The 131,647-nt window shown below is 37.4% G+C and overlaps 2 protein-coding genes and 3 long non-coding RNA genes across 7 annotated transcripts in view; 4 read left to right on the top strand and 1 right to left on the bottom strand.

The window, feature by feature from the left end:
• Positions 1-11,228: 11,228 nt before the first annotated feature.
• TAMM41 (TAM41 mitochondrial translocator assembly and maintenance homolog) lies at positions 11,229-37,720 on the bottom strand. Its single transcript, XM_035337598.1, has 8 exons — positions 37,475-37,720; positions 36,209-36,388; positions 33,994-34,086; positions 28,519-28,669; positions 26,316-26,461; positions 23,932-24,097; positions 21,958-22,020; positions 11,229-13,847 (listed from the first exon to the last, which is right to left on the bottom strand). Exons 1-8 carry the CDS (start codon positions 37,610-37,612, stop codon positions 13,771-13,773), a joined length of 1,014 nt encoding a protein of 337 aa, XP_035193489.1. The 5' UTR covers positions 37,613-37,720; the 3' UTR covers positions 11,229-13,770.
• A 5,478-nt stretch (positions 37,721-43,198) lies between these two features.
• On the top strand, positions 43,199-45,012 carry LOC118173516. The gene is made up of 3 exons (XR_004754259.1): positions 43,199-43,258; positions 43,423-43,632; positions 44,928-45,012. It is a non-coding gene; the product is annotated as an uncharacterized LOC118173516 (long non-coding RNA).
• A 2,891-nt stretch (positions 45,013-47,903) lies between these two features.
• Positions 47,904-94,707, top strand: LOC118173515. Of its 2 annotated transcripts, XR_004754257.1 has the most exons (5): positions 47,904-48,063; positions 48,801-48,942; positions 93,560-93,596; positions 94,332-94,449; positions 94,642-94,707. It is a non-coding gene; the product is annotated as an uncharacterized LOC118173515 (long non-coding RNA). The 2 variants fall into 2 exon arrangements; XR_004754258.1 differs by lacking the exon at positions 93,560-93,596.
• On the top strand, positions 50,322-52,337 carry LOC118173517. Its single transcript, XR_004754260.1, has 2 exons — positions 50,322-50,357; positions 51,044-52,337. It is a non-coding gene; the product is annotated as an uncharacterized LOC118173517 (long non-coding RNA).
• A 4,273-nt stretch (positions 94,708-98,980) lies between the features above and the next one.
• The window catches only part of SYN2 (synapsin II), a 167,918-nt gene continuing 135,251 nt past the window's right edge, over positions 98,981-131,647 (top strand). The window contains exon 1 of one of the 2 annotated variants that reach the window (XM_035337567.1): positions 98,981-99,753. In XM_035337567.1, coding sequence (XP_035193458.1) covers positions 99,383-99,753 — 371 coding nt within the window. In that variant the 5' untranslated portion in view covers positions 98,981-99,382. The remainder of the gene's footprint in view (positions 99,754-131,647) is intronic. The other variant, XM_035337566.1, reaches the window with a different exon arrangement.

The raw sequence follows: 131,647 nt of genomic DNA, 5'->3' as shown, positions 1-131,647 counted from the left end.
CACTGCCCGCCCGGGGCCGGGGCCGGGCCGGCGGGGCCGGGAGCGGAGCGGAGCGGGCGCGGCGAGCCCCGGCGCCGCTGGCCCCGGCGCCGCTCGCTGCACGGGCCCGGGGAGGAATCCCAGGAATGATGGAATCCTGCTCCTAGCAGGTGGGGACGGCGGGCCGGCCCCATTGGCCGCGGCCGGCTATGAGGTCAGCATAATTAGGGTAATGAGCCGCTGACATCACGGCCCCGCAGGTAGGCAGAGCGCGGCGCGGAGGAAGCGGGAGCCGCGCCGAGGCTGGCCCCGCCCGCAGCGCCGCCGCGGGGGGAGGAAGAGGAGGAGGAGGAGGGACCGCGACGGGACGGGACGGGGCAGCGGCGCCCTCCCCGCTGGGCCCGGCCTCGCAGCTCCCGCAGGCGGCGCTGGGCAGCGCGGGGGCACGGGGCCGGGCCCCGGGGGAAGCGCGGGGAGAGGCGCGGGGACAACGCGGCTCTTCAGTGCCTGCCTGCTCCCTGCCCTACCCTCACCGAAACTAAGGGAAATAACAAAAAGAGTTTCTCCTAACCACAAAGCGGTTCTAAGAAGAGGATTACACCACGTGAGTTCGGAATTAAAAGACATTATCATTTTATCACGGCCTAATAGCCACATACATAAAATACAATGAAAAGCCAGGTCTTCAGCTCCTAGGGTAACACTAGGAGTAGGACTGAGGGTGAAGGAGGTTGCGTCCCCACATTTGATACGAAGAGGTTAGGGCTGAGGAGGTCCAGCCAGACTACCACAGGCCCTCGAGGCTGGGTTACGGCGCGAGGCAAGGCGCAGCACCACGCTCAGACCCAGCTCTGCCCCACCACCTGGGCACCACCATCCGCTGCCCTTCCCAGTGACCTGCAGCACTGTTCATTCCTAATTCCAACTTTTCAAGACTCAAGCAGTTTAGGAGCACAGCACAGTAAATACCTTCGCCTGTTTTCAGTCATTTCATGAAATTAAGCAAACAGACTCGTATGGGATCAAAGCGAGCATAAGCTTTTCACACTAATTAAGATCTTGCATGATAAAACAACTAAGAGATAAGAAAGTCCCCAGAAGATATTCTACCAGAGCCATGCAGGCTACAGGTGAAATCCAGACCGCTTGCCTTCTGACCCAACCACAGTTTTTGCGGGAGCAAGACACTGCAGTACCTCCGCATTATGCCAAGGTGCTCCGAAGAAGCTGGCAGCACTGTTTTTCTGCAGCAGGCCTTTTAGCTTGCAGGAGTTGCAGGGAGGGAGGAGGTATGGAAAAGCACCGTACTCCTGCTGTGTTGCCCATTATGAACATCAGGCATCTTCCACAGAATTAGGTCCATTAATGCTAGATTTTCACCTTCACAATGCTGGAAGGAACTGAGGTGTCTTCACATGGCTCTTACAACCCATGGCAAAGGGAAAGGCAAGGACAAATCAACCCAAGCCCACCACAGGACAAGTTCCAGCTGCAGATTTGTGGTGGGACCTGAGAAGAACACAGGAGAGCAGAAATACAAAACATCTCTATACAATCCTGTTCGTGTTATCTTACTCAGCTCCTCCTCCCTTCTCTCGGCATGACAAACACTGGTGCTAATACATGCATAAATATATAAGTGGCAGCACAGCTGTACTTCCTCACTGAAGGAAAAAAGTATTAAGACACACCAAGGTTTATTTTAGATCCTGAAACTGGGATTTATGTCTGAAGGAGTGGAGGGAGCACAGCTCCCACATTTACACAGCGAGGCAGCCAAAGCAGAAGGCCGGCCAAGCGGTGTGGGGAGGCTGCATGGAGGGGATCAGGCAGAGGTGAATCCCCACACCCTGTCTCGATTCCCTGAAGGATTCAGAGTCCATGACGGGTCTGTGCTCTCCAATTCTAATTTTAAGATTTATCAAAATCATGCAAGAATAACTGATATGGAAGTATTTTCATATCCTTGCAAGGACAGGTCATGCAATCTCAGGGCCATCCAAAGGCAGCCAGAAATGCATTCCAAATGCTAAATGAAATCCAGACTCAGACTCAACACACTTAGTGTATCTAAAAGAATGGCTTCCGTTGCTTAAAAAATGAAAGGCAAAATGCCTAACAATATCATCATAAGCATTATTTTATACATTTCTTAAACTCTTAATCTATGGTATTTATAATACAGGGAAATTTTTATAGTGTTTTTATTTTCTTTAGAAGTTGATATTTTGTTAATGGACTGAAAAATATTCTCTTTACCAGGAAGAACAGGAGTTTGATGATCTATTTTCTGGAAGAATGGTACTCAAGATAGCAATGTGAAAATTATTAGAGAAAACACTAAACAAGAAAAACACTTTGAAGTAGGGAAAACAAAACCACAGGCACTGAGAAAAGATCTGAAATAGACATTAAGTATCACGAGGATGAATTGCTGTAGACTAATTACAAACCTTTTTAATATGTATCTTCAAGAAAAAAAGTTTGCTGCTCCTGTTTACAACTGCTGGAGGGAAAGAGGTAGGCAGGGTTTCTTTGTTTAAAGAGACAGGGCTCCTGGGATGAGGAGTAGCATTAAAAGTAGAGGTCAAAACAGCTTTTGATCCTTTGGAAATGCTATTACAGCTCCCAGCAAAAGTTTTAGAATGGGATGGATTAACTATTAAACCTCTAAGAAGTCTGAGCTTTCTGGGAAAGATGACCCTATGCATTTCCATACAAACACTGCTAGTAGATGGGTTCCACACTGAAGGTAAGCATCAGCATTTGTTGTGGAAAAAAAAAAAAAAGTAAATTGTCAAATGCTGGAAGTCACCAAAAGAAGAATCTTAACAGCTATCAAGCCATAAAAAACCCTTGTTGAAGCTGCTGAACACAACACATGCTAATGCTTAGCCAAGCTGTTTAAAAGGCAAATTCACAGATTAGTAAATCAAAAACAATCTCGTTTGATGAACCATATTTTGGCTTGCTTGGGTGTTACAATTTGTTTTTCATTTTGCACATACTTTACAAGTGAATGGTATCAAAGGCTCTTTGCTGACTCAGATGCCAACAAAAAACATACTTTGCTGAAACCAAAACTGACCGAGATAGCTGCGGGTTTGCACCTGAACTAAAACAAAAAGACTTCAGTCCAAATTTACGCAGTCAGGTAGAGAGTGTAAGGTGTGACTCAAATCCTCAAACAGGCTCCGGTTGAACAAACACCTGTTCCACATGTATATTAATCACTGAAAAGTGATAACTGGGAGGGGGGAAGCATGTGAAGTTTTAGTGAAATGATACCCAGTGCTCTTTCTCCACTCCATAAAGTACAATCAATGGAAGACTTACCATTGCCTGACAGAGCCAGGACAGTGACCAAGGAGTGCAAGCTGCCAGCTGAGGTATGATGCTATGGCACATCTGCAGGCTGGGAAGAACCAGCAGCCACAAATACAGAACTGACTCCAAAGCTATGACTGCACATTCCAGCATGGCAGCGTCCCCTAAGCTTCCTGCTGTGGAGGACACTTATCAACCAAGAATTTGCTACACAACTTGGGTAACATCTCACAGGCCCTGAACCCACCGAACACGTAGAATCAGCTCCGTTTCACAGAAAAGACATCCATATTTCATGAGCAACACAACCTGCTAGCTAATTTCTAGGTACATCTTGAGAACTTTCTTTGAGCGGTTACATTGTTAAGTATCTTAAGGGTTTATTATTATTATTTTATTTTAAGATCATGTATGGAAAGAACCTGAAACCAGGGTGGGAAAGAAAGTATTACATCAAGCCTAGTTGCAGTCAATAGGGAGATTTTGATGCCCTAGTTCTGCAGACCTTACTCTGCCAATAATCTTGTAATTATTATTGAGATTAAGCCTGACATCTGTTCCATGACCAACTAAGAAAATATTTCCACTATAATAACAGTTGGTCAAAAATGCCTTGGGCAAGCAGCTCCCTACATATGAACCAGAGCAGCATATTGCCCTACTATTGTGAACAACATCAGTGTCAACTAGATAGGGACACTCAATGTGGAATGAGGCTCAGACCCGTTTTGCTACTCTATTTTCAAGTGATTTCAGCTTTTAAGACTAGCAGCAGGGGGCACATGTTGCGTTGCATCAGTTACCAGTACAACTCTTAAAGTACAAAGAGATGGTGTTTTTTTCTTTAGATGTCCACAGAATGCAGCAATTTTCCAGCTGGCATTCACTGCATGTGAAAGAGGAATTACCTTCATTCTTCCAGTTTCTTGCTGCAATTTCACTTTTTTGTTGTTGGTGCCTTTTTTTCTCTCCTTCAAACAGCAGCAATGCAGATACTTTTGTAACAACGCGGAAATACACGAAGTTATCTTAAGTCTGAAGAGAAATGTAAGAGATATTAATAGAAACTGTATACAAATATGATTAAGTTTGTGCCACAAAGCACACACTTCTTGTAAAGCTGCAACAAAACATTGTACAGAGAGATACATATTGCAGGCTTAATAAAGTATGTCATTACTTCAAACCATCTGCCAGTACAGTTACAATGCACAGCTCCTTCCATCTATTCACATCTTTTAATAAAATGTTAATTTTACAAATAAAAATAGCTTTTAAAATCATCTCAAAGTACAATTATCAAAAACAAATTACGTAGCCACACAAGCAAACATTTTTTTCTTCAATGCTAATATTGCTAAACTGAATCTAACACTCTTCCCTGTAAAAGTCTGGATTTGTTTGCACTGCACCTCAAAGCTACCTGATACAAAAACACGCCCAGATCCAAAACAATGTACCATGCAAGTCACTTTACTTTTTTTTTGAAGATAGTTTATTATTTCATTAGTCCATGATGTGTTCAATAGCAGTAATTCCAGACAGACAAGTTGATCCAAACTGTAAGTTGATGGAGTTGGTTATTTATTACCTCCTTCAAGACAAAGCTTGCCCTCTTCATAATTGTCTGCCCCGTCATCCAAGGAAGATTAAAAGAGACAGTATAATTTCAGCTGGAGCAGGGTCATAACAGCAGCATAATCTTCAAGCAAACAGTAAGATACTTTCAGAGCTGAACAGAAATATGAGCACCACTAACTCTTGTTTCAGAACATTTAACCACAGGTACTTTTGTGTGCTTTGTTCTAGAGAAGAGGAAGATTCTACCCCATAGTGATTCCCATAAGGTGAAGGAAGATGAGATATCTAGGCAGAAATAGGTGTGTCAGATTAACAAATTAAAGCACCCTTCAGAATTAACCCACTAGTTTTAATTTGTAACAGTTTATTGCTAAAGTTCATTAACACCAATAAAATGACCACAACTGCAAAACTTTGAATGACAAACTGAGCATAAAAGAAAGTTCAGTGTAGTCAGTGATGCACACATGTAGTTAAATATTCAGAATAATCCGTTGCATACTTTTCCCGATTCTACTCCTCTTCTTGTGCAGAGGACACATTCACGTAATAGATTTACCTTCCTACCAGGTTTCTGCCCTAGCTTTCACATAGGAAAGAAGAAATTTTAGTGTAACTGGGATAATTAAAATAATGAACAGGTTGCATTTCATGATTAGATGCAGCATTACTGTAAGAGTTTACGTACTAACTCACTGTAAACTACATAATTCACATATATTTCAAAGCTGTAAGAAAAAGTTTAGTCACCTGGATTGTTTCTAAACCAGACACCAGCAGTAAGTCAACGGACAAAAGTAAAATGCCTGCCTAAATGAACATCAAAAGACTGTCTGTCTAAAGCTCTTTTGATCCCACCTACCCCGAAAACTATCAACTCTACGGAATCACACCTGAGGAGTCAAGGTTAGTCACATTTGTTGGATGAGACTTCCTGCGCCAACTTTCACACTGTTGCTCTGCGCCAACCTTACAGCTTACTGTCTGCTCTTGGTGATTACTGAGGACTTGAAATTCTTACTGACCAGCAAATTCTAGACTAAGATCAGTTATCCCATCAGAGCAATGAGGCTCTCTCTTCAGGCTTACAGATGTGCTCTTATCACTGTGATTTCAGTGCAGCTTCCAGAAGGCTGCAGGTGACCTCAGCACAGCTCTCCGGGCTTACCAAGGACAGGGCTGGCAGGTACCATTTGGGCAGCTATGCTAATACAAGTGGAACATCAGACATTGGTTTTCTTTCAGCCATAAACTCAGGAAAATAGATGGGTTTGGGATCCTAGTTTTTGTTTGCTTTTGTTTTTTTCAAAATGGTTTACACTCATTTTCAAATTGCAAAGATTCCTGCTGAAATTACAAAAGGAGCTAGGCAAGAACACAGATGAATTCTTTAAACAATTAAACCAGGAATGCATGGTCAGAGTTAGCCATGAGTGTGCAGAACATGCACAGTCTCCTCATTTAGGGTGTATACCTCAATGCCGGACTTGAGAGGCAATGAAAGGAAAGAAATAGCCAAGACTTCAGTACAAAAATAGTTTGGTTTTAAAAGGCCTTGCCTCAGACTGTAATGCCAAAGCACTGCAACAGGGTCATGAGACAGCCACTGGTAGGGTGCTTTACTCAGCTCTTCCCCGAATCCTGCACCACCTCTCAAGGCATTCAAAGAAGCTACTAACTTCTTGGCTCTCACTCTTGTCTTTACAGGGAGTGAGCCAGACACTTCATCACTGCATAAAAGCAATATAATTTGAGGATGGCAACATTAAAGAAAAAAAAACACACACACTCACACACTGAATGCCTTCTTCTCGTGTTTCACTACTAATTTTAAAATAGGAGATTTGGAGAAACTTTGGCAGGAGGCAGAGATTAAAAAAATCCACTCTGTGGGAACACAAGCTTTCAAATTTACCAAGTATACCATAGAGCTACATGGACTCCATGCACGACAAGTAATACAAATGAATTCAATACAGCTAAAATAAGACATTCAACTAGACTATTTACTTAGCTTGTTTAATACAATAGATATCTTAAATATCAGGCTGAAGTCTTTCATAGAAGGCCTCATGACGCAGCAAAGGTACGTGAAGCTATCAGAAGATAGCGTTATATCCAAATTATTTATTTATATATTTTTAAGACAATCCCTTATGGTTGCAACTGCTAACAATCAAATTATATTCAAATTTAAAAGCAGGAAGAACCCTCTAACACCATTACGTTTGCACAAAGTTTCAAACATCAGAATATCGGTCTTTGCAGCTGCATGACCTTCATTTTCTCAGAATATGCTCGATTGTCTAAATAGTTACCCACCATGGATAAAAAGGTTTTGGTGGAATGCTGGATTCTGAAGGTAAAAATGACACCTAAGTTCTCAGACTAGACCTAAAGATGTAATAAGTACCTGTTTTCATATGAACAAGTTCAGAATGTGTAGTCTGAAGCTTCACGGTCATATACTAAAACTTGTGAAATTAGACATTAAAAAACTGATCAAGTCTAAATAAGATGTTAAAACATGCAGGAGTAAAATGCTTACAGCCTCTTTTCTAAAGCAGCTATTAAGTTCAGGATCAGTTAACAGCAGTCTCTAGATAATAATCTAAAGCACACAGGTAAGTAAGGTCACTCAACGCTTTGCTTTCATAAAATTTTGGAGAGAGCAGCTGTTTACTCAAACCAAAAAACATACTAGAAAACAGCTACACAAAGGTAATGTCTCTCCGTCCTGCAGTACATAATACAAAGGCAATTAATTGTCTACACGTTCACAATCTATGCCCAGCAGAAGTGACCTTGAAAATGAAGAATGTTTTGTCCTCTGTGAACACCTTACCCATTAAAAACCATCAGACACACACACTGACCTGACATTCTGACCTTCAAAGCATATTTCAATTTCAATTCTATTTTTAAATTAATTGCTGGGAAAAGGCATGAGTCACAACCCTGGTTGGATCCCCCCCTACTGGATACTCACCAAGTGCTATGTTTGTTCTAAACTTTCCCAAGGAGGAACAGGCTCTAACGTTACCTCTTCAATCACTTCAAAAAAAAACCATGGACATTACAGTTCAGCTCCCTAAGCCACACAGGAATACCACGTGGAGTACTACACAGGCATATCTCCCCAGATTGGCAAAGATATTTGTTCTGATGAAAGCAGTGGGATCCTGTAAGAGCCCAGCTCTCTAACAGAAACGAGTCACGCCTGTTCAGCTGCTGCTACCTAGAGGCACCTTGTTTATGATAAGGCTGCAGCTGTTGCACCCCATCTGCTAGTCACATTCACTCACACACAAGGTGAACCAAATCTAAAGAGAAATCACACTGAAGCGCAGGTGAGAAATACCACCTCCACGGTTAAAACAAAGTCAGGTGCATTCAGTGTAACTGGTGTTTGAAGGGTCATGCAGCCAGCCACCTGGAGGAACTCACTAGTCAAATACTTGGAAAACAGGGAAATCAGCACTTGATAAAGAACACACCTTGCACGCACTGATGGAGGAAGTTATCTTGTACGGCACAGCCAGTTTTATGCACTCCCCAGATCTTAACTTTAGGAGCAGCCAAACCTCTTAATGCTAGTCAAATGGGTTGCTTGCAACTACAGGCAAGTTAATAAAGGAACTCAACATCAAGATTAAAGACTGTAAGCAGAAGTAGAAACCAAAATCCCTGGATTATGTATCCAGTCAAACTTTGATTTATCCTGTGTCATGTAGTTTATTCCTTCTGAAGCATGAGACAGTTATACCTCACTGGCACTGTCGACCTCAAAGTCAGCTAGGCCAGCGGTGCCGACTCACCTCTGGTAATCCTTCGATTGGGTCCAAGCTCTTCATTACAAAGAATCCTTTTAAAAATCAAGACATCCTTGGTTACCTTTAATGAAAGCACTGCTACACAGAAAGAAAGGCGATGGAGATGAAACAATATCCACATTGGAACAGCCAAACCAGAGAAGAGGGATGTCTGAAGAACTGAGTAATAAAAGACTTGTGAATTAAATCAAGAAGAGAAACAATAAAATAATAAAGCAGTATGAAAATAGAGCAGGAAAGTATAAACAGGAAAGTTACAAATGGAATGAAAAGCTAATGTGGCTATTTTTTTGTGGAAGAACAAACAATTCACTTTGATAAAGAGTTGATACCATTCTCATGTACTAACTTCCCATGCAACAATCACTAGTTATTTTAGTGGATTACAGCTGTATGACCGTAAGAAATCATTTCCACATACTGTTGGGGAACTTCAAAAGCAACTAGCATGTCTGAAATCAATCTCTCTTCTCTTAAAAGTTTTACATAGCAAAACGTTGTAACAACTGCATAAAGTATTTTATATTAACAATAGAGAGGAGTTCAGACTGTAAACTGCTCTAGGCTATGATTCATTCATGGCTCTCTGCCAAAAAAATAAATACATTCAAGACCAATGGCCTCAAGGGGAAAGGTAGGCCACTTTTTAAAAAGCACAGAGATAAATGATTTACAGAACAGAATACAGTTTAAGATTTCAGCCTATATGGATGATGAGGAAGAACTTTAAGTCTCACAAAGATTTACTGCACAGACTTGAATACTGGCAGTGTATCAACAGATGGAGTAAACTAGGAACTATTAAACTGGGATTTGCAAAACTCTCTCCAAAGAGCATGAAATGACCAATTATATTGCTGCACACAAAGAAAGTTCACAAAGCCAGATCAAGATAGGCAGTGGGTGTTTCATCCCCGTAAGACAAACACGGCCAGCTCAGATTACAGGCAAGCTCTGCAGTCAAGTGACACCTGTACAGTGAAAGACCAATCCGCCGGCAGTGCAACACAGTTTAAAGGTTGCGAGGGCCTGATGCTATACAGCATCTGTTGCACATGATGTTTAATTAACTGCTGAACAGCAAGCAGCACATTCCTCACTTTTCTAAGAGAACATTATTTCTTGTTTAAATGCCCTTGCTTAGCTAGCAAGGTTCCGAATCGAGATAGCTCTGTTGCACTACAGCAGCTGAGGTCAACTCATTCTCACCTATCCGACTGACCTGTAATTGGCTTTGAACGTTCTGAACCACCCTGTCAGTAGCAGGCACCTTCTGAAACACCATTAACAACTTTTCAATTCATCTTACATTCAAAACATAATATTCAATTGTATTGTAATTCACCTTATATTCAAAACGTATTTAATTGTATTGTCGATGGTTTTAAAGGAAAGCTGTTCTCTAAAATGCTTCCATAAGATTTTTTAAATGATGAAATGCTGTTACAACTCCACATTTAGCTGCTGCTCATCCTCAAACTTAGCAGTAATGAGAAAATTAACAGTGTTTAAGAGGCACTGAGCCTCTTAGGATGCAAGATACCCTCATAGGACTTTCTATCTACAGCTCAGGTGCATACCTCTCTAAGGTACCCTATCTTGATAAACAACAAACAGCCACAACCTCAAGGTAACGAGTAAAATCCACTGAAGCGAACAAACGGTTAAAATCCAGCCTTCACACTGCAGCCATATCCCAAAGGGTTCAGGAATGTACAGCTGTACTGATACATCACACGGATTTTTAATTGTTTTACTTCTGTAGATTCAAGTATGTTTCTGTAAAGTCTCAAAAAGAAATTAAATACCTATTTAGCAATGGTAGGTATGCATGCATCTTAAGTCAAGCATGTGACTAAATGCTCTGCTAGGAAGAATTCTCAACCAGATGTTCGGCAATCTTATGACACACGATCTCTCTCAACCAGTCCTTGAAGCAATTATACTTTATGAGCTAGTGGTTTCACATCCTGTGGTACTGTTTTTTAACCAGGTTTTAAAAAGCCCCATCCTTGCATCCTCATGGAGAAAAAGAAAAAAAAACAGTCAGGAAGGTTTTGTCCAATGATAATACTTCCCAACATGGTCCGTGATGTAAAACTGCATGAAATTGTACCATAACAGAAGGAAGGAATGAGCACGTTAAAGGTAAAAGCATCTAGTTCTGTCACTGACAGCTTGTGAATTTGGTCATATTGCTTATTCATTCTGTGGGCCAGTTTCTGCTTTGCTTGTGCACTACAGATGCTCCTTTGTTTTTTCTTTCACTTTGTACATTTCTGTACTGCACCTAGGAAAGCTCGGATCCTCGATGGAACAAGAATTACAAAAACACAATAGTTACATTTGCAGTTACAGACAAAGAGGAGATAAATGAGAAAAAATTTTGAACACCGTTTTACTTTTTAGCCTTAATTATCTGGTCAGGCATCCGGTACATGGAATAATTCCCTAACAATCCAGTGTGCATTTTTAAAGGCATTTTTAAAAACAAAATCAACTTGTGTGTTTCAGTATTTATTTTCCAAAAGTCAACTACAAGAACAGAATTCACACACACACACAGAGAAAAACATAAATTTCACTAAAAAGTTCTCATGGAGTTTGTCAAAAATAAATCCTTTTTAGAGGCTAAGCAGGAGTTGACAAATGACATGCTGTCAATCTCAGTTTTCAATTTATTTATTTTTTGTATCCTAAGACTTCCAGCAGATTATGTCCCCCCACCCAGCTCCTCCTCAAAATAAAAAGAATTGGTCTTTTGTCCATGCTCCTGCCCATATGCAACTTACTCCACAGAGTACTTCATTTGGGACAAAAAATCAAAGTTGTTACCTCATTAGATGTCTCTATCCAGCAGTTCTGACAGCATTGCACTTCTTACCTGGTAGCTACTTCATTCAAAAAGCCTTGACTCCCTCCTGAATTCTCTCTCATGCTGTTCCTCTGTCCAAAAGCCTTGTATCTTTCAGGGTGTGTTTCTAACACTGGGATCAGTATTCTCTGTTCTTACGAATTTTCCACTGAACATACACCTAAGTAAGTCAATATCTGATTTCAGGTTTCCTTTTAGTAGAGCTGAAATGTATGAAAACGTGACTATCTCACGTTGTCCCTACATGTGAATTTAATTTTAAGGTGGATATGGTATATTTTGTATAAAACAGTTTCTAGATGGTCCAAAAAGGAACCTCATCGTGCAAACAAAAAGATCTAGCCAAAGCCCAAGGTTAATTTAAAATAAGCAGTGGCTTAAATTCCAAAGATCCATTTCACGTAATTCTTTTTCAAATCTAGGACTTTGGCTTCTTACTAACAAGAACATAGAATTCTAGTACTATAGATACATTTTCTAGTTTAAGTCACTTCTTCTGCAGAACAGAGCACCATCAGGACAGCCAGACTCCTAATACCAGAAAATGGGCACGTGAGGGGATTGGTCTAACAAATTCTAGATCCACCATCAGCTAACAAGCAGTGAAATGTTACAAATCGGTCTATGACTTTAGAAAGTTACCATTTAACATCAGTTTTCTTTTCCAAGAAAATAAAATCAGACAAATTTATTTCCTGACTATATTCAACTTTTGCCATTTTAAAATAATCGATATTTAAAAGTTCCCCTGTGATTGAAGTAAGCCTTAGTGAGTCGTGTTAAATAAAATATTGTATTTTTTTTCTATCTTCTTTCTTAAATTTATGCTTTGAACTGATCCCTGGAAACTGCAGCCAATTTCATTCCAATAATGCTTTTTAAAGTGAGATCATTAAATCAAAGTTTAGTTTGAGAAATGGCCCTATGGACCACATGATACACAAGAAAAAGCACATGCTAGTCAGGAAAAATATATTTCCATTTCTAAGCCCACTTTGTTTTGTTTTGGTTTTGTTTTTTAAATTGTTGATACTTTCACAAGTGAAATGAAATGTTCTCTCAAGTTCCATTAAGCAAAACATCTAAAATTAGCAAATCCACCTGAGCCAGTGCCAAAAGCATTCTACTTACAACAGATGCTCCAATTTATTTCATCACACATGAATACCACCATAAATTTCCACTCTTTAATGGCATCACGTAACACATTATGGGGTAGTCCAACTTCTTTAGCATAGCTTATTTAATTAAGCAAGGGTAACCAAATTTTTATCTTTACAGACATTATTTTCAGGAAAAAAAAAAAAAATCAATGAATCAAACACTTTTGTTTCTAAAATTCCTGTTCTTAACGCACTTGGATAAAACCTTCTGCCTAAGAATCCATTTCAGGAATCTGTACAAGTAGATGCTGAATGTCAATGACAGTATGACTTTCCTTACAACTGTGACACCTTGGACAACACTTAGCTATGACTTAGGCAGTTGTCATTTGAGTCTCACAAAAGGAACAAACATTTTACAAAATGAACTGACACCTGAAAAGTTTCTAATTTTGAACACACTTTCCCAGACTGAAAGTCAGTCTTTTTTTGATTCAAAATGTCTCAGATTTGAGAAAAAATTACTTGTCATGAAGTCTAACCTGCAGATGCACCACTTAGCACCTTCAGAAGAATTCTAAGGGTGAACTTGCAAGTGAAGAAATAAATAACGTATTTCGAGAGAACAGTTTAATATCTAATTAAAATTCTATGGGCTCTCCAGTTTTGTAAGTCTCTGAGAAAACTAAAGTTGAGGAAGAGAATATTTTGAAAGAGCCATGGGGATATTTTCAAAAATAAAGCTATCATTACATAGAAAATAAGTGACTTTGGTCTTTAATTCATATGTACAATAGATTCTTTAAATTCAAGGTTTCTGAAAATTCTTTGAAAATCTGATTTGCATGTACAGAAAAACTCATTTCAGTATTTACATAGTAATTCCTTTGCCCTACTTCCATCAAACCTTCCCCAGTAACAAGAATTTCTATGGCAGTAGTAAAAATGGACATGGAATTATTAAAACTGACTTCTTAAATGCACTTTCACCTTCTTAAGTGGGCAAAGCAACACCAGGAAAATATTTGGAGAAAAAGTACCATTTATTTACCCACACACAGTGTGTCAAGACTCAAGATGTCTTCTTTAACCATCCCTTTGTCATTTTATACAATTTCTTCATACTGTAAGTTACAGATTTTTTTGCCCCTAGAAGAAAAAAACAAAACAAAACAAAACAAAAAAAAACAATTACCAGAAATCGTCAAAATTTTGGAAGACCAGCTCAAATAATAGATTGCTTCTGCATGAAGTAAAATGTTTTCCTGGAAGAATGACAATAACCTAATATGTCATGTAGACATGCAATAACCTTGTCACGGTCATAACACTGTAAATAATGACACAAACCCACTTTAAATAGTATCAAAGTGAGCAAAAGAGAATAGGATCATTCTGCAGACCACACTGCACACAAACACCTACAGAGCACAGAAGTGTAGCATCTGTAGGAATGCATGATGATGCAACTCCTAACTAGTACAAATGGAAACTTGTAACATGTATCACTGTTCTGAAAATGCTGCCTATACACGGGCTTTTACACCATCTGCGTCTGCTGCAGATGCTCACCAAACCAACACCCTGGCCTTTTCAAGCCCTTCCTAATCTACTGCTGGCATGTCCAGCTGCATAGGAACATATTCTGGCCTGGCAATGGACCCCAGCAACCTGGTAGCCTGTATTATGCAGCAGGACCAGAACTATTCAGAGGACTCCAGGCTGTTATGCATTCAGGTTAATGAGCAGGCCACACTGTATGAGGAATTTAGTCACTGGAGCAAGTCCGCTCCAGAGGCTGAAGCCCACCAGGTCGTGCAGATTACCCAAACCTGCGCAGCCAAAGTCTTACTGGAGGGACAATGGGGAAGAAGAGAAAGAGAGGTAGACCACAATATAGCCAGGACAAAAGAAGAGTTTGCTCAAGCCAGACAAGCAAACTATACACAACTTGTAGACAACAAGTTTTATGCTTCCAAATCCTAACTTCTTGTAAGCAGATTTTAGTTAGCCTTGCCTGATGCTGTGCTCCAAGCTTAAGAGGCACTTGGTAGCCTCGTAAAGTTGTGAAGTGTAACTGCACTGTAGGAATTTCAAAGCATCACACTGATGCCCATTTTGATTTAACATAATCTAACACTGCACACCACCAGAAGTTTCCAAGGCAGTTTCAAGCACTAAGGAGAAACAGACGGACAGTGTTGCTATTGAAAAGCTTGCAAATTAGAAGTGAAAGAGAGTATCATTTTTTTTCATAGGAAATGTGCCGCTGACTCTTAGGGTAGAAATCTCTGGTTTCAACAGGTTGTAAAGTACATTATAACCTCCTTGAGTATTTTGTTATTGCCTCATCCAAACTAATGGCAGCTACCATTTCATAACTGAGGGAACAAGTGCATCTGCAAGAGATCCAAAATCCTCAACTTGCACAATGAAATGACATCTGTGTCCTTAGGTAAAAAGAAGTAACACTGAAATGATGATGGGTATGGAAAACCAGGTTAATAAGGCATGTACCGTACCCAGATGCACTGAAGTCTGGTAAAATGAAAGAAGCAAAAATAACACTGAGATGATGACAGATGGCCATGATTTGGCAACACTGCCAGTGTCAGAAGTACACTGCCGACAGCAGTATGAGTACCTTCTCATGGCGATGTTATCTGGAAAAAATTTGCTTCAGAGTTACCTGCCTAGTGCTGGCTTATAATAAAGCTCACGTTAAGCTGGAGTAGCTGTGATATTCTGGCATCATCGCGCAGCAGCCCACAAGTAGAGCACTGTGGTAAATACCCTGCCATTACAGAAGGCCTACAATGCAGGCAGGCATTTCTCCATTTTCACAGAGATACAGAAGGATTTTGCAGCAGCCATTGCCTCCAAGCTTTTACAAGTTCTAGACAGAAGGGATTGAGGATGACTCCCACACAGTTTGTAAAGCACATCCTTAGTTAGACAGTTCCTGAATTTCTATCAGACATGAGCCTTCTCCTACAGACCTACTGTAAACAGAAAAGACAACATTTTGCTGGGTTTAGTCATCTGGTATTTGGAAACTTCAGATATTATTCATCCTGGCATTTCATCAGGGGTCTGAGATCCTAGCCAGTGGAGTTACTTATCTTTCCTCCTTCCAGCTTTTGCCTTTTTTTTTTTAATTTAAAAATACCCTCCAAAAACCCCACCACCACACAGTGACTTTCCAGATTACAACCAAGTGTAGTCACACCCTTAAAAATTCAAAACTGAAAATGGAAGTTTTTAATGCTGCACTTTGGTCTTGATGCTTATATGCACAGATGGAAAGCCCATTCCCAGTACACTCTACTTACTAGTTTTTCTTATGTTTATTAAGCAGCACACTGGTTACCTGAGAAGACTGACTAAAGCCCACAGAAGTAGTGTAGCAAAAATCCCACAGTATGACACACCCGAACACAAGTAAAGATCTTCTGGAACAAATTAGACTCAGGTTTAGCTATCACATTGCACTTTTGAGGGAAAAATTGATATGACAATGTTTGAATTTAAAGAGACCTTAGAAAGTAAACCAAATAAAGATAAACAATTTTAAGTGAAAGATGCTTTCAGTATTAGTAGTTTAGAGTCACTAAAATAAAATAAGCATGCAGAAATGTGGAAAAGCACATGCTATACTTATGAACAACTGTTTAAAAAACCTTTCATAACAAATCATAACATATATGTTGTATTTAATCATTTGTACTTGTGTATCTAGTTGCAATTTAAATAAACTCAACTTCAGCTTTTGCAAGGCATCCTTCATAGATGTATTTTCAACTTACAGAATCATGTGCATCCCATATGTAAGGTTAAACTTTCCTATATTTAATAGGGTTTTTTTGGTTGTTTTTTTTTTTTTTTTTAACTAAAAGCAAGCACACTAACGAAGTCACGATGTTATCCTTTTACAGCATCTCAAATAACAAATAAATAATCGTGTAAGTTCCAGAGCACCTCTCGCATCTGCATTCAAATTACAAGCAGGATACAAATTCCAGCCGCAGAACAAGGCCAGACCGAGCTTAGGCATAGCACATAAATGAAGTAAATGGTTCCCATCTCAAAAGTTAAAACTATGTAACTGCGTAGCTTTGACAGTTACTGTCCAATCTCCTAGGTACTGTAGTTCCAGAATACTGCAGTTGCAGTGCCAGAATCGATGTTCTGCCATTCCAATGAAGTCAGTGTACTTGTGGAAACACAATATATATAGCATGTGGCAAAGCAACAGTAACACAGCTGCTACAGCCCTGCAGGACTGTAATTAACTGCGCTGGCATGGCAGCCTGCAAGTCAGCTTGTTCTATCAGCTTGCCAACCTTCTCTGCCTCTTGCAGCAGCTCAACATTAAGAGATTTTTCTCCATATTTTCCCCCTGCAGGGAGAACTCTGTTGAACTCCACCCACTACAGCCTTGAACCTAGCATCTTATGTAATAAGATGCTTACATTTCTGCCCCAGCACATCATGCTACAAAGCAAAATACAGGTTTGTACATACAGCTGGTTTCTTAAAGCAGCCCTCAGGGTGATGAGTCACATCTGTAGTAAAAGTTAATGGTTGTAATTATGGCTCAGTCTCAGGATCCGAAGCAGTTGGACCACATGAAAATGTCTTTCTACTTTAGCTATGAATCTATGGCTTGGTGGTTCCAACTCCCCTTTAGATTTTTCCACTATATGATAGAGAACAAAGACTCAATGCACATGGAATAAAGACCACAAAACTTCAGTGTAAACATCAGTTGTATCTGTTTTTGCCTAAAAGTCCCATGTTCCTTTCATTGGAAGTGTTAGTAATTTGGCTGTAAGATAGTGTTATATTACAGGTCCCCCAGAGTTTGCCCCTAGATAGATCTGGATGCAGTATTCTTTATTTCCTTTCCTGCTGAAGAGCTGTCATGCTATACAGTGGATGCAAATATTTATATATTGTTAGTATATCATGCACAGACATGTGCAAATGTTTTACACATTTACAGTGAATTACAGTTTAATGCAGTATTTGTTTTGTTCAGGCAGCTGAAGAAGAGAGCAATTACTACAGATCTACGGAGTATTTTATATGACTGCTCCTTGTAATTTAAAGAAAATATTTCCATGAAGACAGAGTATACTAACACCCCAACTGTAAGGAAACAAATGTTATCCAGAGCAGCTAAAAGCATTTGTGTTAATTTAAAAGGCACTTTCAAGGCTTACAGCGTTCCTCTAGTAAGATATAAAGAAATTGAAGCTAAAGTATCAACGTCTCCTTCAGAGCAAAACAGAAGAACTCCAGAGTCGGTTCCCAAAGACTATGCAGACTCTGGGTATGTGGGAAAATAAATCAAACGATTGTGCCATCTCTAATGGGAAACAGAGAGGCATGCTTACCACAGACTCAAAAAAAAGAAATATACAGGCACACTTTCAAAAACTAAATAGGGCATTTAACAACAAACAAAAACATAGAGCTTGAGCTCAACTTTAAAACCAAATTGGCAGAGAAAGATGAAAAAAGTTCTCCTAAATGGGTTGAAATTCTTTATTTTGCCTGTGCTCTTTGCCAACAACATTAATAGACAGCATGCCATCTCAGCAACAACTATTCCCAATTTAACATTTAATCTAGGCACATGCTTTACATTGGACTACTATGTTACAGCCCAGAAAGTAGGCATTTCACATTTTTCTGCTATTTTTAAGATAAAAGAATCGGTTAAGGAGATAATTTTGTGTCCCTCCAAACATTTCAAAAAAAAAATGATGGCCACAGATTGAAAATTAGTTCCTTAACATGGATACGTAGGGCAAAAGTACTTACATGGTTACCAGGAACAGAAAGAAAAAAAAAATAGGCAGAGCTTATTTAATGGAAGCACTGATTTCACGATCCTTTTGTATTCTTAACATAAGCATTATAAAAGAACAGAGCAGATGAATAAAAAATGAAGAACCACATTACTTTTCGTGAAGTCTCTATTAGGCAGTGTAAAAATAGTTCTCCGGGGAGCAGAACATTAGACGAGAGTTGGTTAAAGAATGAAGAAAGAAATGCAGCATCCCTAGAGACTAAATTTAATAGCTGAACACCTTCCTATGACACACACTTCTTCCATGAGTCAAAGAAATACTTTCTACATTGTTTTGTCTGTGTATAGTATGTACCTACATGAGTGGAAGCTGATAAAAGCCCCAACAGAGGGCGAAGCAACATGAACAGCATTAACGCCTGCCCCCCAGCGACAAGTGTTTTAAATTAAGAAACCGTGACCGAGAGAGCTTTGTTTGAAGATACAGCAAGACTTCAGATAAGCTCAATCATGAAAGTCTGGAGAGAAATATTTTTTTAAAAAAAAGTCACACCCAAAGGCAAAAGGCTTCTATCTCTAGTCTAACTAAGCCCAAACAAATGGAAACCTGAATTCCTGGGAAAAAAAAAATCACTGAAGATCATAAAAACCTTCGATATTAAAAAGTGACGTCACAAACTTGGTCAGTTACGTTTCATTTCTTCATTAATACGCACTAAAATTTAGAGTTTTATTTACGTAGCTACTACTTCTGTGCTTCTGTCCATCTTCAGTATATGGAACTGATAAGGTTCTGGTAAGGCTGCCCTGCAGGCTGCTTGGGAAAGTAGCAGTGTCCGGATCAGCGACGGAAGCAATACCCGTTCTGGGTGCAGCTGCACACATTACAGACACTTCTGATTGATGCTAACCAGGGGAGCAGGACACCCCTTCTCCTGCCAGGGGTGATTGCACAGCAGTGCTCAGAAAGGCTACCTCTACCTTCATTAAACAACATTCAGGAGCTGGGAAATGCCAAAACTGGTCCTTTTCCAAAACTAACTTGTCTCCCTCAGCAAATAGTCTTTGAGTAACCCGAAGAGATTAATCCTGAATTCAGTTCCTCACAGTTTCAGCCAGGTTCTGGCAGAACTGCATAAATACAGTTAAAACAAACAAAATCATGCTAAGAGTAATAAAATAAAGCTCCACCAAACCTCTCTCAAATTTGTCTTGTGTTCAAAGCAAAGGATCAAGCTTTGCTTGACCTGAATCAAACTGCAAAGATGCATTTTCATCAATAAAAACATTGGCAGAAAACACATGGTTTTTATTTACATTTATTCTATGTAACTAGCTGGTTACATAGCTACTCTATGTAACTAGCTGGTTAGACAGCCTACAACTTCCTTGCGAAGGGGAGTGGAGAGGCAGGAGACCTTTTCTCCATAAACACCAGTGACAGGACCCACGGGAATGGGGTTAAGCTGAGGCAGGGGAAGTTTAGGCTGGACATCAGGAGGAGGTTCTTCACCAAGAGGGTGGTTGCGCACTGGAACAGGCTCCCCAGGGAAGAAGTCACTGCACCAAGCCTGTACGAATTTAAGAAACGTTTAGACTATGCACTAAGTCACATGGTCTGAACTTTTGGATAGACCTGTGCGGTGCCAGGAGTTGGACTTGATAATCCTTGTGGGTCCCTTCCAAATTGGGATATTCTATGATTCTATGAACTAAATTTTATTCTGAACCAAAAAAAAAAAAAAAAAGCCACTACATAAAGCAAAAAGCAGTTAAGACAAAAGTGAAGAGGAAGCATTTCAGGTGCACAAAACAGAAAATATGGTAAAAAATGGCAAAGCCTGTTAAAAACATACATTAGGACCTCCCAGAAGTCCTAGTAACAATACAGGCTGCAACTGATTTACTGAATGACACACAAAAGGAGCTAACAGTTCCCAGAGGTGATTTTCTGTCTATCAAGATTTAGACAGATGGAGAGCATAAACAATTTGACAAATCTTAACCACTTTTATTCACATTCTTGCAGTTACATATGAAAGGTCTGCTACATGGCTCAGCCACGCTGCTGGCTTTCACAAGCACTGAATTAATGCACGGTGACACCGTCTTTCACATCCCTTCTCTCCAATTATTTTGCTCTACCAAATCTATTCTCCATGGATTCAGAAATAGACTGGTTATAAGCTGATATTTCTAAAAGTGGCATGTTGCAACACGTCTTAACCATTAGCAGGTAATTTTGACAACAAATCCTAAAAATAATGCTTTGCTTATTTGGTTGGAAAACTTGCATTGGCAAGTCGTACATGTGGTATGTCTAGGTCATCCAACAGAGGTTTGCTTTTTCAAATGGAGTTATGGAGTTTAAAAGCTGCTTTGAAAACTAGTAATGACACTGCTTGTATATAATTGCTTTGTGGAAAATATAGGATAGGTATGAATGAGTTCAGAGTAGGATATGAGCAACTTCATACAAGCAACAAGATTTTTTCATTTTGCAGGAATTAAAAGGAGATCATGAGTTTGTCTGTTTTTAAAGTAATGAAGACTCAGGTCCTAAGTCTTTTCTTTTAAACTGAGGTGCAGTTCATTCAGCTTCTTACATGTAAAAAACAGAGCATCTTAAAACTGGATTTATTCCAGAACTCAGAAAGACAGGATGAAGCTTCAACTATGTAATTGGTAGTAACTTTTGTTCAGTTAGGAGGATTTTGGTAGCTGGAAAATATCCCTCATTTTCCCATGCTTCTACAAAGCAAGTCCTTTTTTGCCTTCTACATCTTCTCTCACACTGACTTTTAACACTCAACTCTCCTTCTACAGTAATTCATTCTGAACTATGAGAGTTACGGTAATATCCAATACTCACCAAGTATGTATGTTTAGTTTGGAATACAGAAGGTATCTGAACATGCACATCTTCTGAGCTTGGACAGAAACTTCAGACTGTGTCAAAGTTTTCTCACTGTAAACTCATCCCCTCCTTTATTTTATAATGAGCTAACCTGACAGTCTACATAACTTCAGTACAATGCATTGATCATTTAGGGATCCAAACACATGTAGAAAGCCAGAGGGAATTATGAAGTCTTTTTTTTTTTTTTAATACAAGAAGAGCAGAAGCAGCGCACATCAGCTAAATATAAAAGGAAAATGAAGTCAAATGTTTTTGTTGTTTTGGTTTGTGCTTTTTTATATATTATTTTTTATTGTTGTTGACATCCTGTAGACTTCAATTCCTTTTGACATTTTACAATTTCTCAGTAGTTATATAAAGCAGAAATATCTATTTCTTATTTCCCTAAACTTCCAATATTGTCATTAGACACCCAAAAAGTTTATTCTTTAAACCGTCTAGCAAGGCAATCTTGGGGCCCTAAAAAATGTACTTTGTAAAATCAGAAAGCCTACATGGATAGAAGTGACACACATACTTACCAGCTGTTAGTATGGTTTTAGCACTTTGCACTATACTGGAAGATCTCACAATTCCTGAAATGCCTGCAGACAGAAAATCATACAGATGTTATCCATCTTAGAAGTTCTGTGTATGATACGATTCATTCATCTAGCATTCACACTATTTCTCTAAAATGATCAGTCACAAAGGATTCATAAATATGTTCTAGAATATGTTCCATCTAAGCACTGTCTAGATCAGAACAAATTATACTCATTGTTTACGTCAGTATGAAATTGGGATTGCACTTCTCTTGTCAAATAGATATGTTTATATTGTACAGCACCTGACTAGCTTTTTAAACAACCGACTTTTGGAGACAACACTCGTTTGCCACTTCACACTGCAGCACATTCAGTTTCCATTGTCCGGAGGTCTTTAGGTGTAAATGGAATAGTGTATAAAATGGTACTTGCAAAAAAATAAACAAAAGCTTTAAGAATTTATATTTGTACTAATGCATAAAAGCCTACTGATACGTGCAGAACAAGAGTACTGTATATTACTAAATACTTAAAAATGAAGGAAGGTAGCAGTAGCAGTCCCAGAGGTAGTCTTCCAAACTGAAAGTTATTTTTCTGCATTAACCAGAACATAGCGTACAGTATTATTTCTAAAACCTTCTTTCAAAGGCTCTTCCGTAAAGAGCAAAACCTAGGGACATCCATGAACAAGTAGGAGGAATACAATATTCCACGTGCATAAATTTTTATTTATTTTTGGGATGGGGGAACAAGTCATGCTGAGCTAGTAAAACATCTAGGGAAAATGTAATTCAACTTGAGCACTCGGCTTAGTCTTGTAGGATTACCAAATGGTTTTCTCTGCTCTTTATCCAAATTCTTGAATGAGAAAATTCCTTTGGCAACAAAACTGAAAGAGGTTTTGATTTGTCCTTCTGAGAATATAAACTGCTTGGCTTGAGAAGAATAGATCTATCTAATGTTTTGACATTGAAGTGCTGCATTCCTGTCCACAAACCATAGTAACAGCCATACCTGTAATAGCCGACATAACTAGCAGAATAAGTAGCTCAGAGTGGACAACAGAGTTGTAAAACTCGCAACCTGCTCCCAGATTCGGCTATTATCACAATACTGTTGCAGTACGTCCACACGTCCACAGTAGCATAAAAGCTGACAGACTGACATAAAAGAAGCACGACATCCTAGATGGCCAGGTGCAATGTCGAAGAGCTGAGACTCTTCCCCCCCCCCCCGCCCAATAGAAAAATCAGTGCAAGAGCTCCCTCTGCAGTTGTCTCCTGTCTTATGGCTCTCAGGCATCCACACATCTTTTGCTATGCTCAAAGAGCTCGCAAAATCACTGCCTGGATCTAAGATGTATCAAAGTACGAAGGACTGTTCAAGTACTAAACATTTTCATTTATCTGCAGAATAACAGAACAGCGATGTCTGCAGCATAAGCTTTAACTTGCTTGTGCAACAACCTTGTCTCAGAGAAGCTACCTGTGATGATGAGAAGCACCTCAATCTTTTTCCTCAAAGCTTCAGTTCTCTGCCAGAGCACCTCATATCTGGACGAACTATGATAATTGGAAAGGGTAATGCCAGCAAGCTAGAAAATACAGTACCACATTGTATGACTGGGAGAATATACAGCTTAATATTTAAATGAAGTTATGCCAGCCAGTGAAATCCTGAAGCATCCCACATAGTTAGATTATTTTAAGTAGGTCAGAGACCATTTATTTCAAGATCTAAAATAAAACTCTTAGCATTTCTACTGATACAGAAAGATATTTTCCATTATTTCAGGGACCTTGTTTGCAATCAAACAGTCGAATATGCTTTTAAAAACGTTTTATAAGATTAACCTCTTGTCTTATTCCTTCTCGCTAAATCATCCTTCTGAACTGGAAGGACATATACCATAAATCTTTATATCTATCGTGTCTTACAGAGGATTACGGACAGAGATCTAAGGCCTACCTTGATGCACCACCAATCCACAATCAGGGTCATGGGCAACTTGCAGTAAAATTTCTTCCACGTCTCTGTTTTTTCCAGGAGGGTCTACCAGAGAAGTTATCTTTTGTTGCAGATTCTTTGGCAAAGCCATGAGTTGTGTGAATTGACCTTCCGGGCTTTTATCAATCTGAATGTTATTAAAAAAATAAGACAGTAAAACAAAAATTCAGCATTAACAAAGCAATTTCTATTCAAAGAAATCATGAAAGTCTTCTGGCTATCTTTGGCCTGTGATAAATTCCTCAGAGAACTCTATCCATTTCACATGTAGAAGTTATTGACAATACTAATGAAAACTCTCCATATGCTGGCAAACACAGTGTCCCAGTTCTAAACCTGAAGAATAACTCAATGGAAAGATGTTAACTTCTACCCAAGGGAAGCCTAAAGTATAAACAGAATCTTACTGCCCCTGCAAGGAACTTCTCATTGAAACTGTACCATTTCTGCCCTATCCAATTTCCTCTGGAACATAAAAACATGAAAATGAGAGAAAATGTTCCCAAAAGACCACTTAGCTCTGTTTCTTCTGCTGAATATAATCAAACCAAACACACACAGAGTTTACTTTGAAAAACATTTTCTCTACTTTAAACACAAACCACATCTGGTTTGAATAATTTGAAGGAAACATTCATTTCACATTTTCCAATCTAAATCAGAAATTCAATGACCCTTTTTTGAAAACAATGATACCAACATGCAGGCCTGTACACATTGATACAAAATGTAAGCACAAATATTGAAAAATGTTTAATGGAAAAGGGCTCTTCAAAATGGGGGAAAAACATTAAGAGTCTGAGTACTCCCACACATCTTTTTACACATTTCTTGGAGGCATCGGTCAGGAGTTGAGTTGTCCTGTACTCCCTCTAGTCAATGGGAAGAAAATGATATCCAGATGAATCACCCACTGACTACAGAGGGAGTCAACAATGTGCAGGCTTTTAACATTATGTGGGAGGAATCCATGCCTGAAACAGAGCTATAAGAACTAGTGTCTGACTTCAATTGTTTCTAAAGAATCTTTTATACAAGATTTTTCTCTGTAATTCTGAAGATGTGTCCTTGGAGAGGGTGGTTTCTATTCTCTGTTAAGCAGCATTCCAGATAGAAGTTATCCATTTCATTCTGGGAAATAATGGCAAATAACCACCACAAAACATGAAGAATAAAGTATTCATCTCAATACAACAGTAAAATGATGGCATTTAATCCACAGCCCCAATGATTAGCATGGATTTCCAAACAGATCTATTAGCTAACAATATATTTCTAGTATGATACCAGATATTGTTCCAAAATAACATAACAGGGAATAGTGTTCTAACTAGCCATTTTCTTGGAGGAAGCAGCATTGGTTATTTTCAAAATTCATTTAAATATTTCTGTTAAAGTGTTCAAAAGTACATTGTTAAGAAAACATGGAGACAGCTGCAGCATAATATAGATTTGCCTTTGCAGTACTCCAAAGAGCTGCAGTAAAAATGTTTACTGTACTCAAACTTGCTTGTATCTCTAACAGCTTCCTTCAGTTTCTAACAGACACATCCTAAAAGGAGGCAAGGAGGCATTAGTGAGATACTTACCAAGGTGACCCTGAGGACAGAGAACTCATGCCCACAAGACAAGTCATGCTATTTGTAACTTAATGTTGAAATGTCTACCACAGTTGAATATTAGCACAAAGATGTGCATACTACAAGAGAAAAATTGCTAACAGCCTCCCCAGCTGTGGCATCCCACCCCTAACTGCCATGTTTCACTTATATCTTAAGCCACAAGGATGGAATTCAAGACAGTGGTCATTCTGGACACCTCTTTTCTGACTATTACGAAGAGAATTTTTTGACTATGGGTATTTAAAGATAATGCCAGAATTTCAGTTGGTTTTATTCAACTGATATTCATAACTAGCACAAGAGTTTTTTTTTTTTTTTTTTTTTTTTTTAAATACACTTTCTGACCATAGAAAGTTGTGCCTCTAAGTTACGGCCTAATCTTTTTAACACAAACCATATGTTTATTCATCACTTCCTAGACTGCTGTCTCCATATGGTAAACATTAGACCACACATTTTCAACTGCTCTTCTCTTGTTCCCTTGCTAGTGCTCTAGTCCTGTGGCTATGCTCAAAGAAAATGAACAGTAGTTACTACATATGCAGAGACTGGTATTTACAACAAGTGTCCCGATTGCAGAATTAACCCAAAAATAGAAACATAATAGCAGGTATAGCGACTACAACTGCGTGCCTTAGTGTGGCATAATTCTTGCCTTCTGTCATTGTGACACAGCATTTCCCCTTGTTTTTTTTAAATAATGTTTTTAAGAAAACTACTTGCCTCTAGCCTTCCCAGATGGTGCTTATACACCACTTGAGGGCAGTCCTGCAATATGTTACTGTACAGCTTCTGAAAATAGGGAACATTAGGTTTCACAATGTTCTGCACTTTCGATCTGTCTTCTCCTATGATCATTCTGAAGTCACCTAGTCAAGAAAAAAAAACAGTTAATTCATTAGGGCAAAACTGAAAACCCAAATAAGGAAAATACAAAAGAAACGAACACAATACAAAGCTGTCATCTAAAACTCTTTATTCTTCAATTCTACCAGTGCCTACCTAATCCATAAGGTTCATCTTCTAACAGTCAGAAAATACTATCCAAGTAACTTCAAGCACAGAAAATAAGCTTCAGAACTGTGATGTGGCCTCTGATATGCTATAACATCATCAACCCATACATTTGCACTTACATAACAAAACATTCCAACTTCCAAGTTTAGCCTCAAAAGCAGCAGAAACACAATTACAACCTTCCCAGTCATTTACAATTACAACCTTTCCAATCATTCATCATTTTTAATGGGTTACTAAATGGTATTAGAGTAACCAGCCCCAGCACTTGGTATCCAAAACCAAATAACCTTCATTTTTCCAATTCTGAAATAAAATAATCTGCATTACCTCTGCACTTCAAGGGCAACACTTGAAATACAGCTAGTAGCAGTCATGGTCAGATTGTAACGTCCCTTTTCCTCTTAGCCAACTGCTTTGTTAGCAGATTGGAAAAGCAACTCCTTTCAACACCACTGCTACTTTACTCACCTTTACACTTACTTTTAAGATATACTTTGTGACACATTCTAATAAGAAGTTCCAATGCCAGTGAAAAGACAACCTGTATTAGTGCTTACCTACCTTCCCTATGTATTACACCCTGGTAGCTTCTAAAATTACGAACTAGGAGTTAGAAGCTCAGTGCTGTCCAAACCAACAAACAAAATTATGAATCGATTCATCTGCACACTTCCCACAGTTAGGAGATAAATCTTGCAAGGTGGCAACTTGTTAGCATTACTTAATTTCAATTTATGCCAACCAGCAAAACTAACAAAAACTTCCCAGAGTACTTCCAGGCACTGTCTCACCGCTTTCAAAATGCACCCAAAAAAATATTTCCCAAATTAAAGCATGAACAACTCTTTTCAGCAGTTAGGTACTGCAAGGAGAGTGATTAGAGTAACTCAAAAATCAGTGTTGTCTACTAGAAACCTGCCTGAGAAGTTTAAGACTTAGCAAACTAGCAGCAGAATAAAATATCTATAAACATGTCATTGATAGCTCTTTTCTTGAGCATACCTGCCTGGGAGTCGTATTGCTTTGGCTGTATTCACCCAGCAGAATCAATTTCAACATCTCATAGCATGCTAACCGATCTCCCAGTTTTTTGGCTAATAGCATTGTTTCAAAGGATATCCATGAAATATTTTGGTCACTGGTACCCACTAAGAATCTAATCACATTCCTGGACAGGTTTCAGGTGAGGCAGGTAGCAAACACACAGGGTGAGCAACTGTCAACTCAAACAGATAATGCTTCAGAAAAAAAAAATAATGCTGTGGAGAATCTGAGCAAATTGCAATCTAAACCAAACAGGGAAATACCATGTAAAGAATAGTAACACTCCTCAGTGGAAGGGACCTGCACTTTATAAGCGCAATGTATGTTTTGGGTTGTTTGTTTGTTTGAAAAAAAGGAATGCAAGGCCAAGCTTGCATTTCTATATGAGCAAGGGAAGTGCTGTGTAAAATACAATTCCAAGCAAACTTGTTCATAATGATTTTAATAAAGATGTCAATGTTTAAAGAGTAATACTTAATTTTCATATTTTTATTTTAATGATAATTTTCATACAATTAATTGTGGTATTGAAGACTCATTTGGAACAAGGGTTTTGGTTTGTTTTTTATATATCACTTCATTTCACCATAACCAATCATCCATACCTAGGTGCTTGTAAATCAAGAGCAGTTTTGCTTCCGTACCTCTACCTACTCCTCAATGAACACGCACAGTCTTTCCAAACTGTTATGAACCCAGCAGTAAAATATAGCTATTGGAGCATGCAGAAGTGTAGGTCCAAAGCAAAAGAACATCTGACTTACTATGTATTAGACTCACTACTACTTGAACACTGTACATGTGGTACAACAGCTCCAACTACAGCTTTTCTCCTCAGAGACTTTAGACACCATATACTAACCAGAATAGGAGAGTCCTGCAATCTGCATATAGAGGTCTTCTTCAGAGAAACTTTCTGGTAACATGAGAAAGGCTGCTGTGACTGCACTCTTCAGATTGCTAACAAGAGCAGCTTGCAGCTTGCCATTCTCATTCTGTGTCAGTATTTTCACCTGAAAAAATCAGAGTAATTGGAAGCAAGACTTCAGGAAAGTGCTACTGAAGATGGAGCTAGAAATGTTACTCAATCCAACATGAAAAATAATAAGTTTGAATTAGATACTATTATTATTGCACAGAAAAGACCTAAGTGTCATCTTCTGTTTACACAGTGGGACAGGGGAACATCTTTCTAAGATCTAACAGCCTGCTACAAAAGGCTGTTTTTACAAACACATTCAGAACTGCTATAAACAACAGCCATCAACTGTTCTCTGAAGAGCTATTCACCTTTTTCATACTCATGAATTTAGGATTAATCAAAACAGTAAGTGTAAATGAATCAAAAATATTTCACACGGTATTATGCAATAGGAAAATAAAACACTGTCACACTGAAAGAGAATGGTATGCCAGAATACCAGAAAAACAGCCAAGTTTTCCTATTCACCTTCCCTATACCTTTTTTTTCCAATAGAGGACTCCTTGTTGGTGCTCTACCATATGGCTGAAGCAGCTTCTTAGACATTAGCTCCCCTCCTAGGAGAAGTAGGGTTTTATTTTGCACTTTGTATGAGGAGAACATCAATGCAATGGAACTTCATATACATGTGAATGGATCACTGAAGTTGCATGATTCCAAGTGCCAAAAAGACATGTTTATCTTTAGGAAACATTCAAACTGTTCACGACCAACTACAGAATCCAGTAATCTAGGATATGGAAATATACTGTAATAAGAAGCAGATCTTCAGCCAGAAGTCAGCATAGAAAAATATTACTACATAACATTAGACAGATAAAGTCAGCCCAATTTATAATGTGACTGACTGTTCCCCTTCAAAACTTACTCCCCCAAGAATATCTTCCTGTTTTAAGTTTGCAATTTTTAAGGGTTCTGGTTGCACAATACTGTCTTTCCTATAAAGGGCAGCTTATTAATATTTGTTTACTCTAGAATATATGAAAATGTAAATCCACCAGCAGTTATGAACAAATGTACCTAACTTATATTTGGGGTATTTGCATGCCCACATGCAAATGATTTGCAGTAATCCTTGAAATTCTGCCCCCTGAAATAAGCTAAGGTATCATTTCAAGTAAATATTTTCCTTTGGAAGTGTAAATATTAACAGATTTTAAAAAATGAATCCAGATTCAATAAGAAAAAAGAAAAAAAGTAAGAATCTGATATAGCTGCCAGACAAAATTCTTCTTATTGAATGGACATCAACAAAACAATGCCCGGGATGGCTGATAGTATGTTCAGAACTTTATTTCTCCCTGTGGCAAAGTCTTCGAAAGTGTAAAACTAGAACAGTATCTCACTTCGCTATGGTGGTGGATTCAACAGTATTGAGGTTGCTCATCTCATCCTTTCTGAACTAACGCATGGTTTTGCCTAACATTAAGTCTATACAGTAGTCTGGAATTGGTCCGGGGTGATTTTTGAAAGATAACTGTTTTCTCTGGTTTTCATTTTAAAGAGTTCATTGTAAAAACAAACGTTTAAGAATTCCTCCTAATTGCTTTTTATTTCCTAGCATTAAAATGAAGGACAAAACACATTAAACTACTGTAAACTCATCTCCTAGGGGGCCTTGAATAAATTTGATTTCCTTGAGAAACAGGGAAGTTTACTGAATGCAACTGACTTTTTCAAATACAATCCAATAAACAATTGGATCTGGTAATGAGATTGGCTGGTCATGAGGATAAACTAATATTTAAGATCTCCAACTAATTCACTTATATCCACTTTCATACATCGTTGCTACAACAATGCAATAAAGACAGGCAGAAAATGAAAGCCTGTGGTGCTAGTCCTCCTTGTGGAAGACCACAGGCTGGCTTTAGTAAAAAAAGTAATCTCCTTCACTACAAATACTCCTTAACATATATCAGATTTTTTTTTTTCCCCTACGGGAAACAATATGCAAGAGTTCAATATTTAAATGCATAAAGCACTGCCAAAGCAATACTATTTAGGAACAAATTTCAAACAGACCAGAGAGCTAGAAAACACTCAGGAAAATAGAGTGCAATTATTATCAGCCAGAATGAATGATGATTCTTGGGGGTAAATTTGTAAGAACCTCAGCGTTAAGGAAAACTGTTCCACGATACAGAGAAATTAAGATCAGAACTATTCACGCCACATGAAAGAGCCCCATTTATTCTGGTTTTATACCATACATGAAATTCACTTACCTGACACTACAATTAAGACTTTTAAATTATTACAAATTTTCAGTGAGGGATATATTCATTTTTATAGATAAGCGTTATCCCCACTTCACCAACACAACAGCTTTAAGAAAGAATTGTTCTATTTTCACTGCTAGGAAATTCATACCTAAGAAACTGTGAGCATTTGCACAGAAAGATACATACAAACAAAATACAAAAAGAAAATCTCATTATAGAATGAAAGGTTTCAAAAGTACTATTCCAATTTGCCATTTAGCCACACCTACACCCTGCTAAACATCACAGTAAGAGGATTTTTTCCATTGTTTTTCAAAGAATGTTTTAAAGTGTTTGGACAATGGGGAAATTCTGCAAACAACTGCTCTGTTACTCCTTTGCGGGAATTTTTGCAACACAAAAAACCTGAATCTCCGAACACCCCTCCGAGTAGTACAAAGTACTTCTATATACTATTCATACTCTGCCCTCACCTTGTTTCAATTTATTAAACATTTCTCTTAATAGCTTCAGAAGGATAACAGTAAAATACAACTGCTTAATCACTAAGTTTAACAAAAATTCAGTAACACTTCAGGTGCTTTTAAAAATCTTCCTCTGAAAACACAGTTATATTTCACTTGTGCTCATTTGTTTTACTTTTTAGTTACATCAGCATTTTTTTCAGGAAACCTGTCAGTTGTGAAGAAATTACAACTAAGTTTATTCAAATTTTCAATAGTTAAATGGGAATTTAATATATCAGCATTATAAATTTAATTTAGCATGAAAAGTCAATAAACTTTTAACACAAACAAAGACGACTGGGGAGAAAAATTCGCATTTCTAAATGGCAACTCCAAACTCCATCTATTCAGCCAAACATTCTGCAAAAATGACTTGGTCAAGGCAATCAGTCTACAACAGAAACAAAACCTCCAGTAAAAATGACACCAAGATTTCTAAGACAGAGAAAGTTTCATCTCTTGCTAGAATAGCTTGGCTAGCTTTTACTCACAGAGCAACAGATTTGTAATGCAACACCAGAAAGGCACTGAGCTCTTTCTCGTCTGCATGACTGAGAAGAAAATTCCCAAACTGTTAAACAAAATTAATCTGGCCTCAGTCACCTGTGTCCAGAACTAGCACAAATGGCAAGTGGCACGTAAGAGATTATAGCATATGCGAAAACAAACGCAACCCTATCTCCTCTCCAAAAGAGCTTATCGTGCATTTTTGAGGAGAAAGAAAAACTTTCTATCACTATTACTTATAACATGGTTATCAAAACAAACAGATCAGATGCAAAAACAGGAAGAGCAGACATTTGAAACCTGTAAAACAGATTTAAATAAAATTTTGGGAATGTCTGCAAACACACTTTAGCATTGTAAAATCCTATTTAGTGATATTACAGATCCTACAGGAAGAGAGGGTTTAAACACCCACCACGTAATCTTTCAGTCAAATTCTATTTTAAATCCTACAGCCTTTATTCAGTGAAAATTCCTATGAGCTTTATGAAAATAACTTGCACCAATTTCTTATTTTATCTGTTAAACACACATGCATGAAAATATATCTGTGTCTTGTTAGGAACCAAGCAAAATACCAAATTATACTGATTGTACAAGTATGTACTCCTACTGAATTTAATCAGAAGATATAAAGCCCGTTTTATACGTACTGAGATGAGAAGCCCCAAAATAAACCAAAGCAGCAGCAAGTGTAGTTACGCTGAAAATAAACAATCAGTATTCGTAATTGAAGTGAAACTCCTTCAGTTATTTTTCCTCAATGTGTTTAATTTTATTCTTTATAAATGTAACAGCTGTTCCATATATTTAGTTTTATTCCATATAAAAATAACAGCTGTTCTAGTCTGCACAATGCCCTAAGTCATCACTGGAAATGAGGAAAAGTCAGTTGCGCTCTGACAACCTATTTAAAGTTGCATCTTAAGTTATTAATTAACAGAATAATTAATTTCTGCTCTATGACTTGCACAGTTGTGTCACCCCCCATTTCCCATCCCTCCCCCCCAAGAAAACTGAACTTGGCACTGGTGCCACCTGCTGAAAGCACACTGAATCAGACACCCTTGGCAAAGACAGCAATGTTCTTTACGTTTCAGTTAACTATGGATGCTTAACAAGAGAATGATCTAGACTGTAGCTGCACAGCAAAGCAGCTTTCATCTTTAAAGACTTCTATTATTTAACTCAGCTCTAAGTTTCCAGATGACACTAACTTGGGAGGAGCTCCTGACTATTCAAGGATAGTGATGCCTTCCTTGTAGAGAGGTCTTGACAAATTAGAGAGCTGGGCAATCACTCTGGGGGCACCACAGTAAAAGGATGGGCATGAAAGTATTACTCGGTGTCCAAAGGAGGGCAGTAAAGATGGTGAAGGCTCTAGAGGGAGTCTTCTCATGAGAAGAGCAGAGCAGGCCGAGAGGAGGCCTCATGGCAGCCTGCGGATCCCTCACGAGGGAGGGGCAGGCGCTGAGCTCTGCTCTCTGGGGACAGCGACAGGACCCGAGGGGACGGCACAGAGCTGGGACAGGGGAGGGCCAGGCTGGGTGACAGGGAAAGGTTCTGTACCCAGAGGGTGGTCAGGCTCTGGCACAAGCTCCGCAGGGCAGCAATCATGGCCCCAAGCCTGCTGGATTTCAGTGTTTGGACAATGCTCTCAAACACCGGGTCTGATTTTGGGGTGGTCCTGTGCAGAGCCAGGAGTCGGACCCAATGATCCTTGTGGTCCCTTCCAAATGAGGATATTCTATGATCCTGTGAACTGCAGTAAATTTTGGTGACTCCTGTTATTTTTTATTATTGTTAAACATAATCTTTAAATTTTTAAGGGACTCTGAATTAGTGTAGTCCAGTTCCTCAAGATTTACTACAGACAGAACACTAATGTTAATATATCTAACTTCATTTTTTCCCATGTAACACAGCATATTAGTAAGGTTTATATTTCACTTCATTTCTGAGAGATTATCCATCTAGTAGGACTAGACCCCTAAATCAGGGCAGACAATTTCTTCAGTATTGACTCATAGATCACGAACAGTTAAGGTTAAAACTACAACTGATAATTTTGCATCCCTGTAATTTCCTGCATTTCAAGAGATGTAACTAATAGTTACCGGCTTTTGTAGGCGTCCAGCAACATAGAGGGTTTTCCAGTGAAGTAAATCATCAATCAGGGCATCGGTGCTAATTACTCCATATTTTATCATCTAGAAAATAAAAAAAAAAAAAAGGCAGCAAAATAAAGGTTTTTGAACAATCATATGGCTGTACTGTTTTCATTACAGGAAACTTACTAGTTTCTATAACTGTCGTTAATTCTAAGGAACATACACCTCCAATAAAACATTGCATGCATAAAATTAAAACATTTTACTGTCTACATCTTGTTTCTTAATCAGCTTTTGCTCCCAAGTATTTGCAAATTTTTCTCTAATACACCTTTACCATAAAAGCATCTCTTTGATAACACTTAGAGAACTGCTCTTATATAGCATCATACAAAGAAGAGCCACTTAAGTGACACAGCTCCACAGTAAGCTTGGTTTGGGACTTTTTTGTATTTTTTTGGTTGAAAAAAAAAAAGGAAAGGGTAATTGGAAGAAAGCAAGAACACAATACAAGAAGAAGGAGCAATGCAACTACTTACTAGGAAAAAAAAAAAAAAAAGTCAAATAGCAACACTGATAGCAGTATTGCCTAAAACAAGGAAGATAAAGGAGTTCCAAAAGCAAACTAGAATTTTTAAGTAAAATATGTTTTAAAGAAAACCAACATATGGACATTTACCAAAACATAGGCAGTAAAAAAAAAAAGTCACATTTGCATGCAGTCTTCTGGAAAAAAAAAAAAAAAGGTAACCCAAAGTAACCTAGTCTAGATAGAGATTGAGCTGAAGAAATTTGAACATTAAAATACATCTGTTCATTAAAAGATTTTGTTAAAGTTACAATTAGTTTTGCATTAGCAAAACAATGCAATAGTTAGAATACTACACAGTATCTTTCAAGACACATAATGAAGAAAAAAAATAATTTGTCAGCAATTTGAAATAAATTATAAAAGAATTTATGGATACTAATATTGGTGGAAGGGGAGAATTATCAGGAAGCTATTATTATTATTGTTTTTATAAACTCTTTGATGCTAGAAAACAATTTGTGATTTTTTACTTGACAGTGTGGAAGAGGAAAGATGAACTCTTAACAGTTACCAGTTTGCACATCCTGAGTTTCCAAAGATTATCACCAAAGCAAGGCAGCCAACTCCAGAAATTCTGGATAACAAAGGACCAGAGATATAACTAGTGATATAACTAGTCATTACAACATTAAATAGGCATATAAAGAGCCAGAAAGAACCAAATTTCATCACAAAGGTAACTGATCCTTAAAATAAAATCTAAAACCCCTTTTAATGTAAAGAGAACAAAATTTAAACTTCAAATTCTTGCCTCATCCAGATACCTTTAAACAAAATAGCAAGTATATAGTATTTTTTTAAAAAACTAGCTCTCCAGCCTCATATGAAGAGTTCTGACACATACCCAACACTACTGCAATTTTGTGCTCTGAGGAACTTCAGTTTGTACAAACGGCATTTTTCCCACAACTGTCCTTCATGTAATTTCCAATTTTCTTAACAGAACTTGCTTTCGTTACGTCCAGTTTGTTATGTCCAGTTACGTCCACATGGCAAAAATTACTCTAAATCAGCACCAATAAACACAGATACACGCTTCCTTCCCCTGCCTCCTATCTGCACTCCTCCTTCCAAATATAGTCTACACATAATTGTGGTGTAGGACTTGCTGGACAAGTACTACTTGCCTGGAATTACTAATTATACCTAAACTTCACAGGTCAAGATGTTTGCCATTAAACAACACAGATGTCAATTTCAACTTGCTATGTTAAACATCTGTGGTTTTTGTTTGTTTGTCTGATGTCAAACAGAAAGGATCTAGTTTGCTATTACTAAGTGGTCAACTGCTGAACTGAAGTCCGTGTCCCCCCCAACACAGAACAGTGATATAATACTATATGGCCACTGGCAAAACTGCAAGTGATAAGGAATGTAAATTCAGGTTCTGAAGTGCTTTAGTTGTGAATTTCAAACGTTACCCATGTTTGTAAAGTGCTAGAACAGCTGCTCTGCTTGCTTTTTAATTAGTATATTTGTGAAACAGTTTGAGACCTAAATATTGAAAATACCACCAGTTAAGCATCAGCTGCAATCTATCAGATGTGCTTCCTGCACAGAAATCTGCTTTAAGCTAGTCATTTCAATATTTCATACACAAACATTTAACTTATTTAAACTCATACTTACCCTACCATTACATGGCACTAAAGTATTGTAGTAAATCCCTGCTCCATAGCTCTGTATATTACTTATCTGTTTTGGCCCAAAAACTTTTAGGAAGGAATAATGACTCTTGTTCTTTAGTAAGTTCATCATATGCCAGGTCACAGAATCATCAACTGCGAACACGAAGTCCAGCATATTGTTCTATGGATACAGAAAAAAGTACTGGCTTTCATATCAAGAAGCAAACAATGTTAATCACATTAATTTAATACCTGCATAATAAGCTAGCTACCAGCTGATAATTGGTCACATAATTAAAAACAAGATTGAACGCATAAGGATTAACGTTGGATACAACCTGAAGGTTACGATGGAGCTGTATGTTATTCAGGTCACTCTACCAGCGATGGTCCAAACTTTCCCTTGCCCTCCCAGTTACACCACCAACCTTCAGCCCTCTGTAACACAGGGAAACGCATGGCAAGATCGCGGTAGCCCTAGTTCCCAGCTCGGCCTAATAGCTTAAACTGCTAATGAAGAGAACTTTTGCTAATACACAAGTCCACAGACTGGGAGATGAGGGCAGATAAAAGTCAAGAAACTGCACTTCTACTGTGCTCACTTGCTTTTATCAACAAACCAATCCACACGCTAGAGACTTGTAACATTCAGCGCCGCGCTGTTCTTCCATCCCTACCATAAACTAGTATTTGGAGTATATAGTGCTTCAAATTCCTTAGGCTTACTGCTCTGGAAGTAAGAAACACTGCGAGCCACAGTCGTGGAGCACGCCTAACAGGCCGGTGGAATGCACAGTGCAGCCCACAAACTGCTTTAAGAAGCCAAATGCAGGCACGGGGAGATCCCGAGCTGTTCCCAAGCGGCGTGGGGGCACCCAGAAGTTCTGGGTATCAACACGCTTTGGCGCAGGTACCTGCGTGCTGCGGACAGCATGAACAAGCCTGGGCACTTCCTTAAAGCCGAAACGTAAAAGCTAAAAAAATGCAAAACTAAAAAAATACAAAGCTAAATTGTGAAGCAGGGCTCCCAGGTGCGTGATAAAAGGACAGCTGAACAACACCTAACTGCACGCGAGGACTGTCAGCCAGAGGCCCACGGCTACCTGCGGACCCTGAGGCCCCCTTGGCACGCCACCTGCCCGCTAACTCCCGACCGCTGCGGGCCGGCTCCGCTCCCCGCCTCTCCCCGTGCCCGAGCCGCAGCGGCCCCAGCAGCCCCGGGCCACCCCCGGGGGCACCACGGGGGGAGGAGAGGGGCCGCGCTCACCTCGCTGTGCCCGGCTGAGGGCCCCGCCTGCCGAAAGACGCCGGAGCCGTAGGCGAAGGCCAGGCTGAGCTCCTGGGGGAAGTGCGCCAGAACCCGCCGGAATTTCACCCCCGAGCTCGACAGCACCGGCAGCGCCATGGCGCCCGCCTCGGCCGCCTTCCCCCTCCCGCCGGCTGAGGCGGCTGCGGTGGCGCAGGGAGGAGAGGCCGCGCCGGGAAGGGGCAGCGGCCCCGTCACACAGCGCCCTCTGCCGCCTGGCGCCGCCGCCGTCCCGCCCAAGCCTGGTTCGGTGCCCCGGAGCCCCGGGACGGCACCCACGGAGGTGTCAGGGATCCCCACTGCGGCCTCTGGTGCCTTGGGGCTGAGCTCCCCTCAGCGCCGCGCCGCCCCGGCCCTGCCTGCGGGCGGGAAGGGAGCGAGCGGCACCTGGGTGCCTGCCCCGCCGCCGGCAGGGGGGTCGCAGCCCCCACACGATGGGCTTAACTTTCGACTCCTTTTAGTTTTTTTTCCCCCTTTTGTTTCAACTGCTGTTATTTATTTATTTATTTATGGTTGGTTGGTTTTGTTCAGTAATCGCAGTTCTGCGCCCCTTCTTTGGTTGTTTTCCTTTCCCCCTTGTCCTTTTTTTTCGTGTTTCCTGCTGATTGGAGGCTTCCCTCAGGAATTCTTGTCAGCTTTATGCTCCTTCACACTTCTCCCATGCTGTGAAAACAGAAAGCCCACAACGTTTAATCATCACATTTGTGCTCACGACTGTCTCACACTCTCCTCCTGTATGAAGTACTCTGCTGAGCCTGTTGGCTTTAATTTTCAAGTCCTATATAATAAATGTAGCTCAGTATTAAATATATAAAAAATGTTCATGAGATGGAAGCCTATTTTGTTTCCTCAACGTTTTATTATTTCTTCCATCTGTCTTCTTTAGGATCACATATTATTTTTCTTGGTTTTATGGCTTTCAAATTATCCCATTTAGGCTGTATGCTGTTCTGAGAAAAGGGGGGCATTAAACATCCAGTCTGAGGCATTGGCAAGCAAAATCTCATCCTTGTGATAAGCTTCAAACACGTGATTAGATCTTTACACATTACTGGAATTATACATCTGCTTAAAAGCAACATTATATATGAGACCATCTGTAATTATTACAGAAAATACACTATCACTGAATCACAGGATGTTAGGGATTGGAAGGGACCTTGAAAGATCATCTAGTCCAATCCCCCTGCTGGAGCAGGAACACCTACATCAGGTCACGCAGGAACACATCCAGGCGGGTTTTGAATGTCTCCAGAGAAGAAGACTCCACAACCCCTCTGGGCAGCCTGGTCCAGTGTTCTGTCACCCTCACCATGAAGAAGCTTCTTCTCATGCTTAAGTGGAACCTCCTATGTTCCAGCCTGCAGTCATTGCCCCTCGTCTTATCATTAGATGTCACTGAGAAGAGCCTGGCTCTGTACTCCTGACGCTTGCTCTTTACACATTTATAAACATTAATGAGGTCACCCCTCGATCTCCTCTTCTCCAAGCCAAAGAGACACAGCTCCCTCAGCCTCTCCTGGTAAGGGAGATGCTCCACTCCCTTAATCATCCTCGTGGCGCTGTGCTGGACTCTGTCAAGCAGTTCCCTGTCCTTCTTGAACTCAGGGGCCCAGAACTGGATGCAATATTCCAGACGTGGTCTCACCAGGACAGAGTAGAGGGGAAGGAGAACCTCTGTCGACCTACTAACCACACGCCTTCTGATACACTCCAGGATGCCATTGGCCTTCTTGGTCACAGGAGCACAGTGCTGCCTCGTGGTCATCCCACCGTCCACCAGGACCCCCAGATCCCTTTCCCCTATGCTGCTCTCCAACAGGTCAGCCCCCAACTTTTACTGGTGCCTGGAGCAAACTTGCTGACAGTGTACTCTATTCCCTCATCCAAGTCATTGATGAGTCTATTGAACAATACTGGTCCCAGTACTGATCCCTGAGAGACTCCACTAGATACAGGCCTCCAACTCAACTCCATCCCATTGACCACAGCCCTCTGGCTTCTTCCCTTCAGCCAGTTCACAGTTCACCTCACTACCTGATCGTCCAGACCACACTTCCTCAGTTTAGTTGTGAGGATGCTGTGGGAATGCTGTGTGTGTATGTTATACATATTTAAGTCCCTGTCTATACAACTGTTGTGATGATAAATTAGCATGTGTGTGAAGTTGGCCACTAGGACCATTGGAAGGGAGTGCTTCAGGCAAGAGAGGAACCCCCATGGCTGGGGTTTGAATGCTTTTCTTTTCAATTAAGAAAATCAAAAAGGAAAAACTAATACTTTTCTTTCCAACTAAGATTCCAATTCAGTGCCAATTAGTGTCTTTGCATTTAACTCGTCGTAAGTCAGATCATAGATCTTGTTCTTTCCTTAGGAAAAGTCTTAACAGTATCAGCTAATATTTATTTATGACTGAAATACTTCATAGCACACACTATTAAGAATAGTAGTTTTTGTTGAGCTCTCATTCAAAAGTCTTTCCTACTACTTCACTTAGCAAAAATGTTGCATTACTTTTGAAAGGAGGGCCTAACTTTGGCTCACCATTAAGATTACTTGGAGGAAAGCATAACGAACGAGAAGGTAAAAAATGTTTAATTGTGGTAGGGTGTTAGGGATGAAAATTATTAGGTAATAAGGAAGATCCCACACACACACACACACCCAAAGCAGTCTTTAGATTGCATTTGGGAACTTAACTAAAGTTGAAATAGCTCAAAACCAAGGGAAGGGATGTTACATTTCCATCTAGTTGCTACACTGAGTTTATGATACCTATTTGTTTGCAAATCTCTAGTCCCTAGATCTGAAAGATAGGTAGATTTTATTTTATCTTCCTTGGGTAAGTCTAACTTTATGAAATCAAAATAACAGTAGAAGATCTTGAAATATATTTTTATGTAGGGTGTGGGTGGATGGATAGTATTGACCCAGAATGACCTTATTCTAATAAATAATAAAAAATGAAAAACTGGTTTGCAAGTGAACAAACTAATGACATTTCAAAGGGCAACTATTATGGTGTTTACTAATATTTAAAACTAAGTTAAAAAAGCAGTCTCTAGAGGGAACAAGACCTTTGGAATATTTTTGTTTGAGTAGTTGTGTTTGTAGTTGTGTTTTTAAAGAAAACGTGGGCAATGATGTTGTCAAAGTACTCTAGAATTTTCTATGCAAGTCTTGATCTTACCAGCTCAGAACTTCTGTTTGAGGCACCCAAGGTGGATTTTTATTTATTTTTTATTTTTTATATATAGCTTAAAGATCTTGATTTATAGCTTTCCTACCACTGTGTTCTTCTGTGTATTTCCTTATCTGGCTTTTATGTATTTTAGATTAAATCTGAGATATGTTGCTTGCATACATTACTGACTTTTAAATTCATTTTATTTCCATTAGCACAAGTAGCTTTGAGACTAATAGTTTGTGACTTGAAGCCTATGCAGAGTCTATATGAAGTTCATGAAGTTATTTTATGTCTTATACCAACTTTGAACTTGGCCTCTAATCTGTTCTTCAGTTTAACTTTTACTTTGCTAACTTTGGTAAGAAAATCTGCAAACACCAGAAGGTCTTAAGTCTCATTTACACTGTCAGCCAGCACTGCTGTTGCAGGGAGCAGTTTTCTTCTACCCATTTTTACCAGCGTAGGTGTTTGCGTGGCTGCATATCACAACAGATTGGAGAATTAATGTGGGTTAAAACCAACTTTTTTTTAAAAAAACAGTCTAGTTTTAACCAGGTCACCAATGTGCTTTACCACACGTTTGTGCTGGTGGAAGCAAGAGAGACAGTAAGATTTCTTCATTTATTGACAGTGCTTCTTTGAAAGATGCAAGTACTTTTTCTTTTTTTTTTTTTTTTTCCAAAAAAAAAAAAAAATCTCACTGTAAATCTTGTCTGTGATTGAATCCATGTATTAAAGCTGTGTAGTAAAAGTACAACATTCTGTATATCACAGTCTTCTTTTGCTTTTATTCTTTCTTTTTCAGTCAAGCAAATTCTAATACTGTAGCATATTTCTCATGAGAGAGCAAGACAGAAGTCTAAACTTAAGCTTTTTTTTTTTCTTTTTTTTTTTTTTCATTTTTTGCCACAGGCAATAAAATGCATGGAGCCTTCCACATAAGTAGAAAGCTTATTTGTAAGTGTAATTTCTGTTTCTACCCTGCCATGGTGTTCTCCAGTTCCTCAGAGTCAAGGAATCTCCCAGATGTTGACTGTTCAGTGTCTGAATTCCAGGTGGTTGGTAGATGCTGCTCAACACATATGCTAAGCTCCGTGCTGCAGGTTTCAGTGTCAGATCTTCACAGAGTTATCTTGATACCAAAATCTTCATTTCTAGTTCAGAAATAACTGTTCTCATGAACTCAATACAGAATCCTTAATACATACAGTCTGTCAATACACGAGTTGGTCTGATAGTTTGCAACTGGGCTCAGATTTCTGAGATACCTGGTCAGTGGTTGGTCTCCACAGTGTAAGCAGTGCTGCATTTTAGGTGGTGTAAGTACCTCAGCTGTGGCGGTGCTGCTTCCTAAGAAAAAGCTCTTTCTGTTTTTCCTCTGGTTTCGTCTCCATGGATATCCCTCCAATGAAACTGACAACAGTGTTCTTTATAGTAGTGGGGAATCTGTCCTGCTTTTCCATAGCACCTCTACTGGAGATGGCAGCCTCCTATGAGCACAGTTAGTATTTGTGTCTGTAACTATTATAATGTATAGAGAGTAATTTTTTTATAGTAGTGGCAGCATCTGGAACCAGAAACTCATATCATATTGTTTGTTTTAAAACTGTTTCTGTATTTATTTTAAATTTTCCCTCAGTTAAAACTATATATTTTGCCTAAAAGCATGCCTTATATATGTTAACTCTTGTTGGTGCAGCTGCATGTAGGTGTGAATTGGCTTGCTGTTTGTATAGGGTAACACCAAATGCCACCAGATGTCCACTGTTTCTGTCTCACACCTGAGTTACCTCCTGGTAATTACCTCCTGGGGATTTTAACTGAAAATATCAATTTTAAACAAGAGAGTGGGGGAGGTCAAAATCTTTTCCCTTAGGTTTGAAGTTAAGGTACAAGGCCACTCGGAAGTGTTCAGGGAACTCTTGTGGCTTGTTCCATTTTGTTAGTAAAGCTTTCCCTTTACCCCCCACAAGCTTATTTGTGACCTTGTGACTCAGTACCCAAGGAACTACCTTCTGACAAGAACAGAGAAACTGCTGGGTACTTCCAGGTGCCTCCTCCAGACCTGTTGCTGAAACCAGCTCCATTATCACCATACAAAGAATTACTCTTCTTTTGCTAAGAGATCATTACCAGTTGCAATAAACAAGTTGATTATTGCCTAACAGTGATTATAGTAAACATAATGAAATAAAAAAAAAAAAAATGTGGTTAGCACCAAAACCAGTTTAGTATTGAAAATCTGCCTCTCCCCGGCTCTGGTTCTGTCTGCTTCCTGGTTCTAGGCAGGAAGGGATTTCTGTGGCAGACTGGCATTGTATGGAAAACTCAATTTTACACATGAACACTAACACTTGTGGGGTGCACTGAAACACTGAGAGACAAACTGCTGTTTCCTTGCAGGTGCTGTATTGCTATTTAACCCCAGGCCAAATCATTACTTTAATTCCAGCAATATTTAAGCTGTGGGGAATTGACCTCCACATCAGCCCAAACATCACATACTGCCAGCTGAAATCCTAGGGGAGCTGGGAGCCCCTGTTATTCCAAAATGATCAGTAGCACTGTCTCTTTTCTTACCAAATGCTTTAAACCAGCATCCCACCTGAAAGCTTTTAGGGAAGTTGCACTTTATTTGCTGTATTTGGATAACAGTGACAAGGAAAATATCAACAAGCACATTTCACTTTTTATATTTTTTCCTCTTTTGTGGTGATATCAGACAGCAGCAAATCAAGGTGTTCCCTCGTGCCACTAGTAGATGGAACAAATAGGAGCCATAGGTTATCCTGTGTTCACTGTTTCCAGGCGTAAAACTCTTGAATTATTAACAACCCCGGCTCTAGAAAGGTAACGGAACTCTAGCTGTACTTGTAGTGACAATAACCTAGAGCAATACCAGATGCTGACTTGTACTCATGGAAGTAGCAAAGTAAGTGATGAAACACCTCCCGAAGGTGACAGCAGTAACAAATAAAAGTGGTAATGCTTCCAGGGACATTGGCTGTCATAGGATGTTTCCCTACACCCTCATTTTTAATCTTTCATTAGTAATTCTAACTGAAACAGTATGTTGCGTAATTAACCATAATGCTTATTAAGGACTTGTTTTTCCTATGACATGTAGATGGCCACGTGCATCAGTCTGAGGGCGTAACAATTTGAAGTTTTGAATGCCTACTGTGTATTCTGCAATGGTTCCTTGATATTTCTCTGCATTTGAGTTGATCGAGACTTGACTAGCACAGATGCATTTCCTTACATAACCGTTTGTGAAAGAGTAAGATTTTCTAGTTTGCTGTTGTAAAGTTCCTCCAACACACTTTGTACCAATTTGAAGTGTATTTAACTAGCTTATTATTACTAGTATACTAATATTTTGAATCTGTTCATAAGCAAGGCTGTTCCAGCTTCAATAGAGTAGCTTATTTATTAGCCTAATAACTGTCGCCAGTCCAAGTTGCACATTCTCATAATCATCTATTGCTAAAGCAGTGTTGAAATTCCGTGCACTAGAAAAAGTTGAAAGGATCATTAAGCTGAATAAACAGCAAGTGATACTGAAAAATACATTACAGTGATATTTTAAGCTAATGCTTGTGTGGGCTGCGTGAAAGCACAACGAACTCATCTCCCACAACCCTTTTTGCAATTCTGTCACTAAACAAGTAGTTTACTGCTGCTTTCCTTTACCTGGCCAGGCAAGTTAAGACCATTTATGTCCTGTAGCAATGAGGGAAGAAAGCAAAGTGCCAGGTGTGCAAAATGGGATAAAAATGAGTGAAGGTGTAGACCTGGATAATAACTGCCACACAATAAAATGATTTTCAAAATTTCATTTTAAAGCAACTTATTTCATTTTTTACAAATAGTTTTGCCTTAATCAGGAGGATTCTTTTGTCCTTCATAATCCTGATTACAGCACTTTTTCCTTTCTGGGTTCTAATCCAAATGAGACTCTAGGTTTTAGTTCCTTGTTTCTGAGAACACTCACTTGTATTATAGAATCATAGCATGGTTTGGGTTGGACCTAAAGCCCATGCAGTTGTCCCCGAAGTGAAATTTAGTTTACTTTTAGTTCTTAAACCTCCATTTTGTATTGCTAAAGTATAGTGCTCCAAGGGCTGACAACTACATGATGAAATGTAGTAAAAAAGCAGGGAGTTGTGGATAAGCAATTAATTTCAAATGCTAAATAAAAGATTATTCTTAATTTTTTTTTCTTAGCTTTTGAACTTGATCATTTGAATTTGAGAACCCTTTGCATTTGGACATGCTGACCTACTTGCCCTGGTGCTTAGGATTAGCAGGATTAGCAGGATTTCTACTTGTCATCAAAGGATCAAAAATTGAAAACTACGTGTGAAGGGTCAGGACGCATACCACTCAGCTCTATTTGGATGCACATAAATCCACTTTCTAACATTTTTAATAATCCTGTGTATAAGTAAGTATTACAGAAAAAGTTACATTTTTTTTAAAAAAAAGAATAGAGCAGATTACTTAGGCTTTTTTATGTCCTAAATATACTGGGTTATACTTTGTACTCTGTTTTTCTTCTGATTATGATGACTATTGTTAGCTAACAAATAATCATTTAGAAGCAAATTGTTCCCAAGACTATTAGGCACTTCTTCCTACTGAAGAGGTACCTTGCTTCATTCTACAAGTTACTGGGAAAAAATATTTAATTCTCTACTTCTAATGGATCTCTGCTTTAACTACATATCTGAGTATCTGAAAACTATTCAGCAAGTTGGTATGTTCTTCTCATTCCCTTCTTTTATTGACTAATAAGAAATGTACAAAAAGCATGATACCCTTCTACCAAACTCACTTGCTTTCAACAATGAGAAAGGATAGCTTACTTGTAATATATTTAGATTCCTCTAAATTCTTCTTCTTGTTGGAGATTTTTGCTGTTGCCTAAGAGTGTAGGTGGAACAAAAGAAATCTGAAGAGTAACTTAATACGGGCATAGGAATCTTGTGTCCAGGAAAAACTTGGTAAATGTTGAGATCGTATTTCAGCTTAATCAGAAGTAACAACAATATCGAAGTGTTGTATGATGCACAGACCAAAAAGTTCTGTTCTTTCCAACTTAGTAGCGTTCCTGAAAATTTCTGTACCTTTTAGATTTACTTCTTGAACTATTGTTTTTCATTTCCTGTTTTGTCAAAGCTGAAGGAGTCTTTTACCAGAAGCCTGAAAAAAACAGGAAAGGTTTCGATTAAATAAATAAAAATCATTTGCATTGATAAACCTTGAATACAGATCAGAATAATTGTTTCCCAGCTACTAAAAATTACTGATTTCTGGATATATTAACTTTTGGACACTTGTTCTGTTCACTGAATTCTGGAATGACCTCAGCAATTATTTGTTTTCAGGAGATATTATTTTTTACTCAGTTATCCATCTTATTTTGGAAAAAATAGTTCTTGTACGTGACTGTTCATGGCAAAGCACACACTGAAAGCACTTGTGTTAGTCACTGCTTCTAAGTTAGCACAGAAGGTTCTGAAGTTGGATCAGGAAGCTGTCAGCTGCATGTCTGGGTATTTTTAGTGCCTTTCTTAGGTTCTAACTAGCAGTGTCTTAAAACACAGTTAAAATTCAGATGATTCCTGGACTGGTTGTTTATCTTATGTCTTTGTAGTAAATGAGAATAACTAATGTTTCTAAGAAGAAAAATTCAAGCATTTCACTTCCATATTAGACTTTTGTAAAGCTAAGAAGGTTTGTGGAGGCAGCTCTTGAAAGGGTCACTCTGTGCACTAATAATGTCAGGATTTAGATATGTATTGATTGTTGAGGAAACCAGGGCTTAGGCTGCCTTGTACAGCTCTGCTAACTCTTTACCAAGGAAATCAATTGTATGGGGCTTCATTAACACTGTGTGAACTAATTATTCTGTGCATACATGGGCCAGAAATCTTTGATGTGTTGTTTTGAGATCTTCCTACAGGAAGTTGCCGCTAACCCTTTTTCAGTGTAGGTGATGATATAGGCCATGTAAGCCCAAATCTGATGTGTTACTATGAAAGTCTGGAATTTTGGAGAGTATTTTTTTAAAGATTTGGGCAGCGCTACATTCATTTGTATATATTTATATATTTTAGATTTTTTATAGGGTAAGTACTCTAAGGTTTCCATTTCAATATGCTGCTAACGGGTCAAAAGTGACTACCTACAGGCAGACTTAGTTATGTAGGAGAAAAATATTCATGTATTGAGTGAAAGATGGCTTTCATCTCTTTACAGGTACCTTGCATTTAAATGTAGAATCCTGTACATATAGATATATATACTGGATCGTTATTGCTTGGGGACCGGATTAAAGTCCATGTGTGTTTGGACCAAGCTTAGCTATGTGAAATCTATCTATCTTATAACTATCTTATAACTAGGTTTGTGTGTGTGTGTGTGTGTTTATGTGTGTGTGTGTATATATATCTCCACACAAATGGCATTCCTATAAAATGTGTACATTTTTCCCGTTAAGGGCAGTCTGAATAGTTAACTGTCTGATAACAAAGCATCTTGTGAGGAGTTTTTCAAGGTAAATGTTCACTGGCAGAAGTACAGAAGCAGTACAGCTCCTCCGTGCGTTCTGCTGCTGGTCTCTGGCCATGTAGGAGGATCACTTCTCAGATCTATCTTTCTGCTGTCTTCCAAGAGAATTGAAATGCCAGCACTCAAAATTCATGTTTTCAGAACAAAATGCACAGTCTCCCAAAATACTGTATTGACTGAGTAGTTCACCCACTTTAAGCCAAATTTGTGAAGAATTCAAGCCAATTAAGCTAGCTTAGATCTCGCTTCTTTAGGACTGCTCCATTGCAGAGCTAGAATCAATGTCAAGTGTTTCTATTGACATCCTGGGAACTATATTTAAAAAAAAAAAGAAAAAAGAAAGAAACAAAAGAAACTTCCTTCACTAATAGCATAGCACAATATTTATGAATATCTTAGGGTTGGATTTAAAAACCCTCTATAACTTGCAGACATAGAATTTTCAGGTTTAAGAAACAGGTATGTAGTTTAAGTAATCAAACGACAAAAGTCAGTGGCAATGTGGGATACTCCGCAGCTTGGCACCGAGTACTTTTTTTACTTGGTGACATGTGTAAAGATCTCAGACAAAATGAATCATGAAGCAAATGTTTTTTTTTTTTTTTTTTTTTTTTTTTTTTTTTTTTTTTCATTTACAAAGAGCACTGGGGGAAAAACAGAGCTGCAAAATACCAAAAGATGTTTTCCACAGAACAAACAGAGGAAAATATATTGGAGTCATCTTCAGCAGAAGACTCTTGCTGTGTTATGAAACTTTCTACCGGCCTACAGCACAGCTTCTTCTCAGGTCTAATCCGAGAGGATGCATGCCTTCAGTTCCATCAGTTTGTTTTGCCTGTAGTAACGCCTGCTGTGGAGCAGAGTGTAAGAGCTGGTGTTTATGTGGCCTCTGGCTATGCAAAACAACTCTTGTTTTTTTTTTTTTTTTTTTTTTTTTTTTTTTCTTTTTCTTTCTGTTGGCTACAGTAATACTGTGAGCAACGGCTCCTTCTCAATGTAGTCATATCCTTAATGCAGTTCTAGGATGAAGAATATTAAAATAAAGTGTAAGAAAGAATAATTGTGTTATCCTGAAGTGAAGGTGAGCTAGTGAAAATGCTGCAGAAGATCCCGAGTTTCTGCAGCATAGCCATAATTTAAAATGCAGTCACAGATTCACTTTCTATTCAGGCATCCAAAATTCAGGTCTTGTGTATTCTGCAGGTAGCAAAAACTGATTAGATATTCAGGCAGACATAAACACTGCTCCCATCTAAAATTTACCCACAGAGGAATGTCCATCTTTAATTCAATCAAATGTCCAAAATTGTTCATGTATATATCTTTCTTGGGGGTACTTTTCATTCTGTAAGTTTGCCAGCATTTATTTCATCACTTTACTTTACATTTTCCCCCCTTTCTTTCTCATCCACTTCCTTCAGTGTACCCTCTCACACCCCCCTTCACTTCTCCAACTCATTGCATGCTTCTGTTTTCCCCTTCAGAATATAACAGCCTATATTATTATTTTCCGTTATCTCCAAGCTCTGATAAATCCAGCCTGACCTCCAGCTCCCACATCTTGCACTGTAGATTTTGGCAATGTTCACCTTGAGCTGCTCCAGGTGCCCGGGGGTCTTGTGCACCACAGAAGGCGACCCAGAGATTCCATGGAGAACGCGGAGGGGTGAGTCTGGCTTTCCCCAGGAAGAAGCATCGCTGCTCTGTCTGTCAGCCCCATGCTTTCTTGGTCCTGTCCTCACTCATCAGTTTGTTAATGCAGAAGGGAAGGCCTGTGTTACGTTATAGAAACATAGCTTTCTTATTTGTGGATGTTGTTTTTTCTTCAGTAACAGGTTTTAGTCTTGATTTTGTAGGTCTTGTCCATGAAACAATGTCTATAATCTTTAGTATCACAAAACTTCAGAAAGTGATTTGCTTGTGGACTGTGAATTCTTCCACTGAATTCCAAATTGCTGTAATTTTCTGGCCATGGAATAATGAGTGTTTTTTATTATACTTGAACAATAACAGAAAATTTGTGGTGATCAAACATATTGAGCATTAAAAAACTGTAAGAAATGAACATTCAATTGGCCGACATTTATAAAAGTCCTTAAAAAAAAAAAGTTCAAATTCAGAATCTGATGTTCTCAATATTTTTAAATTATTTATTCAGAAGCAAATCGTATAACTTGATTAATTTTTTTTTTCCCTGCCTCTGAATATATTCTCCATTGATATGTGTAACCCGTATTGAAGTGGCTTTATGGGTTCGGTGTGAGTTAATGATGGGATCTGTGGTGCTGTGCCTGCACTGCAAGACATCCTCATGACTTAACTACATACATTCATTTCACTCCATCTCGGCTGTCAGGAAAACGGGCTATTTCTTCTCCTGCTTATTAATTGTATATTACTGAAATACTGTGACTTATTCTTCAATTGCAAAATAGAACCTCGTCCTGGATGGCTCTTTTCTAGTGAGAAATCACTTCAGAAATGGTAGTATACTGAGTGACAAGGAGATTTCAATAGCCAGGGAATGTGTTCCATAGTTTATTTAAAGGTATTATTTCAGATACCCATTGAATTTGTATTCAGACAGCTGCCAAATGTCTGGCTGATTCATTTCTCTTAAAACTTGGTCTGCTCAAAAATGAACTTGAAAAGAGTAATCAGTTTTGCAGTTGTTGATTTGTGCATTTACTCAATTTCTCTGTTTGAGAGCTGTGTAAGTGAAATAAGCTGTTCCTATAGCAACGTGTACAGTCTAGAAGAGTTTCCATGGTATACAGATTGTTGTATCCTTAAAATCAAACAGAACAAATTAAAAACAAGAACACCCCCCCCACACACACATAACTTACCTCTTTGTTTTTTAAAAAAAGTGATGTGAAGACAGACAGCTCATGTATCAGCGATAAGAGCATGAATCTCCTGTTAGGTGTTGGTGCCCTTGCTTGATTTTCTTGGCAAAAGTCCGGAATCGCAGAACCTGCCTCACCTCGCTGCAGAGTTTGCCAAGCAGCCAAGGTTATGGCAGTGTGTCTGACTCAGCAAGGCTGCAGGATGCACCTTGAAGTCCAAAGGAAGAGTAAGGTGGATGTTTTTTGATTTCTGTTTATACTCATGCTTTTTTTTTTTTTTTTTTTTTTTTTCAATGAGAGAGAAAACGAGTTCTTGTTGAAAGATGAACTCTAGCATGCTTACTAGAGTAGTAAGTAGTAGACTTTTCTGGCAAATGGAAAAAGTTTTGTGTCTGCCAGTGTTGTACAGCAAACCATGGAAGGAAAATCTTGGTTCTTTCTCATGTGCAATGTGGTAGAACAGCATCACTGGAGAATGAACCTGATGGAGCCAAAAGGCAAAGGGTTGAAATGGCTCTTATTTGAAAAGAGCACAAAGTCAGAACTCCAAATACATATAAGAAAATTAGAAATGCAGACATTTCAGATAAAAACAAACAAAATCTTTCTTCATTTATACTGCTTCTAAATTTTAATGTAAATGCTGCAGTACAGCTGAGAGTTACTGGAATCATTAACTTGTGTTGAAAGTCTGTATTAAGGACTTCAGAAGTACAGAACGTCTAAGATGGGAAACATAATGTGTGGCTAACTCTTCAACAACTGGGAACAGACAAGGCTTTTAGCATTTTTTAATCTCCATTTTGATACATATGATATATATTAAATGATATGAGTTTCAACAGTTTGTAAGTGGAAAAAGTAGAATTGTAATATTAATCAAGGTTGTAACTTCATGGACTTGCACTAGACTGACAGATCTTCTAATACTGAAGGAGGAAGGTCTTGCACTTTGCTCATTCCCATTCGTTCCTCCCCATGATCCCGAGCCTCCCTTTGTCCTCTCTGGACAGAAGGATCTGGCCATTGCCTGCTGGCAAGGTAGGTTGAGGCGGTTCAATCACCTGGCAAACACTGTGATCTGAATTCAGCTGAATTCAGCTGTCAAGGCTCCCATCAGCAGACAAGCACCAGATGGGCCTCAGACAAGCAATGACTGAATGTGTTTGGGAGTTAGAGGAGCAACAGAGATCAAAAAGAAAATCAAGGTCCTTCTCTTTCACAGCAGCAAGCAGTTTTTTGGCTTGCTCTAGAAGAGAATTTCAGCTCAGTCTGGCATCTCATTTATGTCTGTAACAATCTTGATTTTAACAAGATGCTGATGGGTGGTTTATAAATAAATATATAGATAACTTATTTATAACTTTGACAAGGAAATGTATAAATTAGTATAACTAGATAAAAATGTGCTCTTTTTTTGTTGAGCTCTTGCATAGTTGTGTAATAGTCTTAAATCTTTAACTTGCCATATAGAAACTCAGAATTTCTGGTACATGTTCCTGACTGCTTTTGACATGGTCTTGACAGTTAAAATCTTTGCTTGTAATATACAATTTTATAAGGGCCATAATTTAAGACTGCCTGCAGCAGCTGAATAACAGGTTAATGCTAAAATTGACTTTATGTTTACTCTCCTTACCATTTATGAGTGTTGAGGGTAAAGTGCTTTAGTACGATAGAAGTACAAAATCCTATTTGTTATCATGCCTCTTATTCTTGTCTCAATTTTTCTCCGTTACCCTGTACATCTTGCTTACCTGCACAGAGAGATTGAATATTTCTATGTGAAATAGCTGGAACTTTTTTTTATGTGCCAAATGTCTTGTACTCGACTACCTGCATGTGCATTTCACTGTTGAGGAAGTAAAGCATGTTGTAGAGCTCCTGAGGAAAACTTGGAATTAAACAGTTTAATTTTAACACGCAGTGTGCTGGGCATAGTAACTAGCACTCATTATTTCTGTACGTTTAAAAATACAAGACAAAGCCAAGTATTTTGAATGCTTCTTTTAGTATGGAATCACCTGATTTGGAGAACTGAAGAAGTATTGGCTTTTGCCTGTATGACTGATCCGTGCTAGAGACACGGCTTTAAGCGTTTGCAGTCCTGTAGCTATGTCCTGTAGCAACACACAGCACGCTGCAGAACAGCCAGACTAGCGCTCTCTTCTAAGAGCTCTTCATTGAAGGAGATTCAAAAGAAACCAGTGTATCTTTATGCTCAAGTGGGGGACGTAACCAGGTCAAGAAGTAGAGGAAGAGGCAATCAATATGATCGTAAATAGTTATGCTTTTATTTTGCTATACTTTCCAAAGAAAATGAGGTAGGAGTAATGCTACGAGTTATTTGACTGGGGTACAAATAAAAGTACTAAATGGCAAAATAAATAAATAAATCTTGGTCTAGATATTTAAAATCAATTTATCAGAAAAGTAGTGGTGGAGGGCTGGCTGGACTGCTCGTCTATCCTTGCCTGACCAGCATATTCTGTAGTTTAGTACCCAAACCTCAGCATTCCTTCAATGAACAGTAAACATGAGCTTCGTTTGCTCTTAGTAGATCCCTTCCTGTACAAATCTCTTTGCTTACTTACTGGGCTATTCAGGGACACTATTAACATGGAGCCAGTGAGAAGCATCTGATTCAGTAGATATGCCCCAAATATCCCTGTGTTTTCAGAGACAGCCCTAATACCTGACTGCGTGCTACTATTTCATTTTATTTATTTTTTGCTTCAGGACATAAATTGATTACTGCTGAAATCAGAAAGGAGTGTTCTCTTCTGAATCTCTGCCCACTGCTGTACGGAAATGAGCTGGACAGATATAATATGGCAGGCGAAATCTCTATTCTAATTTTGCTGTTAATGTAAAGTTTGTTCTGAATGTAATTACAAATTGACAAGTACGCATTCGTTCTAATTGCATTTCATGAGGCTACTTAGTCTTCATAAAGACACTAAGTCTGCACAATGTCTTTGTGTCATAAGCAGTGACTCATCAGAAGGAGCAAAATACAGAACCCTGGGTCTTTCTAGCGCTCTGTGAAAAAGTAAATGGGTCTAATGGTGTTGGATCTTTGATTTTACACTCGGTCATATTTGGAGGGTACTTTAAAAACATGCTGCTTCATTCTGACATTACATTTGGAAATAATTAATGATAGCATATATCAAAATACATGGAAAGCTTTTGTTGCTCAATAGCTGAACATCACTTTTATTTCCAGCAGTCCTACAGTACTTGCTTGCTTTTCCTACAACTAAATGTATTTTAGACAGAAGAGGATATGAGTGTAAGGGGGGAAGAATAAAGGATTTAGTGCAGCTAACATAGCAGGGTTTATAACAAAGCAGTTTTTACTGTTTCATTGTTCCTTCTGAAGGGGTCTCTTTTCACTAAGATGCTACAACAGAAATTCCATTCTGATTAAAAATGATCTTCTGAGATTTGTGGACCAATCATGTATTAGCTCTGATAAGATAAAAGGATTTTGAAACCATATTGTAGATTCTAAGAAAGAAAATGCAGCTGTGTGAGGTGGATAACTTGCTAAAGCTCTGTTGATGGTAGCAATGCCACGGGTGGCGAAAAGAGGCGATGCGCAGTGCTAAGCCAGCATTCCCATGGCAGCTTCCTGGGAAGTTCTTTGCATCCTGTAGGTATCCTGCCTGGGGGCAACTAGTCCAGTCACCTCAGGGAGAAGGGTAATGAAGAGGAGCAAGAAAGCTGAGAAAACTGTAAAAAACTGTAAAAAATGCTTCCAAGCAAGCTTGTATCTGGTTCCATTGGGTCTGCTTGTTGTGTGAACTTGCTACCAGCCTTTTTATTCTTCTGGACCTGACTTTTAAGGGTGTGCTTATCGGATGCTAGCACCTGGAGCAGGAACAGTGAACACTCACATGCTGAACCAGAGGAAGTATACTCCTTTTCAGCAAAAGTCTATGGGCCCTTTAGACGAAAAACAATTTGACCCGGTCTATGATGAATTCATGCAGCTTTTTTCCTAAGCTCTTAGTCCACAAACTGACGTTTTCCAACCAAGAATGAGGAAAACAAACATGCCTTACAGGAGGGACTCTCTTTAAAAAAGGCACTTCCTAAAATGTTAAAATGGTAGATGGTAATTAGAGGCTTTAAGGAATATATTTCATTGAGCTAACTCACATTGGCCCAACCTTCCCACACAAAGCCTAAGAAATGTTCCCCCAGTAGCTGTGGTACCCCCTCTGGATTGGCAGAAGGCAAGGCTGTTGTTCACCTGAGTTTGCTTGCTGTCTTGGGCTTTGCCCGATGCAAAGCCCAATTTCACAGCTTCTGCCAATTTGAGTGCAGGCAGAGGTCACCACTTAGCCGTAACGCTAAGGTATTTGGGCAAAGATTAAACTGGAATCAAAAGGCAGGCTTTCCTACTCCACAGTGCCCATGAGTAGCGCAGGAACGACAAAGTGGTGTGTTATGTCACAGCTCCAATCCAAATCTGTAACAGTGAAAAAATCTGAAGTGTTCCCATAGGGTGCTTCTGGAAAGTGCTGGATAAATACAGTGAATCACAAGGCTGTGTGACATTTTCCAGAAATCCTTACCACAGCAGTTGAAATCAGAGCAGATAAGTTTAAAAATTCCTTTTAAATATGAAAATTCCATAATGGAAGTGCTAACACTAACTCATTAGGCATAACACTTAAACAAACAAACAAACAAAAAACCTTGGGACTGTAAATTGTAACCCTACCTCTTGATGACTTATTTCTGAAATTAGGAAGATTCTTACTTGGAGCCTGAGTCACTAGCCTGACTTCACCAAGGTAATGATTTGTCTGAAATATATGGAAGATTCTGTTCATAGTATATATTCAGCGCTCATCTGTTCTGTGATCTGAATAATCTTCTATCCATCAATCATCAGCAGTACTTGCACAGTTTAGTTCCAATTTACAGGCGCAAGAGGTAACTCTAGGGTATTTTTTTCCCAAACTGCTCTATTAAGGTATACGATGGAAAGCTAAATGGCAGCCTATTGCAATGGACTGGATGAGATGGGATAGAAAAAATATTCTCACCTTCATCTGACAAGCCACGTGATGGACAGTTCCTAAAGTCGACTCTGAAGACCAAGCCAGTACTGTATGTGGGGCTGAGATGTTTGCATGAGTTTTGTGGAATTGTTCACAACTGTTAAACCTTAGAAGACAAATCCCTGTTGGTTTTAATTTGATGGAATCATCCATGCTCCTGAAAGAAGCTTTGCAAATTTTTTTTTTGCCAAGTTCTGATGTAGATGTACTGACTTTCTGCAAAGTTTGTAGGCATACAAAGACATCATGTATTTGCATTCAAAGGTATTTAGGACACTAGACGTAAACAATTAACTTTTCACCCACTTTTTGGTATCACTTAATCAAGTTAAGTGATATCAAAACTTCAAGCAAAACAAACTAGCGTGGCATAAGCAGCTATGACTCGGTATGCCATGTTTTGAAATGTGCTTGGAGACAGGGCTGTGAGCAAATGCAGGAGTATTTTGCTCAAAAAGTGCTACTTTTTTTTTTTTTTTTTTTCCTTTGCATATTTCCTTTCCCAATTAGAATGTCAGCACATGGTTCTGCTCTTTGAACACAGAAAGCAGCACTTAACACTGGAGATTTAAGATCTTAATTCAGCTCCCTGTTGTGTATACTCGGGAATGCAGTCTGCAGTGATCACGTTTGCTTTCCCTTGCGCTCGCGCTCTTCCCTTTTCCTCCTCCTCCTGCTTTCTCCAGGATGCCTCCACCTCGCTGGCAGCACAGACAGCTTGGGCAGGATGAGTCAGAGCTGTTCAGTAAACAAACAGAGACTATTCAATTCCCCCTTCCTATGCTTAAAAATAAAATAAAATAAAAATGGTAGCACCTATGTCTAAGCGGACATCTTTTGGAATTTGTGAAAATGGTTTTCAAGAGGATCTTTAGCCTGTTATATTAGACCAGTTACTGGAAAATACTGAGAGCTTAAAAAAATGACTGCCTGGAGAGCCTGATTAAAAACATTAGTAAAATGGTGAGTCATACAGGCAATTAATTAAAAAAAAAAAAAAAAAAAAAAAAAAAAAAAAGAATACTAAGACACAATTGTCTTTGGATAGAAAAAAAGTCATGCTAAAATTAGTTTAAAATGTAGTGACTGAAGTGAACAGTGACAGGGAGAAAAACACCTTTTTAAGATCATAGGTGTTTCGATTTGAAATGGGATGAAAATATTTGTTTAGCTTAATCTAAACACGTATATGACACATTTATCTCTAAAAATGCTTGAGTCTTTTTGGCATGCCTTTACAGTGGCATATGGAGTGATAAATGTGCCACAGTTTCTCAATTCTGCCCTTTACTTTCTAATTAAAGGAGAAGAAACCCACTTATCTGACTGTTTTCCAGAAGGAGGGATGATGAAGTTTGTGATGGTTTGTGAGTTGGAGCCTTCTCCCACTTCCCCTGCACAAGACCTCAGAGAACAGAATCTATTTCATAACTTTCTGGTAGGGGTAGGAATCTTTACAAGAGAAAATCTTGACAGAAAAACATCACGGTTTACTTCTTACCCTAAGGCAGGGCAAACAATGACAGATCTCGTACATTCTCTAGTAATGGTGACATTTTGGAGGAGCAAAAACCAGAATTTTTCTCACATGGGTCTCATTTGACACCTGGATAGTTATTCTAATTGAAATGAAGTTAACTGTCCAGTTTTGTTAAAGATTTCTATATGTAAGTAAAATATTTTAAAGCAAAATACTTCCAAAAGAATTTCTTTACATATCCCTTCAGTTTATCGTAGTCACAGCATCTCAGAGTGGAAGGGGCCTCTTGGTGTTTCCATTATAATGCTTTTGCATTATAATTTGCATTACTGACTAATTTGTGAGATTAAATGCCTGCAGCCTCCATTCTAAGTGGTGGTTTTTTGTATGAACCTTGGGTAAATACAAAAACCTTAGGTACAGCAGAGTGTACAGATCCCTAAACTAGCGTTAAATAAAATAGAGTACCAGAACTAAAACCAGTGTGGTGGCTCTCAACCTTCTCCCTAGAGAAAGGGACTGACACAAGGAATTTCAAACCAAATTTAATTTGATGAAAGGTAGATAGATTTTAATTTCATTATTATTACACCCCTCTCCAACCCCCCCGGTTAAAAAAGAACATGAGAATACCCACCAATTTTTTTCAAAAACGCTCTGTTTCAGAAAATGACCTGGTCTTTGCCTAGACATTCACTACAGCAGGAAAAGGATATTTCTAGAGCGAGTCCTCCCCCAAATGTTGGTTGGAAGGGTTTTCTGAAGATCACCCATCAGTGCAAAGCATGAGCATTGCTGGTAATATTGTGCAGCTGAGCCAGGGGTGGAGACCTCAGGGTAGCCTGTCACCTTTCTGGGTGCCTCTTCCACTGCTGCACTAGAGAAGGAATTTCTGTCGAAATGCAACATGGAGGTCCCAAGCCTGAAGTTGTGGCTGCTGCCCCTTGTTTTATTTCCTTCCAGGTTTTGGCCGTCTGTGGTTTTCGTGGCTCCCCAGGCAGTTGTAAGCCTGTATCAGATGCCACCTTAGCCTGCCCCTTGCCAGGCAAATCACTTTGTTCCATTGGCTTAACTTCTATTAAGGCATCTAATTAAAAACAACAAAAAAGTTTTAAAGTTTTTAAACTCTATCTTCCACAACAGGTAGTTCCTTTTTGGTTTTGAATATCACCTTTTTTTTTTTTTTTTTCCTTGCTTTATGAAACTCTTTAAAACTTCCTATCCCTCATCACTGCTGGTCTTGGTTGAAGAATCTCTGGCTTCTCAGAATGACCCACACAAGTTTTCTGTATTCCCTGTTTTTGCCCTTCCTTTTATCATTTCCAGTCCAGTTTGTGGTGAGACAGTGGGAAGTTGCAGTTCCACAAAGTACTCATGATGTGCTGTGCTACAACATCTTCACAGTTTCTTCCTTGTTCTTTCTGTAATGCTTCCATACATTTGCATTGCCTTTTCATGTTGACCTTGGATTCTTAGAGAACTATCAGAATATCTTCCATGTGTTACCTGAGAAGTAACACCTAATTTTAAAGATGCAATTGGATCAGGAAAGTCATTTTTCCTGGGCATGTATTGCTTTGCATTCGTTGACATTGTCTTTGTCTTCCATTTCATCCTCCAGCCACACAGGGAGATTCTTGAGGTCTGCTTGAGACTTTAGCACACTGAAAAACTTGCAGTGATTTCAATCCTATCCCAGAATATTTCTGCAAGCATTAAACAGTACTAGCCCCACAAAGCATACTTGGTGACCTCATTATTAATATTTCTTCTTTATGAAAAATGCCTGCGATTTATTGTGTTAGTTCATTAGAATACTTCTTTCTGTTGAGTTTTTTTCTTAATGCACCTAGGTGAGGCATGAGAGGTTTGAAAAATCCCATTGATTTCTGTATGTAAGTAAAAATATTTTAAAGTAAAATATTCCCCAAAGAAACTCTCTCCATAAAACTTTGTAATATAAGGGCTTTGTTAATTTTCTTTAAGAAAGACGATGATCAATTTATTTAAAGAACTCTAGAAAATTTTACTTAGCTTATCTCCAATGACTGCATCTTCCCTGAGTAAATAAAAAGAGTGTGAGAATATTTAAATTTACCAGTTGTGTTAATACTTGTGTAAGTACCCCAGCTATTTCTTTGCATCCTGAACAACTGTATTACTCAGGAGCTTTCTGCTTTAACTTAGTAACGTGTTCCAGAGAGCTTTGTGCTCTCCTGAGGTGTGTGTCCTTATCTGTTTTTTGCTTGCTTTGGGTCTTGTGTACCCACTGGTGTGGCTTAGATTATACAAATAAAATAGGGAATGCACAGGATGAGCAAAATGATTGAAATGAAAGGCCTGTAACTGTAGTTTTTGAAGAAAAATCAAAGCTCCCCAAACAGTTTTTAAAATAATACAGAACGTGAAGTGCTGGTGAAAGGAACAGAAAGTCTCTTTTAGGTCTAACACAGAACAGAAGCCGTAAGTTCTCTGGATGCATCAATACACTGTACATACGTAATCTTACATACATGGTAGTGATTTTTCCTAGTTGCATCTGCTCTCTTGTAGCTCCTTGCTATTACTCAGATTGAGTTTTAACTGTTGGAAGACATTGTTACATAATCAAATTTGTCACTGGAGGGATGGGGTTTTTGGTGCAAGGGCAATGAAAGGGCAGTCACTGTGCAGAATGTTCCCATCTTGTTTCAAGCGCCTTGTGTTCTCAGCCAGCTGTCCCAAAGGTATTGCCTTGCCATTTGTCGGAGGGACAGTCGTGACTGCAGGTTTGCTATAGCTGGAGCTGTGAAAATGAAAATATAGCTCTTTAGTGGCTGCCAGGAGGAAAGACCTGAACCCCTGAGTTGAGGGGAAACACAAATACCTGTATATGAAGGAGAGTGGGAACTACAAAATGAAGGACATTATTTCAAGTTTTAACCTCCTATTTTTTTTCCAAAAACTGGAGAGATGAGGACCAGGTTTCCCATGACAAACCCAGCATTTGCCTGACCATTTTAAATCACCACAGCCGTGGAGGCAGGCATTTCTGCCAAGCAATGACTTTTACTTAAGAACAATTACAGTTCTCAAAACATTGACCAATACAGAAAAATATCATTGCTGTCCAATTTCATATATAAAATCCCTGATTTTATTTTTTCTCCAAAAGCATTAAATACTGTGCAGTAGAAATGTGTATTACAAGGGGAAATGTAATAAATGGTGGATATGAAGGGCAAGAGAGAACTCACGCTGGTAACCCAGGCACAAAGGGAGACAAGCTGTTGTTCTGCGCAGCAGATGTTTGTTTCCAGCAGTAATGCAGGGCTGTACATCCCAGTCAGTGTAGTGTTTTTAAAACCAAAGAAAAACCTCTTCACTAAACATAGATGCTGTAATTGTGACTGGACATAATCACTTTTTTTTATTATTTTATTTTCAAGTGCATATTTTTAAATAAGAAATTTGGATAAACAGCCTCTAAATTAGCAGTCCCTGATGGACTTAACAGATGTAGGCAGCAGAAATCTGACTTATAAACAGGTAGCACTTCTAAGGCATAATCTCTGTAACTAAAAGGTTCCTAAATATTGTTTTTACTAGGCTTTGTTCTTACCAATCACCGTCTCTTTAAGTGGCTTGCAGCGTGGGAGGGAAGCTAGCGGTGTAATGTGAATCAGAATGTGACTGATGGCAAAAGATTCCAAAAACATTAGTATCAGTGGAGTCCTATAGATTTCAGATTTCTGCCATGATGTTTCTGTTTCTCAGCTTTTGCAGTAGAGTTACATGCTATTCTTTAAGTTACTAAAAAAAAAAAAAAAAAAAAAAAAAAGTCTAGTACTCATATTTATCAAGAAAAGCTTAAAAATGAAAACACTGTTAACTAAGGCTGTCTTCATGGCAACAGGTTACTTTTTGAAAAATAGGCAGTATGTGTAAAATAATGAGTTGATGCATTACATTGGAACATGTGGAGCTTTTAATCTTAAAATATAACTAAACCTCTAGCTAACCTGCTTTTTCCACAGGTTGAAGTAAGCATTCCTTTTATCCTACCTGCAAATCCACTCCCCAGTTATTTATACCTTAGCCAAAGTGGCTAAGATCATTATATTGCTAGCATGGTATAGCTATTGATCTCTTAATTGTTTTAAAACTCAGGGTCTGTTCCTTTCTTTGAATACCAGCAATCCCATAGAATTCAATTCCAGCTTATAGTTCCATGAAGATGCTGATCCTGTACCAGAGGTTAAAAAGTCATTCTTCCGACACCTGAAAAGCCCTCTGCAAAGTGATGTACTGTGTACAGTTTTCAGTCTCTGCCCTGGAGGGTATTTGAATGGATTTGGCAGATATGTGAAAAGAGCCCTTGTTCTAGGAGGAATGGCAGAATGTGACTTTGCCTCATCTTTGCTAGGCTGAATGAACTCAGCTTCTCAGCCAGCCCTTGTCCAGGTACCCTGAGTCCCCAGCCATGTTGGTTGCTCTGCACCAACCTCTCAACATCCTCTTACTTGAGAGGATTCTCAAGTAAGGCACAGAGCTCATGGTAGTCTCACTGTGTCCGCAGCAGTGCTGAGTATTGGCGATGTAATTTCTCTTGATCTGCTGGACCCACTTCTCCTAAGGAACGCTAGCACGCTCCTGCTCAGATAACAAAATGGCTTCCGTTCCACTGTACTTGTTTGGTTTTAGTCACAAGAGAGTACAGATTTGTTCTGTGTATTTTTATTTTTATTTTTTTATATTTTTTATAGTTATTTTCCTGTAGAATCAGCCTGACAAATTAACTGTCTACAAGGTTGGCTATGCAGTACTGTTATGTAGGTGCTCCACATGACAGCAGTTATGTACAAGGTGTGGACATACTAGAAAGAGGCCAATGGACGGCCATGAGATGATCAAAGGGCTGGAGCACCTTTCCTCTGGAAAGGAGGGGAGGCTGAGAGCTGGGACTGTTCAGCCTGGGGAAGAGGAAGCTCCAGGGGGTCTCACCAGTGTCTATAAGTACCTGAAGGGAGAGGGCAAGGAGGATGGAGCCAGGCTCTTGTCAGTGGTACCCAGTGCCAGGGCAAGAGGCAGTGGGAACAAACTGGAACACAGGAGGCTCCACTGAAACATCAGGAAGCACTTCTTCACTCCACGGGCGACAGAGCACTGGCACAGGTTGTCCGGAGGTGGTAGAGTCTCCCTTGTTGGAGATGCTCAAAAGCTGCCTGGACATGGGCCTCGGCAGGTGGCTCCGGTTGACCCTGTTTGAGCAGGGGGTAGGGGAAGGTGACCTGCAGAGGTCTCTTCCTACCTCAGCCATTCCGTGATTCTGTGAATTTGGTTTGCAGGCTGGTGTATAATTTCCATTAGGAAGGTTTAAGAGGAGTTTAGGTTTGACTTTTTTAAAAAACAAATCAAAAAATATCCCAAAGCAAAATTAATAGAGTCATAGATATATATACAGCCATAGAAGATTCAGAACTTGTCACTGGAAAAAATCTGAAACTGATAGAGTATTGATTTTAGTTGAATGCCAAGTTTTTCAAACTAAAACTCCTCTTAAAAGACTGAGTAGTTTCCCCTAAATATAAAGAACATAAAGTGTACTTTCAGTTGTCTTTTTACCCATGCTCCCTGTTCTCCTCCTGCCACCCTTGTGTCCCACAACTCTCCCCTGGTTCCTCCTGTTGGAGGTGCTGTGACTGGGCCCACCTAAAGCCTCATTTTTTTTTTTTTTTATTATTATTATTGATTTATTTTTGTGTGTGCAAACTCTTGTTTTACAGGCAAAATGAAGTAGTTCAGGGGGGGTTATTAGTGACAGCCCTTCACATGACAGGTGATAACGTGAGCACAGTCAGCTCACAGCATCCCAGAAACACTGGCTTTTATCTGTGCAGTGCATCTTGTCAGAAAATGTCCCACATTTTATTTTTTTCTGTGCTGTATTGGGTTTACTGGAGTGATGGTGTACCGAGTGTGCAGATCCCTGTATCTTTCTGGTCAGCAGATTGCAGAAGGAGATGTGTTGGCTCTTGCCATGTGAATTGTCCCTTATTATGGATTTTTATATATATCTATCTTATATATCTTATATATCTTATATATCTTATATGTATTGTCCTTCAGAACTTGTTGTGAGTGTTTTTGTATTTTTGTCTGAGGAATTGAATAAAGAGTGTTTAAACAAAAGCACAGGCTGCTGCCTTTCCTTACCTAACCAGGAAAGTTAAAAATACTTTTTTTTTTTTTTTTTTTTTTTTTAAAGTCAGATCCAGCCAAAATACAAAATTGCATCTTGAGATTCATATGTGGAACAGCTCAGATGTTTTTGTTGCTGTGTTTGTGCATTGTAAAGAGGAAGCAGGATGCAAAAGACAACAAATCCCAGTAGTCTAAAATTACCCAGACACTCTGCTTGCATGATCTGGCTTCTGTACCTCAGGTTACAGACAAAACACAGAGCAGCAGAAACACCTGCTGATCTCTTCCATGTTTACCATCTCTGAAATGAGCCCAACTGAAGAATAAGTGCATTTCCATAGATTTTAGCTAAATACTGTGTTTCTCTTGGCTAGTATTTCTATGTGCGTGGTACTGAAATAGCTCTAACTGTAAAATAAGTAGTGGTAGCTCCATGATGCTTTAATAAGAACTGAATCAGTCTCCAAGTTTTGTTGCATCTTGCTGTGTGCCTAATTTCAGTAAGATGACAGTGGTATCAGGAAAAAGTTGGGAAGAAAGAATATATTTCTCCTATAAAAAAAAAAAAAAAAAAAAAAAAAAAAAAAAAAAAAAAGGAAGCAGTTATTTTTTGTAAGTAAGAAAATTCAAAGTGTCATAGCTTGTCCTAATAGGTTGACCTGTGCTATTGTGCTATACATCTGAAATCATAACTTTGAAAACAAGCAATGTCTGTCTCTAATAAGAAAATTTAGAAAGAGAGAAGAATGTTGTATAGGATAGTGATGTCATTCATACTAATGGAGTGAAACTGAAGAAATCAGTAAGATAGCTGAGATGCTGAATGGTACAATCCAATTGTATCACTTCAAAGATCATTGACTACCCCTGATATGACATGTCTAACTACTGCTAATTATTTAGCTTTTGGATACAAATACCTGTAGGCATGTCAATAGATAGTTTGTAAATACTTGAGAAGGAAAGATATTTGTTTTTGTCATTTGTATAGGAAAAATTATTCAGCATATGGCATTATTGACAAATACTTCTTAAGGAACATCCCCTCACTTAACTTCTGAGTTCTGAATCCTCAGGCAAATGAGAGAATGTATTCTCTCTTCCCCTTTGGATATCTTGATTTCCAATGCTTTTTACAGTGATTTTTGCAGGAATTCGGTAGAACAGAAATAAAAATCAAACTTCTCTTTCAAAATTTTTGAAATCCATTCTTTAAGAAATCATGACAGGAAACATCACTGACATCATGAAAGGAAATAAAAATATCTGCTTCCGTATATCCCTTTCTAAGCATTGCTTGTCTTCAGTGACCTTGTGTCAGAGAAGGTGGAAAAGAAATTGGTGGGTCTGGCCTTTTCCAAATAAAGCTGTCTTTCAGTTAAGGTTTTGCTGGGGAAGAAACTGTTCTACACACACTCCTGGTATTAGCATCAATTTACAAGATCTCATTGAGTAGATGCTGCATTAATTTGGCTAATATGCAGTTTGGCATCTAGATGGCAGTCTGCAATTATGGTGGTTAAATAAACAAGAAAATGTGCCATCTAGCTAATGATATGTAAGCAGAAGACCATGGAGAGAATTAGAGGAATGGTTGGTACAAATAGGCATGGTTGGTACGAACAGTCTCCTTTGCTACGTGGCTTACATGTAAGTAACTACATTTGAAATGTCCCAGGGCATGTGGAACATATGAATATTTGATGGGGCTACTCTTCTCTTTTATTTTATATTATATTTTTTTATTTTATTTTATTTTATTTTATTTTATTTTGCTTTCTTTTTCTTTAGTCTGGTCACAAGGGAATGTCATGCATGGCTTGAATGCACAGTCTGATAAATGGTATCAGTTTCAGGAGCTATCAGATATGTGAATCCTATAGCCTCATTTGCTTGCTGTAGGAAACAAGCAAGCTAGTTACTTAAAAAGAACCTTAGTGAAAATGTAAGACACCTCATGGACTTCAGTTTTTCTCACTGGCCCACTTTTGCTGTTATATACAGCTCTTCACAAATTATACAATTCATTTCATATTCAATTACAGCCATAAAAGTAAATTTGTAAAATGTTTTATGGTAAATGATGTTATACGTCCCTTTTCTTCAAAAATAAGTTAAAAATAAAATCCTTCTATAAGATCTGTTACTAAATGCATCATTTCAGTCATCTTCTTTCTCCAGTTTCCACTGACATCAAGAGCTATAAACTATGGTTTAAGGACTTAACCTGTTGAGTCAAACTATCAAATGTAGCCCTAAACTTTTAGGAAAACATGCAAAACATTTTCCTAGATTTTAAAAATTTCTTTAGATTTGTTATTGTAGTATTTGATAATTAGATTAGTTATTTGTGAAAGTTCTTCCTGTGTGATCTCTGGACTAAATATTTCATTTTCAAGCATAATTTTGGGTATATTATTACTGAAAATGTAGCCCTAAGCAAATGCAAATATGTTTCTACAGTATAGATTTGAGCTAAAGTATTGTTTGCAAGACAGCCTATAAGTTTTGAAAGCTATTTATTTATGTAGCAGTTGATTTTTTAAATAATCTACTAATTCATTGTGAGTCAGTAGGAGATGCTTTCTGTAGCAAAACATTTCTGATCATGAATCAGGCTAACAGAATTTTCTATATCAGTTAAAAATAAATAAGAACATATTTCATTGCTGGTTTCTTAGAGGGGAAGGGAAATCTTGTTATTGAACTACCTGGGATTCTGAAAGTCCATTCAATAATGACTGCCCCTGCAAAATTAATTTGTTGCTTATTCTTTTCCTTCTTATTTGTAAAGGAAAGTACTGACTTTTTCCTCTACCTTTCAACCATCTGATTGCAGGTCAGAACCTAATTCTGTTTTTAATTCTGGTTTGGACTATGCCTAGTACTGAAGATTCAGCTCCAGCTGAACCCACTACACACAGTATAAGCAATCCATTTTAAAAGACCTGCTTATTCAATTGGTAGTTCTTGAGACAGGAACTGATATACCATCTTTTTGCAGTTGTCATTAGGAACAGACATACCGATATGGATCTGGAGACTCTTTCCTCTGCTAATTTGGGCAATAGATTAGAGTTGTAAGTGCTGTCAGGCTTGCAGTGGTAGGGAGAGCAGACAGCCTAGTGCGTAAAGTTGGACTTCATTATTGTTCATAGAATCATAGAATGGTTTGGGTTGGAAGGGACCCCAAAGCCAAAGCCCACCCAGCCCCAACCCTCTGCCATGGGCAGGGCCCCCTCCCACCAGCCCAGGCTGCCCCCAGCCCCATCCAGCCTGGACTTGGGCACTGCCCGGGATGGGGCATCCACAGCTCCTCTGGGCAGCCTGAGCCAGGGCCTTGCCACCTTCTGGGGAAAGAATTTCTTCCTTGTTCAACTACAAAAGTTACAGGTGTCCAGAAACATTCTGCAGGTGTAGTATGGCTCTTTGTCTTAGAGGCATCGGCTGACAGATCACAGAGTCATAGAACGGCTTGGGTTCTGTGGACCTCAAAGATCCCTCCGTTCCAACCCCCCTCCTGTAGGCAGGGAGGCCACCCACTAAATCAGGTTGCTCAGGGCCTCATCTAACCTGGTCTTGACCACCTCCAGGGATGGGAAGTAATAGTCCTCTTTCTATTGCCTTGCTTTCAGGTTTTGGTGTATGTAGTTTAGCACTATTTTGCATGGCAACAGATGTTCTGAGATAACTCATGTTACGCTGTTTTAAATCCTGGTGTTGCCAAGTCACTTGTCTTTCACTAGTTTTTATCATGGGAAGCAGTCTTGTTAAGATCAAGCTATTTATCCTTTGCTTATTGGATCCTGGAGTTTTTCACTGAGTTTTGAGGAACCATTCAACTTAGATCTATTCTGACATTATAGGGCAGAATGAAAAAAACTTTAATATACTTAAATACATATTTGTCTATAACATTATCAGTTATTTAATAGGAACTTCTCAAAACAGAAAAGGTCAAATATTTAGGATAATCAGACTGAGATTCTTAGCCTGTGTTTTTTGAGATGAGGAAATGAGTTTCACTATACCAGCTGTTTGGATGACCACTGGGATCAATCTATAGAAAGTAAAATTTGCCATTTGTGACTTTTTTTATTATTATTATTTTTTTTAAAGCAGAAAATCACCCTTCAAAACACTGTATCTTTTCCACCCTTAAGTGTTATACTTGAAGACCAGAAAGAATTCCTGTAAAAAGGTTATTACAAACACTATAACCGTCTGCTTCATGTATGAGGTACAACTCCTCCATGTATTTGTGCCTCACATAAGCATGTAGCAGTGTTATCATTCAGCAGTTTTAAGTGATTGTGGATAGAAGATGAGAGAGGAAACAAGCTGCATTACAGAGGTTAATTACACTGTTTAATACAGACATTTGAGGGTGTTTAAATATACTTTCCTGCCTTCCTCACTGAACTATTGAAAATAAAGCAAAACAATGAGGAGGTGGGTTTGGATGAATAAATCTCACTGGTATTATATGAACAGTGTCCATCTTCTAGTTTTTTAGCACTGACAGCAAAGTTTAAAGATTATTCTATTTCCTACTCCTATCATTGTTTAGAGTTTCCTGTAATGATAAAGTGCTTTTTCTCACCCAGCACTGATACACTAGCATAACCTTCATCTTTTTAGAGACTTATTGTTGCAATGTAATCTGACTTAAGTGAGAACCCCAGGGTGACGGGGTAATAAGCACTGTGGGCAAAAATGAAGGTGACAGCATGCAACAGAGGCAGTTTCACGACTACTGCAATCAAATGTATGAATAATTTTTGGACATATCTGATTTTATTGTTTCACCTTCAGAGTACAAGGTGCCAGCTACAAAGGTACCAGCATTGTTAATAGTTTTGATTCTCTAATTTCACTGGCTAAACTCCAGATATTCTAGTTTTTTGTTGTTATTGTTTTTTTGTTTGTTTGTTTGTTTGTTTTTTTTCTGCTGAGTAAAAGAAGTGCACCTGCACAACATGCTTCCTACTAGTGTTTAATGGCTGTTACACCCTTCAGGGCTTCTTCTGCTTTGTAAAACCTGTTATGACTCAGTCTTTCTAATTCCATACAAAGCAATATTCTGCTTGGTCATCTTTTACTAATGAATGTGAGAAATATTCAAATTAATAAATGTAATCTGTGATTGTTAAAGTGAAATACTAAACTGAATAAGACGTAGCAAATGGTAATGAGCAGTGGGCACAGATAATGCCTACAAGGGAAAACAGAATAGCAGTAGTGAGCTTTTTGCTTACTGCACCACCTACTAAAGTCAAATTACGCCTGGTTTACAGAAAATGCAAGTACAACTATTAGCCTTCAAGAAATGCCAGGACAGTGTGTGCTGCTCCTTTCGAGAAATTTGCTTCCTGTCTGACACGCATATTAAGAACTAAGAGTAAATATTCAGATACCATAATCATCTTGCCATATTGGATTTGGGCTGCTTTACTATGCCGTGCTTGTTTTTCCGTCCTAGGAAGCCATATGCGAAAGGCTCACAGAATCAGTCAGACAGAACGTCTGTTTTTTCTTCCTAGAAACTAAATAGCATTCACTTCTTAGAATCTAAATCGACCAGAAGGGCAATTCTTAAGTGGTTAGCCTTTGATAATACTGATACTGTGCAGCATTAATTAGTAGTACTCAGAGCATTTATTTATAGCTAGGTAAAGATGTGCCTCCTAAAGAGATTCATCTACCCTTCAGGAATAGGTTAAAATTAGAAGTCACTGTTATAGAGCTCATCTTTAAAAACAAAATTAATCTACTTCTGGATTTCACAAATTCCATTTGTGTTAATAATGACATATTTAATACAGTAAAGTTTAAAACAACAGCAAACGGCAACAACAGCAAAAACAATTAAAGCTCCCACAGTAAACATAAAGCAGGTAGGAAAGTAACAAAAAGGAAATCTGGAAAACAATGTGCACGGATTAGTAAACTGAATGCCTAGGCAGGGAGTTGAATCCTAGCAAAAGCCAGTTAACAAGTTTCACTTCTGATAATTTGACATCCTTTGAGTGGAAGATTCATCATATATATATATATATATGTTATGTTATATATATACATACATATATATATAGTTCTGGGCACCACAGTACAAAAAGGACATTCAACTCTTGGAGAGTGTCCAGAGGAGGGCAACGAAGATGGTGAAGGGCCCGGAGGGGATGACGTATGAAGAGCGGCTGAGGTCACTGGGCCTGTTCAGCCTGGAAAAGAGGAGGCTGAGGGGGGACCTCATCGCGGCCTACAACTTCCTCACAAGGGGGAGTGGAGAAGCGGGTGACCTATTCTCTGTAATCACCAGTGATAGGATCTGCGGGAACAGGGTGAAGCTGAGGCAGGGGAAGTTTAGGCTGGACATCAGGAGGAGGTTCTTCACTGAGAGGGTGGTTGTGCACTGGAACAGGCTCCCCAGGGAAGCAGTCACTGCACCGAGCCTGTCTGAATTCAAGAAGAGATTGGACTGTGCACTTAGTCACATGGTCTGAACTTTTGGGTAGACCTGTGCAGTGACAGAAGTTGGAATTGATGTTCCTTATGGGTCCCTTCCAACTCGGGATATTCTATGATTCTATGATTCTATATATATATGACACATCATATTTTAGATATGTCCTACATCGGTAAGAAATAAAAGAGAATGCTGTAATAAAGAGATCCGGAGAGTCTTTCCTTAGTGGTTGTTAAATGATTTCTGCATCTCTGAGCTTTCCTTTCCCTGCTGTATCTGAACTTTCACTTTATCTTCTGTCATAAAGCCTTTCAAGACAAAAATAAAATAAAAATCTCTAAGTCTATGTTAAGACTCACTCATATGGTATTCCATTGAAAAGCTACTAATTTCTGAAAATTTCACTAATGAGCTGAAGAAGCTGTCAATTTAAAAGAACTATAACGAATAGAAAAATACCATGTTTGTGTTTTGCGGATTTCATTTGTTTTAATTCCCAAAATTAGCTGGATTTTTACTTTTCTTTTCATTGAACTTTATTTTACTTGTAGCAAAATACAGTAAATCTTCCTTTATATAGGAAACAATGTCTCAGACTTCAGAAGAAAGCTACCAACTGGAATAGGATATCCTCTGTAATTTCATGCCACTATTCAGGCTGAATGTATGTTCAACTTGGAATATGCAGTATCTCCAAAATTAGGATTGTAATGAATCTCAAGAAGTCACATGGGCAAGTAAAATCCCCTTCACTTCATGTTGTTAAAAGCCACAGATTCTACTTGAACGAAAAATATTTTAAGGTACTCTATCATGGCCATATTAGATATACCAGAACAACCTTTTTTGGTCCTGGTTAGCCCTTTGTTTCTTCTTCAAAGGCAGGAATTTTACAGAGATGATGCTCAAGGTAAAAGAGAAGTAAGTGAGATGACACTATGAAAGCATTCCAAACAGTTTTTATGTTGGTCTGGAATTATATTGGTATCTAGCAGGAAGAACACCAAATTTCTAAATCAGTTCATTTGTCCATGCCATTATCTTCCCTCAATGCCCATGTGATTCCTTGCATTTAATGATAAAGATATAAAACAGAGATGTCTGGTTTGTGTACAGAACTTCTAAATTTATAATTAAGCAGCCATTTAGCTTTCAGTATGATTGGCTTGGGTTGCCAGGAAAGACAAAGTGGGAGACTTGATTGTTAATGCCACACCTCAGTGTCTTTGTTTTGCTTTTCTTGTTTTATTTTCTTAATAGCCAGCAAAGTTTCTGAGAGGAAATTGCTCCTGGTTCCCTTGGGATCAGATACACTTAACTCTTTGCATTTTAATTTATTTTATGTTTAATGAAGGGACCAAAGAATTTTCTGATGTTTCATAGTCTTTTCTATTGCTAGCATGTTTTGTTGTACCATTTACATCTAGAGCGTTTTCAGACCATCTGGAGCAAAGCTGTGTGCAAAAGAAAGTCATAACAAAAACCATATTCTTTATGTAAATCTATTCACTGAGCCCCTTCTATCACTAAGGCAAGTTTTTATCACGTCCCCTCCCTCCCCCCCCCCCAGGATGGATGTGATACTGCTGCTTATATAACAATGCAATAAGTTCCTCTGTTGGAGGAAAAAGTAAGGTAACCAAGCAACAAAAATCATTCTTGCCCTTAATGAAATTGCTTTCCCATAGTTAGGATACTAACACCAATGCTTTTAAGAATCGAACAGTGAAAGCTTAACCCTCTATTTGTAAAGAGAAGCTATGGTGCAGTGCTGTACTCAGACCCACATGACTTCAGCAAAAGGCAGTTTTCTTCATCAGGATCCTGCCTTGGCATGTGTAGATTGGAATACAGGATCAAGGCACTTTATTCTCTGATTTAGTAGATTTTTTTTCCATTAATTCAGATTTTACTATAATATAGAAGTGCTAGCATTTAAGAACTTAATGAGAAGTTTTAACACAGTGTTTTAACACTTGCTCAACTAAATTAGAAGATGTTTAAGCTACTGCTTATCCCCACTTTCTATTTGTACACAGTGTTGTACTCAACACAATGTGACCTTCATTTTTGGTTGAGGCCATTAGGTCCTAATGCAATAGAAATAATTGTGCATCTTATAATTTATAAACACTCAAATATTAGTAATACAATTAGATCACACAAACTGTCTTTGCAGACAAGAATACTCATGTCTGAAGTTTTCAAGTCACCACATCATGTTGGTACAGATTTATTGTATATATAAATGCCTTATTTTGTTCTGAGAATTCAGTACTAGGATATTCTTGGTGAATGTCACTTTTTTGAGCAACATTTTATATAAGAACATATGTTATTGGGTTTTGAAACATCTGGGCTTGGGAATGTTTTAGTCTGTATCAAACTCAACAGAACTTCCAGTGCACTGTTTTTTTTTCAGGGATCCATGTGTTATTTGAGAATCTCAATTCAGTGAATTAAGAAAGAGACATATCCACAACCATGGTCAAGTCAGTGCTTGTTAGGTAAGATACTAATTTATTTTGTGTGTTCAAGGGGCCATATAAAATGCCTGAGATTCAATTACCCAATTACCTCGGCCTGCTGCGGTTTTCTTTTCTTTTCTTTTTTTTTTTTTTTGGTTCCTCCCCCCAAGTAGCAGGAAGCAAAGTCTGGAACACGGCTTCCTGAGAAAGAGAAGAGTAAAATAGGCACCTGTATTTGTGGAGATGGATTGCAAACGGCACAGAGCTGAAATGACATTAAGAACTATGTGAAGTGGGGTTTCTACCTATGTTGATGAAATTAACATGACAGGACATATTTTCAAAATATATGGATGGCGCCACCAGTCAGGCAGACTTGCAGGCTTTCCGCAGCTCCCCAGCACCCAAGATTAGTGGCACCACCATTGTCATTGAAAAACAAGTGTTTGGTGGTTGGATTTTGAATTACAGGCATGTAAGGGGATGAGAATGGTGAAAGGGTCTTTATCAGCTCTGGAGGATGAAAGTTTTTCAGTGTTACTTTAATACAGATTTCTTGAGTTCCTTCATTAACTCCTTTCAATTTCTGTTCATGTACTTCAGATGAAAAAGATACAAAATTCTGTTTCATAGAGGTTTTGGGAATAAGCTTAAGGGGATGGTTGAACATGGCAAGAAATATAAGTACTAGATTTCAGATTGGGACCTATTTAGCTTGACTGCAAGACAGATTTAGGTTCAAATGCCCTAACCCTCCCTGTTTCTGACCCCATTTGTATGTAGGAATGTTGCTGGAAATGGGAGATGGCAAATACTAGCACAAAAGCCATATACGAAGGAGGAAGTAACATTTGGAAAATGTTGTACAACATACTTAGTATTATGTAGTAAAAGGTAGGGTTAACAGCATAAAAGTGGAAGGAAGCATTGTCATGTGCCATCTCCCTAAAGAAGCTAGATAAGAATGCTTTATGAGGCAAAGTGTGGTGCAGGATACAGATTTCTGGTTTAAATAGGAGGAAGGACTAATATGCTCATAGAAAGGCAGTGGCAGGTTGAATGGAAAGCAAACAGGTTCATGATGAATTTTGATATAGCCTTTTTTTCTCTGCGGACTAGGAGCATGAATGCAAAATTTGGCAATATGTTGGTTTCTATGCTTCAGAACATGCACTTTCAGGTGTGGGTTGTCCTACTTTTTTGCATGTTTGAGTATCATAGGGTGAGGAAAAGATCACAGAATCACAACTGTAGGGGCTGGAAGGGACCTCAAAAGATGTTGAGAATATAGCTGTACACCCTTTTGAAAAAACAGGGTGAAACAGCTGTGTGTTTTGTAATGGAGGGAAGTTTGTCAAAGAGGTAGACACTAATTGTTCTGGAAATTACCACTGAAGAAATCAAACAATATTATGAATGGATGAGAGGATGACCAAAGAAAACCAAACTAGATGAGGATATGTTTAACAAAGAATAACATGGTAGATAGCTGGAGAAAGATCTGGTTTAAAATACATAAATAAAAAATGCATAGAGCAATGGGACACAGAGGTAACCGTTAATATGGAATGAGAGTTTTTCACAGTGTCTTGGGGACTGGGATGGAGAAGTTGAACAGCAAAGGACAAATGAGGAAAATACTAAATGCAAGGAACAGGAGGAGGTCTGTCACATTAAAACTAGTGAATGGTGAGCTGCATCATGGACTGAAGAGAGTGTGTTTTGTGTGTTTGTTAAACAAGCATAATAAGCAGAAGTTCTGCATAAGATGATATCGCAACCAAAATAGCTGTGACTGTGCCATTTACTGTGTTGCACTGCACCACACTGCCATGTTCCTTGGAAGGGAAAAGGAGGAAGGAGCATTTTAGTGCAGCAAAGAAAACAGTGTCTGGGACCCTATGAGCAAGGGTCTGAGAGCAGAGGGTGGGAGTAGGGCAATTTGTAGTCTCAAATCAGTGGAGACTGGAAAGACAAAGGAAGTTGTAATCCCAAAGTATGGGAAATTATGAAGAGGAAAAGAAGAATGAGGGAGTGACCAGAGGGGAACCACCTCACTGTAACAATAGCTATACCCCTTCTTTCCCCCCAGCATCTGTAATCTTCTGATCCCAAAGATGCAGGCCCAGTAGACCTAAGTTAGGCCTGTCAGAACAACCAACCAGAGGCAGTCAAGGGAAATAGTTCAGCAAGCAGCCATCTGTAAATGACCGTGCTTCTAGTTGAGAGTGTGTGCATGCTCTGTGACTTATCGCCAAGCACCTCATTTTGGGCAGAATTAAAATTGAGACCTTTCTGTGGATTCTGGCTCTGTACTTAGTAGCTAGGTGCACCAGGCATGAACCTGTTCCCTACTAGGGATAACAAATGGGCAACAGACACTGAGTTGTATGTAAAAGAGAAAGAGGTTAACTGAATTAACCTGATCTCTCCTGTTAAATCTAATAGCTTTGTGATTTTATAACTTCCTTCAAAATCTTGGCAAAACTGGAAGGAAGATTTATCAAATGCTCTCTCTTTCAAGAAGCTCTATGAGAAGAGTACTTTATAAGGTAACGTGATGTGAGATACAATCTTGGGAAAATGGATAAGAAATTGAATTTGACTGATGATGGAAGAAAATAGTTAAATTTAGCTGCATTACTACGTCAATAATCCACTGCATTTGTAGTGCACTGTTTTAAAATTAGTCTCTATCAATGTTGAACAAGTCTGTGCAAAGCCATCAGTGGTTATTTACATACAATTTCCCAGACTACCAGGAAGACAGAAAAATAACAATCCAGAGTATAATCACGATTTAACCTCTTGGTGCTTCAGTGAAATGGATATCAATTTCTTCTCCCAAGGATGTTGTATTGCTTAATTAATACTTGAAGCCCTGAGTGATTTGGGTAGAATGCTTGTTATGCAATCACAAAAGTATGAATTTATTATTAATGTTGCCCATGGAATGTTAATACTTGTTCATTTTTTTAACCACTCTTTAACTATACTATGCACTACACACTAATTTTCCTAGTTACGTTGTAGTTTTCTATGTTGTGCAACTGAAGAAATAGTCAAGCTCTTTTTCTTTTCACTGAGAAATCAATCGTTTCACTGAGACTTACTTAAAAACATACTTTCTAGTAAGTCAACATTTCATAGCTGTCAAATCTGAGAATTTCTGAGAGGAAAGGCAATATTTGTTGTTTTCCTCTGACAGAACTTCCATAGTTCTTTTTTGATTTCAGAAGTCATTATGTAGGGGTGTTAAGGAATGGCACAGGAGAATGTTTAACACTGTTCTCAAGTCCTTTCCATCTTCCTTTCAGGAAAACAAACAAACAAACAAATAACAACAACAACATCACCAAAACAAAAACAAACATTCCTGAGGGCTTCCTTTCACTTGCAGAGAGCTCATTATTTTAGTTTGTGTTTGAGGATTGATTTACTTTTAATTGTATTGTGTTGTGAACATGGCAAAGCTGCCACCTCAGGGAACCCAGAGGAGGCAGGGCCCTGCGGCAGCAGGCCCGGGGAGGTGTTGTGCCCCTGTTCTGAGAGCAGCCCGCACCCGTATTTATTCACCGGTCAGAGCAGAAACAGCAAAGTGTAACAACTTCCAAGAGTGTGGAGGTTTTTCATGGCTTTTCTGTTACTTCCTCAATAATCATCTTTTGGTGTCTGTCTTTCCCTCTCCAACCCGCCCGGCCCTCCCACACCTCCCAGCTGAGGTGTGTTCTGCTGAGCGCTCCAGGCCGCACGAGGCCTGGCCGCCTGCACCCGGAGCACTGCCTTTGGAGATGAGGGGGACCCAGCTGGTATTTCTAAATTCCTGCATGGTCATGCTTTTCTTTGACTGTCCCTAAAGAAATATGAAGTACAATGAATATGAGTACAAGTATGAACTGGGGTAGGGCTCTTTTGATTTGTCAATGCTTCCATTGCTTCCAGTCTTCCCAAGGCCATGTATTAATGTGCAACTTCCCCTTGTGCAGCTTCTCCTTGGGCTCTTCAGGCGATCATTGTTTTTGCAGCTGTCCAGGACAGAGGCCAACTCACCGCTCCATGCGCCCTTCCTGAGTTATACCAGGCCACTATGTTTTTTAGAGTATTTTATTTCTCTTTTTACTTTAAAAAAACAACAAAGCAACAGCAAACAAGAAAATACCACAAACAAAACAAAAAACACTTTAAATGTTAAACACTTGAGAAGAAAACTGTTACAAAATAGATTGGGAGTGAAACTGGTAGATACTGAATAGAATTTAATGGAAATGAAATATTTACAGAGCAGGGACTCAAAAGCTGTACAGGATTTCTTATGGACAGAAACCATCTTCTAGATGGCCTTGATCCAGCAAAGTGCTTAAGGCCCAGGGCAGTTTCATTGAGTTAATTGGGAATATGTATGTGTGTTTAAGTGCTTTGCTGGACCACAGCCTTGGAAACACTAGGCTTTCATTTGAATTCCATTTTTAGTTTTCATTTTTACGTAAGGGTACAAATCTCAACTGGTTCATTACCTCATTGTTGCGACACCAGCAAGAGGCAATATCAATCTGTACAAACTGAAATCAAGGGTGATTTTTTTTTTTAAAAAAAAACATATTTAATAATTATCCTTAAGAAGCACTAAATCTGTCCCATTTGCAGTAAATGACTTTAAAAGTCAAGTTTACTTTTGAACTAAAGTGAGCTAATATGTTTTGTTCTGTGATGATCAGCTTTATGAAGAAAACATTTTTAAAAATTTTCTTCAGTTCCTTTCAACAATTTAAATTCATAGGTCTGTTTCAAGGAGAAATTATTTCTGATCTCTATTTTATTTAAATGAATCTACTTAGAATAAAAAGGGTACAGGATATGAAGCAAGGATGTATATATCATTCACTGTTGAAGATGATAATTCAGTGTTTCAAAATACTGGTTAACACTAAGTCATTCCCTATTCAAATCTGATTGGATCAAAATAATTATCCTTAGTAAAAGTGTCATTAACTTTTGATTTATACCAAATGACCAAAATATAAATGATTAATTTATGCAATTGAAAACTGAAAATGTTAATTTGATATGAAACCGTATAAAAATAAACGTTTTTAAGACTCAGACAGTTAGCATAAGATTGTGAGACAGCTCAGAAGAATAACATTTACAGACATAAAATCTTGATGATAATGATTAATAATATAAAAAGTCCATTTGGTGAGACTCAACACATGTATGTCAATAAGTAGGTGTTTCTATGTTCCTGAGCTAAACTTGCATAAAATTGTTCTTTATTTAAAGGAGGAAAAAAAAAAAAAAAAAAAAAAAAAAAGTGGAATCAATCCAGAAAAAAAATTGCCTTATAGACAGCATTTGGTATTTCATAATTGGTATTCTGTCAAGAATAACTTGTCTGTTACAATTGTTCAAATTTAAGTATTTATTTTTACAACATGATTATTATGGGGAGTATTGTATGACAGTCTAGCAAGAAAACCCCAATGGCACCTGCTGACATTAAGATTTTCCTGAGCTGCTTGTGGGCTGAATACAGCATATTTCAAATTTCAGTGGTTTTAGAGAAATGTAACTTGCCCTTCACAATATATTTCCTAGGCAGTATTTTTGTTATGCTATATAATTCATCTGCAGACTCTGATAAGGATTGTCATTTAGAGAAAGAGTGGTGTGTTTTTTGATTCTATATTTATTTTTGGTTTTATTTTCTGTGAGGCAGGACAGACTTCTCACTATACAAGATTTATTGGGTCACCATCAAATTAGAAAACAACCTGTCCGGAATATATTAATATTATTAAATATAAACTGAAGGCATTGATCTTCCTTCTGGAATGATGTCTTTTCTGAAGAGCAGAACTTGAAGCTCCTTCTTATGTTAGGAATAAAATCTGAATAGTCGTTTTGAACAATTTCAACTTGGTTACATGCCACTAAATTCCTTTTATTTATTTATTTATTTATTTAAAATTTAACTGCATATACTTACTACATTTATTTTTCAATGTTATATAGTACCCATTTTTGAGGAAAGTGTTCAAGTGTATTTTTAAATATTTTCTTACATGCATCTGTTACTAGATCCTATTTTTGCATATTCATAACAATGTGTCAGTAACCACCCTAGGCTTTTCTCCCCTGGTAGTAATGTCTGATGGAGGAATAAGGATGCTGACAAACAGAACTTTTCAAACTGTTTAAGTTTTGCTTTAATTCTACAGATCCTCAATGGAGCAAAACCTGCCTTCTTTTCTGAATAAATGTCCTAAATCTTTTACCCCTTCTTCAGACCACCTATGTCAAAATCAATTTGTTTAATGAAGCAGTCATATTAAGAGTTCTGGCAGAAAAGTCATAAAAAGAAAGTGGAATAATGTAATTGGACTAGAATTTCCCTTAGGGGAGTTATAAGAAGTCATGAAGAGATAGAATTAATCCATTTTGGGGAGTAAACTGACAAGGAAAAAAAAAAAAAAAAAAAAAAAGTGTGACTACTGAGGTCACAATTTTTTTATGCTTCAGTGGATAGCATGATGATAGATCCCAGGTTTATTAAAGAGGTAGCAGATTATACAATCTGCTGAACCACTGAATACAGAGACATAGCATTGAGTGGTATCTGTATGATGTCAACTTTTAATGTCTTTTTTTCCTCTTTGTCTGGAAATAAATTAGGGCTTGGATATTTTTTTCTTGTATGACTGTTTGAGGATATGTCTTATGTGCCTGCTTTTCATAAATATTAGCATTCAGTTTGCGTAAGAAAGACATTATGACTATTTTTCAGCAGAACCTATTAATGTCAGTACGCAGACTCCTGTTTGCATGTTTTAAAGTGTTTAATGTGTTGTTCAGTGGTGAAGCTGTCTGTTGATTTTGTTTGTTTGTTTGTTTGTTTGTTTTCCCTTTTTTTCCTTTCCTCCATTACCTCTGGAGGAAGGTGTGTAGTATGAAGAGTTCTATTTCAGAATTAGAGAGCTTATTGCTTTATGTAGCAACATCCACAATCACATCTTTGCTTTCCCTTCAGTCATCTAGTCTGCCTTCTCACTAAGGTGACCATATTTTGCTTCCTCTTTCACTGAAATAAGTATTCTGAAACCTTCTCACTATCCACTTTTATTTGTGTCTAAATATCAGTCTGACATGGAATTTCACATTTCGTCTGTGCAATGATATATGAGTATTAAATGCATTATGATGTGCAGTTGAGCTTAAGTAACACGTGGGCTATAACTTCGTGGCACATAGTTTTCCGACTTATGGGTTGTTTATACCAATCTATTTTGACAAGCAAACAAATCAGGCAGCAGCATGTAAATTGTGCAGATCTTGTTCAACGGGCTTAAGCTTCCTGATGTACCAGCAATCTTGAAAGAATAAGGTTAAAAGTACATCTGCCCGGACTTCCAGCAAAAGCCAGGGGTTGTTAGGTTTATTTTATAGCTACAGATAATAATGCTTCATGAATAAAAGCAGTTTGACATTTTTCTGGTTCTTAATCCTTTGTTCTTTATTTTATTCTATGGCTCTTAATCCTTTGTTATCAGGGTTTCTTACTGAAAATAGACAATATACAGCTTTTTGGTACACTCACTAATTTTGATTCATACAGCCTTTGGAATAATAACCCAGAAGCATTGGATGACAATTATGAACCTGCAGCTGTGGCCTTCTTAAAAACACATTGTTCATAATCACAACAGAACTGTTATCACACACTTTTCCGATAAATGTCGTAGCAGCTGTAAAGAAGGGTATGAAAGATAACTAAACAAAGCCACTGACTCTTTCAGAATTTCTTTGACCTAAGTAGAAAAAGTTTAGGATGAATCACATCCAATGTCATGTCCGGTGAAATCACTTCACAATTTTCTCTGAAAAATATTTATTCTCTATGTGCCATTAAAAGGCATTGGAAGACAAAATTTTAACCCCCAAACCTGCAGAGTTCATATGCAAGCATGCAGAAGTAGTATTTTTAATACAGAAATATACAAAGTAACACAGCAAATACAAAGTAATATGGAAATTCAGTGTGCTGTATCAGGGACTGGAGACATTTGTAGGTGATTTTGTTTGTTTCGTCTTAATCTTTCTGGCTATCCTATGTTCACATAAGCATGCTACTGCAAACTTAGGGGAGTCTGAATGTGTAAGAGGGCAGGAACTGAAAACCTGTACTCTCCTCAGCATTTAGCATGGCACCAGCTCTGTCTGTGAGCGAGGTGCAGACTTACACATCAGTACCCAGGTAGCACAAATCTAAATACTGTGTAACCTGCTCCTCCTCCAGCACACCGCAAAGTTCTACACATGGTAAAAATCTTGCAATTTTCTGATCTTGTACATTGCTTAGAAAAGTTAAATCATCATATTAAGTAGTCAAATACAACTGAAGCACTTTATTGTTTGGGAGAACAGGTGTAATTCCACTGACCTCATAAAAGTATTATTTAACTTACTCTCATGTTCAGAAGTACTCCAATTCTGTTAAATAAAATGAGTGTGTTGTGATGGCAAGCATTGGGAATACCCAGAGCACATCTGTAGGCTCTCTTACCTTGCCTGAATGCCAGAGGGCAGGAAAAAGGCTTTTAGAAATCACTGTCTAAAAAGCAACTGCAATGCATTAGGAACCTCAACGGCGTGCAGTTCCTGCTGCCCATGCTTATATAGAAGCGAGTGTATATGGATGTATATGTACAGACTTTCCTAGGAGACGTTTCTCTCACGGATACTTTTCCTGTGCTGTGGATAGTACGGCAAGGCACACAGGCCAAGCAGATGTTTCTTTCATTTCTTTTTATTTCAATGTGTAAGGATTGCTGGAATTTTTGTTTGTTTGTTTGTCTGAAAAGGCAGAGATCTCAGCAAGAATTTCTTTTGCAAAAATTGGAGATTTACTTTTTTTACTCCTATGCTTATGAAATTAAATGTCCCTGGAAAGCAAGCAGATGCTTGCTTGCCAGAATACTGTTTTAAATGGAAGTGTTTCAACAAATCAAAGTTAACTGTCAACCATGAAAGCAAATGACTGAATGTGGATCCCAAAAGCTTAGCTAAAACACTTTTCTCTCTGTGTTGCTACGTGGATGGTGTAGAGGACAAATGTCTGCTTGGTTTGGGAGCTTTAAGTCCAAGCACATGTGGGGCTGCCTTGTTCACTAAATGCAGCAGTCTTCACTTTGTGTAAGTGTTAAAGCAGGTGCTGAGTTCCTTTTAACTATTATTTTAAATTGCATTTAACTAAGGTATGCACCCTTAAACAGGGAGGTTGGGGCAGGAGGGAGGCACAATTTCTGTAGGGAAAAGAGCAAGGGGGAGCTTTAGCAAAACTCTCCCTGTCCCTTGTAACTTCTCCCACATCTCTCAGTGTCTTTCTGGACCCTGCAGTAACTGATGTCTGCTTTAAAGCAAGCAAGAATGAAAGAAATAAAAAGGGAGCTTTGTTTCTGTCAACCTTTAATTGCATACAGCTTCTGAGAAAATTGGACTCTTGAGTCTCTTGTTCATACCTTGACAGTATCACACAGTGAGAAACTGTAAGTAGTATTTTCTCCCCTGGTCCCCTGATATTAATTTATTATGTCTTGGTGGCAGATTTTACTCTTGGTCTTTCACTGCGATCAGTGTAGATATAATGTTTTGCGGACAGTGAATACCATACTTCTCTGGAGCAATCAGCATTTTTTAACACACTTGTGCTTTCAAATATAAATAACCCCCTCCCTCCAATTAATCACAAAACAAGAAATAAGTGATGCATAGATGTAATTAAAACCAATTTCTTAGTGGATGCATACAAAATACATTCACCGAATATTCCTTGGTTACTGGGTATCTCTCTATTTATTTATTTTTCTTAAAATAGACCTACATTCTAGCATACACGTGCAAAACTTTCCACATGAAAAACTGGAATTCTTATATTCTTGCTTGTACATCACTTTTTAATCTTTGAGATGCTAAAATAAAGCTGGATTTATTTATGGTAATATTTAATCTTGCTACATATAGAATCAATTTGTCAAAAACAAAATCAGATCTCAATTTCTTTTACAATCTCATGCTTGAGACATGGCAAACCTAGTGTGCCCAACTAACTGGCTTGTTAACTCCAGTCCTGCATATGCAAGGATCTGCGTTGGCCAACAAAGTATTAAGATATGTCTACTGACAGAAGCAAATATATACATGTATATGTATATTTTATTTAGGTCACGGGAAAGTAAAACACGGATCTGCTTTTCTCATTGAAGGCCCAGGAACCTGAAGCTGTCGGGGGAAACATGAAGGCCCTATTTATGGCAACATAGGTAGAGGACCAGTTCTTGTGATACTTTACTTTGGTGAAACCACCATAGAGTTCTTCCTTTTATCACTTTATCCTATATATATATATCACTTCATCACTTTATCACTATATAGAAATGCATTGCTGTTAGCAGATAGAGTGGCAATTCTGAAAGAAGTTCTGTGACCAAGTTGCTGTGAACACTGGTCACTTCATTTGATCATCTTTTGGAACAAGAGATGTCCCCAGCGATCCTCAGGAAAGGCTCTTTTTTTTCCAGCGTGTTCCTGCCCTGCCTCTGATAGCATCATTCTCATCCAGTTCCAACCTAATAATAAATAAAAATAAATAAATCAGAGGAAATTATTTTTTGCAGTCTTGATAGTAATATATACCGTCAAAGTTGCAATTCTATCTCTGGGTTGTGTGCACTAATTTTTGTTATTGTCGTTGTTTGGCCATGTTAGTGCCATTTAATTAGGTAGTGACAGAAAAAAAAAATTACACCTGTAGAAGAAAGCCAGAAGATAATCCAGATTTGGGACTGCTTGTGTATTTTATAAAACCTTTAATAACACTGTTTTGTAAAATACAAATATCTAGTACTGCCATGCATAGTTTGGAAACGTGCAGCCAAAATATACAGTATTTTCACACTGATTTCAAGATTGTGATTCTATTTAAGATTTACAGCAAGAATTAGGTAAGAACTAAGAACTAATTTGTTGGAACTTTTTCAGTATTGTCTGTATACATGCCTATGCTCATGTAGCAGTATGTTTATAGAGGTTAATTTGTCTTCATAGCAGTCGCTAACTGAGACTGTTACATCAATAGATTTTTAGATGAGAGTACTGAAGCTTATTTTGAAGCAAAGCTAAAAAAAAAAAAAAAAAAAAAAAGCTGATCGTAAGACCATAAGAACAGAATGTCAGCCTGAATTGTTTATTGCCTTAAATTTAGTTGTTGCCTAAAGTTTTCTAATTCAGTTCTGTGTTCTCTTAATTTCTTCCCATAGTAGCAGAGTTACACATTTTAGAGAGATGGAGAGATATAATTTTACCTCGTTTGTCTTGATGGCAGGAAAAGGACATTACCAGAGTTAGTATGCAGGTTTACTCAGTTGCTATCACGTTTCAATTTGTCACTACAGTTTAATAGGTTGCTTTAAACAATCCTCAGCTAAGTGACTCTGGTGAAATATCTGTAGTATATAGCTGAGTTTCTGTCGTGAGCATGGATTAGTTTCATTGTGCTTGCGATTAAAACTGATGGCACTTTTTTTTTTTTTTTGATTGGCAGAGAATTTCTATAGCCATAACATATTTTAAATATAGATGGGAAGAAATGTGACACAAATAAACAGGATAGGTATTAGTGTTAATTGATAACATTTCAGAAATTTGTTTATTTGTGCTGGGACAAGATAATAACAAAAATGAGAAGGATAAACTCTGAAAGGATAGAACTAAGTCACTTGACATGGAAGAATACAAGGGCATACGTTAATTAAAACAATGCTTCCTGACAGATCAAATGAAAAATGAAAATGAGCTGCAAGTATTTCCTGATATTAGAAACCTCTGTTTACCTGAAGACAATTTCCATGACCTTTTTTTTACAGAAAGATCACATAACAAAAGTGAATGTTAACTTACAGCATCTGTCCTTAGTTGATTATGCCTCATTTCTTTCAGTAACTCTTTCAGGGTAGGATATATCCACCAGAAAAAGGACCATTTGGTTGTCTTGTACCTATTGTGGAAGATAGTGAATGGAATGGCTGATTCAGGAAAACCTTTAGAGAAGTGTCCACTTTAGGGTTACAGGTAAGGGTCTTACTGACTCAACTGCCTACATCCTGAAAACTCACGATATGTTTCTGGAATTGCCGGAATGGTATGCAACCTCTTTTTTTGTGTGCTGCACAGCAGTTAGGAAGCATAAACCCCTGTCAATATGAAACATTGTGTTATATACATACTCCCACACAGGACTTGAAATGATGGGGCAAAGAGAAGGCCTCATTTTCTTATGACCTGCTGTGATGTTTATTGTGGAGCTGTTTTTTCCTCCTTTTCAACCACTTTGTGATTGTGTTTGCCTGAGATGTGTACAATATCCACAGCTTAAAATTAAATGGATGAGGTTTCAAGACTGTCTCTGACATAAGCATTTTCAGCAGGAATTCTTTTCATTGTGTTCATTTTTAACTGCTGTGCAATGCAAATTAAGCCTCTTACCTATCTCACTGCCTTGTAAATAATGCATAGCCTTAATTACATGCCTATACAAAACCATCGTCTTCTAAAAGGTTTTCCCATATAAGAACCGATACAAAATTCTGCAAGAACTGAAAACGACACAGAATGGAGATTTTCCAGGATTTTTACTGAGTAGCTCTTTCAGCCTTTCAGAGAATAAACAGACTAGGTGATGACCACACAGCTAAAAATTCAGCTGAGGGAGAAAGTACCATTCTCCTTTTGCCTCACTGGAGCAGGCGTACTTTGAGCATGTTGCAGCTTTTAGCAGTGTTGCTGGGATGCTGTTCCTTTATTTCAGCTTGTGACTCATACTGCAGTGCAACCAGAGGCATCACATTCACATCACCTATCAGCTTATTATTCAGGGCAAAGTAATTGTTGATAGCACGTTAAAATCTTCTGCTGAATGCTTCATTTATGAAATATTAGATTTTTCCTTTAAACCAAATCTCTTTGACATAAACCAGCTTAAGATTTCTATGAACTTCCCCCCCCCCCCAGGCTCTCTTACTAGTATGTTATTTCTAATAATACCTTTTTTTGTTCTGTTTTTGTAACAGCTAACAGAGTGTGTTTGCAATCACAAATTTTATCTCAAGCCCTTCTATGAAGTCTGAAGATAAACACCTTTGAAATGTTGCATAACTTCTCAGTCTGAAGGCAGACTGAGACTTGCTAATGGGAGATATTGCCGGAAGAAGAAAAAGGTTTTCAGTGAGGGCTAGGTTAAAAACAGAAGCTGAGATATTTGGACCAAGTGTAACAGTGACTTTCATAGGAAAACCCAAAGTGCCATTTTTGCTTCTTGATTAATATTTATGTAAAAATCATTATTTATATTTAAATTGAGCTCTCTCTCTCTTTTTTTTTTTTTTTTTTTTTTTTTTTTTTTTTTTTTTCTCTCCCTTGAAAACCAAGTTTCTGGGATCTTCTGGACTCTACAAGTACTGAAAAATAATTCTCTTACATTTATTTATTTATTTTTTATATTGGCTTATTCTTGTTTTTTTAAGGGTTGCTGTAACTATACCAATAGACTGATGATTTTTATTATGTTAGTATCTGCAGGCTATAAAGGGATTTCAAAACTAACTTGTAACAGGAGAGCAAGGCAAGCAAACAGAAGCAAGTAAGATACAGAGCAGTCACAGCAGCAAATCTCATGATGCGTTCACGCAAATCGTAATGTCCAGTATGTTTGTACATTTCAGAAATGTTCTCCTTTCAAATACATTCATTCATCAATACCCAATTAAATTAAATCCATCTCTCGGGACATGCTACTGTTTTGCAGGTATTCCTTTTTAATAATATGCAGCTTAATTACAGTAAGATTATGCTGCAAAATGAGGTACCTTTATTTTTTTCATTAACTGCCACTAAACCACTGTGACTGGCCTAATAAGATTCTGCCAGTCTGCATGTTTCTACCAAGCACATTTTATTTCATTATCTCTTAAATCCTCTTTAATTCTTATGGAACTATTGCCACAGGACCCACTCATGCTTTCATTTTAATGAAGTAAATTGGAGCAGGTTTTAATGTCTGTCTTCCATAAATAAAGCTAGGCTAGGGAGACTTGTAAAGACTTCAGTTTAAATTCAGTAAGCTAGCTTGTTTAACATGTCAGTAGCAGTGAAAAAAAAAATAAAAATCAGCAAAAATCAGGAAAAACTTTTTTTTTGTGCTCTTTTTTGGACGTGGCCTCTTCATGCACAAGATGTGGAGGTGACAAGCTTGATTTAACTGTGAAGGAAGGACGAGAGGTTTTTCTGTGAATTGCCTTCCCACATTCATTAACTTTAAGAAACTAACTTGGAACAAGGTAAAATGATGATTTAAAGGAAAGCTTCCATTAAATGGTATTGATGTTTCTGGCGTTTTAGGCTTGAGACATCTGTGAAAGCATTCTGAAGCTGAAGGAGAGTTTTCAATTCACCAAGAAAGGACAGAACAAGTGTAGAGAACAGAGCAGTAGGATTTGTGTATTCTTGGAAGTGTTGAATGGTTTGTTTCTTCCCATCTTTCTCCTTCAACTTTATAGTAGCCTTTTAATTCAGCAGTGCATGACTTCTTAGTGCAATTTTATTCTTTTAACTTTTTAAATGCTTATTTTATTAAAGCAGCTTAAGAAACAGTATTCTCCTACATTCTGTCTTGAATGAATTGTTTCCTCTACTTGACTTAGTTTAACTGCTGCAATTAAAAAAGCCTGCAGAAGTAAACTGGAAGTTAGATACAGTTCTTCTGGGGAGGGAGGGGGTGGATGGGGTGGACGGCCGTCTTGGCTGTGTATGCATCAGCTCAGTTAATAAGAAGTCAGGTTTGTCAGCATGAAGATTTGAGCTACAAATTTAGAAATTAAACCCAACTTTTTGAGTGCAAAGTGAAAGGTGTTTCTTTTGGGTTACAGACAGTCACTAAGAATTGTTCTCTTACTACTTAAGAGCTAGAGTACTTCTGGAAAGGAGGGCATCATTTTGGTGGTGGTTGTTAGGATTTTGCATTTTTGAACAGAACTAGAATGCCTGAAGTCATTCTCTTGCTTCAGAGTGTACAGCTCACACTTTAATGGTCGCTTTATAATGACCGGTATGTCTGTTCAGATTGTAATCCAAAAATAGTAAGGATTAATATTCATATTTTATGTATGTGGATGCAAAGCCACATGATCACCAGGGAAGCAGTGACACAGTGAGCAAGAGAGCCCAGCCCCTCTCCGATCACTCCATGACTCTGGATTTTCTTTGAGAGTGCCAGTAACATTAAAATTACTTTTCTGTTTTTCTGGTGATTGTCATCCTCTGTCTTCCCCCATCCCCCCCAAAAAAATCCAATAAATCTTTGCAAAGCTTTGATTCAAGCACAATTGGAAATATATTTGCTTATTTATTGAGCACGTGCAGTAGCATACCAATATGGTGCTAACCCAGACTGATGCACACGTGTGATGTCTGTCACTATTACAGGCGGCAAAGAAAATAAAAATAATAATAAAATTTATATCTAGATACCTTTCTCCCCAAAGGCCCTACACAACTTGACCTTCTTAACCCTTTTAGATAACTGCCTAGGATTTTTATTCTCTTCCCTGGTGTTTGATGTGTAGCCCTGAAAACATAACCCTGAAAATGGAATTCAGGGAAATCCAGCTTTTAATGGCATGAGTGAAGGAAAAACACTTCACAGCAGGATGACTCAGGACATGAGCTGTTTCTCCTACCAATCTACCAGAGAAAAATTTGCTAAAATTCTGAAACTGAACATTGTCTGAGAGGCGCTTTTGTGAATTTGCCATCCATTTACTATAATAGAGAGCTACTTGACTGGGAGATATTGCAGGTGTTATGTATTAGATTGCATTCAAGGCACTTCCTACATGTTGCAGCTGATACACAAAAAATCATTTCAGCCTTGCAAATGATGCAGTACTACAGTAATGTGACCGTCTAAATGCATGTGAAAAGACAATAAATTGTCAGAGATCCAATTCTCTGCTACAAAATGTGATGAAAACATCGAAAAGCAGCTGCTAAAGACAACAAATACAGTTTAGTACCACTAGTGTAATAGCCATATATAAAATCTTAGACTGTATGCTGCAAAATACTGTCACTCAAAACAGGCAACTCCAGACCAAGTTCATCATTCTGTTTTCATTTCATTTTTTTTCCCTCTAAGGACCAAAATCTGAGTTATTTTGTGAGCTGTCAGACTCACTACTGGATAAAATACAAGGCTGTGCTGTTTCATTAATGAACTGAGGACTATGAAGAATATCCTAGTAAAGGATTCCTGGGGATAGAGACATCAAATTTAATGGTTAATTTACTGTATAAATACAGCATTGACTGAAACCCTTACCCTGTGCAGCAAACTGTTTAGCCTATTTTTGTGACTTAACCTTTACTGATTTGCATCTGTTAATCAGCTCTGCTTTTATGCAGTTTCTATTTATGTTTATAATGATATAACCGTATGTCCTTGGTACTAATGATGCAAGATCTTCGGATTCTGTTTTTAACCATATCCCTTGATGGCGATGTCTTCATCTTTTGGATAAGGCTAGCTAATTTATTTGCTTCCTACTACGAGAGGTCTGACTGTTGCTGCAATACAGTGACTCAGCTAATCTAAATTGTTGTCTTTTCGGCCTGAGTTTGAATCATTTCCCTGTATATGGAACCAAAATGTAAGACTTTCTGTGAAAATACGCAGTTTCAAGAGAAAATTCATATTGATTACATATAAAAATAGGTAATTGATTTCAATTACTTTGTCAGAGTCTGTGATAAAGCTAAATTTCTTGCAAAATGTAAGCATCTGACTTTTTCTGGTGCTTTCATTGCTTTATATTTAACATTAATATTTATGCCTGGATTTTGGTTTGTGAAAAAGAAGCTTACTGAGAGCATTATGAGTCCTTGGCAGAAAGTTAAAATTGCTGTGCCAATAGGACAACTGCTAAATACTAAATATATATATATATTTTTTTATATAAATTAAACAGTAGGCCTTGAAATTAGAACCTCCCCAATAGCTCTCATAGTTGGCAAAAATGGTACTGTCTTGGAACTAATTATCATTTCCTACTGTAGAGGAGCCCACCCATGTTTGCATAGCAAGTTTGCTTGTATGCTATAGAGCAAAACAGCTGTTGTGGGTGGAGGCAGTTCCCACACTGTGATGTTTTCTTGGAAAATGTCCTGCCAGCTGTCAAAATTACTTATCTACTTATTTACCAGGGGAGGGAAATGAGTATAACTTGGGGTTGTCTCCTTGTCATAACAGATGGCACAGAAAGGGGTACACCCGTGGAGTGATGCCCACATCTCTAGATGAGAGCTAATAATGGTGAAGTAAGTCAAGCCAAATGTGTTTTGAATAGGACCTAACATCTTGTTTTAAGGGGAGGGTTTCTCTAAGAATTCTTAATCTGAGCTCTAACTTCCCACCCATCACAATTTTCTTCCATGCTCTTTGGATTTTCACTCACAGGCTGAAGTAATTGTCCTGCTAAGGGTTGGAGGTTCTGTGTTTTTCATCCCAGACCATTGCTTATTGTTCAAATCAATGACAAAATGCTTGTTGTTCAAATCTAAATGTAAGGCATTATAGCCTTATCCAACCAAGCAAAGGTCGGTGGCTGATTCTGTAGCTTCATGTTATGTAAGGTGTAGGGAGTTCTGTACTCTATTATATTATTAAAAAAACACCCTCTAATATCATCCCTGATAAGCAGAGAAATATTATGTAAGCACGAAAAGTATAACTCAGTTTGTATAGTTTATACAGAAATAAAATTATTTTAGCATGCCACTTTAGTGAGGGATAGGAAAAGGGATTCTGACATAACTTCTCATTGTTAAGTCTTGTAGCATCTCTGAGTGTCAAACATCAGAGATTACAGAACTGAAACAGAGCAGGAGATAAACAAGACAAAACTAATTTCTCAAATAACCCTGCAGTCATTCTAAGAAATCAAATGCTTAAAGCACACTTACCTTTAGAGTGATTTAAAACATATGATTAGTGTAATGCAACTGCATCACAGAATAGCTATTAAGAATCAAAACTTAGAAAGTCTTCCTGATTTGTTAAGACATTCACATCCTGTTAGTGACCTAAATCTGTTGTTCTGCCTTCTGCCTTTCTCTCTTAGCTCTATTCATTGCAAAGAGAGTATTGGAAAGTTTTTTTTCACTGTTTCACTTGTTTGTGGTCTCTGAAAGGAATATAGCTCTTAATGAAACATCTGCATTTAAAAATTGATGTGGTAGTTTTAAAAGCATTTGTAGTACATTTACAACCATTACCTCATAAGTTTAATTCACAACGTGACATAAATGTTGTCACTGTGATGCACTTCTTGACAGTTATATATATATATTATATACAGGTAGGTAGGTTGGGCCTCATATTTTGTATAGCTGGTTTCAGATATTCTTAACTATGGATATCATAAAGGTTTACTTTTAGAAAGCATTCAGACATCCATTTGAAGTCCAATTGATTATTGGTGGGTTGTGCCTCCAAGACCAGAGTAGAACGAATGTTTAAGATTGGTAAGAGGTTCAGCAAGTAGGACCGGAACATAAGCCTTTTTCAGTTGTCTTGGGAAATTAGGGACCTCCGTAATCATCTGTGGGTTTTCGGCAGTGGACAACTAAAGCAGCTGCATTTCTTTAAATGGTCAATTTATTTATAGTGATGTATACCATGAGAATATTTCAGGGCATAAATGATCATTATGTAAATGACGAAAGAGTGTTTCCTTCAATACATCAGGATTTTGCAGTATTGAATTTCCCTAGCTAGTGCTAAAATTACTCTGGTTAAACATAAAATCAAAATTAGCTGATAACAGCAAAAGCATTGAACCACTGTTTATTGTGCACTATATTGGGCGGATATAATCAAGAATTTAGCACAAAGTTATCTGCAGACACACAGTCAGTTTCAGGGCAAGAGATGTATCCTTGTTCACTCAGCCTTCTTATGTGGTTATGTTTAGGCTTTTAAATCTGCTGTAAAGCAGAACTGAAGTTTTATATATTTCTAAGAAGAGAAGAGGATCCTTTTTTGGTTATTCATTGCACAATAATTTGTCCACGTCATACAATTTTAAAAAGCAACAAGGCAAACTGTTTCACTGCCCAATACATTATAGTAAACAGTTATTCTTTGGATTCTTCAGGTCACTTGCTCTCTTTAGTTACTACTAGGTTAAAAGCTTTTAGGTTGACTATTACATAATAAGTGGATGATATTAAATTCAGTAGAAACAACAAAATGGAAGTAACTTTCTCAGGAACCTCAAGAACAGACATGACAAAACTTATTGTTGAAGATTAAAACCGTCATAAAACTGCAAAGACTGAAATACGAATGTTTGTTTTCCTGTATTAGTCTTACCAAAACCTTTGAATTATCCTCTGAATACAGTTTTCTACAAACTATTTCTTTCTTTAAGGTTAGAATTCATAGGTTTGTATTTCCACACTTTTTCTATGAAGGAGAAAAAAAAAACAACTCTGACTCTGAGTAACTCTGAGTTAAAAGCCTACTCTTACCATGTATTGTCAGTAAATTGTACTTTGTCCTTTTGTACTACATAGAAATTTACCCTTCATGTTTCAAAAAATAATTTTTAAAATAGGCAAGTGCAAGTTGATGACAAGTGAAGAATAGTTTTCTTTATAGATAGATAATTCATATTCCTCAATTTCATAATTAAAAAGTTTTTAATGACAGTGATAAAACTTCTTAGGAGAAATGAGCCTGAAAACATCCTGAAGTTGTTTGTAGTAATTTAAATTTGCTTATAGATAGTACAGTGTGAATGCAGCCCATTATGATAATTTCTTCTAATCCACATATTACAGGCCATAGAATTTAATCAAACAACTTTCTCGTCAACACCATAAATTCTGTTTTGAATTTAAAATACCTTCCTGGAAGATATTTTATTTTGATGTAAAAGCTTCTGCTGACAGAAGATCATCCATATCCATAGCTATTTTCTTCTGGTAGACCTTACTTCTGGACCACCTTTGACTACCTCTAAGTTAAAGACATAACATGTTACTACACTACTACCAGATTTTTTTCTTCTATTATGGATTTTCTGGACTGTGACTTGCACTTTTTTCACATTATACTATGACTGTTTAATTTCTTTTCTTTCACAAGAAACTGTAGCATTATAATCACTCTGAGAGAGTTAATAATGACATTTATCAAAAGTATTCATTTCTTTTGGTGATGAAGGTATAGTGAAAGGGGTGGCTATATGGAGTATTTAGAGGAAATTACGCTAAGCAGGCAAAGTAGTGTTTGAAGAAACATTTTTCCAAAGGCTGATTTCCTATTAGATAGCTTTCTGCTTGGATTTTTAGTGTTCTTACTGTTTGCTAGCACATGACTTGAGACCAAGAATGTTTATGCTCTGAAATATTTTTAAAGTGCTAGCAGAGCAGAAAAGGTGGCTGCATTCTTGATGAATAGGACACTCTGGGCTTTCAGCAGGCTTCCACTCTGCCAAAGGAGGGCTGATTGGATTTTGCCAGCAAAATATAGCCAACTGATTTCTCATCACAAGTTCCATATAAAAGTGAGCAGTACTAAAGGGGTTTTGAACCAAGTAACCATGATGTAATTTTTGTATTTTTTCTTTGTCACACACACACACACACACTATTATCTGGTGGATGTTTCAGCCTTTAGCTTTTAGGACATCGCTATTTGAAGGATGCTGTATGCATGCATTTGCGTAGGACTGCATGATGAATTTCACATCTTCACTTGAACTTTATTAAAGAACTGCTTTATATTGTCTTGTATTCACAGTTTGTCAGGAGATGTTTGGGAAAGGCCAATTGGAAGGCAGGGTTTAAGTAACTTGATAACCTTGCCTGATTTTACTGCTTTCTGGACTGAAGCATAGGGCTTTGATGTTGCAGTATAGAAAACTATACAGTGTAGTCAAACTTCTAAAGTAGAGAACGCTGCTTTTGAAATGGTTGAAGATGTGCTTGTTTTCAAATGGTTGCTTAATTGTTATCTTCTGCAAGTATAGAAGAGGTCTATAAGAGTATCTTTGTACTTTACCTTCTTGCATGAGCAACATAGTAGAGAAGATGAATTGCAAGCAAAAGCAAAAGACAAATCAAGCTTTCTCAAGGAGCTTGATAAATTCATAGTCTAATCAAAGTATAGCACTCCCATGGAGTGAAACTACTTCAGGCTTTGGTACTAAGGAACCAGCTTCTTAGAAAAAGAAAGGTATTCAATTTTAATGAGACCATAGAATAAACAGTGTACTATTACCCTTAGCAAATCATGAACACTGTACATAGGATTGAAGTTGTAAAACAGAAATGACTGGCCATAAAAATCTTAGACGAACTGTCTTAAAAAGAAAATATAAAAAATAATTTTTAAAATGGATATAAGATAGATTGCAGATTGTATATCCCAGCCTGTATATCCTTTCCCTGTGTTTAGCTAATGATCTTGGAGAAAGCATTGGGAATGTGTGTAATTATATCTAGACATCTGTAATATCATACATCTGTATGCATACAAGTGTCTGATAATATATGATTTCAATATAGTAGAGCTTATCTTTCACCTATGAAGCTGTTTTCCTTTAATTTTTTTATATTACAACAGTTTAATGTTTTACTTTATAGAATAGATCTGCATTCATTGACAATGGTGAGATGAAAGGTAATTTTTGAATGTCATGCATGTGGCATAATATTTGCTTTGAATTCATCTGAGAAAATAATAATAATTATTATTATATTGTTTAGCTTGTGTGCTGCCATCCTTTCAATTTTTGGCTCATCTTGCATGCTGCACATTAATGGCTTATCAGGTTTTCACATACATGGTATTCAAAATGAATTTGTGGTGACTAAAGCAGCCAATTAGTTAAATGCACACATTCATCTTAATTGTTTTGTAAGTCATGTAAAAAGAAAAATACAGTTTTATTGTGAAGGCCAGATTGAATGTAAGTGCCACATAATTTTTGGTTGCTGCATTTCATCTAATATTGTGGTTTACAGTTTTTTGATCTTTTTTATTAATAGCCAATCCTGTGTTTATTTTTCACTGTAACACTGTGTTTCACTTGACCTCAAATTTATCTATTCCATCAAATAAAATATATGCATCATGCAAAGGTATCAAATTTTCACACTAAATTTCATAACTTGTAAATTTCATTTTAAAACATTAAAAAATAAAATCCTTAGAACACAGGATGTAGCGAGCAAAAATCAGGTAACATAGTTATTATTAGGAAAAGAAAAGATATGACTTACTACTATTACAGATTCAGATTTGAAATAAATCATGAGACAAACTATTTTAACAGATGTTATCTTCTGTAGTCATTTATTTTTCCTATAGTTATTATCACTCATATAGACTGCAGCCTGCCTTTTTCTATTATAGGTTATTCTCGCGTCACAGAGTTTTTTGAGATCCCTCTTACATCTCAGCAAGCATTATTCATGAGACTACAAAGCTCTTCTCTGCCATGTGCATTCATTCATGTTCAAAGCTTGCAAAGGTAAAAATATGACTCTAATAAGTAATGATTTATAAAATAAATAGTTTTGGATTTTCCTACATAGAATTTACTGCACTGCAGAGCACAGTGAGTGTACACAACAGTACATAGAGAGAGATGTATATGTATATTATATATGTATCTTATATAGATATATATCTTTTTATATATATACGTCCTGTCCACCCCCAGGAATGCTACTTGGTTTCATGTTCAAGGAAACACTGCCATAGGATCATTTGCTTTTTGTAATAAAAATATAGATGTTGAAGTGACCATCTGACAAACAAACAAACAAACAAACAACAAAAAAACTCTGGGTGACTTGTTCTCTCTGCTACTGTTAATAAGTCAAAGTGTAAGAGCTGAGAAATGAAGTTGATTTTTTTGTCCTTTCTAAAGCAGTAACTGAGAAAGTTAGTCACGTGTGCCTATTTTTGTCACATCTTCACATGGCTCAACTGTACTTCTGCCACCTTGGACAACAAAATACAAGGCAGATCAGAAATAGGAAACTGACATGTTTTTGCTTCAGGGGCCTCATAGCAGCAGGTGTGCTGGGAGAATTCAGTGAATCTGTCTAATGAAACTAAGTGAAATTGGGACAGCTGAATTAGGAGGTCAGCCATGTCTGGTGAGTGAGGTTGCCGTGATACATTTGGAAAACTGGATATATGCTTGATAGAAATAATACAGGTGTTAGAATATACAAAAAGGTGCAGCTTTTTAACAAATTCATCACAGGTGAAAAATATGAATTTGAAATTTTAGTTTTTTAAAATGAGTAATATTTCCAGTTCAGCAAATCCATTCTCATACGAACATTGCTCTCATACTAACAATCAGCACTGACACAAGTGACTCAATTTGCTCATTAATTGTGCTCATGTATAACTATCCTGCCAGTTAGTACATGCTTTTAAGAGAAAAATATCTGAAGACAAATCAGGTATAAATAAAATATTGAAAAGGCTATAGAGTAGTACTATCAACATTAACAACTGAGATATGTAACTAGACATTGGGATAATGTATGTCCCATTTATGCACTGCATAACAACCTTACAGTGAAAATCTACTTCAGCCCATATTTTCTGTTGTATTTTCTTTCCATGTATGTTTGTATGTTGCAGCTGTCATATTTCTTTGGAGCTGAGAGGAAAATTTTTGTTTTGTTGGCATGAGTTTAAATTAAGAGGCTTTCAAAAATCTTCATAATCCTGATCTGTCTGAGGATTGGCAGGTGATATGCTACAGTCCAGAGGAATACATACCTTGTGTGCCTTATTTTCAGCACAGAGATGGTGTTTAATATTTATCATGAAAATGGGCCTGCAATGCCTGGCTTGTTCCTGCTTGGGGCAGGTCAGGGGTTGGGAAATGTGTGCGTCACTTTCCTAACGCAGGTGGCCCCATGATGACAGCAGCCCTGATGCCCCCACTGGTACAGGCAGCCCTCACCTTCCCCCCTTTGTATGGGCTGAACTCTCTCTGCACACCTGGACATAACATTCAACTGAAAGCATGCCATAAATTGGCACACAGGAAACACAATTCACTCCAATAGGGTAATGTTTTTTTCCTAACGATGCAGTGCACAGAAGTCCATGTGGCACAGAACTTGTATTAGCACATAACAGTCAAAAAAAAATGCATTCCTGGGTTCCTTCCATTCCTGTTTTCTATTACCATATGCATAGTATAATGTACTGGTAGTGGTTAAAAAGATTAGTCATTTTTCTCCATTAAATGTAATTATAATTTAGTAGACTTGCATATTTTTATAGAAGAATAACTGGTAACATGAGGTGTTAAGTAGTTTTCATTTAAAACATACTTAAATTCAATCTGCTCAAGCGGTAAGTATCCCTGATTTCTGGTATGTGTGACTTAACTGACTCTTTCATTTCCACTGCATACAGTTACCTGAAAGTCACTTCTCCCTAAAATGCTAATAAAATTTTAGGCTTTTGACCAACCTAAAGTTTAGTTTTACATTATAATAGCAAAGGAATATGAAATCACATCATACTGGCCCTAACCTGCCTGTACATTTTTTTTACTATTCTTTTGTAAAACATGAACTTTTAAAAGTTATTTCTGTATTAATACTTGTGTTATCAAAATTTTTCTATTGTAGTGCCTGCTTTGATATTGACTCAGTTTATTATTTTTGTTGTTCAACAAACCTGCAATTCAGTATTCTCACTTCTTAACAGACACAAATCTTAATAGACATAAACAATGGTGAAATATTTCACAATGTGTAGTGAGGTGATGAAGTATATAATGGTAGGCTGGGCAAAAAGTGTTGGGACTAGTTATTTTGGGAACAGTTTTGCCTAATATATTTATCAAGCTCTCTGTCATCCTTCAGATACTCTTTGAACAAATTTTTCCTCTTGTAGTTACAGTAATGCTACAGGAAGAACTCTTTGTTTTGCTCTGCCCTAGGGACCATGCTCTTAGAGATTTTGACCAAGTGCAGTTGCCGGTTCCCCTTGTGCGGTTTTGTGTTTATCAGGTCATTGCAATACTCTAAGGGGTGGTCTAAATGGCAATATGCTAAGGGATGTTTTTTAAAAACAAAAAAAACTCTGCAGTCTAGCAATGGAGAATGCTTCTAAATTTTTAAAATTTTAGTCGTAATAGTGGTAATGTAAGGAATTAAAAAAATATACATCCTATTTCTGAAGAGATGCTTATCAAGTAGAGATTCAGAGTGAATTACATAAACTATGAACTACCCAGTGCACAGGGTGCGAGCAAGGCTTCTGCTGCTTATCTCAACATCTGGTGCAACCATGAAGGGCATCCCTATCAGAGACTGCTGGCCATGATTACAATTAGGGTCAGGCTGTGTAATCTTAAAGTAATTACTTTGCTGGACTGATAATATACAGGAAAGTACTGCAGATGAGAATCAGATTTCATCAATTAGAAAACAAGTTTTCCACACAAATATGTTAATAAGGATGGATCTTCCATCACACAAATTGTGCTGCCTAACCACTCGACGTTTAATCATTTATTTAATTTTACAGTAATGGATCCTGACATTTAAATTGCTCCTTATCATTTCCACTTGCTATATGTATCTTGCCTTCATACAAAAGAGGACGGGTGACACTAAAGATGGATTTTTGCCCTGTAACAGAGCCCTGCTTAATACGTTTGTTAATGTGCAAAGTGGAATGGACTGCAGTTCATTCTGCTGTACTTAATTTGGCTCTGCAAGATGTCTGATTGTTGTCAGTAAAATAAGCAGCTTCCGAGTTTGCATAGGAAGCTGTCTGTCCAAAGGGGCTGTTTTTACACAGTCACTCTTCAATCTAGAACAGTAATTTCAGAAATACCTAAGTACCATTTTTCAGGATCAGACTGATTAAAAGTTTTCCAGAAATATCTTCACGGGGCAGTGAAACTGCTCATACTGTATAAAAACTCTCTTGGAAAGTATAAGCAGACCCTCTTTTCTTTGCTTAGGCCTCCAGCTTTTCAGAAGAGAAGGCAGAGGGATTGCTGCAACTGTTACAGCAAGGATGAAGGAAACAATTTTTCGCTCTTGTGGTTTTACCAGCTTTGCAGATGTGACGCTAGTGGAAATGAGATATGCACTTGCCACAGCAAAGCGCAGCATCCCACCTCTGTCCGCAGACACCTTGCTTCTGCGTCGCGTTGTAGGTGAGTCAGCTTGCATAACTGTGTTTATGTACACGGTTTTCAGAAGCACAAATGGCCCCAGGATATCAAAATGCTATAGCGAGTAACAGACTCTCTGAAGATCGTGCTAGCTGTCCATGGCTTTGGGTACAGGAGTAGCTCCATGGCTCGTTTAGAAGCACGAGCCACAGCTGAGGGAAATGTCAGGCGCACTCAGACCGCAGCAGCAGCCTCAGCTTGTTCCACTTGTTTAAACTTCTGTGCCCTTATCAGCTGTACCTACCCAGGGCCTATGTTGTGGCTCAGCAGCACAACCCCCCCACCCCCTCCCCCAGTTTCTGTGGTGTTTAAAAGGTATTTTCAATAGCCTCGATACTGTGTTTTGTTATCAACGTTCCTAAATTCAGTGATTCTTTAAAGAATCCCAGGCTGTTATACCTTTGAATGCATAAACTTTAAACTGTGAAAGTGTTATCGAGAAAGCTTTATCAAATTTCTGACCCGAAAAGACCTTTGCTGCATGAATTTGCTGTGTAGTGCTGGAGCACCTGTTACATTCAGCAGGGCACGTGAACACCAATTGCAAAATACTTTGCAATTACGTATCTGGGATAAAGGTATATGTTATACTGAGGGCTCTGTCAGGCTTTTCTGTTTAAATGCATGGCTGAGGTGAAATAGAAGTACTCCAGGCCACGCCTGCACCTTCAAGCTGTGACCACGCACATCCTTCTCCTTGCCAATGCAGCACTGCCTTACAACACGCACTGCTTCGGCTTCCTTAAACTTTTTTCCTTCAAGTATTATCACGAGGCCTGGCGTGAAGGAGGCAGAGCGCGGCCCCGGGCTGCGGAGGCTGCTCCCGGGGACGGAACGTTTTGGAAAGGTGACGGGAGCCGCTGCAGCGCCCGGCCTTGCCCTTTTTTCCCGCTCCCGCGGCACCGCGGGGCCCGCCCGCACCGCCCGCGGGGCCCGGCGCTGAGGCGGGCGCGCGGCCCCGCTGCTCTCACGGCTGCCGCCTGGAGGCGGGCGGGAGCGGCGGGCGCGCGCGAGCCGCCGCCGCAGCCGTTGGCCGCGGCGCTGTGGTGAGGGAAGGGAAGGGACGCGAAGGCAGCGCCGCCCCCGCCCCGGCCGGCAGTGAGGCTGCGACCGAGCCCGGCTGCGGATCGCACAGCCCCGCCGCGGCGCCCGCCCGCCCGGCTCCCAGCCAGCCCGCCCTCGCTCCCTCCAGCTCCTCGCCGCAGATTCGCCCTCTCTCCCGCCCGGCCAGATGATGAACTTTCTGCGGCGCAGGCTCTCGGACAGCAGCTTCATCGCCAACCTGCCCAATGGCTACATGACCGACCTGCAGCGGCCCGAGCCGCAGCAGCCGCCGCCGCCGCCGCCTCCCTCGGCCTCCTCGGCCCCTGCCTCGGGCTCCCCGGCCGCGGAGCGCCGGCAGCCGCCGCAGTCGGCGCCCCCCCAGCAGCAGCAGCCGCCGCCGCAGCAGTCGGCGGGCAGCAGCTTCTTCAGCTCGCTCTCCAACGCCGTGAAGCAGACGGCGGCCTCGGCCGGTCTGGTGGACCCGTCCTCCGCCGGCTCCTCGGCCGCCGGCAGAAAGTTCAAGCTGCTGCTGGTCATCGACGAGCCGCACACGGACTGGTAGGTGCCCCCTCCCCGCCCGGCCTCGCGCCGCGGTCCCTGCCCCTCAGAGCCCGGCATCGCCCCTTCCCCATCCCCGGGGGCTGCGGGACCCCCGCGGGGCGGCAGGTGCGCTGCAGAACCCGCAGCAGCCCGGGGCGCCCGAGCACGAAGGCGAGCCGCTCCTTCTCCGGCAGCACCCTCAATACAACGTGTTTACCGCGCTGCAAAAGCACGTCCTGCGTTGTCTAGCGAGATAAACGGCTCGTGTAAGCAGCGGAGGGGGGTCGGGGCCTCTCGGGCAGGGGTTTCTGTCAGGAACTGCGTGTGGTAATTCACGTTGATGAGCGGGCTTGTTTTCGTGCTCCGCGCACTGCTTCTGTTGCAGCTCCTGAAATGCGTGTTGGGGTGAAGGTCCTTCGGGAGACTGACGACGAGCCCTCAGCCTTACCTCAGCCTGTGCACGTATGCGGCTGGGTTAATTAACTCCGCGGGTTTAGTCTGGGGTGGGTGTTTTGCTTCCACTATAATCACACGATACATGTCATTTACAAAACCAGAACTTGTATGGCAACTCATCTTCTCCCGTGCCCGAGTGCTACCAGAAAGAGAGGCAATAGCTCTGTCAGACCCATTTGTCGCGTATGACATCCCTGAATGTTGAAGGGTGCACGTTTAGTAATCATTCACTATCTTATTTCCCGATAATCTGTGTTTACACATCGAGCTGTGAATCATCTTGTTTGGTGTTGCCAATTGCAGTATATAGTGTTTAAAGGTGCCTAAAAATAATACCGAGTAAAACAAGTATGTTGTTACAGCACTGACATCATCAGTAATGGATGTGGGTCTCTGATTTTATTGTCAGCTTCTCCAATTTGTAACCTTACTGTCTAGGCGGACTTAAACATCTCTGATTTGATACAATTTGCTTTAAAATGGCACTTCAATAAAACACTTGAAACAGAAATTAAAGCCTAATAAAAATGGTGTTATCTATAGCAAATGTTATTGTTAACAATGTTACGTGTTATGTTTCTTGCTTGTTTGGGGGTTTGTTTTTGTTTGTTTTTGGAGGAAAACAACAACAACAACAACAACAAAAACATACAAGGTTGTTGTATTTGCCAGACTAAAGAAAGCCTCTGTACCTACGTCATGGAGATGCATCCATGGACACTGCTCACTGCCCTGCAGATACATCTATTTATTTAATATTCTACAGTGAAAATGTTTTTTGCTTGGTAAATTAAATAACTGTGTATGTTTGTAACGTCTGTTTCTGGTAACATCCTTCTATAAGTACTGAAGCCTGTGTATTATAATCGTGGCATGTTTTACATACCTCATAAATGCATCTGAAATGAACACTATCAGTAATAGCAAAGCTTTTAAAGGTCTGTTTTGTGAATGTCACCAACTGCATTTCAGGTGGGAGACTAGATGCGTTCACAAATATACACAAGGTTACTCCTCATCCCTGCTTTTTCTTTTTTCTTTTTTTCCCTTTTCTTAGTATGTGATGTGGATATGTAGTAGTTCTAGAAAGAACAGTTTATTGTTATTGTGCTGGTACTGGCTCTTTCCCCTCCAAAAAGCTAATCACTTTTTAATTGGGGATTTTAAAATCAGTGTTGTAATATAGATGTATGTACTCTGGAAATATATGCAGAAAAGTTTATTCCTTACCTTTGGAATTACGGAAATCCAGATTGATGTGTACTGAACTGCAATAGGTTTTGACTATATCATATTTATGAGCAGGCTTGGAATGTGATTATTAGTGACAATTTGAAAAAAATATTGAAAGATTGGAACTGGCAATAGATAAACTACAATGATCAGATGGCTATCACACCAGCTACTCTGCCTGGCATGATGCATTGACGTACGGTTTAGCAAGAAGAGGTATAGAGAGCTGCTGTCATGTGATACACTAAAAAATCCCATCAATAACAACAACAAAAATTACCAAGTACTCGAGTCAATGTAGATTCGTGAGAAACGACTGCAGCTGCTTTGCATTAACCCTGAGACGAGGATTATATGGTGGGAGTTTTGAGCTGCGTTGTGTTTGTCTTCAATTCAAAATGTCCTTTTGGACAATTGCCTTTGGGTTGCAGTTTAGATAGAAGAGAATTTCAATCTGGATCATAATGAAATCCTACTAATTCAGAATCCTCTTTTTAGCAAGCTCCAGAGGATGTATTAAGCACCTTCTTTTGAGAGCAAAGGATATTACCCCTTACTTCTAGCATCAAAAGTGCATTTTGCCTCTAATATATTTTAATTTCTATTAGAGACTCATGTTTGAGGTCTGAGTTGTAATAACCTTTCTAATATTGTTGTTGTTGCTAATGGATGCATACAGGATATTTTACAAATAAATAAATGTCTGGTTGTTGCTTGCATTTTTTAATCTTGATCTAGGTGACTTCTTTTATAATTTTCTTGTCTTAACAAGTTTATCCTTTCACAGGTTTTGAAATTCTCCTTTTTCAGTTTCTTTACTTTTATGGTATAGGATAGGGGAAAAATTGGAAACTTATATGTACTAATTTGCATGTTTTTACCACACTAGATTGTCTTACTCTTTAAGGAAAGAGAGCAAATGCAGTCATCCTGTCAAACCATTCTCCTTTCTCCAGTGGCACTCAATCAACGGCATGTGAGACCTGTGGAAAAAAAGCTTATTTTCTTACAGGTTCTTCGGAAACTTGAAGCTACATAGATGAGAGAGACCTTTAAGGACTTCTAATAAAGAAAGCACTGCAAAATAAGCAAAAAGTCTTTGTATCTTTTTAGTACCACGACACCTGCCTCAATGACAAGTGAAGGGGAAAAAATGAAAGCAGGCTAAAGCTTTCAGTCAACTAACAGAGACAAATCCAAGACAAGCTATCTTCATTGGTTCTGATTCTCATGGAATACTTTCTTCTAGTCCCCTTCTACAATAAATGATCCTTTGGTCCAAAGGTGAACGAAAATAACAATCATTTCCATCAATTATCTTTGAAGTTTTCTCTCATTCTAGACTATCACCATGAAGAAGGTGTGACTTGCCAACAATCCTTCAAATGAAACAGCACTATTCATTCATATAAATGCCTTAGAAGAGCTCATCTTATTTTCTGGCCTGTTCTTATGCATTTTAATGTCACGTTCTTTTCATCTGCAGCTGTGTATTGAACAGACATTTTTAATACCTTCATTGATGTCCAGAACCCATTCCTGAGTTACCACATCTAGTTGAGAACCTTGCAAAGTAATTAAAATGTAAAAGTAAGTCATTTCGGTGGAAAAAATGTATGATTCACAGGCACTTAATGGATCTCTTGGGGAGGGGAAAGCTTCAAGAACCAGTTTTATGTTTAATAATGATTTTATATAATATACTTCAACCTGATCATTTTATAGGTTTAGGTATCTGTGTTGATATTTTTAAAAATGGAAGAAACTGAGAAGTAAAATCATTTGCTCAAGGTCATCCAAGAGCCTAGTGACAGAGCTGAAACAAAACTTCGGTATTTTTTTTTTACCTGTTCTTTTAATTCTCCTTTTCTAGCTGTTGGTCTGCAGTAAGTGCCCCAAACTCCCAGCTAGCTAAATTTATTTTAAAATGTGTATGATTTCCTCAGGAGATAACCATTTTGTTCTGTATACAAATGTACTGAATATTTAGTGCTCTACAAGCAATTGATTAGTGGCTGTACATCAGTGGCAAGGTACCAGAATGTGCACACAGATTATTCTCCTTATTGAAAGCTTATGTGTAATATTTAGAAAGCTGTTTCAATGCTGAAAAGAAAGTACTGGTTGGTTGGTCGCGTGCTTTAAAGATTAAATGTAAGACTCACTGGCCGTTAACGGTGAAACTATAAAAAGAATCAGATGGAAAAAAAATTATTCCTATTTTTTTAAGCACAAGTCTCATTGGAAGTATCAGTACTACCACCCCTGATAATTGTGCATTTCCTGTAATGTTTACTGCTTTCGTAGTTATTTATCTTTCGATAGGCCCAGAAGATCATTGCCAAATGGCTGGTATAAATCCTGTGTGAACAGAAAGCTTTCTATTTTAAAACTATTGAATTATTTATGGGCAAGCATTGCTCATCATAATGTTTTTAGTATGAAAGCATTGTCTTAATGCAGAAAGACACTTGTTTATGATACAAAAATTTACTCAAATGAGTAGAATGTTTTTTTGTTTGTTTGTTTGTTTTTCCTGTTTGTCCAGGCAACTAGAAGGAGGAAAATAGTTGCACAGTTGCACCTAAATATATGTACAGAGTTGTTGTATGTAACGGTAACTGCCAAATAATTTGCATACTACAATGAAGTTTAATTCCTTTTTTTTTTTTAAATTTTATTCCTGTAGTGTTGGTTCAATTGTGCATATCCAATTAGGTTCTGAGTATTTCCTGAATGAAGTTGAACTAGAATTAGAATTCATTTTATTTGATAGTAGCATGTTGATTTAGTAACTGCGCTATTTCTTGCATTCAGTGCAAGTCCTCTGTTAGCAAGTTTTCTAGTTTGGGAAGGTGTCACTTAAATTTTAGCAATGAGGGCAACTGCTTTGCCAGAGGTCTCGGTTATCTTCTGGGTAGCGGCAGGGTGATACTCTGTAGAAGGATAGTGCTCCTGCTAGCCTCCTGGCATTGCAAAGCACAGCGCTACTCGTGTAACATATAAAGACACCATATGAAGTGGGGAGAAAAGCCTGGGACATGGACAAGCTGTGTAAGCAATAGTGTTTGCAGAGAGGGAGGGTGTCTTAGCACTCATCTAGGGGCTGTAGGTGAGAAGCTTTTGAAAGCTGGCCAAGGAAGGGACTAATGTGTTGCAGAGGTATAGGGAGACAGATTTTTAGAAAGGTGTGAGGTCTTACGAATCGCTAAATGTAGATATGTGCCTTCAGGCAGTGACTATACTGCTGATATATGCTGATTAGAAATTTGGACATTTTTTCTCCCTATGTACTCAGAATCTTAGTAAACCTATTTTTAGTCTCTAAAGAGACTGCCAAACATTTCTGAAGCTTAATGAAAACTACAATAACATGTTTAGCTCCATAAGTGATTTTCAAAAAAAAATCTATTTGCTGATGTTTCCTCCTATAGTTTCTGTTAATGGAAAAGAAATGGAAAAACTGGCAAGTAAGTAACTAATAGTTTTTGGGTAGGTATAATTCAAAGCTACAAGACTGAAGTGGGAGATAATAGATTTTAGGATTTTACACTTAAGTCAAATAATAAATTCTGTTATGATTCAGAACTTTAAAATTTGCCACTGGCAAATGAAGATCATTTATTGAAACAGGAACAACATGAAACAAAAGTTATACAAAAACATTATTAGACTTCTTACTGATCCTCTTGAAAAGTGAAGTGTGTCTAGAAGACTCAGTATATTTTGAGCCCTTTCTGTTCTAAACAGGTATTATTCTCTATTCTGTAAACACAGTAGGACACCATGACTGTACACAGTTTTGTTGAAATCATGTTTCTCCAAAAGATTGATGCTAAATATTGTCATTATCAATATATTCTTCATATAATTACTTCAGTGTCTGCATTTTATTACTCAATTCTTAATAGTACAACAAGACAGTTACTTACAGATCAGTTACTCAGATTATCTTTGTGGCCCTCCTCCTAAAGTTTATCAACTTTCGTTCTTCAGCCAGCCTGCCCATTGTGAATGCTCTAAACTACAGAAGTGGGTTTTTAATATAATTGAAGTAGGTGATTTAGATTTTTATGTTTGTAGGTAAGATACACTTCAACCTGAATTTTTTTTTTTTTTAAAAAAAAAAAAAAGGTAAGATTTTAGTGAAAAGTTGTGTTTGAGTATAAAGTTGTGCCTGAAGGGGAAAACTACAAATATAGAAGGTTGTATTTGGCTACAGAACCTCTGAAGGAATTTTCTAGGCTTGGCTGGATGAAAACTGCTGGATGAAAGGGTAAATGCGAGTAGGTAAAGTAGTTATAAAGAACTGAAAAGAGTAAAATGGCAAGGAGAACCATACTGTAGATTTCAAAAAGAGAGGTAATAAATGATGAAGTAAATATTACCTGAAATAATGATATTGCTCCCAAAGATGAGAGGCTATTTACCTTGTAGAGTGAAAAGAACGTGCAAGAAGGTGATATGACTTTACAAATGTCATAAGCAGGAGGTCAACGTTATAGCATGATCTGGAATGTAAAATATTTGCTTGATAGCACTGCTTCATTTGCTAATTAAGCAGCTTTATTTGCGCTGAGTCAAACTGACTTCTCAGAAGAAAGCAGTGCACTTTTAGACAGCCAGCTGGAGCAGAGGGAGGATGGGTATTCATGATAACATGAACTGTAGAGTAATTTGAGATTTTGAAAAAAATGGAAAGACTGTTTTCTTTTATCTGTTTTACAATACCCACTTTCACCACAAGTGTGTCCCTGCCTGGCTGACGCAGACGTACTCACAAGCTGTGTTGATGAATACTCTGATTCCTAACAAAAAATTGGTGACTAATGTCAAACTGGTGTTTGTACATTTGCAAGCAAAAGCTATATGAATGATAATTCAGAAGATGCAGTCTTATAAATCTGAAGTGGCTCTTTCTGGTTTTCCTACAGGCCAACCTGGGACCTTTTTCATCTGATTCTGCTGCTGCTAGAACATGTTTTGTAAAGATAGGAGTATTAGATTTGCTAACTTGTTGCCTTTAGTAATGAGCTACTCCTTTTACAAATCAGCTACTGATAACTCCTTTGAACGCTTTTGGTAATTTTGCAGCAGTGGAACTTGCAGCAGTTCCTTTTAATATGCTCGGGGGGGGGGTCTCTTTAATGTGCTCAGGAGGATCTTGGAAGGGGGTGCTGATTTTCAGGGCAGAACAACATCTGAAGCAGAACAGGGTTGGCCCTCAAGCTGTACCTAAGGCTGGGTATTTTGGTTTGAGTAGTGTCAGGCAAACGTGAGGTATCCAGGGCTTGCGTTGTGATTGCTGCTGCCTGTCAGCGAGGGGGCTGGCAGGGCGGGTTAGCTGATCAAGGCTATCAGGGGATACCTGCTTGCTCTACTCCTTAAATTAAAAACATTGGCAGAAGTGGGATTCAGTTTATGGAAGGATCCAGTGGGTAGTGCTGAAGAAGATGGAACTTCCATTTTTGAAGACCAACCTCCTCCCTCCCCCCACCGCACGCTGCAATTGTCTTCATCTTTCTTCCAGTGTGCCAGTGACTGAAGAAGACAATGCATGGGGTGTCACTTAAGTTGCTTAAGGTTGTTGCTAAAGTGCAGCTGGGAATGAGTGAGAACAATGTTCTCTTTACTTTTTTCACCTCTGAACACGTGCATTTGGACTCAGCCCCCCCCCCCCCCTCCCCCCCCTTTTTTTTTTTTTGTAAATTACTGCTGCTATGAGAGTGGCAGCATTCAAGCTCTTTCTTCCCTCTGTGGACATTAGGACTTAGTCCCAGCTTGTGCAGACAGAGGTGTAAGCATACTTTCCCTGTTTTCTTAAAACAAAAAAATACTGTGGGATGCTTGGTGTCTACTGAAGTGTTTTTCACCCCTAATGAAATAGGTAGGAAGAATAAAAATGGTGTGTGCCACCATCAGCCAGTCTGGTGCCAGAAGTTGCAACAAAAGACAGTTTGGGTGCAGTCCCTGCTGTACACCAACCCCCCCACTATCGATCCTCAGAACATGACTCGTTTTTGGAGGTGTGAAGAGATCCTGTCCTGGAAGGAAAAGGATTTTTATGTTCTCCTTCTTGTTGCAGGAACACACTGGCAAGTTCAATGGGTCCCATTTCTTCTCCGAAATCTCAAGAACGTAGACTCCTGCATTCATGTTTTCTTGTTCTTGTTTTTCTTACCAGTCATATTTAAGTCTTATAATTGACTCAGTGTTTTGAAAGGCATGGCTTATGTTTATGCATTGCACACCTCACCTCCCTCCTATGTTATGTGTCTGGAAATCTTTTTTGTGTGTTATGTATCAGTTCTAAGGGAGGGAAGAAGATGGTCTAACCATTAACATTTGTTTCTGAAATGACTGTTCCATTTTGATGCTGCCTGAGTTACCATTAGACCTACAATCTTATATCCCAACTGGATTGATTGCTAAGGGGAGTTAAAAAATAAAATAAAATAAACAACAACAATAACAACAACAACAAAGTTTGAAAGTGCACACACTTCTCTGAATTTTTACCAGGTGATGAAAATAATTTTAAAAATATTTTAATCTGTACTTCAGATGAAATCTTTTAAATAGCTTAATTTTGTTCTAAAGCATCCACATGCAATGACTTGAAATAAAATAATCGATTTTTAAATTAAGTATGCCAATTTACAGATTCTGGTCCTTAAAAACAAGTTTTAAGATCTTGCCTTTACAGAAATGGAGCAAATGTAAGTAAGCAAGCATTAGGGAATCTGACAGTGATACAGATATGATTTTTTTTCTTTAAAATTGGTACAGTTTCCTAATGCATACTTAAAACTGTAATAGGAAGTTGTTTCCACTGCTCGTAGTGAAGAAAACTCATTACATCCATTAAGGACTGTAGTAACAAAATGTTGTGTAATGCATTTTTAAAAAGTCAATCAACATGCTCTGAACAGCAACAGAACAAGGACACAGTAAAGGCTAAGGAGAGACTTGGTGTTATTTTATTAGGCATGGCAGTAGTCATCCTTTGGAGTTGATTTATGCTTTGTTTTCAGAGTGGGGTACTCACTTTCTGACAGGCTACTGATAAATCTTTATTGCTAGACTAACCTTTAGGTTTCTGGATTTCTGAGTTAAGCCAATTTGTCTCATTTTGAATGCAGCTCTTGTTTAGTTGTTAAATTGGCATAATTAGAATAGGGGAGCATGCTTTTATGTAATTTTAAATCAAATATAAACAATCATTAAGTAAATATCAGCCATGCGTGCTACTTCTTGGAAAACTGCTGCAGATAATTAGTTTAGTTTTTGCTGAGAGTGTGAGTGCAGAAAAGACATGAGGAAAACTTATGGTACAGCTAGTAATAAAATCCAAGTTACACTTATGTGTCCAGGAATCAAAGTATTTGTATCCCCGTAACTTTCTGAGTAGGTGTTTCAGAATGGAGTGCAAGCTGAGTTGCTCTTTCCATGCACATCTGAAAATACAGTGGTTCTCTGGTCCAGTAAGTGCCCCTGTCATTCTTTGTGTTATGGCTTCCAGTTAAGGTGATTACATGTCATCAAAATTGCTCCAACAGTATTGTGCTAGCACGTGAAGCGTGTGTTTGTGTGTTTGCACAAATATGTATGTGTACAGATAGGTATGCACGCTTAAAAAAAAAAAATCACTACTAGATAGTACTTCTGTAGTCATAATTCTGTCATTCTGGTACTATTGGGGTGCACTGGAATAAATGGAGGCTCTTCCATTATGCCACTGGTTAGAAAGGTTACCTGCAAAATCTCTTCTATGGGTTGAAATGATAGAAAGCATGAGATTTAGAGATTCAGTATTTTGTGTGAGGTTACACTCTATTTAAATTCTTTCAGTTGACCCCTATTCTAGAATTTCCGTGCTGGCTTGTTTCCCTACTCAGGAAGATATGTCCAAGTATAAACTACCAACAGCTCAACATACAAGAGGGTCAGATTAGTATTCTTGGCAGTAGTAACATTTTAGAGAAGTTTAGAGCAAGACTAATATTAAGTATAATTAATGTATATTAAGATTTACATTATTTTTGTTAAAATAAATTCCACTAGGTTGGTCTTTATTCTTGGAATGGGTATGTAGAAGGACAGGCTGCAGGTCTGTTCTTCTTGGATGGGTGAGGATCTTACAACAGTCTTTTTCAACATAAGTCCTATGGTGCTTGTCTAGGCTTTTTTTGTTAGAAGTCATTTCCAGGAAGTTAGGCAACTTATGAAGGTGGTTGAGTTTTCTTGTTGTTTGTTTGCTTGTTTTTGATTTTTCTTCAGAGTAGCATGACCCATTAGAAAGTATACATTTGAAGTCTCCAAATCCTTGGCTGTTAGGTGGCATATTGAATTTGTGTCAGGTACCAAGTAGCTTTCAGAGTAAAATGCTACTACAGGGCAAAATGGGATATTCCTGTGTGATTGATTTTGAGGCTGAATTGTCCAAGTCCCTTGGTCGTAGTGCCCATATATTTCAATTACAGTAGTCTGCAAAGCTGATGATATAGAATAAACACATTAGAGACTGTTATTCCGAAATGCAGGTGGTGTGTAATTTTATGCTGTAATTACAGTTAAATCTCTGTTTTCTGGTATGCCATCTTTGAGGTGGGTTGATAATCAGGATAATGTAGGCTTATTCTAGAGCTTTTGTTAGGCATTTCTCATTTGGATGATTTAGAACAATACACTTAGGATGTTTTCTGTGCAGTAGAATTCCAGTATTGGTTTCAGCCTTTGAAAAAAACATATGGCAAACTGCTGTCAGTCAAGATGGTATGAAGGCTTCGTGTGTATAGCTGCTTAACAAACACTAGTGTGAAATTTAAAGCACATCACTTCATTTAAATGCTCCTTTACAGTTTCTTAATTTTGAAATGAAATTTGAAGGGAAGTGAACCTAATTTGTACTGAGAAAATATTTTCAAAGGACAGAACAATAATTCTAAAAGACACAATCATAACTTTTCAAATGAGTTACCAGGATTGTTTGTACCTAGACCTGCTATCTCAGGCAACAGTGTTTATAAGTGTTAAGTAAAATTTTACAGTGCTTTAACTGGCCTTTTTTCCCCTAATTCTTTGATAAAAGACTTGAAATAATTCTAAGAATCTTATTTTAATGTATTTGTTTTGTTCTTAGTGCTAGGGTTTTTGTTCAGAATAGCTGAGATAATCTAGCATCATGTATTAGGTCATCTGCAGCATCCAATTTTTGTAAACACAAAATTATTTTTATAATTAATAAGTGTATTTATTTGCATACAATGTTATGTATATATGTATGTCCATGCATGTGGAGTCATAAAGTGGTAGATAAGTTATCTTATTGCACATAGTAATAAATGTAGAGCCACCTCTCAGGAAGTAACACTGTCACCTTGTCTGGCAGTTTGTCTAGCTGTGAAATTGACAACCAATACTCAAATCCTGGTCAGTGGCATAGAAAAGATCTGTGTTGGTGCATTGTTGTTGTTTGTTGTTTTAGGTATGTCATTGTAGCACTTTTGCAAATGCATAAATAGTGGAATCTTTATATAGAATTTTATCATATTATCAAAACAAATAAGCATTAACTAACTTTTCATGCTGTGTCATTGATAAGAATGTTGGCTTTTAAAATCTGGAGCTTGGACAGTCAGTGAATTAGATACTGTCATTAGATACTATCATTAATATAACTGGCAGTATTAGAATGTATGATGGCCACAGAAAATTATTTAAAAAAATAATAGAAGCAAAAAGGAAAATTTGAGTAAGCAAAAGAAATCTTTAAAAGAGTCAGTATGCCTACCACATGTTAAAATATGTGCACTGCAGAATTTTTGATTTATTAATAAGATCCTTCAAAGCTCTCTAGTTTGACAAAGTATTATAATAGAATGCATATTTTTGTATTTCTTGAATTAATCTGTTTTTGTTTTTTTTTTTTTTTTTTTTTTTTTTTCAAATAGTTTCTTGATAAATGATTTGGAAATTCTTAAGCTCTAGACACCCTACTCCTAGAAGAGAAAATTTTCAGTTTGAGAACTTTAGCAAGTATTTTTCGTGGTGGAAAATAGGATTATGTGCAATAGATACATCAAAGTAAAATATGCTAATCAGCAAAACCAGTTTGTTTTAATGCCTAACTGATTAAAGTTAACATCTCTGCTGCATCTGCATTTAGATAGTGTATTGTAACTTCATTATCTGTTAGCTTTAAAATGGATTTCATGTTATGTACCACGAAGAGAGGGCTTAATGTGCACCCATGTAAACATGTGTACATACATATGTCTCTTTCTGCAGTAAATCAGGGATATTTTTCTTGAAAGAGCTGTCCAAGGCATAAAACTATTCTTCATTTCAAGGACAAAGTCTTTTGATTTGTCTGAAATGTACCCTGAAAACTCAGGGTAAATATCCATGCATGTGAAACTAGTAGTTAACTAGTTAATCAACCCTATGGCCCCCTGCTACCAAAACCTTGTCACGTAATCCCACAACAGCAGTTCAAGTATGCAAATGGGAAGAATGATTAGAAAGAGCTTGGATCAGATGGTTAAAATTATAAAAATGCATTCATCGTCCATATATTTAAAAAAAAAAAAAAAAAGGTACCAGTACACAGGACTAGCCCATATAGATCCTTTTATTCTACTCAAATGGAATAGTGTTTTTTTTTGGTTGTTGTTGTTGTTTTTTGTTTCTTTGTTTGTTTGTTTTCCATTCACACTCACATTAAACCAAGTTAGTGATGCACAGTTGCTGTCTTTTACAATCCTCTTTGTCAGCTGTCTCCATTAATAATGCTAAATATATTTTGAGGTCCATGTGCAGTTGGTTAGCTTAACTGTGTTGAGAAAAATTACAGCAAACTTCTAGAAGTATTTAAAAGCTGAAAATTTTATTTAATATGTTGGAGTTTGCTTTGGTTACACTTGAGCACTATTGAAATTGTTTATAAAGGGTGAAGAGGAAAACTCAAGGTACCTGTATTTTTCATGTTGTCTTTTTTTATTAACCAGTTCTTATTTGACCTTTGTGTTGAAACCTAAATGGAACATTTAGCATGAAATTACCATGGAGGCTTGCAACTGACAATGAAAGGTATAAATTACTAATTAGGTATGGAATGTCATAACAAAACCTATGTTTATTTGTTCTTGTAATTTTTCCATGTGAGCAGCTAAGTATCTGCAAATGTCACCAATGACAATGGCTTTTTGGAAAAATAATATGGTTAGTCATAAAATTTTTACTAGTTGCTACTACTCAAAGGTTCTATTTCAAAGCACATCTTAGGGTTCAGTTAATTTTTCTGGAAAGCTTACTCATGACTTTATTTTTTTTTTAATTGGAAAATTTTATGACATGCTTGTTATAAATTTCTAGCTTAAGAGATAAAGGTAAATGTGCAAAAAATATAAATAAAGTCTGATGTCTTTCAAGCAAAAATTTACTAGAAGTTGATATTGTGGTGTTGCATGTTCAGCATACCTCTATGGCTAAGGAGAGCTTCATTCAGATCATTATGTTGACATTTAATCAATAAATTCAAGCAATCAACTGTGGTGTCTTACCTTGCAAAACAATGCACTTTTTTTTTTTTTTTTTTTTTTTCCTCCCCTGGAGTTCTCAGATGGAAAATTTAGAAGTTAGTGGAAAGTTTAGTGTAGACTGCTATATGAATATTTCATGTCAGAATGTACAGTGACACGATTCTTAGTGTACATTTAAAATAGTTACCTCCAAATAAAATATTTGCCATTGTTCAAACATGTTTTATCAGAAGTACCTTTCTGATGCCTAAATAAAGCATCCATATAGCTAATGTAGGTATTGCTTTCAAAAAAAAAAAATAAAAAAAAAAAATTGAACTCCTCTCCATTATTTTGGTGGTAAATATGTGTTTGACTTGTGCCATTTTCTCTTTGGGAAGTTGTACACCTCTATATATAGTAGTAACAAATAAAGGGAAAACATAAATGCATCAAATGTATATTGTACATCATTGTATATATACATCAAATGATGGCGACTTCCAATCTGATTGTTCCTTAGCCATTGATAGATGGTTTCTTTTTCAGGATTTCTCTCTACTAGAATAATGGTCATTATATTTTCTTATTTCTGTTGTCTGCTAAAAGCCTATTATGAATAGCATTATAAATATGATGGTTAGACCAAAAAAATCAAATAAAATGGAAATTAAACACTCTGAACAGCTGTAAGCTGTTTCCTCTACTTACTTTTGGTTCTCCCATTTATTTTGATACACACATTTATAACAAAACAAAGTTTGCCCCATTACAAATTTCTTGAGGGTTTATTTTTACTTCCGCTACTCCCAGTCTTATTTAGCGTGTTTGGTTTTGATCAATCAACTCTTAGTTATTAGATGTACTCAGTTTGTTGAAAAGGCATATAGCTATCTTGCTTCATGAGCTAGAATTAATTGTCCTTTGTCCAGTTGTAGTAACAGATGAAAAAAATCTCAGAACTGGCTGTTGATGTACTCTGTACATTATTGGCATGTTGAAATAAGCTGATTTTATTTTTTTGACATATATTTAAACTACAATATCACTTGCATTTAGGTTGCCATAATGCAGAGTGCTTGCTGTTTGTGTGAAATTGCTTTTTCCTTGCTTAAGAAACTTTATCAAAGCAAGTTAAAAGTGCTAGAGCTTTTACTTCATTAGAATATTCATTCATAAGAATGTATTTTTAGCTCCCAGTTGTGTTTCCCTCTATCCCAGTATCCAATCCCACTGTAAGGCTGAAATTGTTTGCTAGATTTCCTATGATCTTCCTAGTGTTTAAAAATAATAATAATTTTGTGTAGTATTTGCATGGGAAGCAGTCTAAATTAAGTACTAAGAAACATCTTATGGTTTCAGTAATAAAGTAGACCTTTAGTGCTCTAATTGCTCATGTAGAGAAATTACTGTAGGAACAAACATTCTAAATTCTGATCAACTGACTTACAAATACAGTTTGAAGGATACCATATTTTCATAGGAGATTTTGAACTTTGTATCAACTCTTTTTAAGTTTTATACCCTTTTTGTCTGTACATTTTTAGCACCTCAGCATTTTACATAGATTAAGCAAGTACTACCTTTTAACGTGTACTTCGGGATACTCATGAAGAAGTAACATGAATCAGTTGTCTCAAATTCTTCATCTGATCCTTATTTTGTTTAAAGACAGAATCATATGCAAGATGTAATTACACTTGTATAAGTTGCATATTATATTTTGCAACTAAGAACACGAATTAGAGAAGAAGCTCTGCTGGCAGATGGGAGAATGTATTGAACAAGATATTCACCTTGGATTTTTTTTTTTTAAAAAAAGAAAAACATTTGTTACTGGGGTTTGATTTGTAAGACAGTGTTAGAAATTACCAAACAAATCAGGAGCAGGATGAATTTGTCAACTTTGAGATAAGGTTTCCCTACTACAAGGATGAGCAGAATGGATATATGGTAATTATTGCCATTGATCAGGCGTTGGCCTGGGAAATGGCTGAAAAATAGGAAGCTGCAGTGTTTCCAATAGTTACAGAAGCTGCAGGTAACCCCATGTTCTCCTTTTTGTTTTCTTACAAGTCAGGAATGCTTGTGGTGATTAGATGTAGAAAACACCCTGAAATTTCAGAATTTTTTAAGTGTTGTAGTAAAGAAATACCCTACTAAGGCAAGAACATTCATCAAACGAAGCATATGGACTTAAATCCTAGTCAGAGCCACCTGCATCATTGAGCCATGTTGCCCAAGAAGTACATACAGAATGAATAATAGTACAGATAAACATATGTATGCTAGTTTCAATTTTTTTAATGAAAATAAAAGCCATAGTGAATTACCAAGACTGGAAATTAGAAACTGGAGCATAGACCACAGTAAAGATGGGTTGTTTCTGCAAACCTGCGCTGAATTCTGCTCAGTTGTTGCCTGGCCAGATATAAAGCCAGTGTGTGTGTACTTCCCTGTGCTGTAGTGGCATTTTATTTCTGCGTGTGTGTGTTCCGGGGCTCTGTCTTTTATAATAGTCTATTGTAGATCATGTACAATAGCTTTGTTTGAGGGAAGGAAGGCTGGTAACTTTCACTCAGTAATATTAATAAAGTAGAAAAAAATGCAATATATTCTAAAACACAGTAATACCTGGAAATGTAAGAAGATGAAGAAATTGCAGTCTAAATTCATTTAAAAACTCTGAATGGAATTCTGTTTATTCCAAGAACTAGGTATACATGTTTTATATTTCATTGTGAAAATAAAGTAGCGAGTATTTTTAAAATGCTCCTTTAACTTCCTGTTTATGTACTTAGGTTGATTTTTAGTAAATTATTTTTCATAGATTAAGTATTTGTGGAATAAAGCGGCCCGATACATAACAGAGGAATTTAAAATGAACCAAAAAATCAGTTTCTGCATTGAATTATTGTTTACCATTATTTCTTTACTTCTTTTCAAACAGTTCTATAATGAGCAGTAAAGCATATTTATCCCTATGGGAGTCTTGCAAACTTAGAATTAAATTCGTAAATGCTAACATAGAATTTTCAGCTAAGTACTTGCAATGAGGTTTCAGTCTGTCATTCCACATGCTGACTGTCTTGAAATATTGTGAGTCTTTGGGTAACAGAGTATACTTTGCTAATTTGATTTTTTTTTCTTTAAATAATATTGCCCTTTTTCTTTGATAATAATGCTACAGTACATGCCGTTCTGAACCTGCCTTTGGAGTTTTTTCATTCAATTTCCTTGTCATTTGAAAGTGGTTGCAGGAAAGGTGACATTGACCTCCTGCCAGCTGATGGACAGCAAAGACTAAAGTTTTCAGTTGTAGCAAATAAATGGAGCAGATTTCCTACATTTCTGAAGTAGACGCTACTGCAAGCAATTATGTCATAAGAAATTTGGTGTTTGAATCTGTCTTCTGAATTTCCAGGACTGCTTAAGACTGTGATGTAATATTATATATATGTATATATATACAATTATGTATTACATACAATATATATTATTTATATTATACATACATATAATATTGTGCATATTTGTACCTTATCAAAAACTAACTTGAGTACAATAGAAATTGCTTATATTTAAAAAAAAAGATTTTTTTGTATGAAATTAATGGACCTGGAAGTTTCCACCAAATTTTTATGAAAGTGTATTTTGTTTCATCTTAAGATTTCAGTGAAATTTTTACTAGATATTGGGAGGAAAAGGGGAGCATAGCACTAACCCTTCAAATGGGAATAAGGATATGTTTTTATTAATCCCTCGAGTAGACATTGGAATGCTAGAAATTCAGTGCTCTGAATATGAAAATTAATCATGACTGAAGTGTATCTCAGCTTAGAGAAAATCCCTCTTCTGGGCAGAAGTCAGCACCATGACTCAGCTGCTGCTCTTTTCTGATAAAATGTAGTGGGTGGTTACGCTGCAGTAATCTCTGTAGCCTTCCCTTCTGTTAGTGCCTACAGACGTTTTTCTTACACCCACGCATGTTCTCTGGTTCTATACAGCAGATTAATAGTTTCTTCATGACACTAGGAAGATGTATATAGCAGATTCTCTTCTGTATGTGTACAGGAGATGTAAACTTGTTGTTTTAAAGAAAGCACATTTCTCGAGTAAATCAGATTTAGTCAGATATGTAGGAAAATGTTTAAATAAAAGATAAATCTTAGATGTGAACATTGGGATATCTCTATTCTCTGTAAACATTAGGAATTTATGATATTTCCAGGGTGAAGTGTGTCTGTATTTTTCAGAAGAGATTTTTTTTCTATTCAGAAGAAATCAGTGAACAAAAATTACACAATTTTTCGTGCTAAAATACATCTTGCAATATCATAAAAAGCTATTAGACATTTTGCTGAAACTATTTTTCTCTAAAAAGCCAAAGGTATTGGACGACTGTCAGAATCTTTAGCAGGTGGAAGTGGAGAATTTAGAAAGATCAGGATTGCTCGTGTTATTGGGAAGACTAGACATATTCTCTGGAAGCCACTATCCACATTCTACATTGCTGTGTCATTCCAAAAGAGGAAAAATGTGTGTTATTTGTATTACATCATATGACACCTATTAGCTCTTGTTGAATTGTCTCATGGTTTTCTTTTCTAATGTTTTTTGAAAATTTAGGACTAAATTATATCACATACCATATACAGATAAGTTGACAAAAATTGAAATTATTTACTGACTTATAGAACTGTTTAGAAATTACTGAGGATGTGTGTTCATGCATTCATTGTCATCCATTCAGAGTATTCTGGGAGGATCTACTACCATGGTACACGTATTTCAGCTTTACCATACAAGTCTAAACTTGCCAATCTTGTATTTTTTATCAATATATTTTATCAGGTAGAACTGACCATTGTGGAAAAAAATCATAAATCAAGTGCCACTGACCAAATATGTTCTTTAGAAAGGATCAATATAAACTCTGAAAAAGTGATGTACAGCCAAAGTCCCAATGTCTCGTTTTATATTTACGCAGTATGTTAGATAGCTATAGATCAAGTTGTCTTGATGCTCCTGCCTGAAGCCATATCCAGGCTTAGTAGATTACATTTGAGAGACTACCTTTTTGATTTACAAGTTGTCTAATACCTAATCAAATATTACTTTTATAAAAATTGCCCACCTGGTTACATTCACTTCACCGTTTTGTTCTTTAAATAAATAAATAAATAAACTCTTAAAACTTCATTGAATTCCAGTGAATTATGGGAATAATTATAATGGTTTGAAGACATCTTGGTGTTATTTTTATGATAAACAATGTTCTGTAGACATCAGCAATGATGAAGGCCTGCAGCAAAGATCTTCATTTTCAAAAATATTGCTAATCTGGTGGCCTTTATTTAAGAAAACAAACAAAAAAAAGTGTCAGTTGGCAAGATGTTTTGGGATGCCTAGAATGAGATCCTGAAAGACTTAGAGGCTCACAGCTTTCATTTGTTTTCTTTACAAGTGTTTAAATGTTATTTAGCAGATTATTCAAGGCTTTTTTTTTTTTTATAGCTTCCCTAACAAAACAGATAATTTTTTTTCATGCTTCATATCCTTTTCTTATTTAAGTAATTAATCAATTGGATCTGAGATGATTGTAAAATCCAGTTGATTATAGTTGTTAGAAAATCTTTTCATACATTAAGATGTAACTATAAAAGAATTGACCAGTATTTAAAATATAAAATAAATTTAATTTCAGAATTTATTCAGACTACTGCTGATCGATAAGTTGTATTTTTTGTATTTCTAAATCCATTTTAGATAGAGAAGTGGCAGTAGCGATTTTTAGAGAATATATATATTTTTTTTTTTTGCAATTAGTAGCATTTTAGATTTAGTTCTTACCATTAGCAATGGCAATATTAAAGTATGGGTTGCAGAGAGTAAGTTTGGGTTGAATAACCACAGATTTAATTAGTTTTAATTTAGAAATGCAAGCATTGAGGAATTCCCATTTGTTTACTGATTGAGTCTTGTAGCATGACTTGTAGTTTCACATGTTGATTTTCTATGAATTTTCTTCAGATTTGGTAATTTTATGGATTTTTACTTTTCCAAGTGGCTTCCATTCTTTTTGTTTGTTTGTTTTTGTTTTGGCAAGATTATATAACTGAATAAGCTGAGTTTTCTGTTAATTTTTTCATGGAATTTTATATTTCAAATGCAAATTGAAATTTTAGGATTTGGTTTTATGATTTCCAAACAGAGCAGTGAGAGAAGTTTTTGCATTATGTGGTATCCACTAGATTGCATCTTGTAACAGTATTTTGAAGTCTTTTCTGGTATTGTAAGTATGCAATTGAGCTAATTGATTTTATTTTGAAAAATTATCATCATATTTAATATCTATATATAAATATATTAAAATATTCTGTACCACAGTCTTAAATTACAGACTATTTTGTCTGCATCAAACATAATTTTGAAAAATAATTCCTGTATCTAAAGTGTTTTGTAGGAAGAAAGTGTAAGAAACTAACTGAAAAATGGAAGAGTCTTCATTGTTGTTCTTAGGGCTTCTTTTTGGGGGTGGTGACATAAGGATGATCCTTTATGTCTGTGTTGGAGATGTGACTGATGGAATTTTAAAACTTAAATAAAAGAAAAAAAATACATGTTTTCAGTAGTTATCCACTGACCTTTGCTCACTGTAGCATCTCTAATGTCAAAAGAAAATACTGTTACCAAAGTCAAATTTACAGTATTGCTAATACTTACATTTAAGTGAATTGTAGGTTTCCCTTAAATCCTTCACTCTTTTTTTTTAGGGAGGAGAAAATGATATCACAGACACTGGAAGGATAATAGTTTACATATAGATATAACAGCAATTATAAGAACGAATAAGCAATGTATAAAGTGTTCTTACTGTTTTATGTAACATGTATCAGTGACTCTGAGTGACTTCAGTCTCTTTAAATAAGATTTTGCAGTATTGAATAGAAAATATTACTGTGTGCATACAGGAAACTTCTTCAAATAGGGTATGTTATGTATAAGATCATTATTAGAAACATAACTAAATAATGAAAGGTTATGACAAGAATTTATTGAAAACCAGAACTAGAAGAAACAATTCAGTTTTAAAAATTTTGTTTGTTTGTTTGTTTGTTTTAGCTCTGTCCATTTAGACACCTCAAATGATTGGGAAATGGGAAAATCTTCATGATTATCTCATACAAACAGAATGTCATCAGCACAAAATACCAAAGAGGGACTGCTTGCGTGTGTGTACATACGTAATCCCAGCTGATCAGTTTAGGTCATGTTATGAAGAGACTGAAACTGTTTTTACTCGGGGAGCTCACTTCTGTATAGAGAAGCTAGTGTTTCTTCCCGTACTTTAAAATAAGGCCAGAGAGACGTTACTTCTTGTTTCCCCTAGGAAACTACTACTTCACAAAAACAGACTGAAAACTAAATTTTCATCTCATAACTTTGTTCCAGTCTTTCAGCTAAGGATAAAAATTTATTTTAACAATACGGTTTGCAAAATACATCTCAAATCTTATTTTTAAATTTAAGCTTCCTGTAATCTTTTTGTTCAGGTAGATTTACAGAAAATAGATATCTTTTTAAACAACTTTCATGACAATACCTTCATTGACTGGATAGGTTTCTAAAATGCAAATCATTGCTGAGAGGCACTAAAATGCGGGTAATTTGACTGAATAAAACTTTTTTTTTTTTTTTTTTCCCCCTCTATTCATAACGTAACGTAGTGTAGAAAGTGTTGCTTCAGACTCTGAAGACAATATATTCACACTGTATATACTTCCCTCAACTCTGATTATGTCTTGGTTTGTCTAAGTAACTCATACTCTCTTCAGGCTATATAAAAGCCAATGTAAAGGTTATCTAATATCTAAAATAAGCAAGCTTCATGCGTTGACCTACATAACACATACACGACTCTCACCAGCCTTGTAGGCAGTTTGTTTTGGACTTACTGTCTGGATGAAATCTACGTTGTCTGCTTCTACTGACATGCTTAATTCTAAGTTGCTTTTTACAGTGCTAGAATGTATGAAATAAAAGATTACTAAATATGTAGGGGAAATTATTAAGTAAAATACAATGTAAAATGAAGAAATACTACAAAATGGTTTTGATTTTAATCTAAAATCAGAAAACAGTTTCTTCTGGTAAAAGTAATGTTATTCCAGAACAGCTGTGCAAAGAAAGAAAGGAGGCATAGTTACATTCATATTGAAACAAGCTTCTTGTGTAGTAGGAACACATCCCTAAACACTAGCAATAGCCATGAGATCATAATGAACTGTTACCTTTTGAAATGAGTGTTTGAGGAAGAAAAATAACTGCTTTTATTTCCTGGTCTCTAGTAAAACTAGCTTGTTTCTGCATTAGCCAGGATACTATTACTTTTTTTTTTTTTTTTTTTTTTTTTTTTTAAAAGGTTTTTTTTGACAGCAAATTTTTGCTTGCAGTGTCAGAGGGTTGTACTTGCCTCTTTTTACTGCTTGTTCTTCTAATTAAAATCAATAAATCAATATTTGATTGATAATGTATTTATCATTATTGATAAACAATTCATTTATTTTGCTTCCTAAGTATAATTGCCTAGTTGTGTGTTCTATTTAGGTATTTTCCTCCCTAGCGCACTCCTTCAGTACATTTATGTTGGCAAGGTTTATGTACATGCTTTTTGTAAAACATATAAATAATTATCACAGTGTTCTTTTCTAGAATGCTGATAAGATAACATAAGTTCTGAAAGCTTGCTATGCTAAATAACAAAAGAACAACCTAGGTGATGCAAAACATTTCATGAGAACCAGACTTCCATAATTCACCTTTACAGGAATTACATGGAGTGTTGTCCATTTCTTGAAGTGTTGTGATTTATCAGGTCTAATTCGGCATGATATGTCATCTTAACTTGATCAGATTTCAGTTCCCAGAGCAATATGTACACCATCTAGGAACCTTAATATTCCAAACTGACTGAAAGTAGTTCTAAAATCCTGCAGTATGCTTTTGATTTATTTTTTATGATAATTATTTAATGCTTGGGTACTCTAAACAAATGTAAACTCTGCTCTCTCTACTAATTGTGGGACCAGAATCATGTTCCTTACAGTGCTTGGCCAAACAGTCCCAAGTTTTCTGTAGGTTTAAGATTAAACATCGTTAATTTGACCTGAAATGTCATTACATGAAGGTGGCTATCTGAGCACTTTGTGTGGTTTGGGTTGGTTCTTCTACCAGTAAAATCCAGGGAAAGTTGAGGATGATTAAGCATATTGGTTGAGAATTTCATGAGTAAGACTGTTAGGTGGTTTGTCCCTGGTATGCTGCTACTAAAGCCACAAATTGACTGAACATGTTTTGAAGCATGTGACTTAGTGCATGAACACACGGAAGACTACATACAATTCTAGTCTTTACTGTTGTTAGTGATACATGCAATCCTATTTTTACTTTGTTGTCACTGCTGCATTTCCAGACACACTGTGGTGTTGCTCTTCTGTCCAGAGTCATAGGAAGTTTAATACATTGTCTGATTCTTGATAAGCTAGTAACTTAGAAAAATTTAAGATTTTACATATCCGTACAGAAGGGAAGGAGGTACCTAAGAAGAAGAAACTGGCCTGTGATCAGCTCTCTTCCCCCACTGTTATTTTCTGTAATTAATGGTTGTGGCATTCCAGGAGTCATTTAATAACGTGAGCAATAGTTGGAAATAAGGAGCTTTGTCAGTATTTGTACTTGATAACAGGCTTGGACAAAACAAAAATGAATCTCCAGCTATGACAATTATGTCAATGTTGATAAAGTTGTCTCTCTGTTCTGCAAGGGCTATACTTTGCTACAATATAACCACCACCCTACAGCAGTTTTTTGTTTTGTGTTGGATTTATCTGGCACAGCTAAATCTGCTCCACATCATCTGTAGTATTTTTCATCTTTTCACTTACTTTCCTAATAAAATGACAAAATGGGATGTAGACAGCATACTTCAGTACTGTCAAATAAAGATTAATTCTGTATGATGCAAAATGGGTAGGATTTAGGCAATTATAAATGGTGCAGATACTTCCAATTCTATGCATTACTATGAGATAGTAGAAATTATTCATCTTTGAAGAATGATCTATATGTCAGCCAGTATCTGATAGTCTGCATCATGATTTCCTTTTGTTGTATAGCAAAGTGTTGTGATACTGACACAATATGACTTTGGTCACATCATTTCCCAAATGTCTCTTATCAGTAAAATGCAAGGAAGTTTACTTTGGAAAATCAGCAAATTCAGATGTGTTTTAGTAAATATACAAGAATAAGAATATTATGTTTTTAAATGATTACAAAAGATGCAAAAATTCTTCTACTGATCATGATTCTGAAATCAGGAAATACAGGTCAGTTCAATATGTGTTGTGCACTCAATACATTTATTTATGCACTTAGATTCTTTAGACTTTGTCTTTCAGTTTTGAAAGCTACTTGAGGTATGTGAATTTCAAGCTATACAAACCTTACTTGCAGTCAACCAACATTGATCTTAAGTATCATTTACTCACCTCTGACTCAGGGAAGCATCACTAGTAGAAACTTGGCATTCAGCATTCCACATCAGCAAGCTCTGTCAGAATTTTGTCAATAATAAGCTTATACCTCTCCTGCTGAAGATTTTCAAAATTAGAAGATAAAACACAACTATAACTATACGCTATATGGAAACTATGTGCTATTGTTTCCATGTTTGTAGGTATAAGTGCTTTTAGAAATAGTGCTTAGATACCAATGTTTGAAGCATTGTAGAATGGAAATAAAGCTATTGTAGAAAGGAAAATATGAGATTTTTGGTTTTCTACCTCTGTATTTTTCATCTTATATTGCTATATATTAGGGACTGTCTAAGAGGCAGTCCTCTGCAATAGAATTAGTTCTGTTTAGTACTTGTGGAAAGCAAGAAGGAAGTAAAACAAAGAGGGTCTTGTGAAAGTTGGTGTTACTACAGGGGAAGAAAGCACCTGTAGGACCGAGAGAAAACAACTGCAGGCAGGGACAAATAATGTCATGGACATAATGAGTTTGTTTGTTCGTTTGTTTAAGTGAGGAATGGTTTTATGTTTATTGTTCTATTATTTTTTTGCAATTTTTTTTGTGTGTGTTTTTAACCAGAATGTTTGTAAAACTCTGGCTAGTTTCATAAACATTTCAGATTTTTTTTTTTTTTTCTTAAATGTTTCAAAGCTGTTACATGTTTTTAAGACAATGGTTTTATAGCAGTTCTGGTAAGGTGACTACTAGCTTTATTCACCGTGCCTATTGCTCAAAGAGGAGAGAATGTGCTTTGTGACCTCATTCATAAATATAAACTCTAAATTGCCTTACTAAATGTCAGGTGAAATGCAATAAATTTTTACTCTTCCATGACAGTCATAAGGGACAGATAATGTGAAAATAATGCCATAGATAACTGTTTGGATTGCTTTTCTGTTGTATATGGGCTATTTCAATAGTTTCTGTTATTGATACATGTTATTGTAGAGGCAAGCTCTTCAGTTCTCTGCTGTGTTCATCATGCTTAGCCTAAGCTTACTTTGAAGACAGATATGCTGTTTTTATCTGTTTGTTTTTATCATGTTTAAACATACACAGCGTTTGCATACGTAACTATGTACATAATTTAAAATATTTTTAATCTAGATTTTATTTATATTACAGAGAAACTGTAAATTCCTGGTCATATTAAAATAAGTAGTCTCAACTCCAATATCTTGATGATACTAAAATATCTTGATGATCCTAAAATAACATAATGTGTGGTGATACTGTGATGTGTATGATACTAGTCTATCAGGAAAAATAGACTCAATATTAATTCAGTTTTTAATATTAGTTTATCCCACCATTCATATACATTTAGAAATTTCTCAAATATATTAAAGTTGCAGTGAACGAAGAAAAATAAATTGCCTTTTTACTATGCACTGTTCACCAGTTCAGGGAAAAAAAGATCAAATGAGGAAGCAGCTGCTAATAAACTTGAATGATTTCAGCATAAGCTCTTATGTTACAGGAGCTGTATGTATGCATAAATAGAAAAGCAGGAAACCAATGTTTGAATGATGACTTTAACATGTCTAAGCCTTGTTTAAGCAGAACCTACAACACTGGTGGTTGGATCTGCCATTTAAAAATCTAAAAGAAATATTGGTCCAGACAGTGCAAAGATAAACCGTAGCAGGTGACAAAGGGCTTGTTATTAAACTATAGGACAGGAACACATGAAAGAAATGAAAGTTAGAGCTCTCAGAGAATCTGTGCAAGTACTCCAAAATGAAATACAGTGACTTCTATTTACAAGTCTGTTGATAAGAACTGAGGTCAGGAAGGGAAACAAATCCTCCATACCAGTTACTGTCCACCTGTTTAAAGCATGTTCTTTTTCCTGCATGTACAAATTGCTTGTTCTATTACCTCTGACTGAGTAGAAAGGGGATGGAGCTTTCTCAGATATACAGGAAATTGCATTTGGAGCAGAAGGATTTGCTAAGAATATGCTAGGTATGTTTCTGCTTCTCCTTGTTGAAAAATGGGTTCATAGCAAGAAGAATGTTTACTATGCTATCAGCAATTTATTTCTTGAAATTGCAGTTTGTAAAAGAAGAAATCCAAAGAAAATACAAAAGAAATTCAAAGAAAATACATTCTCTTCAAAAAGAGGATTTTAATTTATGCATTAATTTATAGAAATCATTCGTGAGGGTACGGCTCCAGCATGTAGTTGCAGTGAAACACATTTTGTATTTTTGGCTGTGCTGTACCTACATAAATTAATTGGTTTGATTAATGAAAAGTGATTAAAATAGCAGCAAGCTTGTGTCAGAACAGTCTTATACTGACAGGAGACTTAAAATTGTTTGACACTATAAAAAGGGGTCTGCCTACGCTCAGGCACTTCATTCACTCTGCCTGACTCCTTACTGCTCTGAGGCCTTTTGATAGAGATGATAGTAACGTTGTGCCTTTAGTGTTCTTTTTCTCTTGTGACTGGTTTATACTATAGTTATATGTAAGAGCTTGATTTTTGGACCAGAAATGCATGGTGTGTGCCAGATGCTATAAAAACATGGAATAAACGGTCCTTACCCTCACAAAGGGAACATTGATTTCAAAATGCATTGTCATATCAGTAGACAGAGGTGATTTAAGGAATATTTTAAACTAATTGTTAGCCAAATAGTCATCCGTCATGTGCAAAACAGCATCATACATGCTTAATGAAACTTTGTATTTGTCCTTTCATTGGACTGCACTGAGGAAAAATCTAACTCCGTCTTCTGTGTTGCCTCCCGTCAGGTGTTTATATACATGGATAAGATGCCCCCAAGCCTTCTTTTCTCCAGGCTGAACAGTCCCAGCTCTCTCAACCTCTCATTTTATGCCAGATGCTCTTGTCCTTTAATCATCTTTGTGGCCCTTCATTGGACTCACTCCAATAAGTCCATGTACTTCTCTGCTCCCTTCCCCTGCCTCCAAAGAAGTTATTCCAGGGTTTTGTAACAGAAACAAAAAAGGCTGACAGCAGTAAAAACTATAGTGAGACCTTTTAATAGTATGTCCTGAAATAGTTGTGGGTTTTCTCTTGAGGATTCCTTGATTTTTTTCTAATATATATGATGAGTTGTACTAAAAAACAATAAATGTTTCCTTAGCACTATGTTGCAAATAATTTTAAGATTGTTAAACATAAATGATGGGGGAAAAAAATGGAATTTTATTATTTGGGATTTTCAAAATCACATTTCTTTGTTACAGAGCTTGGTTAGGCTGGCAGGCACTTTTCATTTACTGAACTTTATTCCCTATAGTGTAAATAAAACTTACAGTGAATGTTGCTTCCAAGTTAATTGAATCAATATCTCGAATTCTCTTGTTCCTTTCCAGTATAAATGATGTTGGCTGGCATTATTAAATAAGCCAGAGTCCCCAAAGTAAAACATAAATATTTCCTGTTAATCTTGTTTGCTTGGAGAAGGGAGAGATAACTACTTAAAAATAAGTGTTTTAAATAGGAAAATGTGTTTTACTTCTACTCTCCAATTTCCTTTCCTGATTTCTTTGTCTGTCGAAAGCAGGTGTTTCTGACAAGGCTTAGATAATCATCATGTAGTTAAGTGACAATTATTTCTTTCAGATTTGAGATGTGATAACACTGGCATATGTTCAAGTACACAAATACTTGTTGTAGTACAAATCATAACAATATAGTCCTAGGATGTCACTTGCAGAATCTTTATGGAGTTGTTACATTGGTTTATAGACAGTGGGATCGAGTGTGCCCTCAGCAAACTTGCAGATTGCACCAAGCTGAGTGATGGGTTTGTTACAATAGAAAGAAGGGATGCTATCCAAAGGGACCTGGACAGGCTGGAGAAGTGGGCCCACATGAACCTAATGAGGTACAACGAGTCCAAGTGCAGGGTGCTGCACCTGGGCTGGAGCAATCCCGGACATGAGTACAGACTGGGTGAAGAACTCATTGAGAGCAGCCCTGCTCTTGAGGGCTGAGGGTCCTGATGGGTGAAAAGCTCAACTTAATCCACAGCCGGAGTTCTAGATTGAAAAAGAATCCACCTTGAATGGCAGCCAACTTTTTGGCAAAGAACTTTCCATTGAGTAAATCATCTCTGAGATCCAATTACTTTGTTATGACAGGCATGCATTAGAAGGGGGGCATATCATGTTTGTTTTTTTCTTTTTTTTTTTAAAAAAAAAGGAATCTAACAGTCACTGCGCTCAAAATGGAACTTGATGTCTGATCTAGGTGCTTTTAGAGTCTTAACTGTCAAACAGTGATCATATATTATACACAAATGGATCTCCCAGGTGGGCATATACAGACGACATTTAAATTAGTTTTACTCATCCAATATACTGTGTCTTCTGACATGCAGATTGTCTGAGCTTGAAGAGATAATAGACTGACTCTTGTCTTATCTACATAATCTTTCTTTCAGACAGAATTTCTAACACTGAGTTTGTTTAATGTAAAAAAAAAAGGGGGGGGGGGCTTGGGGAGGGAGGTGCTCTTTTGGAAAGCAAATGGAAAGATAAGGGAAATGGAGGAGAACAGGTCTGTAAATTTGGTCCTAGATTTTACCTAAAGCCTTCATGTAAGCCATTTAAAGAAAATTAAAACTAAAATCATATGTTTTTAACGTGTGACTTGACTTGCATATAAAATATTGGGTTGTCCCAGCTGGTGGAAAGTTTCAGCTTCTGAATTTCTCAGCTGTGGTGACAGGATAAACATTACTTTTATAGATGACAGGGACATAACACAACAGGTATGTGTTAATAGTCTTTATCAAATTTGCAAACATCTATTATCAGGATTCCTAAATGCTGTTGAAAGTGCGTTGTTTAATCATACACCTAGAGTACCTTCTTTCTGAGTAATGATCAGTTGTTTCAATACTGTATGAAAGCTAGAACGTTTGTGTGAAAAGTCAGTACATAAACAGCCTTGATATGCCAACAGTTTTATTAGACTTGTTTTATTGCATGCTTTGTGTATTCCATTGTAAAATTCCTAAACAGCATTGTTTTTATTTAGTCAAGTTTAATTACAGATTTTTTCCATATACATGTGAAGAATGCTTGAATAATGGGGAGTATTATGAATAAACATTAGAGAGATTTATATTTTACTTACAAAATGCATCCTCAGATAAAATAGTGGTGCCTGACTGTTTGATTATTACTTATGATTAGAAGAGGGAAGTCTAGAAAGTATATCTGCATAGAGGTGAGGAAGGGAGCTCAGAATGTAACTATGGAAAGCAGAGCTATCTTGTTGGGGAGGGGACTGACTGCAGGACCGATGTAGAGTACATGGCCTTGGCTTTTCACCATGGCAATTTGTATCTGAAAATGATGGTTCTGCTGAACAGTTAGAGGCAGAAAAATCTCATCAAAATGCTATTTAACTCTACCAATGAAGCAAAATGTAGAACTCTGTGTTGTGGGGTTTTGATTTTGTTTGTTTTAAGGCTAGATAAGGCACCATCTTCCTCGGTTTATTTGGTTTACATAGCATGTGTTTGCAAATACTTATGGACTAATAAAATTACATCATCTATCTAGAGGGGATACAATTCTGCCCTGTCCAACGGATGGGCTGTTTCTTTGCAGTTACCAGTAAATTCTATTTACAGACTGTATAATATTCTATATATCTGTAACCAAGGAGCATGAGTCTTGAAATAGGCTGGAAATTATTCTGAAGGAAAGGTTTTAAAGAGTTTTTTAAACCCTGGTTGTCTCAGTGGTCATAGGAATTCCTTCAGCAGAAAAAGATTTGAATGTTAATAACGCTCAAGAAGAGTTCTGAAATAGTGGGTTACATCTGTTGCTGAATCAGAACAGAACTAAAAGTGACAGGGAGCTTTAAACAATTTTAAAGATTGCAAGTGCCAGGATGGATAAATCCTGACAGAATGAAGGGAGGGTCTGCTTAGAAACATGGTTTCCATTGTACTTTTCTGAACCTAATGTATGTTGTTGATTATCTGACTATAGTGAGTAAATACTTTATTATATACTAACCTGTTTGTTTTCTTCAGGGATGATTACATTGCAAACTCAAGTTAGAGGAACAGATTAAAAATCATATAGTTTTTTTCTTTTTCATTTGATTAAGGATAAATTTATCAAAACTAACTGATTTTATCTAGATGTGATGTAGGAAGATAAATATTTAATTTCTATTCTATGTGACTTCTAAATATCTTTTAGTAAATGCCTTTCCTGGATTCTGTAGCACAATTTATTCCATGGGCTGGAAATCAAGTTTCAATAATGGGCAGTTGAGTGCTTACAGGTACCTTCCAATATAGGAAGGACAATTTGATATTTGATTTTCTTCAACATATGGTTTTGCTTGGAGCAGGATATTGCTAATACTAGCTAGCCCAATAATACTCTATTTGTTTATTTCAAATGAGAATGTGTAACTAGGTCAGCTGTAATTTCTATGTGTTGTGCTCAACTTGTAAGATATTTTTCCACCTACTGTGTGGAAGTTCAAGTCCTGTGTTACCTCCAAATGGGAGGAGGTATTTGCATCTGGCCACTATGCACCAATACCTGTAAGTGAGAAGGGAGTATGAAGTGTTCCAGTTTCCAGTAATTTCTATCTTTGTTGTATTCCTCAAGCACAGAAAAGTGACTCAGAAGCATAAATAAAAGGGCCTACTAATTCCAGCTGTAAATCTGGTAATTGCATCAATACTAACAATTGGCTTTACTGATGTTTCCATGAAAAAAAGTATTTCAGACAAGTTTATGGCAGGATCTACTTGTGCTGCACATAATATATTTGCATATATTTTCCACACACAACATATGGCAATTATTCAGATTGCAACAGCCAAGTGTTAGCAGCTTATGTTTTACTTATGTCCAAGTATATCTCAAATATAGATTGCTGTTCCAATCAGATTTATAAAGGTTTTAATTTTGTCATGCCTCAACATTCATTATTAAAAATCTTGCCCATTTCAGTTTTGGAAAGTTGAGTCGTTCAGTTGTGCTTAATTTTATGCTTCCAGTTAGTGCCTACATACTTAAAAAAAAAAAAAGCACAAATAAAATACAAGGAAATTGCATCATATCTGTATGTTGCTAAATCAATCTGTATCACTAAGATGTAGTGGTAGGATGTTTGTTTTAAACCTAAGTGTTTGTTTTTAGATCTTTAATTATACTACACTTTTATTTGCCTTTTTTTTTTTTTATATGCTATACTTTGTCAAAGTGCTTAAAAAACTACTTAAAACTTGAGAGCTGACTTAACAAAGTAAAATAATTTATAATTTCTAGAAGTGGAATGGTATATAAAAATGGAACTTCACAACCACATTAATAAAATATTTCATTAATTTTTGTGGTAGTCTATGGAGTTTAAAAAGTCTGAGTCAACATTCAGCTACTAACTTCAAAGAAAGAATATTCAATTTAGATTTAAATAGAGTGTATGAGTCAGCTCACCAGCTTTCTGTAGTTTGCTTTTTATCAAGGGAGAGCAATGTTGAAGTTTAGGATATTTTTCAAAATATAGATAGTATGGATAAATTAACTATGAGCAAATTAAGGCCATGTTAAAGTCAACATTTCTTTAGGGTAATGCAGATTTTCAGTTTCCTGTGGTGATGGATTTTTAAAATCCATCCAATCCATTGTTAAAATCCATGTTTAATATAGCACAGCTGACTGGCTACACTGTGCTAATTTATTTAGATCAGGTAATGTCAGAGGTACCTGTGAAAGTTTGCCATAATTTTCATTTTTAATAGAAACTTGCAAATTTTAAGAGGGAATGCAAAGATTGCATACTCTACAACAGGTTATGCCTGCATACCCTTCAGTATTTTTCCAGCAGGATGGTGTGTCAGATGATACGCTAACTTCATGAGTAGAGTGAATCACATCTGTCATGTCTCTGTGCTGAAAAAACCACCAATTTCTAAAAGTCATAGATTAATATCTATTAAAAAAAATCTTTGTTTTACACCATAATTAAATCTTTATTAAACATTAGTGGCTATATGTTGCAGATACTTTCAGTTTAAGGTTTAATTGTCAACAATGAAGACAGTGAAGAGTTCCAAAATACTGCTGATATTTATGTCTGTCTGTACCTGTTTCAAAATAAC

This window comes from Oxyura jamaicensis, chromosome 12, assembly GCF_011077185.1.
Source record: "Oxyura jamaicensis isolate SHBP4307 breed ruddy duck chromosome 12, BPBGC_Ojam_1.0, whole genome shotgun sequence".
Lineage (NCBI taxonomy): Eukaryota > Metazoa > Chordata > Aves > Anseriformes > Anatidae > Oxyura > Oxyura jamaicensis.
This window is presented reverse-complemented; position numbering and strand designations above follow the sequence as displayed.

What these genes read in the sequence shown, in the direction of transcription:
- TAMM41 (XM_035337598.1), bottom strand. Translation starts at nt 37,612, where the DNA reads ATGGCGCTGCCGGTGCTGTCGAGCTCGGGGGTGAAATTCCGGCGGGTT. An exon ending in CTGGACGCCTACAAAAGCCG is followed by an intron (nt 28,670 to 33,993) that starts GTAACTATTAGT and finishes TGATTTTTTCAG; the next exon opens with GTGAAAATACTGACACAGAA. An exon ending in TAAAACCATACTAACAGCTG is followed by an intron (nt 13,848 to 21,957) that starts GTAAGTATGTGT and finishes TTTTTCTTCTAG; the next exon opens with GGGCAAAAAAATCTGTAACT.